At 39.5% G+C, this 144179-nt stretch overlaps 1 protein-coding gene across 1 annotated transcript; it reads right to left on the reverse strand.

Moving 5' to 3' along the window:
- Nucleotides 1–218: 218 nt before the first annotated feature.
- Nucleotides 219–100794, reverse strand: Col6a5 (collagen type VI alpha 5 chain). The gene is made up of 40 exons (XM_076868198.2): nucleotides 100725–100794; nucleotides 98419–99018; nucleotides 94071–94703; nucleotides 89604–90164; nucleotides 86412–86966; nucleotides 83592–84167; nucleotides 80279–80854; nucleotides 78301–78641; nucleotides 78129–78210; nucleotides 76088–76230; nucleotides 75418–75510; nucleotides 73745–73798; nucleotides 71854–71925; nucleotides 71488–71514; nucleotides 71329–71373; nucleotides 71191–71244; nucleotides 69277–69339; nucleotides 68577–68642; nucleotides 68119–68172; nucleotides 63788–63823; nucleotides 63237–63299; nucleotides 61634–61696; nucleotides 60338–60400; nucleotides 57539–57601; nucleotides 55119–55169; nucleotides 54968–55003; nucleotides 52456–52518; nucleotides 51406–51468; nucleotides 49178–49213; nucleotides 48959–48995; nucleotides 46805–46816; nucleotides 44191–44678; nucleotides 39295–39388; nucleotides 38108–38767; nucleotides 33525–33612; nucleotides 24788–24996; nucleotides 12376–13065; nucleotides 10868–10964; nucleotides 9921–10165; nucleotides 219–238 (listed from the first exon to the last, which is right to left on the reverse strand). The coding sequence occupies exons 1-40, from the start codon at nucleotides 100792–100794 to the stop codon at nucleotides 219–221; spliced, it is 7842 nt and encodes a 2613-aa protein (XP_076724313.2).
- Nucleotides 100795–144179: the final 43385 nt, after the last annotated feature.

Genomic DNA, 144179 nt, shown 5'->3' on the forward strand with positions numbered 1-144179 from the left:
TCAGGAGAAATGACATCAATCCTAGTTTCTCAGGTCTGGTCACTGATGTCTTTATTCAGAAAAACTCTTAAAACAAGAACAAAACTTAGCACAGTCATTTTTATACAGTCATTTTCAGGAAAATTCCTGATACCACTTCTAATGGATTATTCATGTACTCTGGTTAGAACCACAGGGGATTACACATGCCCAAAGGGCCGTCTTCTTGTCTGCTATAATCATTTTGTGTCCTCGCCATCTGAAAAAACAGAAAAATATACACTGCTCTTCATGTTACTGTATTTATTTAAAATGTTCCCTGTAGAGCCCACTCCTCCTATATAAGCCATATATGAAACAAACACAAGTAGTTTTGCCATTTTTCAATAGTTAAAAGTCTGATGTGATAATAGACATAAACGAGCAATATATAAAAACAGAACTGGAGGTACACTCCATGGGGAGACCATGGTACATTCAAGATTGGAAATTTCCTACCCAGCAAATTTAGCATCTGGCATCATCAGAGAGGCTTTTGAAGGAATGTGTGATGTAGACAATGTCAGGGTTCAGCTCGGAATCCGTTCATAGCATTCGTTATGGGACAGCATCTCTTCCCCCATCAGCTTCCGCCCCTCTCTTCCCTCCTCTCCCAGCCACTACCACTTCCAGCATCAGTACCAGCTACCCTTCAGAGGACTGCTGTTGAGCTCCCAGAGCTGATCTAACTACACATGCCTTGAGTGCCTGGGGTTTACAACCCTCCTGGAATTTGTGTCCCTCCCTATGGCAGCTTTTCACCAATTAGTCATCTGGGAGAGAGTAAGAAAACCCAATTTCCTTGCCTCATCAGGACATCACTGCAGCCTACCGCAGACACCTGAGTTCCCTCGAAGGACCAGGCTTCAGGTGCCCTCTATGGGACTTTGCTGAGATGACACCCTTGTTGGGCTTCTGCTCCTGCCCTGTCTTGGCTTCTTGCAATGCACACAGAGTCTCAGCTCAGGGTGGGCTTCAGGGGAAGCTGGCCTAAGAATCTTAGAGAGGTTCCAGCCATTTTTACTTATGTACCCACCACAAAGGAGGAAGAATGTATTTCTTGGCCTTGCACATTTTAAAGTTAACATCTGATTATTTTTCATAACAAGTTTAAGCAGCTGAAAATGTGTAACTTTGTGATGTATTGTAAAAACTGACATAAAAAATAAAACTTCCACATTTCTCTTTTAACTGATTCAATGAAATCTAAATTCACAGTGATTTGATACCGCCATTATCCATTAAAATATATGCAAACATGCCAAGTTTAAAAGGCAGATATATTATAGTGCTCGTTTCTCTCCTTAAACTTATATTTCCGTTTAACTTCCTCCATCGAATTTCATTCTAACTGTAAAGTATGCATATGCTTGAAAATCTTACTGTTTACATGATCATAATTCTCTGCAAGGAAAAATATACACATATACATGTAAATATATGTGTGTGTTTCAAAAATTTTCCTATGACTCTAAGCTTCTATGTGTTAAAGATTTAATCTAGCTGGATTTATGATTGTGATTTATGACAACAGCATAAATATTAAAATTTTGGTAATGCGATCAAGTCAGAAAGTAAACATTTTTATTGGACATGTTTTATGAATCAGATGGATAGGTTTTCACTGTTATTTTTACTCTTGGTGTGACAACTCCCACCCCATCTCCAATGTTTCCCTGGATGGAGGAGGGTGGTCATATCTGGGCCAAAGCACCACAATCATATCCAGGAGATGTACCATTGCTTGTGTGTGGAGTTGGGAGCATCTATAAAAGGACATAAGGTCCTCCATGATTCCTCAGACACAAATGTTTACTCTCAGGTGGAGCACCCTTTAAGTCTTGCTTTTAGAAATCCATGCCCTGGAAAATCTTTGTACGTCCCCCACTGGGTGCTGGTATAGATACTCTGGTATGAAAAACACTGCCCTCACCCATACTCCTCAATATGGAGTAGGAAGTTGAGGACTAGAGCAATCCGGTGACTTTTAGAGACCACAAAGCTAGTAAGTGACAGACCAAAACGAGCACCTAGGTCTCCTCATTCCAAGTCTGTTTTCTTCACCATGGCCATCAGCTCTAATGTCATTTACCTTCATCACTATTATCACTGTCATCATAATTTGAAATAATAACTAACATTTATGAAGCTTTTACTCTAGGCCGAGTGCTGTTTGAAACACTTTACATCCATTTACTGCTTTCATTAGCCTATGGCATAAGGTCTATTATTATCCCCATGAGGATGAGAAAACAAAGGCTCAGAGAGTCAAAGTGATATACCCAAGATCCCATAATCAGTTATTGTGGAAAAAGGATTCAAATCTATGTCTGGCCCCAGTATTCATTCTATCAATTGTTTCCCAAAAGTGGTGGCTGCAAACACTAGGCCCATGTGATGCCCCCTAATAAAGATCCTGAAGTTAAATTGGTTTAACTATAGCTGCTCTCTCAGAATCACCATAACTATCTACCCATTAAAAGCAATGAAAAGTCCTGCAAGAAGGACACATACTTATCAGTGATGTCAGAAACATGATTCCCACCCCAATACCTATTAATATCCAGTGAAAGGACTCCAATTTAAAAAGGCTGATTTGGGTTCAATATCTATAACACAAGGTCAGTGGTTCTCAAACTCTAATCGGCACCAGAGTCACCTGGAAAGTACCATCTCCAGAGTTTCTGATTCAGTAGGTCTGGAGTAGGAATCCAGAATCTGCATTTCTAATGAGTTCCAAGATGATGCTGATATTGAAAGGAAAGTGACCACAACACTCAGAGCAACCAAGAGATCTTTATTACAGCAGTGCAATAGAGGAGAAAAGAGAGAAAGAGAGGAGAGAGAGAGAGAGAGAGAGAGAGAGAGAGAGAGAGAGAGAGAGCGCAAGAGACAGAGAAAGCAAGAGAGAGAGCAAGAGAGAACAAGAGAGACAGAGAGAGCAAGAGAGCGAGAGCCCGGCAGGAGGGAGTTTTTATAGCTCAAATCTAATGAGGTCTCTGGGTCTGCAAGCTGCCTTGTTGGCATAAGGGGGGTTACGTGTTCGGCCTTGAGCAGGGGGTTGAGTGTTCAGCCTTGAGCAGGGGCTTGGGCATTTGGGCTTGAGGCAAATAGTTGATAAAGAACCAGACAGAGGGTTTGAGAGGCCAGGTCATCCTGCAGCTAACTTTGTTTGGTACAAAACTGCTATAAATTCTGGTTGAATTGGTCCAATTGGATATCTCAAGGAGTTGTTGCTGAAAATGATAAGGTTGGTAAAATCAAAAATATTATCATTAAGCAAGCATAGTCAATACCATTCTTACTATCATTGTAAATAATTTCTTTCCTCCAAAAGTTTTTTTATATTTTTCTATTGTAATTACGTACCATACATCTATAAATAGATGGTGTCTTCAATCCTTTTCCTCAGAGCTAAGTGGCTAATAGCTTGGTTTGGTGACATTTGGCTAGGCCAGCTATGTGAAGCCAATGGCTCTTTGAAAAATATCAATTGTGGTTTTTAAAATTTTTCTTGGACTCATTGAGACTTAGAATTTGAAAATTGGAGTGACTATTTTTCAACTAGTCTCCAAAGGTCTCAACATCACTTGGAGGCTCCACATCCCCCACCAACCCCAATCCTCGGGTAAGGTTGAGAGGCCTAACAGCATTCTCAAGGATTATCTCACTAAACTTGCTTGAACTCAGGCTTTTCTGGCCCAATCTCCTACCGTTGGCCCTCACCTGAATTCAGATAGCCCCAAGAGCCCCCTCAGGCCTTAGCCCCTTTGAGCAATTCTATGGATGCCCTTTCTTAACCACCCAAAGCTTTACAGTCACTCCTCCTCCCCTGTTCCCTACCTGCCCTATCTCACGCTTCTAAAAACTCCTAAGGGAACATACAGACCAGTGCCTTCCTGCACATAAAACCCTCTCTAGCCCCTTTTCCAGATTTTACAATCCCTCTTTCACTTCCTAGGAATGAGAACTACTCTCCAGCAGGCCCACTCTGCTTGTTCAGTCTGCTCTACAGTATCCCCACAAGGAAGCAACAAACCTAAACTCCCCACACATCAGATGAGGAGCCACTAGCCAGGCAAAGACTGGTAGATCAACTTCACTCATGTGCCTAGGCCCACAAAACTTTTGGAGGAAAGAAATTATTTACAATGATAGTAAGAATGGTATTGACCATGCTTGCTTAATGATAATATTTTTGATTTTACCAACCTTATCATTTTCAGCAACAACTCCTTGAGATATCCAATTGGACCAATTCAACCAGAATTTATAGCAGTTTTGTACCAAACTTGATTGTACATTGAAATCACCTGGAATGCTTCTAATGATTCCTAATGCCTATGTCTCTCCCCCCAGAAAATGTAATTTAATTGATGTGGGGCATGGGCTGGACTTTAAATTTTTCAAAAAATAACCAGGTAGCCAGGCATAGTGGTGCACACCTATAATCCCAGCTGTTTGGGAGGCTGAGACAGGAGGATCATGAGTTCAAAGTCAGCCTCAGCAAAAGTGAGATGCTAAGCAATTCAATGAGACCCAGTCCCTAAATAAAATACAAAGTAAGGCTGGGGATGTAGCTCAATTGTCAAGTGCCCCTGAGTTCAAACCTTAGTACCCCCACCCCCAAAAAAATAACCAACTGATGCTAAAAGTAACAAATCTGGGAACCACTGGATTTATAGGACTCTTTTTTGTGATTACATTTTTAATTATAATCTCTGCTGTGGACTGAATCATGCCCTGCCTATTCATATTTTGAAGTCCTAACAGGCTATTCAATAATATTGAAGACAGAGCCTTTAAGGAGGTAATTAAGGTTAAATGAGGTCAGAAAAGTGGCGCCCAGATCTTATAGAACTGGTGACCTTATTAGAAGAGGAATGGACACCTGGGTTCTCCTCTACTATGTGAGGACGGTAAAGAGGGGGCTGTCTGTAAGCCAGAAACAGAGCCCTCATCAAGAGCCGTGTAGGCAGCTGCACCGCAATGGTGCACGCCTGTGATCCCAGGGACTTGGGAGGCTGAGGCAGGAGGATCGCAAGTTCAAAGCCAGCCTCAGCAATTTAGCAGGGCCCTGTCTCAAAATAAAAGATAAAAAGGATTAAAGATGTGGCTCAGTGATCAAGTTCCCCTGGATTCAATCCCTAGTACAGATAACAAAAAGCCATATAGGCTAGCACTTTAATTTTGGACTTCCAGTCCCCCAAATCAGGAGAAAATGGATAGTCTTGTTTAAACCACTCAGCATATGGCATGTGTTATGGCAGCCTGAGCAGAATAAGACATCCCCTCTTCTGCCCACCCCTTCTGCCTCTGATCTACCCACAATGCCTTCCTCCAGACACTGGGAAAGCATACTGCTTTAGAAGTGATGGAGCTGGTGTCATGCCCCAGCAAGGCATTAAGCCTTTTTGAGCCTCCGTTTCTCCACCTGCATAGTAGGAATAATAATTCCTGTCTCCCATACAGGGTTTTGGAGAGAATCCACTGAAATCATATGTACAAAATTATCTTATGAATAGTATCGCCCTTTACATGGGCAAGCTGTGCCTGGAATCACTTTCTCATACTCAGTCAACCTCCCTTCCCATCAGTTACTGTTATGGTTTAGATGTGAGGTGTCCCCAGAAGCTCCTGTGTGAGACAATGCAGAACTGTTCAGAGGTGAAATGATTTGATTATGGGAAGCACACCCTCATCAGTGTGTTAATCCACTCATATGGATTAACTGGGTGGTAACTATAAGCAGGTAGGGTGTGGCTAGAGGAGGTAGGTCACTGCGGGTATAGCTTTAGTGTTTATATTTTGTCCCTGGTGGTGGAGCGCATGTGCACACAAGTACCTGCGCAGGCTCTCTCTCTCTCTCTCTCTCTCTCTCTCCCCCCCCCTGCCCCCACCCCCGTGGTGTCACACTCTTCCACCATGATGTTTTGCTTCACCTCAGGCTCACAGCTATGAAGTCAGCTGTCTATGGATGGAGACTCTGAAACTACGTGCCAAATAAACTCTTCTAATTGCTCTTGTCAGGCCTTTTGGTCACAGCGACACAAAGCTGACTAATACATTCTCTTAACTTCTCCTTTGTGCCTCTTTTTGTGCTCTGCCTGCCAAGCGCATCTCCACCGGCCCACTCAGCAGCTGTTTGATCTCAGTCCAATTCCCAGATTGTCACACCCTATTTCTCCCTTCGAACAGGTCTATGGGCAACAAATTCTGTGCATTTTCCTTCATCTGAGAATGTCTTTAATTTCAGAATGTGGACATTGTCTCACTCTCATTCCAGAGGGATATTTTCACTGGATACCGAATTCTGTGTAGATAGTTCTTCTCCTTTAGCACTTCAAAGAAAACAAAAGTTGTTCCAGGGTCTGTGTGGTTTCTGATGAGAAATCTATGGTTATTTGAACAGTTGTTTCCTCATATTACAATTATGAACATATAGTTTTTCTCCAGCTGCTTCAAGATTTTTCTTTATAATTTGTCTCAGATTATGATGTGCCTCAGTCGGATTCTCATTGAGCTTTTAAAACATGTAAATTTATATCTTTTACCAATTTGAAATATTTTGGGTCATTATGTCTTCAAATTTTTTTCCCCTGCATGAATCTCTTTCTACTATCTTCCAGGAATTGCAGTGAAGTGAAAGTTTGATATCTTGATACTGTTCTTCAAGTCTCCAAGGCTCTTTTCATTTTTCTCCGTCTCTTTCCTCTCTTCAGTTTGTATAGTTAACCTCTCTGCAAGTTCACTTGACTCTTTTCTCTGTCATCTTCGCTCTGCTATTGAGCCCACCCAGAGAATTTTTAAAAATTCAGCCGTTATGTTTTATAGTACTACAGTCTCCTTTTGGTTGTTTTGTGCAGTCTCGATTTCTCTGCTCAAATATCTCTTGTTTCTATTCACTTCCAGGTGTTTTTCTTTACCTCATGGAGCATAGTTATAACAGCTCTTTTAATGTCTGTAATTGCAACACCCGAATCAACTTGAGGTTGGCATTTTGTTGATTATCTTTTCCTTCGGGAATTATTCACGCTCCTGGTTCTTTGTAAATTGCATAATTTTGGATTGCATCTTGACCATTTTGAAAATTATGTTGTGTAATTTCCAAGCCCTATTATGGTCTCTGTGGGAATTTAATACTATTTGCTGGGTTTAGCAGGAAATCAACCCCAACAGGGATTCAGAATGTCAGTCCTGGGCACTGCCTTCTGTGGGTAATGGTTCCAATCTCAATTTTCATTTCAAAGCTCTCCTGTCCACAGGAGCTTGCGGGAGAACCTGGGACCCACACCGGATGCAGTTATAAAGTGAGGACCCCCACTCCCACTCTCTCCTCTGTCAGGTCACTCACACGTGTTGGCCACAAGGTCCTTCTTCCCAGTTGCTCTGGCCAGGAAGACAGAATTCCTCTTTAACTTAGTCAACTAGCTTTCCAATTAGCTCCCACCTGCCTGCCTTCTGAGCAAATGAGAGAAAAAGGGAGGAAATGAGGTTTCTTCTACTATCTTTCTTTTTTTTTTTTTTTTTAGAGAGAGAGAGAATTTTTTTTTAATATTTATTTTTTAGTTTTCGGCGGACACAACATCTTTGTCTGTATGTGGTGCTGAGAATTGAACCCGGGCCGCACGCATGCCAGGCCAGCGCGCTACCGCTTGAGCCACATCCCCAGCCCTCTTCTACTATCTTTAACACATAGGGGCTCCTCTCCTAGTTTCTCTTGGCACAAAGCTGGGTAACTATTCATTTTAGCCACCTGCCCCACTGTTGCCACACAGCCCTGGTACTTGGGGCTGCCCTCTGCATACAGTCACAAAAGAACAGAGAAAATGGAAAAACCATGCCTCTTCATAGTACACCTCCTTTTACTCTTTTGTTCAGAGTCCTCAGGTAGTTGCCTTTTGTATTTCATCAAAATTTTTTAGTTATCATCAGTAGGAAAGAGAGAGAGACTATGTACTCACTCCATGTTTGAACTAAAAAGGACTCATTCCACCCAGAACCAGATATTTCATTGTATATATATTTGTTATGGTTTAGGATCTGGCAGTTCCCCCCAAAAGCCATGTTTGGTAATGCAGCAATGTTCAGAGGTGAAACATTGGATCGTGAGGGTTCTAACCTCATCAGTGGATTAATCCATTTGGTGAATTAGTAATTTGAGTGAACAACCGGGTGTGACTATAGGCATGGCTGGAGGAAGTAGGTCACTGGGGGGGGGGGGTGGCCTTTAGGACTCTGTCCCTGTCCCTTCCTGCTCTCTTTCTCTGGGCTGCCATGAGCTGAGCACCTTTCCTCAGCCACATGCTCCTCTCCTTCTCACTTCAGACCCAAAGCAGCGGACCTAGCTGACCAGGGGCTGAGACCTCTGAAACCAGAAGCCAAAATGAATCTTTCCTCCTTGAAGTTATTCTCAGGTGTTTCAGCCACAAGTGACAAATAGCTGACAAACACCACATTTAATTTTCATTTTATTACATCTTTCTCCTTTTTTATCTATATTTTTCATACTTCCCTGTTTTTGTTTCCTTTGTTTTTCATCATTTTGTTAAGTTTGTTATATAATCTTGCTATATATCTACTATTATGCCCATATCTCAAACTATGTATACATAATCTTTAAGTATAAATATTTTGTAACTATCTAAACTTTTTCGAACTATACACACATACTATATAGTATTTTATTGTATAAATATACCAACATTTATTTCCCAAGTATGCTGTTGGATAATTTTGTTCCCACTTAAGAGCCACTACAAATAGTGCTTCTGTATACATTCTAGTGTGTGACTTTTGGTGAATACACACACACACACACACATTTTTGTTGTTGTTGCTGAGTTTACACAATGAAGAAAAATTGCTGGGTCATTGGATATGCATATTTTCATATATACATATATTTCATGTATCACCTGCAGCCCTAGGTGATAAGGCCCTCTTTTTTTTTTAAGAGAGAGAGAAATTTTTTAATATTTATTTTCTAGTTTTCGGCAGACACAACATCTTTGTTTGTATGTGGTGCTGAGGATCGAACCCGGGCCGCACGCATGCCAGGCGAGCGCGCTACCGCTTGAGCCACATCCCCAGCCCCATATAAGGCCCTCTTTTGTTCTGTCATCTCCACCTTCTTGAATACAGTCTGACTGTTCATCTTCCAACAGGGGAAAATCCAGATAACTAAAGTACTGCAGGGTCTTCAACAATTGTACCCAAGATTATTAATGCAGATCCAGGAATGTTTATTTTAAAATAATTTCCCACATGGTTCTGGTACTCAGCAAGGACAGTGGATGACTTCTTTAGAGCCCATCGTAGCTTCCCATTTTCCATCCCCTGTTTTCCCTTAAGCTTCAGGGACATGACTCCTTCCCCCACCCAGCCCAAGAAGCTATTCTTGGCTTCTGCATAGATCTCAGAACCACAGAAGCCTTTTCTTCTCAAAGCCCCATCAGAACTAGGGCTCAGCAAGGAACCAACATCTCAAACCAAGAAAACCCTGGCTGAACTGGAAAGAGGAAGACCTCAATGGTTGGCTCCTCACCCCCATTCTGCCCCAGGGGACAGGGCTCCTCCTGCTTATGCAAGATCTGTTGTCCTTTTTTGTGTGCTTCTCATTTCTGAGGTCCCTAACTCTGCATCAAGCCTTTCTACTCTTGCAGTTCTGGTTGCTTTGAACACAACTAACTCCCTTTTTTTATTTTCTGGAGTTGTATTGCTTCCTTATTTTGGGGACCGCCCCCCCACACACACCCTTGCAGCCCTAGGTGATAAGCCTCTCTTTTATTCTGTCATCTCCACCTGCTTGAATACAGTCTCACCGCTCATCTTCCACCAGGGGGGAAAAATCCAAAGAACTAAAGTACGGCAGGGTCTTCAACAATTGTACCCAAGATTACCTTTTTCTCCTTGCTGTTTGTCATTTACTGAAGCTGTAATTTCTTCTGAATGTGCCTCTTCTTTGTCGTTCACCATCAATTCCCCAGGTGAAAAGAGCATGTACAACTTCTGGATCACATCACTGGTGGTCCCAGAATCATTGCTATGATTGTTCCCTAACACTAAGAAATGCTGCTCCTGGGAACCAAATTCACCAAACAGCTCACTGTTTTTTGTCTCTATTTCATAGACCTCGGGAATGAGTCTGAAGTGATAGAGAAAAAGAGATGAAAAATTGGTTAGTCGAGTCCCTTGCAAGATTAAATGTGAATACATCCAGATAATATACGAGGAATCCGTTTTATGTATGTGACTGGAATAGTTCAAATGTAATTTGTGGAAGGAATTGGATTCAGGGGCAATTTTCTAATATTCTGAAGGGAAATTAGACATCTATTTGTCTCACCATCTCATAACTTCAAGCCAAAACTGGGTTCATCACTGAATTTTTATTGAGTAATTAGGGTTAGACTTTACAAAGTCAAATTTGAAAGAATCCTTCCTGCCTGTCTTCATGTGCATTTTCTTTTTTTTAAATGGCAAATGTTTTGTTATTTTATTTTTCATGTTTTTTTTCCTGCTCCAACTTTTGATATCATAAGCTTTCTGCTCTGGCACTACCCAACATTAAAGTTTTTACTTAATTGTTAATAAGGTCCAAAGAAGAGGTTTGTTTGTTTGTTGGCAAAAGGAATAGAAATGCAAACACAGTTCTTTCTAATGTAGGTCATTTCTACCTGCTACTAACTGCATACCCGTGTTGTTATCACAAACCATAGCATTTAAAACACATTCACATGCCCCAAAACTTGTTTCTTGAAAACTAAAATGCATTTGTTTCACATTATTTTCTTAAGGACTGTTTTCCAGTTACAGTATTCCCCAAACTTGGGATTTCTTAACTCACAATACAGTGTCTTCCATGCCAGTGTTCCCTGGACTGGGATAGGTGATGTTCACACATTTAGCTCTCAGATCTTTGGTGGGATATTTGTTGATAGCACCTGGAGAGAGACAGTGAGCTAGTTAAACTTTCCCCTTCCACATTATGACTGTCACCCAAGGTCAGTTCATTTTTCCTTGTGACTGGCAGTGTTTTCAAAAAAAAAAAAAAAAAAAAGTTAACTTTATAAGGGACTAAACAAACTAGGCACACTCTGACATTAAAATACTTTGTTCTTGGCCAGGTCAACAAGATACAGAAGTAAATGGATTTTAAAAAAAATCCTGTGTTCCATATGTCACAGGCTTGTGATATAATTCAAGGGCATCTCTTGATTCCTCCTACCATTTTTTTTTTTTTCTTTCTGGAAAGAGAGGATCTTTCTAGAAGACTCATTTGCTACTGAAATTGTCTACCTTTTAAAATTTTTTTATATTGGGGTTGGGGGAAAAACACCATTTTTTTGCCTGCTTCTAAATGTAACTCTTAAATCCCAGGATTCCTGAGGACGCTGTGTATCCTGGGACTCTGTGAGTATCAGAAAGCTTGCATTCCTACAAAACCCTAGCAAACTTCCAGAAGCTAGAGACAATCCTTCACTGTGATCTCTACCCCATTCCTGATTCCCAGCACTTGTTTGATACATTAAGATACTGAGTGTGTTACTAGAAAATTGAAACAAAGACAGAAGCAGAACAGACTCTCAGAGCCCCAAGGTTTAAAGACACCAGGAAAAACCTTTGTGTGGCTGTGCCTGAGCTAGTTTTCTGGGACAAGGTTCTAGAAGATATTTGTGCCTATGGCTCATAAGAATTCAAGTCAGAGCTAAAGATCACTTATAGTGACAGAATAAAAAAACAAGCCCTTTGATCAGGTGGAGGGTGGTGGCAATTGGATATTATTTATTCTAGCAGTAAACCTTGTTAAGGATTTAGTAATTGAAGTATAGTTTGATGGACAAAGCATAGAATTTACCAATTATTAATTCTAAACTTTTAAGTAATGCAGTTAATGTCTTTGAACCTCAACATTTTTTTCCTTATCAAAAGGGATTATGAATATTTCCCTTTAGGGCCACCCTGAAGATTAAATGACCTAATCTGTTCAAAGAACCTGGCACATAGTAAACACTCACAGATTAAGGTTAAAGGAAAGTTTTTCCCCTTTTGAGGATTTCCTGGCTAAAACTTTGAAAGTGCAGCAACATGTTCAAGGCCAACAAGACCTAGGATTTTTCTCTGAGCTTTTCACTGCTCCTATTCACTTACATCTCTCCTCTCCAAACTTAAATGAGGACTATTTAACTAAGTCTGCTGATGGATGGTACACAGAGACATTAAAACTATTGAAAAAGGAATAGAAGAAAATGAATATGTAACCACAAATCCCACCATTATGTAAAACTCCAATGCACCCATAAAAAAAATGAGGGAGGGGAAAGCAATAGAAGAGAAAAAACTTGAGTGACTTACGTCTGATTAAGTGGACAAATGGCTTGATGAACTTGATGATATAGTCCAAATCTGGCTCATGGATCCGGCCAAGCTGGACTAGGTGATGATCCAGGGGGTGGCTGGCTAATTCTTCTAATTCCTTGTCATTGTGCACAGGACCAAAGGAAAATACAAATATAGAGTAGCCTTGACACTTGGCTCTCAGAGATACACTCCTTAAGACTTCCTTGTCTAAAGGGTTGGTTTCCCCAGCAGATATTACAAAGATAACTTTGTTTTTCCTAAGATTGGGGGTTCCTACAAAGACATTGTCAATTGTCCACTGCAGGGCATGGCCGATAAAAACGTCTCCATTGAGCTGGTGGAAAGAGTCTTGGAGATGGTGTTTCATTTGGTCTATACTGTTGTAAGTCAGCAGATCGAATTCCAGGTAGACAGGGCATTCTTCAGTGTCGGGCAGATAGCCAGGGGGAGAGTAGCTCAGGACAGCCACTCTGTCTCCTAAGGTGGAGGTCAGTGGATCTGGGGCGATATGAAAGTAATCAAGCACTGAGGCTATAAAAGCTTTCAGTTCCTTAAACTCGTTATTTCCAACTCTTTGGGAAGTATCTATGAGGAAAGCCACATCCATGTAATATTCTTGAAGAGAGGCATCTCCAGGTGCAGAGGTAAGACCTGGTTCTTCTTTTCTGCCATGGTTTTCAAGTCCTGCAACACAATTAACTCAAGTCACTCTTCTTAGTAGAAGGATAAGCTTGAAATTCCTAGGTATGGATGGCAAATACATGACCTGGAGAATCACCATGCTTCATTTCCACACCCATGACAGACATCACTAATTGATCACAGTACTTATTGTCACACAAATTCTCCAAATCCATCTTCACAAAGTGCAAACAGAGCTATTACCATTCAACACAAGTTGGATGGTAATATGTTTATGCTATTTAGATTATTTCTTACCGAGTGAGCTTTGGTAATTTTTGCATCACAAGAAAGGCATTTCACATAAGCTGTTTAGTTTATATGCAAAAATTATTCATACTATTCCCTTAATATCTTTTTAATATCTGACTATACTTCTTCTCTCATTTCTGATATTTGTTGTTTATGTCTTTCCCCCCCAACCTGGTGAATTTGATTACAGGTTTATCAATTTTATTGATCTCAAAGAAATTACTTTTGGGTTTATTGATTCTTCTCTGTTGGTTTTATCCTGTTTCATTGAGTTCTACTTAAATTTTATTGTTTTCTTCTGCTTACCTTGGGCTTATCTTCTTTTTACTTTTCTGGGTTTTTAAAATAGAAATTGAGGTCATTGATTTGAAACCATTTTTCTTTACCAGTACAGGTCTAAATGTTTTAAACTTCCTGCTTTAGTGGAATCTCATAAATTCTGTATATTAATTTGATTTTCATTCACTTAAAAATTCTTTCTAATTCCCTTTTGATTTCTTCTTTGACCATGGATTGTTTAAAAGTACTTTATTTAGTTTCCAAATACTTGGAGGATCTTTCTCAAAGATCTTTCTGTTGTTGATTTTTAATTTAGTCCTATTTTGATCAGAGAATATACAATAGAATGACTTGAATCTTTTAAAATCTTGAGCTTTATTTTATGGCCCACAGCATGGTCTGTTTTGACAAATGTGTAATGTGCACTTGAAAAAAAAAATGTGCATTCTGTTGTTGGACAGAGTGTTCTATAATGTTAAATAGGTCACATTAGTTGTTCAAATCTATTATATTCTGCTGATTTTTTTCTCTGCCTTTTCTATCAATTATTGGAAAGAATATTGAAACTCACAGATATTCATTGTATTTTTCAATCTTTTTTCCCCTGTGTTTCATTTTGGATCATTTCTATTGCTACATTTTTGAATTCACTCTTTTTGTTTTGCCAAATCTAACCTGTCATTTATCTCCCACCCTGGGTACTGTTCATCCTAGACTTCACAGTTTTCATCTTTACAAATTCTATATAGTTCTTTTTTTTTTTTGTATCTTCCATGTTTATACTTGACTTTGTAACATGGAATATGCATAATAACTGTCTTAATATTATTTTCCTGCTAAGGTTAACATTTATGTCAGTTCTCATTTGGCTTGGGGGATTACATTATGCTTTATGGGCCATGTCTGTGCACCTTTCTATGCCAGATGTTGCAATGTTCCTTAGGTGTGGGACACATTTGGATTCTCATAAGCATTCATCTGCTTTTTTTTAGAGAAAGTTAAGCTGCATAGAGACAGTGTGATCCTTTGGGGTCTTGCTGTTGTGATTTGTTAAGCAAGTTTGGAGCAGTGTTTAATTTAGGGCAAGACATAAATAAATCTTGAGGCAAAGCCTTTCTGAGGTTTTCTTTCATTACTCTGTGGATTATGGGCTTTTCCAGGCTTGCAGATGGGGAAGGCACTGTTGCTGGCCCTGTGTGAGTGATTGGCACTATATGCCTTACAAGTGCCTTCCCCAGGCTCAAGTGACTTCCTCACGTGCTCATGCTATCAGAGTTCAGCTGAACAATCCAGGGAGACCACCTGCAGATCTCCAGAGACTCTGTGTGCAATTTAGCCCCTTAATCTCATTGGACTCCCAGATGTGCCTCCTCAGCTCTGGGAATGCAGTGGGCTCCACCTGTACTCCCCATTTCTGCACCATGACCTGGAAACTCTCTCAAGGCAGTAAATTGGAGCAGTGGCAGCATTCACCTCATTTGTGAACCACTGGTTTTCATTTCCCAATTGCCAGTGTCTTAGAAACTGTTGTCTCATCTATATTTTTTTCCCAGTTGGTTATTTCAATTGAGAAGCAAGTCCAGTTTTGTTTTGTTTTGTTTTGTTTTGTTTCCATCTTGGGCAGTTCTAGTAAGTGAAAATTAACCATCTTGTTTGAGATGCTCCATGTTTTCCTCCTTCTCCCAAAGGACTAAGAACTGGTCTTTATGCACCAGATTCTTCCTTCATTAATGCATTTATAGAATTGAACAGGATTTTGCATTTTACAAGCATGTTTTGAAATTTATGGGCCTCCCAGTCCTCTCCAGAAAACCCAGTTTTAAACTCTTCCTAGAATTTCTGAAGCAGATGTAGGTCGCTGATTAAACTACTGAATACAAAACAAAAAGTAAAGACAACAGTACATGGCTTGCGTTCTTCTTTGCTGTGTACACTATATAATGTGCATCACCACCAAAAACATCTCTAGAATTCTCAGTCATAGTGTGTTAGGAATCACGAAGATCAATTAAATGAACATTTCTGCCTTTTGGACTTGGCTAACCATCATCTGCTCTGCCACCAAGATGTCTGTTTTTTCTCTTTGGTATTTCAGTTTCTTTAAGAAGGTCAACCAACATGCTTTGTAAAAAATGGGGGGAAAAATTTCACATAAGTTTTGTGCATGTGAGTGAGGGTGGTGTTGCTGGGGATTGAACCCAGGGTCTTATGCATGCAAGGCAAGCACTCTACCAACTGAGCTATATCCCCTACCCCTTCATATATGTTCTGATATAAGAAGAAGGATTGACTTACTATGGCTGTGAAATATTTTTTCATACATGCCCACATCAGAAAAATGACTATTTTCTTCAGTTTTCTTTTTATAAATGAGCAAAATTTCAATCCTTTCTTAAAGTACCCAACAAAACAATTTTCAAGAGGTATATTTCATCTACAAAGATCTCTAAAAATAGGTTTCCTCCTTACATTATAGAACCAGCATGAGAATCAGTGAAGCTAAATGTAGATGATTGTGCCTTGAAAACTCAGAAATTTTGTAAGGTGTGATTATTCTATTTTGAATCTAAATTCATTTTACTTAAAAGGATGGGAACTTCAGAAGTGTTTTCCTTCAAGAAAACCTGGCAGAAGCGTGAATATAATACACTCAGACCTCACAGCAGTGCTGTGTATTCTCTAGAAATGTCAACTGAGCCAAATTTCCGCCTTCAGTTCTGTGGAAGAATTTCCTTGGAATGGCAGAGGAGGAAGAGCTGGCTCTGTGTATTATGGACAAGACTTGGACGGAATGAAGGATCTGGCTGAATTTCCAGGGAAGCACCCCCCCAGAGATCAACCTAACATTGGCCAAGGATTTAAGCCACAATGCCAAGTACACTCCTTTTAACTTTATGGAGAACTGGGCATGGAAAGGAAATTTAGATAGTGAGGGAAAATTTAAAGGACCTGAGTCATTTGGATTGGGATTAAGTGTGCTGTGAGGCAGCTACGCTCCCTTTACAGACTTTGTGGGAAATCTGAACCCCTGTGTGAGTTATCCATGGGTCTGTCTTGCAATTTGTCTGGGAGCCAAAATTAGCCACATTTTCTCCTGAGGCAAACCACATGTGCAATGTATAAAGTTCCGTCCACATAAAACTACAGCTGATATTTTTCAAGTTAACATTTTACATGATGACTTCTCATGTGGTTGTCAAGGCTTTCTCTCTGCATTTCTGCTTTCTGAGTACTTAATTCAATTTGCTTTAGGTCTTGTGCTCAATTCCACACACATATTTTTTTTTGTTGAAACTTCCTTATGGAACCGGGAGGGTAAAATAACCATCATTCTCATTTTACAAATGAGAAAGCTGAGGTTTGGAGAATGTAAATGAGTTGGCCAAGAAATGGTAAGGTTTGAACCCAGCTCTGTCTTTCAGAAGAATGAGCCATTGGGTATGAGGATAGAGCAGAAACATCAGAGCACATGTTAACCGGCTCACTAAGGACCCACAGGCCTGATTTAAAGAATGCGATTTTCAGTCAATTGATATTCTTCTGACTGAAGCCACTAAGAGACTGTTTTCTTCTAAAAGTAAGCAATTATTTAAATTAAATAAAATTTGATTCTTCTTCTTCTCTAAGCATTGTAGAGCAATAGTTGTGAACAAAACCTTTGGAGCCTGTGTCCTATCTCTGCTCAGTATCAACTCTGTGAGCCTAAGTCTTCCTCATGCATCAGTTTTACTTTCTAAAACACCTTAATAATAAACTACAACCTTACAAGGGTTTTGAGAAAATCAGTTTTCATGATGCCTAACCTACCCTACATATACCACAAATTTAATTAAGAGAAAACAAATAGAAAAAAAGTCTTAGATATTTAAAAAATACTTCCCAAGATAATAGATTCTGCAGTTTCCTTGAGGGAAAAAAAATGCAAAGTCAGTGGTATAACTTACACACACACACACACATACACACACATACACACATGCACACACAAAGTACCCACATGTTTTCAGAAATGAGAAAGATAATTCTGTTGTGTTTATGCATGCTTATCTTCAGAGGAGTTGGCAGTACTTTACATACCCCTTCATTTAACACTTCCAACAAAGGTCCCCTCCCTTCTGTCTGATGAGGTCACTGGTCAAGCTCTCAGGCTGGGCTGGCAAGGAGGCAGGGACAAGTGTGTGTATCTGATGGCATATCATTGATTGTATGTCCAAGAGAAATACAGACATTTAAAATCTTCCTATTTGCTATATGAAATCCTCTTCCCCTTTTCCCCTGAATAGCACATTGTTTAAAATAGATTTTATCCTTTTCCCCAAAGACAGAATAAATGTCTTTTGGGGGCCTGAACTTTTCCGGGTGGCTCTTAGATGACAAGAACAAGTCTTGTGGACCGTTCCAGGCTCTGAAACAATAGAAAAATCTTAGACATCTAAGTATGCTGCCAAAAGATACCAGCCTACTGAGAAAAAGTGCTGCATGTCTGCAGAGCCATTACTCCCCAGCCACCTGCATCTGGCACTTTGATTTTAATGGAGCTGTTCTGTGTTCCATGCCTCTGCAGGAGTTTATAAACAGGTTATTTTAAAATTTTAGATACTAAAATTATGCCATCAAAATTATTTTAAAATAACTCTTCCCAGTAAAGATATAATTTAACATATTCCCAAAGTTGGCAATTGGGTACATTTCCTCATCTGTAAATGCAGAAGGTGCTATCACTAAGCAACAGGCAAACATAGTTAAGTCAGTTTTTGTGTGTGTGTGCAGATGGCTATTGGTTTGAATCCTGTCCTCATCTGTAAAACTGAATAATAATAATAGATTTTTGTAAAGATTTAATAAAGATATATGTGTGTATAGTGATATATATGTGTAGGGAGCCAGCGACCACACCCTAAAAATGGCGTCGGTCTCCTTCTTCCGCTTTCTTGGCAGTTGGAGTTGTTGAAGTTAACAACTCCTTGTAAGGCTGTAGAGCTGAGCTCTGACTTGTTTCCGCTTTCGTGTACCAATCAGTTTTTCCCACATGGCACAAGTGCGTTGGCTGGGCGAGGGATTTAAGCTAGTGCAGACTGGGAGAGAGAGAGTTTTTCCGCCATGCTTCAAGGGTCCTGAATAAACTGCTGAAAGAAGAATCCTGTGTCGTGTCTTCCTTGCTGGTGAGGGGACATGACATATATGTGTGTGTATAGCGTGCACATACACACACACATACACATACACACACACACACACACACACATATAGATAGATAGATCGCATGAGTGTCCTTATCTGTACAATGGAATAGTAAGTAATATAACAATAATATGTTAATGAGGAAATGGAATCATGTACATAAAATGTTTACATGGTGTCTGGTCCATGACTGAACTCAATAAGCAGCTGTTTCTGTGGTTACTATTATTTCTCATGCATTGTTCAGTGGTCAAGTCACACAGTGCATGCAATGCTTTGAGAGTTTTTCTTTTTTGTAAACATATTTTTAGTTGTAGATTGACACAATGCTTTTTAAAAATTTTATTTACTTACTTTTATGTGGTGCTGAAAATCAAACCCAGTGCCTCACTCATGCTAGGCAAGCGCACTACCACTGAGCTACAACCCGAGCCCTGACAGTTATTCTTTAAAAAAAAAAAAAAAAAACTTTAAAGTTTTTAGTTGTAGATGGACACAATACCTTTATTTTACCTATTTATGTGGTGCTGAAGAACAAACCTAGTGCCCGATGCATGTCAGGCAGGTACTCTACCTCTGAGCCACAACCCCAGCTCCCCCAAGAGTTAATGGTAGAAATTTTGGCCTCCTAATCACTCCATTTGAATTTTTTGTTGAACTGAATACTTTCTGACTCCTATTAGGCACTTTTCCTGCACAGCTGTCAGACTGTAAGCTTCTTTAAGACAGGATCTATGTCTCCATTGTTTGGTTTTAATCTAACTCTTCGAAAGAGTCCAGCTCAGGCCTTAGCTCAGAATAGGAGTTAAATACACATTCGTCACATGAAAGAATGTCTAGATAATCATGGGAAAATTCATGTAAATGCTTAACAGAGTCCTTTCTTATAGTAAGACTTTGTTGAGGGCTACCACGTCCATCACAACTAACCACCATCACCACTACCACCATCATTATCACCCTCCTTCCAACCTGTACCCTCTTCACCATAACCACCGTAACACCACTGCCATCACTATCACCATCTCACTACCAACATCACCACCACACAACTCTCACCCTTCTATCTCCATCACTTACATCTCCACCAACAGTACTATCACCACCACCCACCATTAACAGCAACATCTTTATCACCAGTGGCTTCACTACTACCGTGATCTGCACTGGTATTTTTATTACCACCAGCACCATGGCCACCTAATTACGACTTCAGATTTCCAACTCTTATTCCTTTAAAAAGGAAATTACATTAAAAAATGTCACCAATACTATAAAACATTGTTTTATTATTTGCAACAAATGGTTGCACAAGTTATAGAGAAGCAAAATTCAAAAGCACACATTTGAATTCAGATAGTCCACATACTCTGAACTCTCTGTTTACAATAATCTTGTCCACATGTGAAACTTTCTAAAGACAACTAAAATGATAATAATGATAATGATGACATTTACATTAAATTCCCAAGCAGAAGTAAACGCAACAACTTTGATGTACAATTGAAAATGAAGAGGAGACTCAATTTATTTACCAAAGAGCACCAAGATGGTTGAAATTTCTTAAAGACTTTATGAAACATGTCATTAAAATACAAACATGACCACAAATCTTCTAATGATCTCTTCTTTAGAAAGTGGACTGATATGGGGGCTGAGGTTGTGGCTCAGCGGTAGAGGGCTTGCCTAGCATGTGTGAGGCCCTGGGTTTGATTCTCAGCACCACATATAAACAAAAAATAAAGGTCCGTTGACAACTAAGAAAAATATGTTAAAAAAAAGAAATTGGACTGATATGAAAGTAGAGCATCAGTTAATATTTCATGGATGACTCAGAAGGCAATTCTGCAGTGCTTAATTCCAATTCAGATTTAAATTTAGCTGGAGTAAAGATATATATTCAAGTTTAATATATGACAGCAAAAATTGGAAGCAAACTATGTGTTCAAAAAGAGTAAATGGTTAAGTATATTCATTCGTTGAAAGGAACATCATGAGGACATTTAGAAAAGTCAGTATGAGGTTTACAGCAATATGGAAAATGTTATGACATATTATGTGAAAAGCAAGATATGCAATTGAATCAAACTATGAAAAACAATATGCCTGTGGAAAGCCAAAGAATATATTCCACACTATAAACAGCTCAATAGGCTAAATCATTTGAGACTTTGAATTCAAATTTTGTATGGCTTGATGTTACTTTTATAATTTTTTTAAAAGCATTGGCAAGGTCCTGGTGGTATCATTGGGGAACAGTGGACAGAGAGGTGCTGTGCCTGTATAGTACAATCTGTCCCTTGACCTTGCAGGCATGAGCTTTCTCGTAAACCAGGATTCTTCCACTATTGATAGTTTGGCCTGGTAATTGTTTGTTGTGGGGACTGTCCTTGGAATGATGGGATGTTAAGCAGCATCCATGGCTTCCACCTACTAGATGCAAGTTGCACCTTCCAATTATGACAATTAAAAATGTTTCCGAACATTACAATATGCCCCCTGGGGTGAGAGAGCGTAGAATTGTTCCCAGGTGAGTTTGTACCAGCAGATTACTAAATACCCTTCCAGATCTATTATCTAAATTGATTGATTCAAAATCAGAAAAAATATTGATTTTTTTTAAAAAAGTTTACCTACAGTTCAGAATAAACTTAAAGTAGAAAAAGAAAGAAAGAAAGCAAAACCCATGCAAATCCCCTCAAGGTTTGTTTGGGGTTTGGTTTTCGTTTGTGGTACTGGGTATCAATTCCGGGGCCATGAGCACACTAGGCAAGTGCTGTATCACTAAGCCCCATCCACAGTCCCCTTCTAAATTCTTGAGTGCAACTCCAGCCTAGTCTGAAGGGGTCGAGTTGCTTTTCGTTTCTTAATGAATTTATACAAAAGAACATCAGTTGAAGATATCCTAAGATCTGGACTGCTAAAAGCTAGGAACAAAATTTAGGCTGAGTTTGGGTTGGTATTTAACATTTATTAAACATTATCCTGCCCTTTAATCTTACAAATTGACTCACTGTATCTTAAATATTGGTTAATGTAGTATCTTTGATGAAAGTGCCAGGCTCATCACTGGGTCAAGAGTTGCAATTTATTTAGAATTAAACTATCCATGATTCTGCAACCTGTACACTCAGAAAAAATGAGAAATTATACCCCATCTGATTCAAATGTATGATATGTCAAGATCACTGTACTGTCATGTATAACTAATTGAAACAAATAAAAAATTAAAAAAAATAATTAAGCTATCCATTCTTTTTACATATTTCCAAAGAACAAAGTCCATTCCATGGGTTAAATAATTGGATGGAGCTGTATTTTGCAAGGTATTTTTATATTACAGATATCATGGTCAAAATGCCTGCTAGAATCTCTAAGATAATCTCTACAGTGGATCTTACAAATTTTTGTTTTATAGATATTGCAAAGATGTTCTTGGATGAGTAAAATAAAATTATAACCTTGTTTAACAGGAATCCTTTGGAAATACAAATTCTTACTTCTTTCCTGTGATACTAGATACCCAGTTGTTTTCAGTTTCATTGAAAACACAAACCAAATTTGGCACATCAAAGTGACAGGACATGTAGTGGTTCTTTAGCTTACATCAGAATCACTTGCAATACTTGTAAAACATTGCTGAGCCCCATGCACAGAATTTCTGATGCAGTAGGTCTGAGATGAGTGTTAAGATGGTGCCTTTCTAGTGGGTTCCCAGGTGATGCTGCAACTGCCAGGGTAGGGACCACACTTTGAGAACCACAGGGAGAGCTGAGGACAAAGCTGAGGGTATATGAAAATCACCTATGGTGGCTATAGAACTTGTAGCTTGCCCTTCCTATTCACACTCCGAAGTATGAAGCGGTCATTCTGAGGTGGGATTAGAAATCTGTTTATGGTGAACTTCCAGATTATTCTATTCAGGTTGCCATTGGGATTCTCTAAGGAATGGAGAGGGCCTGATAAGGTGATGGAATTGAAGATGAACTCAAAGCAAATCAGAGCAGGTGGGAGGAAGCAGGAAAAGCAGAGGTAGGGGGAGAGTCAGTGACTGAATTTCTGGTGAAAGGGGGTCTACACAACTAACCACCAGCCCACAGGATGCTGGGAACTCTAAATTTCTTCAATAGTTAGGATTGCTGACTCTCCCCAAGATTCTCTCCGTTCAAAAACAAAAAGATCAACTCTCACCTTGTAAGAATTATATTATAAATGAGTAATAAAGAGAGCATATGGAAGTGCTTATGAAAGTTATCAATCTTTTATTTGTGCAATGCATCTGGAACTTAACAAAGCTCATCTCTCATTAACTAAAAAGAGTATCTGAACAACAGTTTACTCTCCAAAAGGATTAACACACTATGCAGAAAATTCTCAGCAGTTTTTGATAACTGGCCAAAGATAATTTTAAAAGAAAGAAAGAGAAAGCACAAAATCCCTAGAAAACACGATTTAAGATTCAGATTTATTTTGAAGGATACAAATAAACACATTACCCTTAGGTCTGAGACATTCTGTTTCCAGGCCATCCCAACCTGACATAATCTTCCAGGGAACTCCCAGCATACTTCAAAACCCACTGCAGGAGAAGTTGGGTAGGGTGGATTTACACTTTTTTCCCTTGTCAGAGCCATGGACAATTATTTCTTCACCAAAACTGGACCTTACGCTGGCTATAAATGTTTTGATTCTCAGACATCTGGAAAACTGATTGAAACACTTTTCATTTACTACTGAACAAAGACACATAATGACGGCTTCAAAGAGGAGTTATCTGCCTCCACCAGTCATATGTATCTTTCCTGAAACAATTCATATGCTTGAATGCTTGCCTCTAACGAAGCTATCACAAATAACAATTTGCTATCCTAACACTGTCAGAACGCCTTTCATTCTTCTTTATAGACCAAACCATCATAAATACCTGTGCCTGGAAGGGTATTATAATTTCCTTATCATTAAAAAAACAACCAAAATCAACAGCATTCATGACAAAGAACAAACATTGAATTCTTTTGTTTATGCTATATCTCTATATGAGAATTAAAAAATCATTTTAACTTGAAAATATACACTTGAATGCCTTATACTACCCACATCTAAGTTTAATATATCACTTTTTTCTGAAGATGCCTTATTTTTCAATGAAAGATTGATTATTGACTTTTTTAATTCTTCATTGTAGCTTTTATAAAAGCAATTCTTACTGTTTTAAAGATAAAATTCAAATATTATATTTCAGAAATCATTATGTGCATATGTGTTGAATCCAAGAAAAATAAAGTGTATCCAAAAAACTGCTAAGAATGATTATTATAGTAAGCAATTGCTTCCTTTTTCTTTCCTACTTACATATTTTAACTACACATGATATTTTTGACACAATGCTTAAAATGCTGGCATTCTGGCTAAATGAGAATTTTGAGAGATTCCAGATGCATAGGTTGAGTGGCTGAATAATCTGTTTGGAATTTTACACTTTTAACAAAAATAGAGACATAATCTTATATATCAGATTTATTTGAAACTATTAAATTCTGACAATAGCCACTGCTTTCCCAACAAAATGTAGAGAGTAAGGAGTGGTAGAGTTTTTTCTTCATCATTTTGGGTATATCAAAAATTAAACTTGTACCTTCTCATGTAATCACAAATTCTGGGAGACTAGTCAGGTTAACTTTAAAAAAGTCATTTTAACCCCTCCTTTGTTCTGATATTCTCTACACTGCCTCATTCTATATAGTAGCAACCTTCTAAATCATAGCTTCTAGAGAAATCTTAAGTTGCTGAGAAAACCAAGGACATTACTGAGTACTTTTATCAACAATCTTCCTAGTGGTGCCTGTCATCATTTACTTCAATTTTAATGAACGCAGAAGTTGTAGTCACCATCTTGAATTTGAAAAAAAACAGTTGCTTTAGATCCCAGCCTTAATTGATTTGATTCTCTACTAGTATTAAAATATGAGGATTCAGGGCATTTAAAATTTCCCAACTTTTAAAATTTCCTTACCAGAAGTAAAACTTGTAGGTTCTGCAGATACCTGATCTTTTTCATAGTTAATCACTAATTTTTGTGGCTCTAATATTTTACTTGGAATGTAAACCAAATGGTCACCTCCACCGTCCTCCAACACAAAAGATGAGTCTCTCCCAGCACTTAATTCCTGGCCCATGAGGCTGTTTTTGTCTGAAGAGACCTTATGTAGCTCAGCAGTAAATCTAGATAGAAAAAAAGAAGAAGAAGCAAGTTTTAGGTGAGTCTGGATAACTTTAGAGAATGCAAATGAGACATCCCAACAATGTAATATAGTTCTTTAATTACTTTAATTATTTCTGAAATGAAAAGCAATTGTGTAGTAAAAAATTAAGCTCATAGTAAAGGAAAGGGAATCTGGGGAGGGGAGAAGGGAGAGAAAGGAGAAGCACCAGTGTTGAGAGCCACAGCCGAAGGGGCCCCAGCAAACTTTCAGACTGCTAGCTGATGATTGGCTCACAGCGGCCCCAGCAACATCTAGCTGATTGGCTCCTCTGCGGTGACGCTCATTGGGCTGTTTCCCTGCCCTTTCAGGCCACGGAGCTGCTCATTGGGGGACTTTTTTGGGTCCACCCACACGACCCAGCCAATCGGCCTCAAGAGCAGGAGGATTGTGGGAGGTGGAGAGACTGATCGTTGGGAGAGTGGCTTGTGGGAAGCCGGTGGTGGCAGTTGGGCTCTGAGGGTTTTTCCTGAGGAGCGGTTTTGTTTGGCGTGTGTGGTTCTAAAAATAAAGTTAGTTTCTTTTGACAAGTGGCTCCTGAATTGTGCCCAGCCAGACTGCGGCACCCCAGGGAAAGAAAATTGAGCAGATTATGTTGTGTGCATGTAAAAATATGTCACAAAGAGTCCCAGTCTTAATGAAAAATTATAATGCACCAGTAAAAGCATTTTTAAAAGTCTAAGTTCACCCAGATCTGCCTCACTGACCTGTGCGGGAGCTTGGGGACCAAGATAGGTCCGAGTCCATCCCATCACTGGCAGATACCCACTGGATTTCAGACTGGGTCTAGGACAGCCTCCACCCACTGGCAGACATCTGGGAGTCAGGCTCTGTCCAGACTCACCTCACTGACCTATGAGGAAGCCAGCACCCAGGGTAGGTCTGGGTCCATCCAGCCACGGACAGACACCCACTGGAATTCAGGCCTAGCCCAGACCCACCTGGCTGACCTGTGCAGGAACCAGGCCCAGGATAAGCTTGTGTCTACCCCCCTTCCCCACCACCTGGGAGCCCAGGTCTAACCCACTTCCATCTTGAGACACTGCAGCCATACCCATAGTCTCCCCATGCAGTAGCCTCTACCTTCAGACAACAGACAGGGCCTAGAAGCTGCTGCATCTTGGAGGAGGCATCCCAAAGACAGTGTAAGGCCCACCCTTTCAGCCCCATCTCCTAAAGAAGTTGCATCCATCTTGGGGCACTTCCACTGCTAGCTTGACTTATCTCCTGCTATTGCCACCACCTCCTATAGCTGCAGTAGCATCCATCCTGGACACCGGCAGGATCTGGAAGCCCAACACCAAGGTGAGATACAGATAATCTGCACAGATACTACAAGATTATAGGGTAGAAACTGTAACACCTCAGATCCACACTGCAAGAAAGGAAATCACATCAACAAAATGAAAAAACAAGGGAGGAAAGTGCCCCAAACAAACAAGGATACTACAACAACAGAACCCATGGACAGCGCAATTGATGAAGTGTCAGAGAAGGAGTTCAGAATGTTCATAATTAAAATAATTTGTGAATTAAACAATGACCTAAATGAGCAAATACAGGCAAAAATTGATCACTTCAACAAAGAGAAAAGAGAGCAAATACAGGCAATCATTGTTGACATTAATAATCAGATAAAGGAGCAAATACAGGTATCCATTGATCACACCAACAAAGAGATAAGGGAGCAAATACAGGTAGCAAAAGATTACATCAAGAAAGAGATAGAGGGGCTGGGAATATAGCTCACTTGGTAGAGTGCTTGCCTCACATGCACAAGGCCCTGATATGATAGACATTATTATCCAAAGTACATGTATAAAGACACGAATAGATGTCAATATACTTTGCATACAACCCAGATATGAAAAATCATGCTCTGTATGTGGAATAAGAATTGTAATGCACTCTACTGTCATATATAAATAAAAAATTATTTTAAAAAGAAAATTAATTTAAAAAAAGAAAGAGAGATTCTGGAAAAAAAAATCAGAAATCCTTGAAATGAAGGAAACAATAAGCCAAATAAAAAACTCAATAGAAAGTATCACCACCAGACTAGTTCACTTAGAATTCAGAACATCAGATAATGAAGACAAAGTATACAAACTGCAAAATAAAGTTGACCACACAGTGAAGATGGTAAGGAACCATAAGCATAACATTCAAGAATTATGGGATAGCATCAAAAGACCAAATTTATAAGAGTTATTGGGATAGAGGAAGGCACAGAGTTTCAAACCAAAGGAATGCACAATGTCTTCAATGAGACAATATCAGAAAATTTCCCAAACATGAAGAATGAATTGGAAAATCAAATACAAGAGGCTTACAGGAAACTAAATGTACAAAATTACAACAGATCTACACCAAAGCACATAATAATAATAATGCCTAGCATACAGAATAAGGAAAGAATCATAAAGACCACAAGAGAGAGAGGAATCAGATCACATATGGGGAAGAACAATTCGTATTTCAGCAGACTTTTTTAACCCAGACCCTCAAAGCCAGGAGATCATGGAACAACATATACCAAGCTCTGAAAGAAAATGGATGCCAACCAAGAATCTTATATCCAGCAAAATTAAGCTTTAGATTTGATGATGAAATAAAAACCTCCCATGATAAACAAAATTTAAAAAGAATTTATAACTGGAAAGCCTTCACTACAGAACATCCTCGGCAAATTATTTCATGAAGAGGAAATGAAAAACAACAATGAAAATCAGCAAAGGAAGGTATTACACTAAAGGAAAAACTAAGCAAAGGAGAAATCAAGTCAAGTTAAATAACAAAAATGACTGGGAATACAAATCATGTCTCAATAATAACCCTGAATGTTAATAGTTTAAACTCACCAATCAAAAGACACAGACTAGCAGATTGAATTAAAAAAAAAAAGAAAAACCCAACAATATGCTGCCTTCAAGAGGCTCATCTCTTAGGAAAAGACATCCACAGACTGTAGTGAAAGTGGTATGAAAAATCATACCACTCCCATGGACTGCGGAAGCAAGTAGGGGTTTCCATCCTCATATCAAATAAAGTAGACTTCAAGCTAAAGTTAATCAAAAGGGATAAAGAAGGATATTTCATACTGCTTAAAGGAACCATACATCAACAAGACATAACAATAATAAATATATATGCCCCAAACAATGGAGCATCTACATTCATCAAACAAACTCTTCTCAAGTTCAAGAGTCAAATAGACCACAACACAATAATTCTGAGTGACTTTAACACACCTTTTTCCCCACTGGATAGATCGCCCAAACAAAAGCTGAACAAAGAAACTAGGACTCAATAATACAATCAATAACTTAGACTTAACTGACATATATAGAATATTTCATCTTTCAATAAGCAAATTCACTTTCTTCTCACAAGCACATGGATCCTTCTCTAAAACAGTCAATAATATTATTCCACAAAGCAACTCTTAGCAAATATAAAAAAGTAGAGATACTACCCTGTATTCTATCAGATCATAATGGAATGAAATTAGAAATCAATGATAAAATAGAAAATAAGAGCTACTCCAATACCTAGAGACTAAATAATATCTACTGAATGAACAATGGATTGCAAAAGACATCAAGGAGAAGATTAAAAAGTTCTTAGAGGTAAATGACAACACTGATACAACATATCAAAATCTCTGCAACACTATGAAGGCAATACTAAGAGGAAAGTTCACTGCATGGAGTTCATTCCTTAAAAGAAGAAAAAGTTAACAAATAAATGACCTAACATTACATCTCAAAGCCCTAGAAAAAGAAGAAGAAATCAACACCAAAAGCAGTAGAAGACAGGAAATAATTAAAATAAGAAATCAATGAAATTGAAACAAAAGAAACAATTGAAAAAAAATGACAAAACAAAAAGTTGATTATTTGATAAAATAAATAAAATTGACAAATGCTTAGCCATGCTAACAAAGAGAAGGAGAGAGAAAACTCAAATTACTTACATAGGTGATGGGAAAGAAATATCAAAACAGACACTACAGATATACAGAAGATAATTAGAAATTATTTTGAAAACTTAAACTCCAATAAAATAGAAACCATTGAAGGGCATGGACAAATTTCTAGAGTCACGATTTGCCCAAATTGAATCAGGATGATATACACAATTTAAACAGATCAATTTCCAGCGATGAAATAGAAGATGCCATCAGAAGCCTATCAACCAAGAAAAGCCCAGGACCACATGGATACACAGCTGAGTTCTAGAAGACCTTTAAAGAAGAACTAACACCAGTACTCTTCAATTTATTTCAGGAAATAGAAAAAGAGGGAGCACTTCCAAACTCATTTTATGAGACCAATATCACCCTGATTCCAAAACCAGGCAAAGACACATCAAAGAAAGAAAACTTCAGATCAATATCTCTAATAAACACAGATGCAAAAATTCACAATAAAATTCTGGCAAACTGCATACAAAACGTATTATAAAGATAGTGCACCAAATGGGGTTCATCCCAGGGATGCCAGGCTAATTCAACATATGGAAATTAATACACATAATTCATCACATTAATAGACAAAGATAAGAAGCATATGATCATCTCAATAGATGCAGAAAAAGCATTCAACAAAATACAGCACCCCTTCATGTTCAAAACACTAGAAAAACTAGGGAAAATAGGAACATATCTCAACATTGTAAAAGCTACCTGTGCTAAGCCAAAGCCAACATCATTCTTTACGGAAAAAAAAAAAATGAAAGCATTTCCTCTAAAAACTGGAAAAAGACAGAGATGCCCTCTTTCACCACTTCTAATTATCATAGTTCTTGAAACACTGGCCAGAGCAATTAGACTAATGAAAGAAATTAAATGTATACAGATAGATAAAGAAGAACTCAAATTAGCACTATTTGCCAATGATATGATTCTATATCTAGAAGACACAAAAAATTCTACCAGAAGACTTTTGGAACTAGTAAGTGAATTGAGCAAAGTAGCAGGATACAAAATCAACACCCATAAATCAAAGGCATTTCTGTATATCAGTGACATATCCTCTGAAAGGGAAACAAGGAAAACTACCCCATTTATAATAGCCTCAAAAAAAAAAATACTTGGGTATCAACCTAACAAAAGAGGTAAAAGACCTCTACAACAAAAACTACAGAATGATAAAGAAAGAAATTCAAGAAGGCCTTAGAAGATGGAAAGATCTCCCTTGTTCTTAGATAGGCAGAATTAATATTATCAAAATGACCATACTACCAAAAGCACTATACAGATTTAATGCAATTTCAATCAAAATCCAAATGACATTCCTCATAGAAATAGAAAAATCAGCCATGAAATTCATCTGTAAAAAATAAGAGACCCAGAATAGCTAAAGCAATCCTTAACAGAAAGAGTGAAGCAGGTGACATCACTATACCAGACCTTAAACCATACTAGAGCAATAGTAACAAAAACAGCATGATATTGGCACCAAAATAGACTTACAGACCAATGGAACAGAAGAGAGGACACACAGACAAACCCACCTAACTACAGTTATCTTATATTAGACAAAGGCGCCAAAAACGTACATTAGAGAAAAGACAGCCTCTTCAACAAATGGTGCTGGGAAAACTGGAAATCCGTATGCAACAAAATGAAATTAAACCCCTCTCTCTCACCATGTAAAAAACTCAACTCAAAGTGGATAAAGAACCTAGGAATTAAACTGGAGACACTGCATCTATTAGAAGAAAAAATAGTCCCAAATCTCCATCATTTTGGATTAGGCCCCAACTTCCATAATAAGACTCCTATCGTGCAAGAATTAATATCAGGAATCAATAAATGGGATGCATTCAAACTAAAAAGATTCTTCTCCCCCAAAAGACATAATCAGTGAGATGAATAGAGAGCCTACATTTTGGGAGCAAAAAAACCAAATGCAGAATGTTTTCTCTGATTTAAGGCTGCTGATTTATAATGTTGTGGGGGGGATGGGAGGATTAGAGGAACTCTAGATGGGGAAAAGGGGAGGGAGGTAAAGGGAGGAGGCATGGGGGTAGGAAAGACAGTGGAATGGGAAGGACATCATTACCCTAAGTACATGTATGAAGACACGAATGGTGTGACTCTACTTTGTGCACAACCAGATATATGAAAAATATATGCTCTATATGTGTAATATGGATTGTAATGCATTTTGCTGTCATATATAACAAAATTAAAAAATGAAGAAAATAGAAAATCAATACAATGACAAATCAAAAATAAATGTTTAAGTTCATTTCAAATAATAGATTTGTTATACACTTTACTTTAAAAAAAAACTGACAAAAATTTTCTCTTTATCTTTCTTTTTCCCATATCTGCTTATAACCTATGAACTATTTCTTGGGATAAGCCTAGTCTGATTTGCACAGAATTACAGATAAATGATGAAAAATTCAACCATATATCTGGAACAACCTTATTATGTCTCAATTGATACCAATCACCATAGAAAATAGTTATTTAATTTACCAAGCACTTCTTTGAAAGGAGTGAGAATATTTAAAGATATTCTGTTGATATCAGTGGCTCTTAAAATGGTGAAGACATTTATATTCTTGGCGGTTTAAGAGTTCTCATTATAATTTGAGAATGTTTCTGTTTAGATGATAAAATAAAACCTTTTATATAATAAAACATTTTATGGTTGATCATGTAATTTTATGTAATTTCAACGTCCATGTTGCATTTGTTTGACACTCATATTTGGGACTCAGAAGTAGTACTTTAACCATGGGGGATTAATGAGGAAAGAAAAAAAGGAGTCAGACATATATAAATGATACATTTACACCAAGCAAAAATCAAATGACATCACAACACACTGTGTGGATAATTCTGCAGACAATGCAGGTGAGCATAAGTGATAAGAAAAGGATTCATTATGTAAGAATAGCCAGCACAGACACACCACAGCAGCATGTACCTTATTTTACATATTTATAAAATATTTACTGTATTTTTTTTTATTTCTGTTAGTTTTAGCAAAGCAGATTCACCCATGACATGAAAATTAGGGTTGAAAATTTTTGTCTTACTGAGTTTGGATTTGATGTGTACATTTTGGGGGGCTTAATAGCTATGTAAGAACTATAAGCATATAGTATTTACTGCTAGATTTATGTTTGCACATGTTTAAACAACATAATATTTTTGTCTGCAGTCCTGTGAGGATTGGTGTCTTTTAAATGAATGTACGATTTACCCAGATTTGGAAAACCCTGCTTTTACATGACATTAGGGCAATACTGTCCTTCAGAGAGTGCTGGCTGCTGGATGCTTTCCTGTTGAACTACCAAGTACATGAAGTTGGCTGTTAGAGGGAATGTGAGCTTGCATAGATAGTGGGGGACCTTTGCCATTTTGCTTCTAGAGGTATCTAAGAGGACTTCTGAGAAGCTTGTTTGCTTAATTGTAATCTAAGAGGAGATGGTGATTATGGGCCTAGACCTGGATTTCCACAAGATTCAAACTTAGAGAAGTACCTAACAAGCAAAGAGCAACCAAGATTGGTCACTCTCACCCAATTTGAGAGTCAAGATTCACACAGATTGCTAGGTGCAGGCCTACTTAGGAGGCCGAGGGAGGAGAATCCTGAGTTCAAAGCCAGCCTCAGCAACTTAGCAAGGCCCTAAGCAACTCGATGAGACTCTATCTCTAAATAAAATATAAAAAAAGGTTGGCGATGTGGCTTAGTGGTTAAGCGTTCCTGGGTTCAATTTCTGGTACCAAAAAAAAAAAAAAAATCACACAGAGTAATTATTTATTTTTCATTTAGGACATAATGTGAAGTAAAATTATCTACACATGCAATTATGTTGTGAAGTTTTTAATGCAATATTTTGGGGATGGAACAAAACATCATATGCAGCCCCAGGCTTTAACAAGGTTAGATATTGGGGAAAACATCATAAGTACCTTGGTAGAAGTATAAAAAGGTACAAAAGAGGCCTGTGGATTTTGATTGGGAGTAAAGATCAGTTTCAAAGAGGAGACAGTTTCAATCTGAGCCATAAAATATAGGTAGGGTTTTGTGGGAAGGAACAGAGTCCCCAGCAGTTGAACAGAGACCAGAAAAAGAGGTGAAAGCGCTTAGTTCATACGGCATAGACAAGCAGTGCCATACAGCCAGAACCCAGAGCCTCAGGATGGGGAGAACTGGGAAGTGAGGTTGGGATGAGTTCACAATCAATTATGGGTTCTATTCTGGGGTAAATTTCAGAATGGGAATTCCCGAGGAAACCATGAATGTGTCAAAGGTAAGATTGTAATAAAGATCATAAAAACATCAAACCAGAAAGCATGCTCCATATGTAACTTCTGCTATCGACAAGGGAGTATATATATATGAAGAGCCTTTACTTCAGAGATCTTGCTGGTTTCCTCAGTCTAATAACCTGCCAGCAGCCAGAAATTCACCCATCAGTCAATTAACAGCCACTTGTAAATATAACAGCTTTCCAACTCACTGGAAACCGCTGTTCTGACCATCCCCCTCCAATCTGATGAGCCTGCAGGCATCCTCCAGCATGGGTGGTGGGTACTGATTGAATCCTCCTGGTGAGAGAACAAAGTTATAGTTAGATTTTTAAACTAGTAAATTGGGTTTGCTAGGTAAAGAGGATCCCAACAGGCCTCCTCTTGGAGCAATAAATGTTAACATGTCACAACAGAATTTGGCTGGCAGTGAAAACGGAAAATAGGAACAACAAGAAATAGCACTCAAAATAGTGATTTCAGAATGTTTTAGCAGCTAAAGAATTACTAAGATCACAGAGAACAATCTCCAGTTGTTCATCTGAGGGTTAATCATCATGCGAGGACCCATGCTTTCCATAAGCCCAGGTGAACAAAATCTAAGCGACATTCTATTCTGATTGTGCAAAGCTTTTCCTCTCAGACTTAGGCTACTGGATCAAATCTAGGAAAGATCACACATTTTATTACACGATGCTATTTCTGTTATTTCTGTGCCTCTGCACCAGTGAACACTGATTTCCTATGAGAAAATCTTTTTTATTTTAGGGAAACTAAAATACACCCATTAGTCAATTAAGAGTCACTTGTAAATATAACAGGCCAGTAAGCTAAATATAAATTAATATATAATTAATTTAAATACAAATTTAATAATATAAATATAATTAGGCCAGTAAGCTAAAATCTTCCCGGTTATATAAAAGCTTATTGGCCTAATTAATATGTTCCATTATATTTGTCCTGAAGTTGATCTGCAGGATGTAGAATATTGAGAAGTTTATGATATTTTCTCCTTATCCAGGAAAATAGTAAATTAAAGGAAGCTTTTGATCATTGGCTGACCCATGACTCCACGAAAATATTCCAGAGAGTGTCATATTTCTCTGATTCTAGTGAACATTTTTTTCTTTTTTCTATGTTTCTAAAATGAGAATGTGTCTTCTGGTCAATGGCATCTGACGTTTGTTGCTGATAAGGCAGGAATGTGATGGAGCTGTCATATCAATGACAGTGCATCAATAAAAAAAATCTGAATTTTGATTTTTTTACTTTTAATAGAGGCAAATTCTGAATGAGAAGAAGTTTTAGGAATGCCATAACCAGTCTATTTTACACATATTTCCTTTTCATGCATGTATAGGAATGATAGATGGTAGTATACATCTAAAAGAAATTTCAATTACTATAAAACAAAAAAAAATGCTTTTAAAAGGAGAGTTGGTATCAAAATTTAATGGAAGCATGTTTTTTCTTCCTCTTTACATCATACACCTGAGGACAACTCAGTTTCAGGGAAATAATGTAGCATTCTCAAGAGGGTAATACTGGATTCTCCAATTGAGTATGAGTCACAGGAGAAAGGTGGAGCTTTCTCTGCCATTAATGAATATACAAAGAACTCAAAAAATTAGACAATAAGATAACAAATAACCCAATCAACAAATGGGCCAAGGACCTGAACAGACATTTCTCAGAGGAGGACATACAATCAATCAACAAGTACATGAAAAAAATGCTCACCATCTCTAGCAGTCAGAGAAATGCAAATCAAAACCACCCTAAGATACCATCTCACTCCAGTAAGATTGGCAGCCATTAGGAAGTCAAACAACAAGTGCTGGCGAGGATGTGGGGAAAAGGGTTCACTTGTACATTGCTGGTGGGACTGCAAATTGGTGCAGCCAATTTGGAAAGCAGTATGGAGATTTCTTGGAAAGCTCGGAGTGGGACCACCATTTGACCCAGCTATTCCCCTTCTCGGTCTATTCCCTAAAGACCTAAAAAGAGCATGCTACAGGGACACTGCTACATCCATGTTCATAGCAGCACAATTCACAATAGCAAGACTGTGGAACCAACCTAGATGCCCTTCAATAGACGAATGAATAAAAAAAAATGTGGCATTTATACACAATGGAGTATTACTCTGCATTAAAAAATAACAAAATCATAGAATTTGCAGGGAAATGGATGGCATTAGAGCAGATTATGCTAAGTGAAGCTAGTCAATCCCTTAAAAACAAATGCCAAATGTCTTCTTTGATATAAGGAGAGTAACTAAGAACAGAGTAGGGAGGAAGAGCATGAGAAGAAGACTAACATTAAACAGGGATGTGAGGTGGGAGGGAAAGGGAGAGAGAAGGGAAATTGCATGGAAATGGAAGGAGACCCTCAGGGGTATACAAAATTACATACAAGAGGAAGTGAGGGGAAAGGGAAAAAAATATAAGGGAGAGAAATGAATTACAGTAGAGGGGGTAGAGAGAGAAGAGGGGAGGGGAGGGGGGGAGGGGGGATAGTAGAGGATAGAAAAGGCAGCAGAATACAACAGACACTAGTATGGCAATATGTAAATCAATGGATGTGTAACTGATGTGATTCTGCAATCTGTATACGGGGTAAAAATGGGAGTTCATATCCTACTTGAATCAAAGTGTGAAATATGATATATCAAGAACTATGTAATGTTTTGAACAACCAACAATAAAAATTTTAAAAAAATTTTTAAAATTAAAAAAAAATAAGTTCTCAACCATTTGAAATACTATATAACTATGACATGTTTTTTAAATTAGGCCAATTACACTATAATTTACATACAGTAGAAATTAGCTTCATTTTGGTATACAGTTCTATGACTCTGAACAATAAAAAAGTTATATAATCTCATTACATTCAAGACACAGACTATTTCGCCACAAAACTATACTATTTACTCAATCATTGTTCCCAACCCAGTCTGTCCCTATAGTTTCACTTGCCCCAAATGTTATATCAAAGGAATCAATCTTTAGCTTTTGAGTCTGGTTTCTGTCCTTTAGCATAATATAGTTGAGATTCATCCATGCTGTTGCATGTATCAGTAGAACATTCTTTTTACCGAGAAATCATCTCCATGATATAGATTGATATGCCACAATTTGCTCATCTATTCACCAGTGAATAGACACTGGGCTGTGTCTAGTGATTATGAATAAAGCTGATGTAAATATTTTTTTTAAAAAAAAGAATGAACGTTCAAAACATTATCCCTGAAGTGGTGCTGGGACATTCCTTGAATACAAGAGACGTTTTAAATTGTGGAGTGGTTGGGATTGGTTTCAGTGGTTGGGATTCTGTCAGCTTCCTAGAAAGAACAGGCTCAGCTCCCATTCTGTGGAATCTTCTAGAGGGCGGTGTTATGGTTTAGATGAATGTCCCCCAAAGGTTCATGAGATAGAGGCTTGTTCCCCAGGGTGGGGATATTAGGAGCTGCAGTGTATCTTTAGAAGGTAGGGACTAGTGAGAGGTCCTTACATCATTGAGGGTGTGCCTTCAAAGGGGATTGTGGCACTTGGTCCTTTCTTGGCTCTCTTGCTTCCTGTCTTATGATGTAAGCATGTTTGCTCCACCATATACTTCCCATGATGTGCTATCCTTGCTAGAGGCCCAAAGCAAGGGAAACACTTACCTTGGACTGGAAACTTCAGAATCATAATTCTTTGCTCTTTATAAGTTAATTACCTCCGGTATTTCATTACAGTAATGGAAAGCAGACAATGAGAAAGAGTCCTCACATATAATGCTACTAACATTTGAGGCTGAGTTACTTTTTATTGGTGTGTGGGAGGGGGGTCTATCTATTTGATGGTAATAGCACTCCTAAGTTGTGATAATTTCAAAATGTTTCCAGACATTTCCAGATGTCCCCTGGGGAAAAATAACCAACTCACATTTTGAGAACTATATCTCTAAGAGAAGGTTTTCTCAAATCATTTGTGGTAGAGGACAGGTATTTTATTTCTAATTCTTGGAAGACTGATATTTTTGCTCTAATTCCTTTTCAATGAGACCAGTCCATTGATCAATGCACTTGTAGGCTACAGCAATCCATGTCAAATTGTTTTAAAAGTTTCTAGATGCTTATCCTGAATTTCCGTATTGATTTCTTCACAGATCAGTTTGTGGGACGGTACCCATTCAATGGGCAACACTATAGAAAACGGACTTAAAGTCATGCTGCACAAAGTGTGGTCCTTGAACCAGCAGCACTGACATCACTCAGGCATCTGCCTGTGATGCAGAATCTCAAGCTCCGTCGTAGACATACCGAATCAGAACTTGCATTTTTAACAGAATTTCTCTGCGATTTGTGTGTTCAGACTTTGAGAGGAGCGCTTGACTGTGCCATCTTTACTTTCCCTCACAGGACTCCAGGGTATGCCAAAGTTATAAATAAAACAGGTATAGCAAGTGGAACTTCTATTTAAATGCCCGCACTAGAGACCATCTAAGAACTGCTGGGACTCCTTCAAGTTGAGCAAGTATGACTCAGGAAACCTCTCATCACTCTGTGCTTTCTACTGGTCTGATTTTGGCTAAGAGACACTCTATTGTGGAAAAGTTCTCACCATTGCATTACCAGAGTCATCAACAGAAATATAAGCAGGATATGACCCACTCCTGCCCCCATCTCATCATCTAATTCATATATATGGATTAGCTGCAGACAGAAGGGTACCACTAAGTTATCAACACGAGGAACAAATACTAGCTTATTAAAACAAAGGAAAACAACCAAACCATGACTTACGTCTGACCGAGTACACAAATGGCTTTAAGAACTTCACCACATAATTCAGATCTGGTTTATGCATTCTCCCAAGCTGTATCAGATGGTGATCCAGTGGGTAGCTGGCTAATTCTTCTATGCTGTCCTTATGCGCAGGGCCCAGAGAGATCACAAATATGACGTAGCCTTGACACTTGGCTCTCAAAGCCATCTTCTTCACATACTCCTTTCTCTCATGATTTTCTCCAGCTGAGATCACAAAGATGACCTTGTGTTTGCGTGAGTTGGGTGTTCCTGGGAAGAGATTTTCCGTGGCCCATTGTAGGGCATGACCAAGGGTGGCTTCCCCATTTCGCTGTTGGAGGGAAGTCTGGATGTGGCTCTTTATTAGGACTTGGTTGTCATAAGTTGTGAACTCAAACTCTACTTTTATTGTCCCCATTTTTCTTCTGGAACCATCCCAAGGAGAATAGCTCAACAAGGCAATCCTGTCCCCAGAGTCTGAGACTGAAGGGTTGGAAGCAATGTCAAAGTTGTCCATGGCTGAGCTCAACAAGGTTTTCACAGCCTTAAAGTCGTCATTTGCTATATGTTGAGAATTGTCTAAGAGGAAGGCTACATCCATGTAGGAATTTCCAGGTAAGAAAATCTCTTCGGCACAAGTATTTGGAAAGCATTTATCTGAAAACACAGAGAGAGATGCATCATTGATTGGATGTTGGTACAAGATACTTGTTTGAGATCTTTGTCAAGGGATTCAGTGACTAATTACCAAGAGTTAATCATCTGATCCATACATCTTCCATTTCATATCATTTAAACTAATGAGGAGTTGTCAACATCCAATGTTTCTGTGGCCACTAGCAGACAACTTGGGGTCTGTGTTGGAAGCAAATTTAGGTAGCAAGTACACTTGAAGTTCACAATCCCTGAACTTAATCATTTAGAGGCTTTGGATTAATAACGACCAAATTTTCTCCCAGAAGGGCTACATCAATTGGGATAATTTTCTAAACCAATTTTCACATTCTCTGGAAACTCCAAACACTACAGGGATTGAAATCCTGACATATGGTGTTTTCTAAAACTGCAAAAATTGAAAATAGACCCTATAATCAAAAAATAGAAATCTGACATAACCATATTCAGTAACCCACCCAGAAGTCATTTAAGCTTTCAGCACAGTAAATTCTTTTCATTGGTCTTACCATAGCAAAGTGTGCAGAGACGCAGCCTTTCCAACGGTTCATAGTCCCCATCGGGAGGAACTGGAATCACCTGAAATGTCCCTGTGTTGTCAAACTGCATAGAAAAAGAAATAAATGCTTGTTTACCCATTTTTTTAAATTATTACAAGGAACCATTATGTACTCACTTTGAAAAACACCCAATTAATCACTATCACCTTGCATTATAATCCTTTGCTTTATTCAGTACATCTTCACATGCCCGGACATGCACGCACATCTCCCTTTTATCCTAAACATAACCCCTCAAAAGCATGCACAGAACAGGTATCAACATCCTTATTTTATGATAAGGAAAAGCCACCACAAGATAACCTGACCAGATTTAGGTTCATCAGGGCAGGGGGAAATCTAAATCTCTTACTCCCGTACCTTCAATTCTAGACTGAATTTTTGCATTCTTCTGATTACACACTAGCTTCTGAAATTGGGCTCTCCAGAAATCTTACATTCACAAGTCTTCTTTGGCTTCTCTAAGTAGTGATGCCAACAATTCCTACTCCACTCTATCTAGAAGATGTCAAGTGGTACTTTTCAATCACAGATTCCAATTAAAAGTCTATTTCAAGGCAATAGACAGAAGACACTGCTTTCTTAATATTCTCGGTCGTACACTGATTTCATCTGTTTCTTGATTAATGTTTTTGTCTTAATGCTCACTGAAATGGGCAATATAGAGCATTCATTCAATCATTCAGTGAGTCAATATGTGTTTGGGGGGCATTTACTTTGTGTGAGGCCCCAGGAAAGAAAAATACTTTCATCACAATGGAAGTAATCCATCACTCCCAGGTGGTAATGAGGGTAGCTCTCAATCCACCCAGACATTTGTTCTTGTTTTCTTTGTCCCTCAAAAATTAAAGGGTCAGAAAAGCCATACTTTTTCTTTACATAAAATTCTGAGAATTACAACATTTTTATAAGTTTCTGGCCTTACAGTTAGAAAGTATTTACTACTTTCCTACTCTCTACTTTTATGAAATTGGATCTTGGGGGAGTTATTTTGTATTTGGCCCCATTGGTCCCACATGCAAAGACTAAATGCCAATTTCATAAACTAAGGAAATTTATTGGGGTGAGCCAAATGCTTATTGAATGCCTACAATGTTATAGGTACATTGGCTGGGGATATAGAAATTCCAGATGAAACCTCCACTCTGCCTTCTACCAGGGGGAGTAACATTACCTCATATGCTGGGAGGTAATAATATTTACAGAAAAAAAATCAGTGTAATAGGGATGAGAGATGTTGAAGTGACATTTCAATAGAATTCACTGGGAAAGTGACATTTAGGTAAATTTCAAAGGCGGTGAAGCAGTCATATCCAGGAGAAGAGAATTTGGGACACAGAAAACAGTCCTAGGAAGGCTCCTGGGAAGCAGGGAGTGTGCCTGGCTCCCTTGAGGTCAGTGCCAAGGACTATGTCAGGGATGGAGAAAGTGAGAGCAAGAAAAGGAGAAAGTGAAGTCAGAGAGATTAGAAGAGGGCCCGGGGGCAGACCACTTAGAGTTCAAAATGCTGGTCCTTGTAGAGGTCTTAGCTTTAACTCAGAAATGAGGAGACACTGGGATATTTTGAGCAAAGGAACCATCTAGTGTCTTGGGTTTAACAGGATTGCTGCTGTATTGAGACAGATTGTGGCAGAGCAAAACTAGGTGTGAAGACACTAATGAAAAAGTGATTGCAAGGTCCAGGCAAGAGATGATGGGTGTTTGCATCAAGGTGTCAAAAGTGTAGGTGCTAGAAAGTGGCCAGAATCTGGATATATAGCTTCATTAATAATATTAATCCTAGTATTTATACAATTACTTAATGTTGGTATTTATATGAGTACTAAATACTAGGTATTTACTATAATGAATAGCAATATATTTAAGTGTATGTGCATATATACACTTTAATATAAACACATACACATGTATATGTACATATATAAATACACATTTACATGTACTAAAATTAAGGATTTGAATATATACATATGCTAAAATTAAGGATGTTGGATAAGGATGTAAGAAAAGATTACTTTTATAGATAGCTGAAAGTGGAAGAATGTTATAGATAGCTGAAAGTAGAAGAATGCAATTTTTTTTAATTGAGATGCTGAATATGGAGCAAGTATTGGGGGCAAATCCAGTTTCATGTTGGACCCGGTAAGTTTAAAATATCCATCCACTAGGCATGCAAGTGCTGAGAAGGCTGCTGTGTATGCCAATCTAGAGTTCAGGATCATGGTGTGGACGGGAAATATGAATTTCTACTATTGAGGGTATTTTTTTTGAAAGAGAGAGTGAGAGTGAGAAAGAGAGAGAGAGAGAGAGAATTTTTTAATATTTATTTTATTTTAGTTATCGGCGAACACAACATCTTTGTATGTGGTGCTGAGGATCAAACCCGGGCCGCACGCATGCCAGGCGAGCGCGCTACCGCTTGAGCCACATCCCCAGCCCGTATTGAGGGTATTTAAAGCCATGAGTGTGGGTGACTTCAAGAAACCAAGAGCAGATAGGGAAGAGGGCTGAGGAATCAACTTTGGGAATTCCAACATTTCAAAGTCAGGAAAATGAAAAGGTGTCAGAAAACTAGACCAAGAAGGGGAAATTAATGAGGTATGAGAAAAAACAGGAAAATGAATGGGAGAAAAATGTTTCCAAGAAGAGAAGGGTGGGATAAACAATGATGTCACGTACTGCTAATAAGTCAATGAGCTTCAGACTTGGAACCAGCCTCTGGGTGCAGGAACAGAGAGATCACAGTTGGCTTTGACAAGAGCAGTTTTGGAAGAGTAGTAGGGATGAAAACACTACTAGGCTTAAGTTCAAGAGAGAATGCAAGGAGAAGCACTGGAGACAGCAAATGTAGACACTGTTTTCTTTCCTAAAAAAGTTGCTACATGGGGAGCCAGGAAAAAGTTATAAAGATTTAATCTACTAAAACTTTAATCATTTTTTTTAGAATTTTCTAGAACATCAGTGGGACATCGCAAGTCTAAATTCCATTTAGAGTATGGAGATTTTTTTAAAAAAAAAGGCAAGGCGAAGTATTTTAGAATTGTCAAAGAAATAACATAAAACACGAGCGATACAAGAAATGTGAGGTGGTAGTTCTGTAGGACAATGAAAATAGCCAATAAGCTTATGAAAAAATGCTTAATGTGGGCTGGGGTTGTGGTTCAGCGGTAGAGCGCCTGCCTAGCACCGGCGAGGACCTGGGTTCGACCCTCAGCACCACATAAAAATAAATAAATAAAATAAAGGTATGGTGTCCAACTACAACTAAAAAATAAATATTAAAAAAATGTTTAATATCACACACAAAAATCTCGATCAAAGCAACAACAATGAGGTACTCGTTGTAACCTATTATATTGCCAACAACTTTTTTAAAGCCTGATAGATAAAATCCAATGTTGCTAAGTATATGGGAACACAGACACCTTTAGACTGAAGGGTAACAGTTCAACACCTTTAGAATGGAGTTAGAGAGGAATTGATGAAGAGGGTGGAGAGGAGGGGTGAGGGCAGAGGCTAAGAGGGTATCTTGAATGGAGAAGAGTGGAGAGGCAGGGATGTTCATGCCATCCCTGAAGGGAGCCTTGCTCAAGCATGACACATAGACAGAATTCACATGTGAGGTTATTGTCCGGTAAGAACAGAGTGATAAGAAAGAGCTTCTTGGGTCAGTTACTGTAGATACTGTGAATGACAAGTGACTTGCTAACAAGAGCAGTGGAGTCTCTTTTCTGCTAGGGATTCCATAGGGTTTGGGCTTGGTCTTATCAGAGGAGAAGATTAATTTTGAGGTTTATCTTCAGATTTCTCTTTTTCTAGAATGTGATGCAGCTCTAAAAGCAGAACTGACACTTGTTTCCCTCTGGGAGAAAAATGAGGGTAGCAGGAAAACTGAAAAACACAGGACTTCAAGTTCCAATAATCCGTTTTGTCAGAATCTGTTATGACTCTTTCTGTGGCTCTGATTTTCAGAAAATTCCTAGGTGTGTTAGGAGATTGATTCTCTCCCTCTCACAGAGAATCAATGTCTTTTCACAGTACAAGCCTGTCTTTTCACAGTACAAGTGTGTATGTGTGTGATTTAAACAACATAATGGTTTCACCCAGCTCCAGAATCAGGGACTCCATGGATAATATGAATACATTTAAATGTCACTGAACCTTAGATGGTGTTGTCACTGGACCTTAGTTTTTAGGGGGAAGTAGAAGGAGGCATTAATCCCTCCAAAGTCTGTTGATCCAAAAGTGACAGAAACTCTTTGGGGGAAAAAAATGGTTCACATATATCAAATGTTTTGAACCATTTTAGGGAATCAAAGATGATCCCCTGAAATTTATCACAGGTTAAGACCAACTGTTTAATAAGATACTGTGAGCAGATGACAAATCAGAGAAACAGAAACACCAGGCCTGCAGATGGCTATAGAGCGACATGTTCATGGCCCTTTATTTCAGACAGAGCTCAATTTGATTCTTGATTTAGCGCCTCAGCAGCTGGACAGAAGTAGGTAAGTTGCCAGAACACTCTAGGCCTGCACTTTCTTATTTTTAACATGGAACGAACAACTGCATTCACTTCTGAGCATCGTGAGAATACACGAATATATATGTGAAGTTCTAGGGCCAGTACCTGGCATGCAGCAGGAGCTGAGCAAAGGTGGCTGCACTGTTCTTGACTATTGTGATTATTACATTTTGGATTTCATGGACACTCTCAACAAAACAGCTTCAAAAGGTACAAAGGGGATCAAGAGGCCATACATCTCCCCTGACCCCCACCACTTCCATCCTGCTGTTCCATACCCCTACCTTAAAAATAAAGATGTCACCAAGGGAATTTCTTACCCCAAAAGCTTCATCCAGGAAAACTCTTTCATTGAAAGCAAAGACTGCCGGACTGATATCCAGGGCACTGAACTCCATGGTCGCTGTGAGGATGGATGACCTGCTGACGGCTTGACCATTGCTAAAAAACACAGCAACTCTCCTCACGTTGGCTCCTGGGTACGTACGCTTGAAAACATGGCGGGCCACAAACCTCATGGCATTACCAATGTCCCGAGCCTCTGTAGGGACTTGGTATTTTATTTGGGATAGAAGCCGGAGGAGCTGCTTCTTGGTGCGGTAGTCAGACGAACGGATGAGATAGTTGGTGTCTGAGTCGTAGGAAACCACAACAACCCTTGCTCCCACGGGACAATTATTTTCCCTGATATGAAGGTCGTTGACAATGGAAGTGATGATGCCCTTTATTTCATTAAATCTTTGTTCAGTGACACCAGAGGATTGGTCCAGGGCAAACACCAGCTCTGTGGGATATGCTGGACACTTTTCTACAAAAATGAGAAGCACAGGTATTTTGTTATTTCACTGGATTAAAGCCTTTCCCATGCTCTTTAACCCAAGGGAAGCTGGTACACACAGGTGAAGCAAGAACTTCAACCAGCTCTAGATGTGGGGGTGTTCACGTGAAGAAATAAGGAACATGCTTTGTCAACTTGAAGGTGTTATACAAGTAATATTTGGCTATGTATTGCTCAGACTTCACAGCCTACTATCAGTGTGCACTTTAAGAGGAAATGGGGGGAGTCGGTTCTGTGTCCTGGTTGGAGTAGTGGTTATATAAAGCTATGCAGGTGTTCAAACTGCACACACAACCAAAAAGTGAATTTTACTGTACACATATATGAAAAATGTATAAGAGGAAATTATAATTTGTTAGGGATTTTGCAGATGTCCTTTCCTTTAAAAAAAAAATCTTCAAAAATTATTTATAAATGAAGTCACTTGGCAGATTTTTATCCACTTAAGCAACAAATGTTTGTGAAGTGCCTACCACTCAAAATGCAGTGTGAGACATCTACTCTGCAACACGTGCACACAGGAGCCAAACACAGCTGTGCCCTCAAGGATTGTGGACTGGAAAGGATCCTCATACAGTAAGGCACAGAGTGATGGCTTAATGGGAGTTCAGAGGACAGAGGCTGTTCCTCAAGAAGGGTTATATCAGGGGCTTTGTGGGAGATGGTTTTTGGATGAAAAGCCTGAGTGACAATACAAAGGAGCAGCTTAGGCCAACACGGGTTGGCAATGAGCTATTACAAAAATGGAACTGTGTGTAATTCCCAACTCAGTACTAAGAGACGTAGGATGACTGAACTTTAGGAATTTCTGAGAGAATCTTCCATATGCATCAAACCTAATTTTTAGATGTTCTTGTTACAGTCTGAACACAGGAAGAGAAAAAAAAGATTACACACAAAAAAATCAATTTTATCTACTTAGGCTTTTTTTCCAATCTGGTTAATCCCCAAAGCACATTTAACTCAAAGTATTCTGCATCTCAACCACTGTTCTCTTTTTTCTTTCTTTCTTTGTGATCTTGGGGATTGAACCCAAAGTGTTTGCATGTGAGGCAATCACTCTACCAACTGAGCTATAACCCCAGCCCTCAACCACCATTCTTGATAACATAATAGAAAAGTATTAATTTAGAGATGTGTTTTGAATCAAGGAATTTTACTGTAGAGAATTTTTTAAATATGAAAACTGATATTGAACCACAGAATAAGAAATGGAAGTATTCCTTATTTCTTAACTCTATGCTAAAAATGATTGGCCAAGTGGTTGAAAAGCATTTCTGAAACTGATATATTTGCAGAATCTCCTAGAAGGTGGAACTGATATCTATTTGTATTCTCTCTCTCCTCCCAGTACCCAGTACAGTACCTGATTCAAGGTACAATTGGGTCACACATAATATTGACACGTTTAATCATAATCCATGAATTTTGATTGAGCATTTATCACATGCAAGGTAATTTTTTTGCACAATTAAAGTGAAAGATTCCAGACTGTGGGATGATCTAAGATCCTGAGGGTCTACTTTAGCAGGCCTCCAGGAGACCAGGAGGTCTTAAAGTTGAGATATCTGGCTTCAATGGCCATGTCATCCAAGGGATCTAAGGAGTCACGCAACACCAACTGCAGTCTAGGCCTTAGACACACCATCCACAGGCACAGCAAGGTTTACAAGTGGCGGACACTTGGTGAGATCACAGGTGCTAATGTGGGTTATAGGGAAGAAAGGTCACATTGCAGTTCTAAGATGGTGACAATATCAACAGGGACAGTAGCAGACAGAGCAGTGGAGTGTGGATCAGTCAAAACCCGGTTCCCTGGATCTCCCAGCAACCAGAATCTACTCTATTAAAAGGCTGAGTTGAAAACTGTGACAGGACCTAGAAAAGACAATACTATGGAGGGGTTGGATTAGGGCACCTCAAGGTACAATTGGGTCACACATGACAATGACAGTTACAGCCTTAAGAAAACAAGAAAAACATCTGCATAGAAGGAAGAAGTCCATTTTTCAAGAGAGGTAAGGGTTTCTTTCAAATTGGTCTCATCCAGACACAATAATTATTTCATCAAGAAATAGTATGGTAAGAACACTCACCTTTCCAACAAGCTATATATATTAAAGAGAGAGAGAGAGAGAGAGAGAGAGAGAGAGAGAAAGAGAAAAAAAATAGTCTGTTACATTTTTGGAACACAGACCAAAAATAATCCAAAACAATATTCAACAATGTTTTAAGATTTTCTTTGACTCTAATTGGAAATGAGGCTAATTTCTGCATTACAGGAAGCCAAGTTTAAAGGATTGAGAAAGATACCCACAGAATTTTGTTAATTTGTGAACCTTCCTGACATTTTCCCCCTACGAGTTATGGACAGATGACCTGAGCAGAATTTGGGGTGAAATGGAAACACTGATCACTTGTCTTAGAATAGATGGGGCTCTGATTAAATGACAAGATAGCTGAAATTCAATTTGTTTTGTCTCTCTTCTTAGAGCCTTTAGAGAGTCATTCAGCAACATGAGACTGAAATATAGGGTCTTTGTTTTCTTCCCTGATGAACTCTTTGGGAACTTCTATTTTCTTGGAGGATGATGAGGGGATTTTCAAATGAACTTTGTCTCAGATTAAAAATATAGCTCCTCTGTTCGAGTGATCTCTACATCTAGAGAGAAGAAAGAGGGTGGGTAGGAAACCCAAGGGTTTCTTTCAATAAAACAGCATCTGGTGTCTCCAATTGATTTACTCTGTAAACTTGAGCCACATGAGGGCAATATGGGTAAATCTTTAAGAAACCACAGTCCTGAAAATTTCCATGTTCAGTTTATTCAATTCTTAGGAAGCAATGAGTCCCACTAATCTAATAAAAGAGTTAATATATTAATAAAATATATATAAAAGTGACAGACTGGTGTTTTCTGCCCAGGTATCCCAGCACCAGATCCGCTCTCACCAACATTATTGTGTTTGTCTTAGTCCTATGGCCACTGAGATGCTGATGGTCATCATCAGTATCCATAACCCACATCTCCTCTGCATCACAAAATCTAAATCAGATCCTTTTGTCTGACAGAGAACTTTCATGTGCTAACTTCAAACCCAGCTGCAAGGCTACAGGCAAATAAATGGATCTAGACTCACCTAATGGGACTGAATCTATCAAGCCTGGTTGACTCTGGGAGAAATTACTTTTCCTCTATCTGTCTAAGTACTTATTTATTTAAATTTCCTAAACGTCTTCTACTTCTAGGTCTCCCTTCAAAGCACGGACCATTTGGGCAGTGCTATTTTATTGTTGGCTGACCTCTTTCTCTCCCCATGGCCCCCAGACTTCTGGATCTATTTTCTATCTCAGGGGAGGGTCCCAGCCATCAGATCAGCATCTGGCCCTTATCCCAGGTGGCAGAGAGCTTCAACAAGACTGGAGAGTAAAAGGATATTAGACCACGGGTCCAACCTGTCATGGTGATGTCATCTACAAAGCCCTAAAGGCCTGTTACTCAAAGTCTTATCTCCATTCTGCATTCTGGAGTCCCCGCCTAGTCCAATCAGGACCCAGTGTGGTTCAAGAACCTACTTGCTTTTCCTCAACCCTCTAATTACTGGCTGACTCCTTTCATCTAGTGTTGGAAAACTTCTCCCTTCAAAGTCCAAACCCTCCAACAACTAGTCTTCACCTCCCTGACACTTTCCACCTATCCTGGGTCATCTTGGGAAGATATCTGATTTCACTGAGAAGACTGGCAATGCCTGGAGGAAGCTTGATCATCACACTTCTTCCCCCTACAGTGGCTCTTTCCTTCCCTCTCTGTGGTCCCAGGCTCTAGTTCTCACCTCCCTCCACCAGAATTTGAGTGATGTCAATGTCTAAATAACTAAGTAATTAACCCTAAACTGCTATGCTCATTCCCTGAATACAGTGCCCTCTCAATCCTTTTGCACATAATGGTTGGATTCCTAATGTGAGCAAATACATACACCTTTTGAGTTGGTCTCTAATTGTTTCCCATATGCATATCTTCTCTTCCTGTATGCATCTCCCCTTCAGGAGCTCCCACATTTTTACTTATACCCTTTTTCCTCCCACTTTTGATGTGAGATGTCCCCACAGTAGGCACTTGAGGAAATCCTGCTACAGAGGCTTCTCCATCAGTGAATCCAGCCTTCTGATTCCACAGACCTGTGCTAAGGGGGGTTTAATCCCAAGTGCCCAGAACCACTGACACACTTCTTCATGACACGTAAATACTCACGACTGTGGTCCCTCAAGAACTTGATCAGATCACATTGCTGTAATTTTTTACAGAGAGAGAGAGAGAGAGAGAGAGAGAGAGAGAGAGAGAGAGAGAGAGAGAAATAAACATAAATACAGTTGATTGCCTGGTGATTGTATTTATTTCCTGGTAAACTGATTAGAATTTTCTTTCTTTCTTTTCTTTTTTTTCCCCCCCCATGATTTAGGAGATACGTACAGAATGTACAGGCTGTCCTGCCACGCCTTTAGGACCCTAGGAAAACAAAAAACAGAGCAAGTTATTGGCTTGTGAACTAGAGTCTTTAGTAATAAAATGAGAAAACAAAACCTTTCTTAAACAGCACAGCTGACAGAAAGCAGTTAAAGTTCTCCCTTTGGTGGGCTCATGACAAGACATTTTCCCCACTCACATCAAGGCTGCAAACTTTTTTAATTTCAATGTAGATTAGGTAATCGAATGTCTACCCAAAATGAACTGAATTATTTCTAGGGTGGTAAGAAGAAGCAAAAGCATTTCCTAAAGATATTTGTATGAAAGATGCAACACTTCAGGCATTTCTCTTGTAAGAATGCATAAAACAGTAAAGAACAGACTTCACAAAGGGTGGTGCTAAGAAGGGATACGGTTATATTACAAATTAGGGATTTTAAAAATGCAACCCCAACATATGTGAAAGAACCAAAACAACTGCATAGCAAAGTGAAAATAAGAGCTCAAGTAAGAGCTTACACACTAAGCTCTAAATGCCAAGAGGTCATGGAGCAAAGCAATAAACCAATTGGGTGAGATAAATCAAGGAAGGTTTCTAGAAAGAAGTTAATCCTACTTCTCAGCATCCTGAGCTTTTCTTTTTTCCTCTTCTTAGTTCCTTTTATCCGGGATTAGGTTTCTTATTAGTAGTGGTTCGTAATATATTTTCATGTATAGATCCCTTTAAGTAACTAATGAATGCTAGTATGCTCATTTCAGAAAAATGCTATTATGTGCTCACACTTGTACAGTTTTAATGGACTCCTGCCTCCCAGAAGCCTATTCATGGATATCAGTGCAAGAATCTCTGTCCTCAATGACAACTGGTTCTCTACATCCATCCAACCATCCATGCATGTATATATGCATCCAATAACCAGGTAAATGTTTGCCAAAAGCAGAGGTAGCCCGTGGTGTGCTTCTGGTGTTGATCAGAATCGTGTGGTATCCATGATTCTATTCGTAGGAGCATGTTATCTTCCTGATGCAAATCACTAAAAGGTAGAGTCTCAACCATCCTTTTTCAAGTTATGGCAGAAAACAGAAAAGAATACATGACACCTTAAGCAGACAGAATCACAGTTTCTGGCTAATAAATGGAGGAGGAGGCCCACATTTTACAGAGAATCACACCTGTGAAGAGTGTGTCCTGAAAGAGCAAGCTTAATAATAACTTTGAGAAAGTTCTTAAGCAAATCTGAGGATCAAAGGCCTGAGATCAAGAAGCCACATTACAGTCCAGATCCATCAGGCCAAGTGCAAGACCAGGAAGATGGGGGTGGGGGGCCCAAATGATAGTCCCAGAATCTGGAAAGATCAATCCAGAGCAGACAAGGACTGGCACAGAGACTTGATGGTCACCCACATGACTAAGAATATTCACCCATTCCTTGATGCAAAAGAAAGAAAAAATTATATTATCAGTTTATCACAAGACCAATCCTGTTTTTTCCATTATACAATCCAAAGTTCAAGAACCCCTTGATGCATAAAGCAAGAGAAGCAATTTATCCATTTCTTACACAATGCTGCCTGGGGCTCCTCTACAAACCACAGGTGCTGCAATATTTAGTTCTTATCTGACTGTGCCTGTGATGGGAGAGAGCTGTAACTAAATCATTACAACCACCTGAAAGGAACTCAAGTCGAGATTATGGATATTTGGTCAGTGGGAGATGTACCTGACTGACTGCCTGGGAATGCTTCCAGAGGTGACATTTCTCTTGTAATAGAATCAGAGTGAGAAGTTGCAGTTCTATTTCCAGCTTTCTCTAAAGTCTTAATTTGGAGGATAGGGAGGCAAAAATCATGGTTTTGGCAAACTTTATCAACTGTCTCACGTGATGGACATTTTGCTAGGATACCTTTGCAAAGTTCATGCAATCCCCTTTCTTTTTTAAAGCCTTCAGTAATAAACCACAATAACACCTAATATTTGCACTTTAAAGGTTGCAGAGTGTTTGCATTTGATTATCTGATCCTCACAGCTACTTTCTGAGGTGGTCAGGAGAGGATATGTCATCCCCATTTTAGAAATAAACTGGGAGACCCAGTGACTATCTCAAGGGCATACTACCTAGTAAAAAGCAGAATCTGGATTCAAACCTAGTGCTTCTGACTGTAAGTTCTGTGCCCTTTCTATGGAATCTACCGGGAAGCAGCACATACTATTTAGTTCTCATGCAAATACTCACTCTCCGTCCTGGCAGGCCTCGGGATCCTGGAAGTCCACTTTCCCCTTTCTGGCCTACGGTGAACTGCAGACAGGAACATACAGTAGAGTCAATATTTTTCTATTCAGGGGGGGCTACCTCAGTTTTAATCAAAGTTTATAATTTTTAAAGATTATTTTTAAAAGAGAGCAGCTGCTAATATAAGACAGATCAATTGTTTACTTGTAATATAAGCTCTGCATTCTTAATCATTGGTAAGCATCCATTTACCTCTTAGCCCTTCATTCAGTGATATACTGTGCTCTGGCACCAGCTGTGCACTGAAATCTAAATTAGCCATAAACTGGAATTGGCACTAATAGAAAAAGCGAATATACTGGGGTGCACAGAGATCTAGTTTTTAAAAAAGCTTCTCATCTGTAAAAGATAAATAAGAAGCAGGACATGAGTGTCCACTGAAATGTATCCAGCCAGATGGAAAGTTTATGTTGAATTACATCTCTTTCACACTGAAAGGGACCACTGATAGCTGCATTCAAACTTTAAAATGAAAAGGATGCTCGTCTCAGCATTTTGGAGTTAAATGAGCATAAAAAATCTAGTCCATATTTTGCTAATTAGAAGATCTTAGTATTCTTATCCAAACAAATACCCCATATGACCTTCTTATGGGTAGAAGAATCATCAGAAAACCCTCAGGGACCCTGAGGGAAGATGACAGTTTCATTTCCATTCACAGTATTAACATTCTGGGATTACATGTGCCTTAGAAAAGACTGAAAGGCACTGATATTTCTGCAACAGCCAGTCATCAATTTGTAAATCTCTACGGTAGTTCAGATTCATGGAACCGTAGACATTTAGAACTGAAAGTGACCTTGGATGTCACTATGTTTAGTTCTTAGGTTATAGAAATAGAGGCCCTGAAAAGGTGTACGGAAGGTCACATAGCTAGCTAGTGGCATTTTAGATGCCCCTGGGAAGGAGCTACAATCCACATTTAATATTATAACATGAAAGCAGAGTCTGCAAAAGAAACATTTTCTATTTCTGAAATCTCAGGTCACTTACTGATAGTCCCCTAAACCCTTTGGGTCCAGGGTTCCCAGGAATTCCAGGATCACCAACAATACCCTGAAGAGTCAGAGAATAAAAAAATCAAGATGTTAACATATGTGCTATAAGAGAATAAAAAATTGTCTCCAAACCAAAATTGAACTGCTCTTATAAGAATATACTATAGCTCAGTTGGTAGAGTGCTTGCTTCGCATGCACAAGGCCCTGGGTTCAATCCCCAGTACCAAAAAAAAAAAAAAAAAAAAAAAAAGAATTATAATGTATATATTAATGAAGGCCAATACAACATTAAATGTCATCTTTTCCTGCCATTTGGAACTATCATTAGATCCATTTAGATATTCCCTGTATTATTTTAATATTCAAATAATGCAAATATTTGCATATAAATACCAACTCAATGACTTCCAGTTACTAAAACTATCCAAAGAAAATGCTTAAAAACCATGGAAAATATAGAAAGTACTGACTATATAAAATACAAAATAATTAATTATTTCCTAAATTAATGAATTATTTTTAAAAGTTGAAGGTAAAAAATTTTTCTGACTTTTAACAGTTATTTATCAATATGCTTATTTCACATATTTCAGTAAATTTATATATGCTAATTTTCTCCCTTTATCAGTAAATTAGAAAACAGATCCTCTATAAGGAGAACTCTTGTCCTAATAGCTATTCATATAATCTCTTCTTGTGTCCCTTTTTTTTCCTTTTTAATTTGGAATTGTCTTTTTTTATTCACTAGTACATTTTTAATTATACAGATAATGGGTTTCATTGTGGCTTAACCATACATGCACATAACATACTTTGAACATCTCCACCCCCTCTCCTCCAATTCCCTTCATCTCCCTTGAATCCTTTTCTGCCTAAAGAAAGAATATTTTGGTAAATCATCAGTTAAAAATACTTTTTAAGAGAATCCAAAAACTGGCTGCTTTCCTATAGGGGATTTGATTAGACATATTCTATTTTTTAACCTATATTTTGCATTTTGATCTGAGTACCAACTATGTGGAAAACACTGTTCTGAACATTTTTTTGAAATAGAAAATCTTTCTACAGAATTATTATGCATACACATGTAATGTGAGCTACTTTGGTTGAAACAGAAGACCCATCTTCAATCTAATAGTCAAGGAGGAATTCTAGAAGAGGTCTGATCAAGAAAGTAACATAACAAGCCAGGCACATGCCTGTAATCCCAGCAGCAAGAGAATTACAAGTTTAAAGTCAGCCTCAGCAACTTAGTGAAATCCTATCTCAAAATAAAAAATAATAAAGGCTGAGGATGTGGCTCAGTAGTGGAGTGCCCCTGAGTTCAACCGCTGGTACCAAAAAAAAAAAAAAAAGGAAAGAAAGAAAGAAAAAAAAAAGAAGCAGCATAGTGAGGCTATGCTTTGGGGAAAATCCAGTGACTGTAGTATTTGGGACCAACAGAAGCAGAGAAAAGATCAAAATAGAAGATCAAAGATCAATGAGATGGTATCTTAGAGTAGTTTTAATTTGCATTTCTCTGATTGCTAGAGATGATGAGCAATTTTTCATATATTTGTTGATTGATTGTATATCCTCTTCTGATAAGTGTCTGTTCAAGTCCTTGTTCAGGTCCTTATTGATTGGATTATTTGTTTTTTGGGTACTTATCTTGTTGAGTTCTTTATATACCCTAGAGATTAGTGCTCTATCTGATGTGTGAGGGGTAAAAATTTGTTCCCAGGATATAGGCTCTCTATTCACCTCACATATTATTTCTTTTGCTGAGAAAAAAACCTTTTAGTTTGAATCCATCCCATTTATTGATTCTTGGTTTTAATTCTTGTACTATAGGGGTCTTATCAAGGAAGTTGGGACCTAGCCCCATGTGATGGAGATTAGGGCCTACTTTTTCTTTTATTAGACACAGAGTCTCTGGTTTAATCCCTAGATCCTTGATCCATTTTGAGTTAATTTTTGTGCATGGGGAGAGATAGGGATTCAATTTCATTTTGTTGCATATGGAATTCCAGTTTTCCCAGCATCATTTGTTGAAGATGCTATCCTTTCTCCAGTGCATTGTTTTGGCACCTTTGTCTAATATAAGGTAGTTGTAATTTTGTGGATTAGTCAAAAATAAATAAATAAATGATTTTTTAAAAAGATCCAGGAGAAACCTATTGTCGTCTTTCAGCCAAGAGGAAACAAAGGTCGCAATAATGAAGGACAAGTAGTAATAGCCAAGGTAGTGAATGGGATAACAAAGGCAGAGAAATCAAGAAGAGAAGGAAGAACTAAAGTACAAAGGATACCTGTAGGTGGGGTTTCAAGGTGTGGGACCTCAGGCAATGAAGGACAGGACTATCTTTTCCAATACAAAGATTTATAGGAGTCATAAAGCTCTGGGAGAAACAACTGCACTGCTCCCACCCTGCCCCCACCTTCCCACTGCATTCAGACCTACAACCTTAACTCTCAAGAAGGTTAAGATCACGTTAATTACAAAAGAAGTTCATGTGCACAATACCTTCTGCCCTATATCTCCAGGGAATCCTCTTGGGCCCTGTAATTTTTCAGCAGGAAAACAAATAGATCAGCATACCACTTCCTCGGTTTCTTCTGCTATTATTTAGGCTTGATTTATCAATTTTTAAAAAAGAACTGTTTTCCATACTTACCTTTACTCCTTTTTGCCCCTTATTACCATAACCTGGGATGCCATAATCTCCCTGTAAACACACCAAATCATTTCAATTTATCCAAGTTGAAAAAAAACTAACTGTACCCAATACCAGTAGAGAAGCACTGTGGACCTCCAGGTGGAGGGGGCCGCTTGGTGACCCTGAACCCTGGGAACATGTGTGTTGCTAGGTTTCCCTCAGCTCCTGAGGTATGCCCTGATTCTTCTTCGGCCATCTCCACTCTAATCAGTGCAGGAAACAGAAGGATGGTTCTTCAGGACTCAGATCCAGTGGCCATTTCTTGATTGGAAACTTAGGAGTTGGTCCAATGAATATGGGTGAGGAATTACCCAAAGAACGATGCTCAATGGCAAATAGATATACAGGGAAAATGTGTTTATCCCCACGAGGAGCCAAATAAACGCAATTGAACAGATAGCATTTGTGTCAATGGTAAAGATGGGAAAACAAAGTTAAATATCCATGTTGGTGTGGGGGCCCTAAACCAAACACTCTCCTGCACGTGGACCTATATATTGTTGGAATTTTCCTAATGGCATAGACAAGTAGAATTCAAAGCCTAATTAAATATGAAACATACTCTTTGACCCAACTATACAAATTCTAGAAACTTCTATGTAGAAGATGGAGCCGGGACACAGCTCAGTGGTAGAGCACTTGCCTAGCAAGCACTAGACTCTGGGTTCAATCCCCAGCATGGCACAAAAATAACACACACACACACTCACACACACATTGCGTTTGTCCAAAATTTTATAAGAATATTCATTGGTGTGTCATTTAGGATAGTGAAAAACTGAAATAAAATTAAATCTCTAATAATAAGAGATTGGGCAAATAAATTAAGGTAGAATATTTGAAAACTATTAAGTGTCATTGAGAGAAAAATGTAGCAACTTGTCATAACTAGGAAGAAATGCTCATGCTACATTATTAAGAAGGGAAAATAAAGTGATTCTTCCTTCTTTTTTATTTTTTGCTATTTCCAGGATATGAATAAAAAAATCTCAAAATGGTGAGATGGTAGATAATTTTTCTTTTCGTATCCCTTGTCCATTTTTTAAGCATGGTAAATTTCATTTCTTTTTTTCTTTTCTTTTTTTTTCCTTTTTGAATATTCATGTTTTCAAATTAGATCATGAAAAGGCACTTTGAAGACTGAAGAAGCCAGACCATTTCTACAAGCATTCCGATTTACTTTTATGGATAAAAACTTCCATGAAGGAAGATTGGAAGTCTTTGTAGAGACAGTGGACTGTGGGACATGGCAATAGGCCAGGAACTTACTGTGTCCTTATATTCATTTCTCTGTGAGCTCCTGGCTCTGTGGTTATTTGTTAATTCCTTCCCCTCCCTCCCTCCCTCCCTCATACTCTTCTTCCTTTCCTTCCTTCCTATTTTCAAAAACACAATATATTATGATTTACTATAGTCATCATGATGTACAACACATCTCTTGAACTTATTCCTCCTGTCTGAAATGTGGTCTCCTTTGACCAACATCACCCCAGTCCCTCACCCCTCAGCCTCTGAGAACCATCAATTTACTCTGTCTCTGAGTTTGCCTTTTTTTACATTTCACATATAAGTGAGATTGTGTGGTACAGTATTTTCCTTTCTATGCCTGGCTTATTTCATCGCTCATAATGTCATCCAAGTTCATCCACGTTTTCATACACAAATGACAGGATTTCCTTCTTTTATTTAAAGTGGAAAGTGGAATCGTGTGTGTGTGTGTGTGTGTGTGTGTGTGTGTGTGTGTAATGCTTCTTTATGCATTCACTTTGATATTTAGGTTGATTCTGCATCTAAGCTGTGGTCAATAATACACTTGGCAAATTTTCTATAATATGTACACATAATGTTTTTAATAAAAAATGTTCTTTTAAAAAAGGAGTGAAATAATTGTCCTAATATTTGGTGTTCCAAGGACCGAGATTTGGGTACAACCAGAGCCATTTAAGAGAGAGTGTAAACCTGAAAAGGTGATGCTCTCTTTCTTGGCCCTACCCCCCTACCTCTTGTTGTTGCCCTAGAGTTTTACAAGGAGAGAAATGGGAAGTTTTGTTGTTCAGCAATATGTATCTACATGGCCATACTGGCTGCTAAAATACTGCAATGCCCTATTCTAACTCATTCATTATCCTCTCTGCCTCCCCCTTGTTATTCTCCCTCATTTTAACAGAGCAGACTCAAAGAAAGAGAGAGAGAGAGAGAGAGAGAGAGAGAGAGAGAGAGAGAGAGAGGTAGAATATTGGAGAAATGCCCCCACATCTTCCCAGATGCCTAAGTACCTTCCATACCACAGATGCTTGTGCCAATAGTGACAGCCCCCTTCTCCTTATCTCAGAATTTAGCACTTGAAGTTGGGAGTGGAAGGGTTTCAAATTTCATACCTGTTTTCCCCGCTGTCCAGATGGCCCCACTGGCCCTGGACCTCCAAGTTCTCCAGGTTCTCCCTAGTCAATGAGACAAGAAGAGCTTCAGATTAGTACAATCAAACCTAGCTCCCACCAAAGGATGTTCTGTCCTGGATGTGGGGACTCAAGGTTCCCAGTGAGACGGGGGGTGTCAGTGCTCAGCAGGGGGACAGGTACAGGTAATGGTCTTCCCAAAGGAAAGCAAAAAAATATCAAGCACAGACCAGAGCTCCACTCAAGTTACTGCTTTCCCAGTGTTCATGAAAGAACTGAAGGAGAAGCAAAGAGTAGAAAAATGAACTCCAAGGAAAGATGATTTGTTGGCTGAGGCATTTGCTCATCCAACAATTGCTTAATGTCCTGGAAAATAAACCACTGAACATGATAAATATGGTCCTGCCCTCACCAAGGGCAGGTTGTCTGGTTGAAAAGAGAATTGGGCTCTTAGTGGTTAAGCACTTCTGGGTTCAATACCTGGTGCCAAAAAAAAAAAATGGAATACAAATCACAAGTTCTAGCACGTAGGTGGGCTATCAGGAAGAGGAACTCTTATATGCTGTTGGTAGAAATGTAATTTAGCATAACCACTATGGAAATCAAAAGACTGGGAATGAAACGAACATATGACCCCTTGGTATTTATCCAAAAAAAATAAAATGAGCATACTATAGGGATACATGCATACCCAATGTTTATAGCAGGACAACTCACAATAGCCAAGTTATGGAACCAGTCTAGGTGTCTGTCCACAGATGGATGGATAAAGAAAATGTGGTATATATACACACAATGGAGTTTCATTCTGTCATAAAGAATGAAATTCTGTCATTTTCAGAAAAATGGATGGAACTGGAGAGCATCATGTTGAACTAAAATAAGTCAGACTCAGAAAGTCAAGAGTCAGAAGCTAGATAGAAAAAAAACAAAGAAAGGGACCTCATAAAAAATAGAAGGGAGACCAATAGGGTAGAGAAAGGGGATTGGGAGAGGGAGGAAAGAAAAGGCAAGAGGACGTACTGGGGAGTGAAATTAATCAAATTATATTATGTGAAAGCATGAATATGTCACAATGAGTCCCACTTGTATGTATAGTTATGATGCACTAATAAAAATTTTTTAAGAGCTTGAGGTGCTACGGAAGCAGAGAGAGGGGGAGTCCACGCCTGATTTGTGAGCCTGGGGAGGCTACCTAAGGGAAAGAAACAGGGAAGTTAAGCCCTAAGAATGTTGTGTGAGCTGGAGGAAGGTAAAAAGAAGGTGGAGAGAGGCCGGGACAGACTCACCAGAGGAAGATGAGCAACAGCCTTCAACTAAACAGGGTAAACAGCAAGGGGTCTCATAAGCTGCTCCCTCACCCCCTGCAGCTTTATTGAGGTATAATTGACAAAACTGTGTAGGTTTAAGGTGTATAATATGATGCTATGATACATACACATATTATGAAATTATTACCCACATCACATTAGTTAGCACATCTACTGCCTCAATTTATCACTAAGGTAGGATAGAGGAGATCAGGAAATTAGGTAGAAAGGAGACATAAAGAAAGAATAAAAAAATACAATTTTAATTTAAAGTACCACAAACTATTCCAGGCTTTTTACTCCCAAATATCTGGGAAATCTTAAAGGTTCTAAGTTCACTCACCTGTGATAACTACTTTTCAGGCTGTTAATTTGTCCACCAATAAATAGAGTAAGTTAATAGAGGATATTTTAAGAAACCAATAACATTGGGGGCCTGACAGCATTATCTACCCATCAGATAACGGAGACCACACCAACTTAAGGATCCTGAAAATGTCATCCTCACATACCTTCCCACACCCACACCTCACCAAGTTTCCTTTAAAAGAAGCACCAGAAAACCCCAAAAGCATCATCTCTTGCTCTCAAGATGGCCTGCATTCTCCTTTGAGTGTCTACTCCTTGCTTTCCTAAATAAATCTCTGCACCTCTGCCCACAGATGCTGAAATTCTTTTCCTTCACAGTCAAGCATCCCTCTAGTCCTGAGTTCCCCTCTTCCAGTGATGTTACCACTCTTTCTTTTTTACCACTCTTTCTTAAATGTGAGAACATTTAAGATCTACTCTCTTAGCAAAATTTCAGTTATACAATACAGTACCATGAACTCTAGCCAAAATGCTTATGTCAGCTCCCCAGAACTTATTTATCTTATTACTACCTTAAGCTTTGAAGATCTTCCCAAGGGTCATGAGGAAGAGAACTCTGACGACATAGTTTGCTGGGCTCAGTGTAAAAGGAAAACAGAAGACCCTTTGCTCAGAAATTAAGCATTTCCAGGATTGAGTACAGCCTTAAATCAAGCAGGGGCCCAGGCCCTGGATAACTACACAGACCCAGGCCGCTCAAGGTGACCCAGTGAGGGAATCTGATGGATGGTTTTAAGCAGGGGAGTGAGATTCTGATGAGGCAAATAACTTTCTCTGACCATCTCCAACAGAGCCACCAGGCCTGGTAGATTGAGTTTAGAGGACAACCTACAGGAACAGACTTGAGTTCTGATGTCCCCCCACCCCACCTGACTCAGCCAGGAAATCATGGAGTTGAGAAGAGTTCTCAGCCTTGTTTCAAGATGGGCGAGATCACTGTCTCTCCTAGTAAAGGCAGAGGTGAGCAGTTGGAAAGGAAAGAACAGGTTAGCAGATGCTGGTGGTGCTTGGATTCATCACAAGGGAAATGAACATAAAATCAGAGAAAGGAGGCATGTACTTTTGCTCTTAGCGCTTGAAATCCGTAAGAAACAGCATTTACCTTTCTCCCCGTAAGTCCAGGTCGTCCAATGCTCCCTTTAGGTCCCACTAGCCCAGAAGAACCCTGAAAAGAAAAGGGGAGAGATGCAAAAGTTAAGACCATAGCCATTCTTAGAAAACCCATTAGAAGTTTTTCACTTTTCTTCATGTCATTCCCAGCAGCCCCTTGACGCCTCCTTAACAAGGGGTGCAGCCACCCAGGGGAGGAAGGCATCTGAGCTGAACAGATGACTCAAGGCCCAGTCCTACTTAGAGGACCACAGGTCTGCATCTGCTGGGTCATCACTAGTCCATATGAGGTCTTAGAGAGAAAGAGAAAGTCACTACTGACTCAACAAACATTATTTCCAAACATGGGAGATGCTACAATGCACTGATTTGTCAGAACAGGCCACTTTGCAGCTGCCTGTATGCATGTTCCTGTGTGCACACCCACAACGGCATGCAGGATATATTGCAGTTTTCCAATCTAAAAATGGGCAAAAGGGTCTTTCACACACCCTCTAGGAAGATGACTGAGCAAATACAGGCATCCTTCACCCTCTGAACTCTTGCTGTCTGAGCTTAAGAACTGGACAGATTCAGAAGATGTCTCACACACACTCCTCACTATCTAAACTCTTGTTACTTAGGAAACAAGCAGATTCAGTGGGTAACTTTAAGAGCTGGATTTAGGAATCAGAGAGATTGGAGCAGCAGGGAATCACTCGCATTCAAGTTTAAATATCTAAGTTCAAAGGAGACATGTGCATGGCACAGATGATTTTTAGAAGTTAGAGAAAGTAGAAAAATGTAGTACAATAATATATGAGGTTTGGGAGGAAATGTTCATGGTTCAGCATATTTATATTCTGCCAATGCTTTCTTTGGGTGGCAGGGTGTTACCAGGAATTGAACTCAGGGGCACTCGACCACTGAGCCGCATCCCCTGACCTATTTTGTATTTTATTTAGAGACAGCATCTCACTGAGTTGTTCAGCACCTTGCTTTTGCTGAGGCTGGCTTTGAATTCGCGATCCTCCTGCCTCAGCCTCCCAAACTGCTGGGACTACAGGCATGGTTACCACACCTGGCAATATATCCTGCATGCCATTATGGGTCTGTACTGAGTTAAACCCCATGAAAGAAAAAGAGGCGTGACTTAGGCGTGTAATCTGAGCTGTGCTAAAAATATGACCCACAGTAATGCAAAAGTGAAATAATCCCAATGTAGATAATTTAAAAATAAACAATATAAGATGTTTTGCAGTAAAAGGAAAAGGTTGGAGCCATTGACCATAATGTCTCGGTCACTCACCTGAGGTCCTTTGTGCCCCTGGCTTCCTTTTTCTCCTTTCCTGCCAGGATTTCCACTTGACCCCTTTTGTGGTAACAAAAGAAATACAAGGCAATGATGTCAATAAAACTCTCTTTTTAAAAAATATCATTTTTAGTTGTAGATGGGCACAATACCTTTATTTTATTTATTTATTTTTACGTAGTGCCGAGGATCAAACCCAGAAACTCACATGCCTTAGGAAAGCACTTTACCACTGAGCTACAACCCCAGCCCCAAAGCTCACTTTCTTGGTGAGTGCTTTTGAAGCACCCCCCACAGAGGAAAAGCAATGATCCAACCCCAAGAAGGCTTCTAACTAGGAGATTAAGCCTGTATTAGGATAGTCACTGAGGACAGGCCCAGACTCAATGGTACAGATCTTATAATAGAATTCCTTCCCTGGGCATAAGACCCTCATCCTTCTCCTGCAGGGAGAAATAAAAATAGACCAAAGAGGAGAAATAAACCTATATGAAAAGGAAGATACAAACAACAAATAGGTTCTTCTGATGGTTCCCTGGGCCTACCTGCTTAACAATGTGTTAAATAGAGAGCAAAGTTGTTTGAAGTTAGCACTAAGAAACATTTTAGCAGCAAACTCCTGTCAGAGGATTCAAAGTATGTTTTTCTGTCCTATTGCCATCAGATGCATGGTTCTCATATAGTTCTCTCACATAGAAAAAGAAACCAAAATGTTCCTCATTATCAAAATACCAGCTGGAAGCAGTCCCCGGCTGCCTGGGAGCCACTGGGTGGAGTTGCAGGTAATTGTCACACAACTCCTGCATTCTAAAGCCTGTGAATGGGTCTAGACTGATTCTGTGATCACTCAATCCAGAACATGCTGGCTCGTGGCTTGTTTCAGGGACCCCAGAACCACTCAAGAGAATACCAAATTCCAGTTTGGTACTAACAATCAGGAACTTCCTAGAAGAAAAATGAGACCTTAGAATAGGAACATCCACCCAGATCTATTCAAGCTTAAAGTGGGCTCCATACAAGGTGGACTCCATAAGGCGACTAAATACCCATGTGTTACAAAGCCATACTCTAGGGATGACCACGGCTTCTTTCTGGCATGGAAGAGAGCAAAACAGTTGATCAAATTTCTGATGCCCTTATTACTAATGATAAGACCATGAAGAAATGCAAATGGCTCCCATAAAGCTCAGCCATAATCTAGAAGTGATGTTCCCTGTGTATTTAGCTTCAGGTACTCTGAATAACAGTTTCAGACTTCTAACTAACTTTCCTTTGTTGGAGTCTCTATGCAGAATTTCAATTATAGAAAACCAATTGATTGGTGTCAATATTAATTACCAATATAATAGTAAGATATCCAGCATTCATTATTACAAACACCCCGACACCATACCAGGTGAACACACCTTTCTTCTTATAAAAAGCTTATTTGAAAACTGCAAATGTTGGAGTAGGTTTGGTGGTCCAAAATCACCCCCCACAATGAGAAATGATAAATGTGGTGAGGGTACAGAGTAAAAATTTCCCAATTACTTATTTTCGCAGAGCTATCCAGTTCTTCCCATCCGAATAACCACATTAATGGAATATTCCAACATACCTGTGAACCTTGTAATCCGTCAGCTCCCTGAATACCCTGAAGTCCAGGATTTCCTGGTTCTCCCTGTTGGACAAGAGTTTCCAGCATTAAGATTTTCTCCACATGAGTTTCCATACAGATTTTTCTCTTTATGGTATGTAGGACATAGGTAGGACATAGGTACTATTTTATTTGACTTGTGGCTTTCCCCCTACTTTGCCTAGGATTTTGTTCTTCCAGATTGCCCAAGGAATGAACACAAACTTCTTTCTTATTTTTATAAAGAATTTCACTCTCATGTACATTAATTCCCAATGCACCTGCAAATCAGTCAAATTCACAGCACTTGGAATTGTGCGAGAATTCTTATCCGCAAGCCATCTGTGAAGGTTTTGCCCTTGATCAGGCCTATCCTGTTTTTTGGAAGTTGAATTATTGGTTGTGTTTCCTACTTGTTCGTGGGGAATCACATCCAGCCCTCATCAAATATTCATTTATCCCAGCACCATCTGCATAGGAGAAATGTTCTTGGTCCCCTCTACCCTAGAAGACAGGAAATAAAGGGTACTTACCGGAGCACCTGGGGACCCCCTTCGGCCTTCCAGTCCCTGGAACGGAACAGACAAATTGTCAGTGTGTCTGGTTGGAGGGGCTCCTATGGGCAACCAGTCTCTCTCACTCCCTGATTGACATAAGTAGTGAGCAGCTCACAGAAAGGACTTCCGTGAGGCCCTTTCCACACACAAGGTTTCACACTGGGGGCTTCATTGCAGACCAACATTTGGGGGATTGATTGCAAACTAATCTAAATGTCATCACAGATCAGCCGCCCGTCTGATGACCTCTGACCTTAATATTATGTTGGTAATTAATACTCAGGAGGCTGTTTGAAGAATCAAATCACCCCCCAAAGAATTGTCTTCTAATACTGCCTCTCAGGCAAACCCACAAAGCATTCTATATGAATTCCCCACAGAGAACAAGAATGTCATATTTGTCTCTCTGCCTTGGGCTTCTGAGTATACCTTAGCAAAGAGTGAAGCTGCTGGACATAGGGATTTCCTATGGGCCCCTGAAGTTTGCCTCTATGGGATTCTACAGGAAGAAAGTGGCTGACAGCATCCCCTGCACTCTGTGATGGTCCAGATGTTACCACCAGGTTCACCAGAGAATAGCCAGGCTGATCCCTCAAGCCCCACCTGTCTGCTCCTTACCAGAGTAGCCACCTAGGGGCATCACTTCCCCTTCCCAGAGGTGACCAAGCCAGATGATTTAGGTCCCAGACCCCTATTTCTTTTCCCTTAAAATACAAGAAAAATCTGCCCACTCACACCACCACAATCCCCACACCTTTAAGAGAACTGTGGAACCTTCTCGACCTCCCATTCACTTTGTGCTAAGATAAACAAACTTTGCTTTAGGTACAAAACAAAACTTGAAACAACTCTATTAATTCATTTGTGGCATGGAAATTATTTCAGTACTGCCATTTCCTTTCGACTGCCCACTACCTGAAGTTTCTTAGAATAAACACCCTGCCCAAATACCATCTCCACCAGTCTGACAGATGGCTAGAATTTTTCCATTAAGGTTCTGCCCTTTGATTCAAGGTACTCTCCTTTTAAAATGCAAATGCACTTTAGGAGAAGTTGCCCAAGGTAACTTATCAGCTGATTGTAGCCAGATGTGACTAGAGATGGAGGCTACTCTTTCTATGATCTCTCAATTCTGTCTCCATTAAAAAGCGAGGATAAAATAATGTTTGTTGCATGTAACAGTGAGTACTGCCCACCGCTATCCTGAGCCAGAAACATAGCCCTAGAAGTCAGGTAGTCTTGAACTCAGCTCTACTCTTTAAGCCTGTGTGACACAAGACACCTACACAATGAACCTCACCCGGGGTGGCCGGGGGCCCAGGCTCTGAAGTAAGACATCTAAGTGCAAATTCCAGCTCTGCCACTTATTAGCTGTTGTAACTTTGGGCAAATGGCCTAAAGCTCCTTGATGTTCTCATTTGTAATATGGGTATAACAATAGTTATCTGCCTCAGGGACATAGTATCAGGCTTAAGCAAATTAATATTTGAAATAGATGGACCTGGTACAAAACACAGTATAAATATAAATATTTGTAAGGATTCTTCCTGTGTGGCAGGCAAAAGGTAACAGGACTGCAATACACATTCAAGTGTACTTTTTTCTTTTTTTTTTTTTAAGTGTATGTTCCAGTGAGCTGATCCATAGTTTTAGTGACAGCTGATGCTACATTTAATTTATACCTTTATACAAGTTGAAATTCTGTCATGCAGGAGGCAACGTCTGGAGTCTAGTTGTGTAGTTCAGAATCTGACATCGCTTAAGGGGCTCTGACCCTTGTGCAGAATTCTGTCCTTCGTTGGAAGGGTGGTGGAGAGGGTCAAAAAGCTTCGTGTGTTTCTAAGTCAACACTGCATTATTTAATTCCAAAGAAAAGAAGTCATAAGGGAGTCAATCAGCAGGAAAGTTGGGTAAAAGAAGAGGAGGGGAATGAGAACCTCCAGTCCTTTAAGTGACTTAAAAGTCATTGACTAGCCTATCCAAGGATGACCCCTACCCTACCCGGGCACCTCTTTTTTGAAAGTGCCTGATTAATGTATTAGTTGTAAAGCTCCTTCAAACTGAAAGTATTTTCTCTTAAGCCAATAACACGTATTTATCTTTAAAATCTTAACCCCAGAAATAATAATAATCTAAACAATAAATGATTTAAGGAAATGGGCAGACACTTCACAGAAGAAGATATACCAGTGATCAACAAATTTATGAAAAATGTTCAACATCACTAGCAATTAGAGAAATCCAAATCAACTACTCTAAGATTTCCTCTTACTCCGGTCAGAATGACAATTATCAAAAAATCAAGCACCAATAGGCGCTGGCAAGGATGAGGGGGAAAAAGGTATACTGATTCATTGCTGGTGGGATTGCAAAATGGTACAACCACTTTGGAAAGCAGTATAGAGACACCTTAGAAAACTTGGAATGGAACCACCATTTGACCCAGCTATCCCATTTCTAGGGTTATACCCAAAGGACTTAAAAGCAGCATGCTACAGTGATGCAGCCACCTCAATGTTTATAGCAGCTTAATTCACAATAGCTAAATTGTGGAATCAGCCTGGATGCCCCTCAGTAGATGAATGGATAAAGAAACTGTGGTATATGTACACAATAGAATATTACTCAGCCTTAAAGAAGAAAGAAATCATGGCATTTACAGGTAAATGGACGGAGTTGGAGAATATCAAGCTAAGTGGAAGGAAGCCAATCCCAAAAAACCAAAGGCCGAATGGTTTCTCTGATAAGTGGATGTTGACCCAAGAGGGGCAGGCAAGGGAAGAACAGAGGAACTTTAGATTGAGCAGAGGGGAGGGAGGGCAAGGGAGGGAGTGTGTAGGGGGCAGATGGTGGAATGAGATGGACATTATTACCCCTATGCATAGGTGTGATTGCACAAATGCTGTGACCCTACATCATGTACAACCGTAAAAATGAAAATCGTGCTCTATTTGTGTAAAATTAAAAAAAATTAAAGAGAGAGGTGAGAGAGAGAGAGAATTTTTAATATTTATTTTTTAGTTTTTGGCGGACACAACATCTTTGTATGTGGTGCTGAGGATCGAACCGGGGCCGCACACATGCCAGGCGAGCGTGCTACCACTGAGCCACATCCCCAGCCCAAAAAAAAAAAAATTTTTTTAAATTTATAACATTTAGCTGATCTTGCTGCTTTACTGCTTCCTCTTATTAGATTTGAATTCTCTTATTCGGAGAAAAGGGCAAAGCTCCAAAGAATGTCCCCAGAAGCACTGGGAAGCCTCAGTCATTGAATTTCACATCCTTTCCCTTCCTCAACATGATTCAAGATCAACAAATGAGGGTCTGGGGCTGTAGCTCGGTGGTAGAGCACTTGCCTAGCATGTGTGAGGTACTGGGTTCCATCCTCAGCACCACAGAGAAATAAATAAACATTTTTTTTAAGAAATATATCAACAAAGGCAAGAGGCGGCAGAAAACTATCTCCACTATGTATCCTAGAAAGAAGGGTTAGCAAGCAGAAGCCCATTTGAAAGATGAAAGAATTCCAAATTTATAATAGAAAGGAAAGCCAAATATGTTCAGTTCCCTCTTGCACAAGACTCTGCCAAAACCAAGAATTTTGCCCATTATTCTCTTTTCCTGATGTCCACACTGAGCACGAGACAGAGGAGTTACTGACATTACAAATATCGTCCCTAACTTTAGCAGTTCACAGCGGGAAAGGTGATTTCTTGGTTGTTCTTTTCAAATATCAGGAAATCTAACGGTCCTGTTTTTGCTGTGATAGGCTTGATATCAAATGGAGGCTATCAAGTTACCCTAGGACATTAAGGTGGCCCCAGAGTTGACCCTAATCACCAGTGTTTTGGTCCATTCAAGAAGAATTTATTTGTGATCCCTCTTTTCCATTGGCAACATGTAAAGAGAAAGCATGTAATCTCCCAAGTTCACACTATTCTGACATAGCTCACAGATGCTCAGATGCTAGGGGAGGGCATTTATGCTCAATTGATCAACTCTCTTCAAAGATATTCAAAAGCATCTGGAAGGTGGAAAGGGAAAGGCGGACTCTATCACAGTGTTTCTCACCTGGGGAGATTTCTGACTCCCATTCCCACAGATTAGGAATATTGCAAAACACCCCCAATGTCTAGGGACCCCACAAAGCATGGTCTGGCCCCAAATGTCAACCGTGCCAAGAGTTAGCACCCCTGCAAATGTATGGTCCCTGGAATCAGATGACTCTGTAGCAATGAATAACTTGAAAGCCTCTATGGAACCTCCAAAGGATAGGAGGGAAAATAAGTGTCTGCAGAAACACTTACCCGGCTTCCTCTGGAACTAGGACTTCCTGGTGCCCCCTTCTGCCCAGTTGTACCCTAAAAACACAATCATTCCCCCAAGATCATAAGGCAAAAGATTCTGAGTAATTAGAGGTATCAGCAACAATCATCAAATATTATTAAAACAGCAAAATGAAAGTGTCATGCTAGAATCATTCTGTATATTAATGCTGCTGGTTAGATAGTCATTAAGGAAGAAAAAGGTACAGGAATATACCTTACTACTCCAAGTTTTCCCAAATGACATCACTTGCCAGAAACTTAATAATTTTCCTGTAAAAATGTAACCTGCCATAAACATGACTTATTTTAACAAAATAAGGCCCCTTTAAACATAGATATGTGTGTTCAATTACAGAAAGGTTATGCATTTTACTGATTTTTTGCTTAGCTCAATAATGAAATTAATCAACTCATATATGTAAAATAGATCCAATTACTTGTCTTCCTTGTTCTCCTTTGGAGCCCTTTCTTCCTTTGATGTTACTGTTTCCGCCTGGATTACCCTAGAAGAAGATTTTAAAAGTAATTTAGAATCCAAAAGTATCAGCTTCCTCACCCCAAATGGTATGCTGTTAAGCTACTAAGGTTAAGAGACAAGAAGTGTGAGAAAATTCTCCAATTTGAAACCTAGGATTTTTTAAAGTATGCAAACAACATTTCCCCAGTTTGAAGGAAACGTAGTGATAAATGAAGAATCATAAGAGTCCTTACGATATAGTGATTTCCCCTATAAGGGCAATCTCTCTGATACCCTGGTCCAAACATTCTTAGACCATTCCCTCAAAAGCATAATAAGATTCTCCTATAATGGAATCTACAAATAGGGAGACTACAGGTCAGCAAGATTAGTAGTCCAACACACAACACTATGGAAACGTCTCTCCAAAGGAAACTGAAAGTCTTAACATATCATAAGGATTCCTAAGATAGAAGTTTAGTTTCCAGTTCTGAACCTTTCAAATAATCAGGCCAGATCAGGCAAGGACACGTTTTTCCCAAAGAAGCCTCAGTCAACACCTACCACCCCACTCCTAAGACAAGCATTTGCCTATAGGTTAGTAGGAAACACAAAGGGAAAAGAGATGGAACTGGGGAGGAAGCGAACAATTCAGAAGCCACTGGACTTTAGGAACTTACAGGATCCCCTGGGAAGCCCTTCTCTCCATCTCCCCCAGGTGGACCTCTGGAACCTGGGCTGCCCTGAAAAAATAAAATAAAATAAAATAAAACCAGCTTCTATGTTAGCTTGTAAGAGGAGACCTTTCTAATGATGTTAAATGTCAAGCTGTGTGTGGTGTGGTGGGGAAGGTAATCCGCCATTTAAAACAGTCCATGTTCTTCTATCTCAGCCAGGTTCCTGCAAGTTTCTCAAGTTCATTTTTAAGCCTATGGTCAGGATATTTGTTGTGAAAAGCATCTAGAGGACTAGCATTGGACGAAAGACTCTCTGCAGTGCAGGAAATGTTCTGTATCTGCATTGTTCATTATGGTAGCCACTATTGAACACCTGAAAAGTGGCAAGTGGAATTTTTAATTTTAATTCATTTAAATTTAATCCCATGTGGCTGGTGGCTACTATACTGGACATCTGGTCCATCCAGCAACTTCTGACATCTCTATTCAAATTTCCCACTGAAAACTTCCATAGGGATTTTCTGTTTTCACCTGAAACTAACTGTTCCCAACTAAACTTGCCCAAGCCAGGATCCTTGCAGGCATTTAAACCAACTCCCCATTTCCTGCTCCTCTGGTCACCTTGACCTGGATATCTTATGTCCCAGAGCCAGAACTAGGGTAAGACAAGAGAGGCTCCTAGGGTACAAAATTTAGAGAGGAACTCCCTCTGCCTAACCCTGACAGTGAATGCCTCCTTTCCCCTCCAGGGTGCCCTGCTTGCTGCACCCTAGCCTGCACCCTGCTATGTTCTTACTGTCCTGTAGACAGACTTTCTTAATGATATTGCTTCACTTGAAGGCTTTGTCCCTCCTCATCTCCCATTACTACAGATCGACCTCTCCTCCCTCCTTGCATCCAAGTCATCTCCAACACAACTTCTACACTACTGTCAAGTAATATTTCTAAAATGCAAATTTAATTATGATATTTCTGCTCAAAATCTTTCAACGGCTCATCATTGCCTAATGGATAAAAGCCAAACTCTTCCTCGTGGCTCAGCGGTGCCATCCTGATCTCTTCCTGCCACCTCCTGAACCTCGTCTCCTGCCTATTCTCTAATGCTCCCTCCCCAAAAAAAGACAACATGCAGCGCCCCCAAGCCACTTGTCATAGCCTGTGCTGTTCCTTCACCTAGACAGCTTTTCCTCCACATCTTGGCCTTGCTAATTGCTGTTCATATTCACCTCCAAGAAGACTCCTAGATACCCCCACCCTGAGGCAGAGTTAGGTGCCCTTCTCTGGACTCTTACACAGCTGCCTACAATGTGGCCCCAGTCACATCCTAATGATATATCTGTCTCCCTGCTACACTGTAGAATCCTTAAGGACAAGGACTGTGTGGTTCACCTCTGATTTTTTAGCACATAACTCAGTGTCTGGCATATGACAGGTGCTCAAAACTATTTGATAAATAATTGGATCAGGACATAAAAATAGAGTTGCCTGGAATCAAGTAGGCATATATTAATGGATGTTGAAATGAATTTAAAATTTAAAAAAAAATGTTCCACTGTGATTTGCTCTACCAAGGCCAGCAAAATAACTTTCTCTTGCTTTTTTTTTTTTTCCCCTCTCTGAGGCCATAAAGAGAACACAGATGCTATCGATGGACAAAAGCATTCATCTTCAGACTTCTGAAAAACATGCCCATAGAAGGACCTAACATGCTTTGAATTCTTCTAGCTGAAAACTCTTTAAAATCACATAGTTAACACACTTACCCCAAACAAAAATACAGCATCTATTCCTAGGTAATAGGCTTTCATTCTGCTGTTGAGTCAGCTGTCAATATTATCCCAACAGCGAGTGACACACCACAATTAGGACTCTCTCTGTCACCAAATGCTCCTTCTTTGATGTACACAAAAGTGTTACCTGAGATCCTGGATCACCCTTTTCTCCTTTTCCTCCAGGAAGCCCATGAAAGCCCTAAAAGAAGAAAAAAAATTCCTATTTTTAAAAATGTATCAACCTCATGATGGTGCTATGATAATTTGAAGAAAAATGGCTTACCTCTTCCCCATCAAGCCCGTCAATCCCATCTTCTCCATGTTCTCCCTGAGAGACAAGGACGAACAGCAGTCAGGTAAAGGGGGTGGGTCTCTGCCATGCACTTATTGGGAAACTCATCCCTTTAGGAAATCAAACTTGACTGAGAAGAAATTATGATACCTTATATCCAGAAAATCCTTTGGCTCCCTGCAAAAGATTAAATATCTGTCACTAATGTATCTAGGACAAAGTGCGGATTTATAGACTGTAGCAGGAAGGGGCTGCCTTGCTAAGGAGAGGGACCGTGTAGCTCTTTAGTCACTCTGGCTATATATCTGCAAAGGGGTTATAGATGGAATTTAACTAATGCTCAAGACTCCTTGAGATTATTAAGAATAGAAATAATCTGCTAACAAGGAAATCAATAGGTGTAACTGGAGAGAAGGAAAAGGAAGGGAAGATTGAAAAGGAGGGAGTGTAGGAATGCAGGAGAGAGGAAGAGGGTGTTACAGGGAAGTGAAAATAGCATTTCCAGCAGAACTTTACCTTTTGACCCCGTATCCCTGGACATCCTGCAATTCCTCTGTCTCCTCGAGGTCCAATGTCTCCTCGTCTTCCCTGAGAAAAGGAATCCGAACAGATATTCAAAGTGACACTTTTAATAGAAGCTGCTAGCAATTTGCTTTCAGAGTGTCGAGCCAGAGTCCATGAGCATGCCAAGTTTTAGGCAAACCAATTCCTCCTACAACTTGTTCATTTAAATCTATCCTTTTCCCCCTCGATTCACTTATTTTCCCTGTCAGTCTTCAGAGCTTCCTAGCAGATCCAAGGTCACAAATAGGTGCATAATGAGCTCAGCCACTTCACTCCCTCATCAGACAGTGCAGCCAAAGGTTTGGAAGTAACTTCACTTTCTAGCCACATTCCTAGGACTCCAGTAAGATGCTGGCCCTGACCTCTTGCCTAGTTCCCTAATGCTATCCTGGGGAAGTCAACACGGATGACACAGAGAAGCAAGTCCAGGAGACCAGAGCTGAGCGGAAACTGTACACAGAAAGTGACACTATGGCAAGGATGAGAGCACAGAGGCAGAAGAGCCAGTCCTGGTAGGCAGAGTCACCAGGTTAAAGATGCCCAAAGTCAGACCTGTCAAAAGGGAAAGCGCTCTCACAAAGATGTGCATGTCCACCACTAACCCTGCTTCTCCCAAGAAATATTTAAATATGATAAATGCCAGAGTAAAATAAATTTCAAGAGAAGGACAACTGCATGCTCCTTGAGGGCAAGCCCCCTGCCCCCAGCCCTTTCACTTTGTGTCTCTTATGGCTGGCTCGGGTCTGGGTGCATAACAGGTACTCTTAGTTGCAACAGAAGAATAATTGTTTAGCAATTAAATGGAACTAATTCTTCCCTTCCTGATAACAAAGGTGACAAGTGATATTCCTTTTCCCTGCTTTGCTTTCTTTATTCGGAGGATTATTCCCTGTAAAAGCCCCCAAGTCTTGCTCACGGCCACAGGTTGCTGAGAGCTCCCTAAGTCTTATAACTTCCCATTGCCTGGGCTCTAAGCCAGCTTTGGGCTCTCAGTCAGGCAAGTGGGTCACACTATTTCCCATACTCAACGTGCTCCCGAGTGGCTTGGTGGTCTCTGAGAGCCCTTTGGGTATAAGATGAGAGACGAGAGTACTCCCCTTGATGGTTATTTTGTAAGGTATGGGTCAGCATTAGAGTCCTAGAGGAATTCATACATGTTTACAATGAGGAGAACAAGGCTCAAGAAGTTAAGTATCTTGTTCAAGGTTTCACAGCTAGGTCTCATTCCAGAGTCTGACCTTTTAAACATTATAAACTTGCTGCCCAGACGAGGAGCTGGCCTTGATTCTAAAGGGATGGAGATCTAATCACAGTGCTTTCGGAACTTTCCCTATCCCAAATGGAGCCATCCAAGGGCTCTTGGTTCCTCCAAATTCCACTCATAATTTGGGTTAGGAACAAAGTGAGAGTTCTGGTTGTAGTGTCCAATACTGAGGTTCACGGACCTCTATAGCATTTAATCATGAAGCCACACCTTGCCTGGCCCACTTCCTTTTCTCGGAGGGACATATGCTCCAGCTCTGGCTGAAGGCCACATACTAATAAGCACTAGATTTCAGGTCTAAGGAGAACTCTGCAGCAGATCACCTGCTGCATCCTGCTTAGGGTAGAGAGGAAGAAGCCCAGCTTCCGACCATTGTGATTAAAAGGCATGCCAATCTACGTGTCTGTGAACCCGTTCCCTCTCTGTCCCCAATCTTAGATTTAGGAAAACAAGCCTTTCCCTAAAAATGCAATTAAAAAGTTAAATAAAACCCCAATCTACCCTTCTGTATGAACATAAAGCTTTTCATGGACAAGAAGATACATGCAGGTGGCAGGAGGAGAAGTCTCAAAAACTTACAGGGTCTCCATCTTCTCCCCTGTGTCCTCTGCTGCCTTTCAGACCTGAAAACCCCTGGAAGGAAAGAGAAAAGTAAAATGTAGACATTCCCCATGAATTCAAACTTGTGAAGTTCTTGGGCATTCTAAGCAAGCTCCTCCCTTCAACATGATTTGAGTTTGCAGATGTGGCTGCCAGGGTCTGGAGCTGGTTTCTGTCTTGCACTCATCTCTGAAGCCCCTTTGTAGACGGTGGACCCTCCCATTGCCAGCAGGAGGCTGACCCTTGGAAACCTCCTTGCCTTGCCAATAGGGGTCACAAGGACACTCCCATGTCTGAGGGATTTGCAGGGAGTACATTTGTGACTGTCATAATTTTTTAGCAGGCAAATCAGTAACATTTCCAAAGGGATCATCTTATTTTCCTCTGCTTTTTTGAGAGCTCAGATTAGAGCAAGCACTTCCAACACCGTGGTTGTACATATTCACATTGCCATGATCCCTCCCTCAGCCTCATAGGTTATTTGTGGCAAAGATTCATTTGAGGTTTGGCTTCCCCGCCTCTAACACAGATCCCCACCTTTTGCTCAGTCTACTCGGGAGGCTGTGCTCCTAGAATATAAATCTACTATTGACCCGAGAGAGGAGACCTTGCTAAACAAAACATCACAATAGAGTAGAAAGATTCCATATAAAGGATCTTCCCACAAGGATGAATAATGCAGAAATCATGAGCAAATATTATCATTGATCTCTTTTTGTTAAGTCCTTTTTATTGTGAGGTCGAAAATGCATTTGAAAATGCACATAAAATGAATAAAATATAAAAGTTCAACTTAATTATTATAAGATGAACTTCATACAATAATTTTACAATTATCCTATGTAAAGAGTGTGCAGTTCATCATCAAGATTGAGAATTAGAACATTACCAGTCCCAAGCCTACTGCCCACTCCCATCACAATCTACTGAATTCTGCCACTCTCCACCCACTCCACCCCAGGGGTACACTCCTGGTGTGTTGGATATTTCCTTGCCTTTTTCAAATATTTCACCACTTAAATATTCATCCCTAGATACTATATTTAGTTTCTTCTGTTTTCAAACTTTTATAAATGATATCATACCATTTTTAATACAGACCATATGTATTCTTCTATGTTTTACTTCTTTCGGTCATTACTAAGTTGGTAAAATTTATTCACGTTCTCGTGTGTAGTTGTAGTTCATTCATTTGCATTGGGTATTATAGAGTATTTCATTGAAAATGCCATGATATATTTATATTCTGTTGTTGTGTAATTGATCTTTCATAATTTGTTGTTTTAAAGGCCTATTAATCTACAATGCTCTGATTTTTTTGCAGTTCAATTTTGTTCCGTTGCTGATAAAGCACAACTCTCTCCACTGTTTTTAATACCTTTCAGGCTGTCAATAGCAAATACAAAAGTGTAAATCGCAGAACCAACAAGCAACATCACTAAGAATGTCTGAGAGAAGGGGAAATCATTCCTAGCAGCATTATTAAAAATGAGTCCTTGAACTGGCTCCTACCAAAAAAAAAAGTCACATGAAATGCCCAAAGCAATTACATTAGTATGAAGGAAAGGTCACGAATTCAACCACTCAGTCTCAGTCTCACCCACACCAAAGCAAGGGACACTGGAAATAAGAGTATCCCAACTGAATAGTACCTTAAAGCCTTGTAGTCCTCTGCTCCCATGAGGTCCTGGAACCCCTGGACATTTGCAAAATTCACAGCAGCAAGCCCTCTCTGCAATGTTTCCCTGGAAAGGAACAAATAAGCAGATGTGCAACAATCATCAGGAATTTTGTTACCTAAGAATCATATTCACCCAAATCAATCCACCACCTACAAGCCCACCTCCTGCCTTTGAATGAGGGGTTTCAGACAATAAGAGCTGCTTTTGAACTTAATACTGCAGAGAGAGCACCAGGCTAACAACTTCATTGGCAACATCCCCTCTCCAAAGGAAATGATCTCTATTATTGAACAGGCACAGAATACACAGATGACCACAGGCCAAGTTTGCCCAAGACTTTTGGCTCCTAGTTAACAATATCCTAAAACAGGAATTTCTACAGCATGAACTATTGGGAGCTTTTTAATTTGATTAGGGGTTGGTTGGTCCTCAATTCCCTACACATTCATTTAGTGAAATAACAAAGAATGAAATGATATGCAAACTATAAAACACGATGTTCTGGTCTTTCACACGTTTTTATTGACTAAACACCATGTGCTTCATTTACTGGGCCAAGCAAAAGTAGTCTTTTTGGAAATAGCAAATTTCAATTTAGTTCTCATGGCATTTAGAATAACTGGATTTTTCAACAACTCACCAGGTACTGTGAAAGCATGCTGCCCAGTTCCATCATTCCAATGGTCAAGTGAGTCCTATAATCAAATCCTTTTCCAAATTCAAAGCTGGAAAACTCATCATGAGCAGTTGCATTAAGGGACACCACCAGCAGACCATCAAGTCCTATTTGGTAAAAACAGCAGATATAAAATCAAAGAGTTGTACATGAAAACAGAATTTCCACTCAGTGACCATTATCCAAAAGGGAGGAAAATCATAAGAGGTAGCAGGACTTCCAACATATGAAGAAGCCAACAGCAGATTTGCCTGCATTTCTGAATATACGTCAGACTGTGGTCTCTGACTTTAGCAAGAAATGTCCCTGAGAAAAAGAATTCAAAAGAAACTATTTACAAATCTATTGACAAACACTAATGGAAAAAAACACTGTGATCGACATCTCACCACCAATTTAGATGCAACTCTTGGGCATTCAAAGGTGATTTTTTTTTAAAGGGGCATTGTTCATCTGCAGAGGGTTTTTCTGAAATTTCCTGTACGTAAGTTAATGACAGTTCTCAAGTTATCTCCACTTCCAAGCACTCCTGGGAGCCCAGGCCCTGAGAGTATAAGGAAGCCCGGGGTGATTCCATTCTCAGCTGAACTTCTGATCACGTACAGTTCATGCACTCATTCACTCACTTATTAAGGCATCCAATAGTTCATTTACTCTAACTGTTCTTAAGCAAATATTTATTTCTTAGGAGCCTGTTATGTACTAGTCATTGAATCAAGGATGCAAGATGAGTAGGTCAGGAATACCCTTTCCTGTTGGAGTTCATGAACAAGGAGATGGACAAGAATCAGAGAGCAGAGGTAAGTGCTCTGAGAAGGAGTGCCAGGGAGCTCTGAAAGCCTTGAGGGGAAGCTCTTTAGTCTTGGAGGGTCATGGAAGGTTCTTGGAGAAACAGATGCTTAGGCTAATTCTAAAGGATGAATGGAAATTGGTCAAGAGAAAAGAACCAGAGATGGAAGATGGAGAGAACTGGAAAGGAGGGGAGTTGGGCAGAGCTCTACATAAGATAGGGAGGAATGAAGCTGTGAAGTACCTTGGAGGAGGGGGAGGAAATGTTCTCTGTGTCTGGAACCCGGAGTGTGAGGAATGAGTTAAGATTGGGTGGGGGGGGGCAGAGGCTGGCATCTGCAGAGTCTCAGGGCCATATTAAGGAAGTGTATACATATTCCAAGAACAGTGAGAAGGTGTTGAAGGGATCAAACAGAGAAGGTAACACACCCCAGAAATAGAGGCCCAAAATTCTGTGGCCTCTAGGGAGGTTGCCTGTGCCAACTGAGTCCCAGAAAATAGTTTGGGGCTGTACCAAGAATTCTCAAATGATGCTTCCCATTTGACAATGAGTGGCATCTCCACTTCACTGCATAGTCCTCTCAACTTCTGCACCTGGATTCCAGTTCCATCCAGAACTATGACATGGACACAATGTGTAGAGTAAGAAGTGATTTTTCCCAGTCTGAGCTGCTATCTTCCAGAAGGACAATCAGAAACAATAGGAAGTGTCTCAATTCAGGCTTTCTAGAAGCGGAATCTGAGAAGAGTTAATCTGAGAGGCAAGCATGGTTAACAAGAGAGAAAAGAATAAGGGGAAGGTGTAAGCAGGGATACATCTCAGCAAAGTCTTGCCGTTGGCCTGATTCATGAGGAACTCCAGAATATGAATTGTACCGAAGTTGATTCATTTGAGGTCAGGGTGGTGGTCTTTTGTATCCCTATATCATTGATGGCCCCACTTAGCAAGATGGGGCATGGTATAATCCCTCCCTCACTCTCAATATGACCATACACAATTCAGGTCAGTCACGCTCTGGTAGGTCACAGATGTAAGCACTTGGCCATGGCATTGTGCAGCATTTGCCGGGAGGAGTGCAGGGCTGATGGAGATCCTTTGGACAAGGACCCAAAAGAATCTGCTACAAATGGCCAGACATATCCCCAAATGTAGAGCACCCTAGTGAGGACAGAGACTTGCTCCGCATATTCATTGTTTAAATTTTCGACTCAATACCTGCTTCTCTGAGCCTGTCTGATTCGCTTTCAAGCATCATTGTGCTCTCTCCCTGGAGACCATCCGAAAAGATGAGCAACACCTAGAGAAAGAGGAAAGCAAAGAATGGGATGATGTGAAAGCTAGAGATATAACTGGGGAAGGAATGGGAGATAGAATGAAACACACATACCTGACCCCGGGATGCAGATTTATCCCGAAACGTATCCCACAGCGACTGTAAGAACTGTGCATTCAGATGAGTTGGCCCCCTGACGGTGACTTGGCGTAAGCTGTCAAATACTGCTTTCTGGTAGATTTGGAATTCAGCAGGGGATTCTTGGTCACTGTTCACCTTAAAAGCCAGGCTCACCTGCGCCTCTGCACCTGCCCCACAGCTCACCCCCCTGATGGAGGTGATGTCCTCTAAGATGTTTGGGAGGTATGATTCCAACCGGGGGTGGCTCTGGAACAAAGTCTGCCCCTGCAAGTGAGTGGAAATGTCGAACCCGACCACTATGTCCACAAAGCAATCTGGAGATGAAAGGAAACAAGACTAGATTAATGAGTGGATAGAGATAACGAAGGGTAGAGAAAAGGAAATGCTGTCATGCTTCAGAGTTGGAGTCTAGAGGGTCTCTATTACCCAAAAAGTGTTGAAGAAGAAAGACATTCGTTGCTCTACTAACACATAACACAAGTGTTCCTCTCCTCTGTCCCCTTTCAAATATCACGCATTCCTGTAGCTGCTAGAAGTTCAAACCATAGTGTAGTCTCATTCACAGTGGTTTGGGGTGTGTGTGCGCATTTTAATTCTTTATTGATAATATATTCTCATTCATGCAATCATAACATGATAAATATTTGAACTCTTTTAGAGATCTTAGTTTCCAGAGGTCACAAATGCAATGGTTGCAAAGTCTAGATGGATAATGCAGATGAGTCCAGTGAGCAGAACATGAGGACAATGATCTGGAGAGCAAAAACCCACCCCCGCATCTGCTTAGTGTTCAGCTCCAGCTGAGAGTAGCCACGTGGGAAATGGGGCCTATTCTTGTTTAATCTTCTGATTTTTCAAAGAGGAATCTGAAATCCACATTTTTTTTAAATATAAAATTTCCACTTTGTTAATGCTGTAGATTAATTTAACAAGTTGTCACGTCTGGACAGAAGAAGCAAACTGCATGTGCAAGTGGCCATCTGGTCACCTCTGATCCTGTCTAGTTGCTCATTTTCCAGATGAGGGGACAGCAATTTATGGAGGTTATTGTTCCTGCCCTAAATTATAATTCTGGCTTTCTGGCTCCAGGTCCAGGGCTCTTTCTACCTCTCTCATTTGTCTCCACTTGAGCACTTGAATGGGATGTAAAAGATCTGAGGCACTAGAAAAAAAAATGACACATTTTTTGAAGGATGCTTCCATCACAACAAGCCTAGAAACAAATACTCCAAGGAATTCCTGCAAGTTGTGCAGATTTCACAAAATGTGGAATGTTTCCTGACATGCTGTCCTCCCAATCTCCAAATTGACAGAACCTGAGTCCCCCAAGGCTGCTGTCAGCTGCAACTGAAGAGTGACAACCCCATTAGAACCTTGCTCTCCATTTCATTGTCCTCACACTCTGCCCCCTTGACTCGCATACATTACTCACCTGGCCTTTGCAGCATTTATATTTGTGACCTCTGGATTAAACAACTTCTAAGGACAACTTAAATCTTTACTATGTTATGATGATATAGACATCATCATTAAAAGAATACCCTGTATGCATGTGCATAGATGTATACACACGTGCACAGGCATGCACACACACACACACACAGTCCCTCACAAGATGGTTTGACAAAGTTAAAATAGGGAGATGGAAATGGAGAGAGTAGAAATAAGAGATTGAGAGCCAGGTGTTGAGAAAAAAAAGCATAAACAGCAGGTTATAGTGAGAGGACAGGGCTGACCAGAGGACACAGACCGGGTCCCTTCAGCCTCTGCAGTGCCTCCTTGTCTCTGAGGGAGGCCGACTGATCCCACACTTCTGGAAGTAGAGGAGAGCTCTCTTCTCACTGCACATTGTTCTAAATATATGTTCTACTAGAGCGGGCCTTTGCCAATCCCTTGGGAAGTGGAGCAATGGGAAACTACAATTGAATAAGAGTAGATAAAGAACACTTACTGGTTTTCCCGCAGCTCTGGCAGATTTCTCGGACCATTCTTTTTTTCACATCCACATTCTTTAATCTATCGAAGTCTCGAAATGTGATTATCTTTGCAGAATTGCCTGTTATTGGCAGAAGCTGTTCCTTGCGAACATCTCCTATGCCCACAACCAGGATGCAGATTCCAAGGTCTTTCAGGGTTTTTACTGCATCTACCACATTGTAGCGGGGAGACCCAGATGTGATAACAACTAAAGTTTGAGGGACACCAGCATTTCTTCTCCCACCAAAAGACGGATGAAACATTGAGCTCACGTGTTGAAGGGCAAAGTCAATTCGAGACTGCCCGTTGCTCTTGGAGACAGCCTGAATTCGCGATTTCCACTGGGCTTTGGTCAGAGTGTTTCCCAACTCAATTATTTCCTGATATCGGCTCCCATATTGAGCCATCCCAACTTTCATTCTTTGAGACTGAGTATCAAAATTATCAATTAAGTCTGACAAGAAAGTTGTCATGGTAACAAACTCCGCATCAGACACCATGTTAGAGCCATCACAGAGGAAAATCACATCAGCTTCCTGAAGTTTACAGACTGCAATAAGGAAAAGAATAAATGATTTCCCACATGAATCATTCTAATTTTTTTTCTTTATTCTAGTATTTCAATTGCTTTACCAACCACTTACATTGCTTCACAATGAGATAAATAAATTGAGATAAGTTAGCAGCAGAATCACTGACTGGCCTTCATAGAGAAGGACAAATAGCAGAAAGGGTAATAATAGCAGCAGTTTCATGAGTTGTAATTATTTGGATGATTCATTGGAAAAGACTGCAGGCAACTCAGAAAGAAAGTAGGAAGCTGGCATAGATTGAATATATTCATTAAGGGATGATGACAAGGGGCTGGAGTTGTGGCTCCGTGGTAGAGCGCTTGCCTGGCATGTGTGAGGCACTGGGTTCAATCCTCAGCACCACATGAAATTAATTAATTAATTAATTAATTAAAGGTAGTGTGTCCATCCACAACTAAAAAAAAAAAGAGAGAGAGAGAGAGAGAGAGAAAAGGCTAGAAGTCTCTTCAACAAACCAAAGAATGACTTTCTACACTTGATTCTAAACAAACTCAATGGCTAGGGTAGGTGCAGCATTGCAATCATCACTAATGGTAACTGAGACCGTGGGTTGCCGGCTGTCATACAACTCCTTGTGATGGCAGTGTAGTAGGCGCAGATGGCTTCCCAGAGAGACCTTCAAGGAAGATAGATCTTCCTGTGGCAGAAAAAGCCTCTAGCTCTCTACTCCTTCAGGGTCTGCCTCACCACAGAAATACCTTGATAGAGGGCATGCCCTTCCCAAGGCAGCCCACATCTGGGGACTAAGGGCAAAGGGGGTTCCAGATGTTTTGGTCTGATGCTGGACAACTCTCATGAGCAATACTTGCTTCAGAGCCGTCTGCTAGGTTTAAAGCTTTGTTGAGTGTGTGTCACTGTTTCATTTCTTCTGTCCATCTTGCTTTCCCCCTTTGTTTCGCAGATCTGTATCTCTAAGAAACATCTTGGATCCCAAATTCCATCTCACCATCTGCCTCCAAAATGTAAGCATGCAAGATGAGAATGAAGCAGCTCCCACAGACCACAGTTTTAGAGATGTACCAGGTTTGGCGAGACCCGACCATAAACAAGAAACCAAGCCTGCTCAGGGAACTCCTAGTCTTATGACAGAAATAGATAATCAAATAGCAAAAGTATGTATTAAGTGCAAACACGAAGAAGTTGCAAGGGTTGGAAGGTACAGTGAGAACATGGGGTCAGACATTCAGCCAGGAAATTAGCAAACAAAGGCTAAAACTTGATAAAATAGACATAGCAAATGAAGTGATGTGCCTAGTGCTCTTGGTGGATAAAATAATGTGTGCAAAGACGAAATTTCAGAACAACAAGGTAGGCTGTGCAGAAGGGAGAGGTCATCAATGAAGTTGAAGAGGTGGTAGGGATTAGATGAAGCCTAGGAGTTTGGAAATTACCCCAATGGCAGAGAGAAGCTTCCAAAAAATTTTTTAAAAAGCTGTAGGCAGAGGATTGACACAGTCTGGTGTGTATAAAAAAAGATCTTCAGTGTTGGGACTGGACTGCACGGTGGCAGGAGAAATGGAGAGGAGACCAGGTTTCAGGGTGGGAGTCTACAGACCAGAAAGAACAGAAAGAACTGAGACAGTCCTTCTGCTTTGGGGGGTGGGGGGATCATACCTCTCTTAGATAAAGATGATACCTTCACTTAATATCTGAAACCAACAAGATGAATTTATTTCTTAATTAAATAAGGTGACACTGTGATGATTACACAGCTTCACTCAGCAAAGAAAACAGGGATCCGAAGCAAGATTTAGGGGAAGTTTGTCTGGGGTGAGACTGGTTACAGAGATGGGAGTGAGTTAACATCAGTCTTAGGAGCCTGACTTGTGTTGGTAGAAAGGGAACAGAGATGGAGAGGGGAAGGAGGAAGGGAGGAGGAAAGAAAATTAGGTTGGTTGACTCATTAGCCACGTTTTGGGGTCTGGGGCAACATACACACGTGCGTTCAGAGGCATAGCAGCCCTCCCTAATAACTGGTCAATTTCTATTGCTTTTGAGACCAGGTGGCAAGTCTCACCTTTCCCTCACTGGAATGTGACAGGCGCAGTCCACCCAGCCCAGTAGTAGCTCATGTGATCAGCTTAGTCCCCTTCCCCACCTGCTCCTAGCAACAGTCTCCACTACCCCACATTCAACTCCCCCATCTCTCCCTCTGCATTAGTGATCCTTATCCAGAAAAGAACACCAGACCATGGAAACCTCTTATGGCCCACAGAATGCTTATGATACCATTCAGAAGGCCTTGGCTCTTTGAAGACAAAAGTCTGTGTGTTTAAATCATGAAACGCTCTACTTGAATCTGGCCTAAAACTGACCACCAATGGTTGCATGGAGACTGGTAAGCAATGGAGCTGCACCAAGTAGTCATTAAATGGGGTAAGGCGACCATGACCCTAAGAGGTGGGTCACGTTGCTGGCTAAGAAAAGCAACAGGGTGCAAAGAGAGCAAGGAATGTCTCTGAAACTTTCTTGTATCATCCCTTCGACGCATGCTGGGGTGGGAGGGGAACTCTGGGATCTTGCTCAAACAACTCATTTCTTTTAGAGACGAGAAAACTTGTAGCCCAAGTAGAGAAATGGTCAGCCCATGATACCCAGGCACCAGCAAGGCAAGAATTATAAAAGTATAGGATTTGTGTTTTCGTTTGAACTTTTGTTGCGACCTCCTGAGAAGCTTTAAAAATAACAACTTACCCTCTCCTGCTTCACCGCACACATTTTCTTGTACAGGCAGATAAATATCTTTCAGTGTGTCGAAATTATCTACATGGATGGTATTATTTTTGTTCCCTGCCATAGTCTCAAGTTCATTTTGGTTGGCCTGTCCCACACCCACCGCAAAGATGGTGACGCCTTTGTTTCTTAATTTCAGCGCGGCCTCACTGAGCTTATCCCGGTCGTGGGACACCCCATCAGTGATGATAATCAGCATCTGTCTCACGTTCTGCTTGATGCGGCTGCCGTGTTCTTCCTTAAAGAGGATGTTGGAGTACTCCAGAGCCTTGGCCGTGTAGGTACTCCCGAAAGTGTCCCGGCGCCTCCTCAGGTTCTCGATGATTGCTGAACTGCTTGAGTAGGTGTTAAGGAAGAAAAGAATCTCAGGACTGTCAGAGTATCTGAGGGCTCCAAACTGAACTCTGTCCCTGCCAACATCTGCTTTCTTCACCAAATGGACGGTGAGGTTGATCATGCTTTCCCGCTGTTCGGGACTGATGCTACCTGAATGATCCAGCACAAACACAACATCTAACAGTTCAATCCTTTTACAATCTGAAAAAAAAAAGAAGACGAAGAAGAGGGGATTAAGACTGCACAGATCGCCGAGAAGGAAGCAAGCTAACCTTTGCCATGAGCCTACTATGCACCAAATACTCCATCTCACTTCGTCCATTAAGGGTGGTTGTTGCCATTTTACAAAAAAAAAACAAAAAACCAAGGGTCAGAGAAGGGCCACTTGCCCAAATCGTGAGTCCAAGGACATTTGAGCCCTTACCTATGTGACTCCACGGTTGGCAATTCTTAGGCCACATCACTCTGTTCTGCCATCAGGAGGGGGTAATACCTTTTGCTGAGCAGGCTTGCAACAGGAAGTGGCCCCAAGTAAAGGAAGAGCTAAGGCTCCCATGTCCTCCTCCCTACTCCCCAACTCTCCTCCACATGACAAGCCAAGCAACCACTCCCATCAAGTATTCAATATACAGACTCTCACCCTCTCATCTCCTTCCCTTAATAACATAAGAACATGCTTCCAAAGGTTATTTTTCTACTTGCCATCTGCCTGTCTTACCTCCAATCCCTACTGCTGGCAATAAAGTCTCACACAATGTGAAGGCGCTCAGGTGATAACGGTAAAAACCTGAGGCAGTGGTCACTGAGATTTGGTGACTAGCCACGACTTAATAAATATTTACAAGTCCATCTTATAGATGATGAATAGGCAGAAATTTTGCCTTATGCTATAGACAGGGTCTCCACAATCATTACATTTGTCAAAACAAAGAAATGCCAGCAAGAACCCTGAAGGTTTCAAAGTCAAGGCCATGGCCTGTGGATACAGCTGTCTACATTACCAAGAGTTTGGGAATTGCTGCCACTCTTAGGGGAAGAAAAAAAAAAAACAATTAAGCTGTTACCAAAGAAGCCTTAGAGCTATCACTTTAAACCCAGAGTTTATAATGAGATATTTTATTTGTTAACTTTCTGGAAAAACACACACACACACACACACACACACACACACATAATTTTGAAGAATGAAGTCCAACAGATGTCTTTATGTTGCTAGGGGAACAACACAACAAGCTTACTAACGCTTTGCTTTATTCTCTTTAACTGTATCCAAAACAGATAATAGGCGGTTGATAGATTTAAGAGCAAAGGTGTTTTCAGTCTCTGTGTGAATTCACAGCAAGTTCTCATTCAAGAGGCATTAAAATTAATAGTTTCAAACTAAAGAGATGACTCAATACAATTTGAAAAGCATCCCAATTTGTGAGTTAAAAACAATGGCTCCAAACAATCAGGGGGAAAAAATCACAATTAAATTTTTCCAAAGGAGTAGCATGTGAACAAGCAAATATAAAATACTCAATTTATAGAAGTTAAGAGTAATGTGAAGTAATGAAATGTACACTGTATCTTTAAAATATAAAAGTCTGTTTTTTGTTTTGTATGTATGTGTGTGCGCGCGCTTGCGCGCACGAAGCAACACTGCTTAAGATACTGGGTTTGATATAACTAAAAGAAAGATGGATTTGTGTTTCTAATTATTTTCTGCTTAACAGTGATTATAGACAGCCAAGGAACAATTCTAAGAAATCATTTGGAAACAGAATTTGGCTCTGGAAAAATCCAGGTATGTAGATATTAAAGAGTTGCAGTTTTAGTGTAAAATTCTTAGAAGAAGAATTCTTGTAACTTCTTGTAATATATTTGAAGTCACCAAAAGCAAGACTCTTGGAGCCAAACTAGTTGCTAAGTTGTTAAACTGGAATATCCACGGAGGTGAATTTTTTTTTAAGTTATAAAGAAAAAAGGTTTTATTTTGGCTGCAACCACTATGGAAAGCAGTATGGAGATACCTCAGAAAACTTGGAATGGAATCATCTGACCCAGCTATTCCACTCCTCGGTTTATACCCAAAGGGCTTAAAATCAGCATACTATAGTGATGCAGCCACATCAATGTTTATAGCAGCTCAACTCACAACAGCTAGACTATGGAACCCACCTAGGTGCCCTTCAACAGATGAATGGATAAAGAAACTGTGGCGTATATACACAATGGAATATTATTCAGCCTTAAAGAAGAATGAAATTATGGCATTTGCTGGTAAATGGTTGGAGCTGGAGAATATCATGCTAAGGGAAGGTGATGGGTATTTTAATATCATTTGGATAAAACCAAAATTTAGCACCAGTCCAGGTAGGGGTCAAGTCCAGAATATAACACTGTATCCACTATATAGTCAACTGCCCACATCCTTGAGTCACAAAGGATAACAGGGTCACTTACCATGCAGAGCGCACACACGGAAGATGAGTTTACTTTCTATTGCCTTTAGATGATCGAAGTTCTCCACGTGGAAAACGAGGCTGCCGTCCCCACTGATCTCCTCCAGTTGAGTCCTGTTGGCACCAAATACCCCCACAGAGAAAATGATCACCCCTGTGTCCCGGAGAGCGATCGCAGGACCTCTCACATCATCCTGTGCCTCTCCATCCGTGATGAGGATGAGAAACTTCCTGACGTGAGGACGGCCCCCCTTGGGGAGGGTGAAGTATTGATCTACAAAGGTTAGTGCATTTCCAGTCAGGGTGTTTTCACCGATGAGAGACATGCTGTCTATAGCGGCAGAGATTTCTTTTTGTGTAAAGTACTTATTCAGTGGGAACTCTTCCTGATTATGACCACTGAACTGAACGACACCAATTTGGGTTTTGTCTGCACCAATTTGAATCTTAGCCAACAGGTTTTTCATGAAGTTTTTCATGGTATCGAAATTTGTGGCTCCTATACTTCCAGAACTGTCCACCAGAAACATGACGTCAGCCTTCATGTCTTCACATCCTGCACAGGAAAGACCAGAACTTGGCATGGTTCTCAGCATACGTAAAGACAGTACCACAGTAATAATGCACTAATGGAAAACAGTGAAATTTAACTCAAGCCACTGCTGTTGTGTTTTGAGACTCTTATTTGCATCTTTAGTAGAAGACTGCAGACTAGAACCCTGAACCGGAAATTCATGGGAGAACATCCAAGGAGTTTTAAAAAAGAAATGCAACTTCCAAAGTACATGTTCATTCATTCACACACACATCACTCCTTTATTCATAATCCATTTATTCATAACTCATTCATTCAAAATTCTTAGGGAGTATAAAATACCAAACCTCAGATCCTGTATTAAGGGATCCAATGGTGATCAATAATAAAGAATCAGAGCCAAAGTAAGCAAGTCTCAGCAATCAAAGGACTAACTACTCCAGGGTTTTATGTAATTTTTTGGAAAACACAACAACAAGTAATATATAATAACATCATTTTCTGGGATAATTTTAAGCAATTTGATAAATACTGCAGTCTAGAACCCTGAATCAGAAATTCAATGCAAGTCAACATTAAAAATTGGAGTGAAAGGTTTTTAGTAGGGATAATAAGTGCTAAGTTAAGCACATACCTATTCACCATAGACTGTTCCTTTATGCATGAAATTTGTTGATAACTTATTGATTGGAAATCTGTATATGTGCATATACATGCATATATAAAAATATGTATATGTACATATACACACATCTAAGACCAATTCCTATAAAGTATTGAGAAAAGATTATTAATCCATATGTTACTGGCCAAGCTATATAGGCAATGACCAAACAGATTCCATTTTACCCTGAGACTCCATGTCATGTAAGAAACGCTTCTCTCATGGGAACAAGCTGCCTCTGTACCCACCAACAGTTGCTTAGCACACAAAATGGCAATTCTTATACAATGTACTTGTGCAATGTTCCCTAATCACATAGAATGTTAGGTTTGTCTAGACATAAGTAACCATTCTTTAACTCATACTCAACAAGGGTAATTTTGACCCACTTCCCCTTCTGCTTATAATTTTATATCTCATGATTTTTGTTTGTGGTTTTGAATCATAGCAACAGCCATTAATGATTAATGTACCAACATGCTTTAAAAGATTTGCTCCAATCACTGGGAGGGGTCGAGAAGTGCAGACTTGCAGCCTGCCCACTCCCACCAGCTGGTGAATAAAGTTTCCATCTCCTACTCCAAGACTGACTTGGTGATTTATTGCAATTTCGCCATAACACATGCTACACATATTTCACATTGTCATTAGCATGGATCTCCATAGTCTTATCCCTTTTGCCTGTGCACCTGTCCATTTGTAATCTCTGCCATCCTCTTACCAGACTTTCTCTCAACATTCATGGAATGTTGAAAATAAACACTTAGCATTAGCCATATATGAGAAAATGAAAAGATAATTATTTTTCAATGACCAATATAAAGCCAACACTTAGATCCACCAGGAGGATTGACAATCAAGACCCAAGCTGCCCTCTAGCCATCTTGAAAACACTCAGTGGGAAGGTCTCTGAGATGTCTATGACCTTGGCAAAGGTCCACTGTGGTGAGGTGCAGATGATACTCTTCCATGTGACATGGGCAAAGGAAAAGCCTTCAACATGAGATTTGGTATTCACAGGATCTACCTCCTTATTTCTCAATTTGGGGACAATTTTGTTCCCTATTATTTTCCCTTTCTTCTGTGTTAGTCAGATCTCAGCCAGGCAGATGGCTGCCCAGCTATAGACTATCTTTCCCAGCCTTCCTTGAAACTAGACATGGCCCTATGACTAAGTTTGGGCCAATAGATAAGAGCAACAGCGAGCTGGCCACTTCTGGGTCTTACCACTAAAATGATTGAGCATCGTGGGCTCCAGAACTGGAATTTCAGTTTTGCTAAAGATGGGAGCTGCATTTGGGGTATAGTAGCCTGTTTGACTTTGCAGTCCAAACTTTAGTTTGAAGTCTTTTTGTTAGAGCAGCTTAATCTGCCCCTGCTGATACCTGTGTCTCTCTCCATCTGCGCCTGTTCTAAGACTTGCTAGCATTTTGTAGCCCCTCGTGTTTGGGTTCCTTGGTGTTCCTACTCTCCACTCACCACACCAAGACATGTTTCTATCATAAACAAAAATGAACAGCATTTGCATATGTACTAGATATGAAAATAATGATTGGCATGTATGATGCTTGACCCATATGATTCTCTGAATGTAGATATTATCTATATTTTATAGATAAGGATGCTTCAGAACAGAGTTGAACCCTAATCTACAAAGCCTAGTCTCTTTCCATTGTATTCGCCTGCGTGCATGCGTGCATGGGTGCATGCTCATGCGCACACACATGCACACGCAATTCACACATACAATAGAGTCTCCTTCAAGCCCACTGCCTGCAAGATAGCCTCAGAGCAGCTCTCTCTAGAGGGATTCTCCATGTCTTGGCAATTGGTTTAAAATGAGGAACTGAATCCCTCCATGGTGATAAAGGAAGTTAGCAAACTGTAAGCCAGACAACTGATCACGTGGCACCTCCACTCAACCTGGCCATTCACCTACTTGAAGCAACTGATGATATGTGGAAAATGGAGCCTTTTATCTTTGTTTTGCTTACCCTTTTCAGTGCAGATGCGGCGAACAACTTGATTTTTTATGCTTTTTAAGGCATCAAAGTTCTGTCCAAAGTTGACCCTTTCTTTTACCCCAGCAATTTGCTGCAGCTGTGTTTTATTAGCCTCTCCAATGCCAATTGCATGAATGATGACCTGTTCAGCCCTTAGTCTCTCCGCAGGTTGCACAACACTGTCCTCGGATTTCCCATCAGTCAGCACGATAAGGAAACAGGGCACTTCACTTGTCCTGTCCTTCTTTCCCTCCTTTATAATTGGCCGTATGAAATCCAGAGCTTTTCCAGTCCGAGTGCCACCTCCGAGCTGATAGATGTTAAAAACGGCCTTTTTTAAGTCAATGTTGTTCTGATAGTGAGAGATGGGAAATTCCTCCCTGTTCTTCCCTGCATATTGCACGACTCCAACTCGGACTTTGTTTGGGCCAATGCTAAACATGTCTATCACGGAGGACATGAATGTCTTGATTTGCTCAAACTGATTCACCTGGATGCTGCTGGAGCCATCAATGAGGAAATAGATATCAGCCTCCTTTGTATCCACACAGCCTGAAGGAAAAAAAAATGAAAAGTGAACAGAGCATTTTCTGTTGATGATAGAGAACCTGGAACGAACTTGCAAGAGAACCTTACAATTTTGGAGAAACATGAGGCTATTCCCGTTAGAACAAGGCTTCTTTGCCTTAGCCAAGAGCCTGTGCCTTTCATCGGACTCTTCATGTCCATTTTTTTTTTTCCATTGAAATTTACAACCATCTTGGGAGAAAATTGAAACAAAGCAAGGCATGGTTGTTTACCTCAGGTTACACAGCCAGTAAATTAAAGAGTAAGGACCAGGTTCCCAAACCTCTGGGCTCTAAGTTAAATAGTTTTTTCTCGTATTGACACCTGCCCCATTAGATACTTTTGCTGTATCAGTTTTTGAGAAATGTCATGGGATTGATGAGCTTGTATTCTTATTTCCCCAATAATCTCCTCTTCTCAGAGCTACCATAACAATATGTTTAAAGCTAAATAAGATCATATTATTTTTCTACTTAAATGATTTATCAGTGTATTTAGAATTCAGAATTTTAAAATTGGCTTTCTTTTGATTGTTACCTTCCTCTCTGACCCTATTCCCAGCAATTCTTCATCTGTTTTAACCATATTAAACTTTTCATGCTGCTCTTAAAATTTGTAAATTTAAACTAATTAAATTTAAACTAATTAAAATTCAAAGTCAGCTCCTTGTTGCACGTGCAAACTCTTAACAGCTCCATGCAAGCTAGTGGCTACCATATGGAATGGCAGATATGGAACATTTCCGTCATTACAAATTTTGATTGGACTAAAGAAGAATGAGTCCTTTGTTCAAGGCCTCACCTGTACAATCACATATACAGATAGGGCTCTAGATACAGAAAGCTATCAATGTATATATTTGATTTTGAAATCAAAATAACTGCCCATGTAGATTCCATTAAACATTTCAATCAGAAAACTCTCTTATTCAGATTACACAACCCCCAACAGTTTGTTTTTTTATTATTACAATTTAGCTTCAAACTTTGCATGTCGATAGGGAGAGTATGTTCCGTTTCTAGGAAATGAATGCCTAGTCTCCTTGGCACTGATCATTCTTGATATTATAAAGAAAATAGCCATTCTTTTCTTGATACATCAGAATCCTGAGTTTGGTTGATGTGAGTGTCCCTTTGGTTTAATAAATTCTATTTAACAAGTTGAATATCCTCAATGTGCCAAATGTAGTGGATAAAGCAGTGACTAAGTCAGATAAGGTTGTTTTTCTGCAATTTGATCACTCTAAAACTGGAAAACTGGCCATCACTTTCTGGACCTTAGCAAATTTCTGGACCAGGTAGGGAGGTTTTTGGGGTTTTTTGTTTTTGTTTTTAACTCCCTAGCATGAGTTCGTTAGGGAGCTTACGAAAATACAGCTGCCCAACTAATTGCATTATCACACTCCTGTAATCCCAGCAACACCAAAGTCTAAGGCAATAAGATAGCAAGATCACAGCCAGCCTGGGCAACTTAGAGACCTTGTTTCAAATTTTTTAAAGAATAAAGGAGAAGGTCTGGGGATGTGGCTAAAGTGCACCTGGGTTCAACCCAAGTGCCACACACACACACACACACACACACACACACACACGTGCTCAAACTCCACCCTCAGAGATGGATTCATTAGGCTTAGCATGAGGCTTGGGCCACTAAATTATCAACAAGCTCCTTAGCAGGCTGATAAGTTTATAGCAGATACTGTTGGTGCTTTGCCTACATCCCCTGAAATCTCTTGTCATTTTTGTGCCCATTGGCACCTACTGCTTTGACTCTCGTTAGAAAACACTATGTCTGTGGGAGGGCTGTTCCTGAGTTGCTAGAAACTTCTTTGCTTGCCACTTGAGCCAGAAGTGTCTGGAAATTCACACTCCCCTGTGCATTTGAAGATGGCAATTCCTTTCTATGCGAGTGCTGCCAAATACTACTTTTAATTATTTAAAAACAGTTTATCAGTAGAGAAAATGCGTGAAGGCAGGAGATATCTCAGAATTAGATATGCTCAGTCTTATCAAGTCTCTCTTGGCATACACCTTTGGAAAGAGCTCAGTAAACTACAGCAGATTCACAAAGCATCTTAACTAGGATGTCCTTGGCTAGAATGATGAAAGAAAAAAAAAATTTAAAAAGATCAAAATGTGGAGAAGTAATCGTGGTTGTGCATAAAAATATAGGTACGAGAGTTTTTACAAGAGCAAAACATTGTCACTGACCCATATACCTCACAATTTCAGATATGCTGCACAAATTATGGTAAATCCATACAACAGAATATTATCGCCAACCTAAAAAGTATATTGCAAAATAATATTTAAGGAAATAGACAAAAGTTTGTGATGTAAATTTGATTTAAAAAGTGGGGCCAGGCATGCCTGTAATCCTAGCTGCTCAAGAGGCTGAGGCAGGAGGATCAAAAGTACAAAGCCAGCCTTCGAAACTTAGCAAGGCCCTAAGCAATTTAGCGAGACCCTGTCACGAAATAAAATATAAAACAGGCTGGGGATGTGGCTCAGTGAAAGTCCCCCTAGGTTCAATCCCTGAGACCAGAAAACAGCAGGTAAGGCAGAAAATACTGGTTACCACCAATAGCCATTCTCTCTATGCTAACTGAATCTCCATATTTTTACTTAGATACTCAACTACTCCAAATAAAGACTATATTGCCCAGTTCCCATTATTTCAACTAAGTGTGGCATATAATCAACTTCTGGCGCAGGGGACAGAAGCAGAAATGTGTGTGTAATTCTGGAAATATCCTTGAAGAATGGCGGGGAGGAGGGCATCTCACTTTTCCTCCTCTTTTCTGCTCTTGTCCGCTGAACATGATGCCTGAAGCTGTTGTCTTGGACTACAATCCTTGGAATAAAGGTCACACACAGGAAAAAAAAAAAATCACAGGAAGAGAAAGGGTCCCTAACACTGAGGTGTACGATGGCCATTCATCTGCCGATTACTGGGCTTATTTGTAAAGCAGTGAAAGTAATTTTATCCTATTTCAATTACTTTTACTCTGATTTCTTTCTTAGTTATACCTAAAAGTGATTGCAACTGATACAAGTTACCAAACTGTGTGTGTTTGCACTGTCCAGTATAACAGACCCTGAACATGGCTAATAAATCAAAATCAAATTACGTTTACAAAATTCAGTTCCTCCATCACGTTTCAAGTGCTCCGAAACCACAGGTGGCTGGCAGCTGCCTTATTGGACAGTGCACCTAGAGAACATTTGCATCATCCCAGAATGTTCTGTTGGAGCATGGACATATGATTTTTACAACTGTGTTTATATAAGTCTGTGCATGCATGAGCCGAGTGAGTGGGGAGAGAGAGAAGAGACTAAACACATGCCTGTAATCCCAATGGCTCAGGAGGCTAAGACAGGAGGATCACTCGTTCAAAGCCAGTTTCAGCAAAAGCGAGGCACTAAGAAACTCAGTGAGACCCTGTCTCTAAATAAAATAAAAAATAGGGCTGGGGATATGGCTGAGTGATTAAGTGCCCCTGAGTTCAATCTGCAGTACCCCCCCCAAAAGAGAAATAATTGTTAATAGTTTTATCTGAAGATAGGATTAAAAGATGATTTTACTTTCCTCTCTATATCCTTCACACAATTAAAATATTTTGCAGTTAACACGTACAACTTTTTTTTCTTTACATGTTTTTTGAGGCATGACTTACTTACCTGCTATGAAGTTGATCCATTGTGAGTATATCATTCAATGATTTTTTTGGTAAATTTACAAAGCTGTGCAACCGTGACCAAAATCTGGTTTTGGTTCCCACTATTCTAAAAGCTCCCTTACCCAATTATGTTCAATCCTCACCCCTGCCCCAACACTAGGCAACCTTTCAGTTTACTATAGAATAAGAAATACATATTTTAAAAAACATACCAGTTTTGTCAAGGTTAATTTGTTCAGCATGAGTAGAAATTTGGGTCCATATTTCATTGTGGAGCTTTTTCAGGAAGTTATTACTGTAAGATTCCAACGCTGCATAGGAGTTCAAGGTGGAAACTGTCTCTTCTGTAGGGTAAGATGCTATTGCTTCTAACTGAGTACTGTTAGCCCCTTGGATGTTCATAGCAAACACAGTTACGCCTTCCAGCCGAAGGTTCAATGCAGCCTCATGCACCTCGTCATCTGAGGATCTGTGGGTGACCAAGACTGCAATCTGAGGGACCCCCTGGGCCCTTCTGCTGCCACTGGACTGTGAGAAACCTTCCTTCCTCAACTGCTCAATGGCAGCCCCAGCATTGGATTTCCCATCCCGAAGGGAAAGCTTCCTGATTTGCTGCTGAAATTCAAATTGTGTTGTGCTGGATTTCAGAAAAGAAATCGTCTCAGCCCTCGTGCTGTAGCTCATCAGTCCAAGCCGCATGCAATCAGAATTCACATCTAAGGAGCTGGTTATGTTCTCCAGAAACTTCTGCAGGTCTCTTAAATTTTGTTGGGTCCCAAGTGACCCGTCCACCAGGAACACAAGGTCGGCAAGTGAATCTTTCTGACAGGATGTAAGGAAGGGAACTATGGAGAGGAAAAAAAAAAAAGTATGATGATTAGGATAAAGCACTAGCCCAGAGTAAGACAGGTACTTTACTGATTTCCAAAAGGCACGAGTGAAAATAGAGGGAGTCATGACAGATGTAGAGCAATATTTTATCTTAGCAAACAAAAGCCCAAAATTCTGAGCAAGACTTTCAAGGTCATTGACTTCAGAGGCTTTGCATGTGCTCTTCCCTCTATCTAAAGAATGCTACTTACCAATTTTGCTACCACACCCGACATTCACCATCATCTCTATGGAAGCCATCATATAACCACCTCCATTATCAGTACAATTGCATGATCGCCACCCCCACCTGAACCTCCACCCCCACCAGGGTGACCATCATCACTACTAGCTTTGCTATACTCAACTGCATTTAGACCACCACCTTCATTACCAGTTCAACCACCACCACCAGTAGGACTACCACTGTCTTTACCACTACCATTCCCAAGAGCTGGGATGCAGGCAAGAGTTATCAGTGACATCTCTGACCTCAGGGAGCTCACATTCGAAGGGTAGGGCAGGTATATTATTTCAGACAGTAATAAGTGCTAGAAAGGAAATAAAACAGGTGACCTTATTGAGCAACTATGCTGGGGAGGCAGAATGGCAGGGGACCCTAACTTAATTCACACATGAAGAAGTCAAAAAAAGTCCTCTCTGAGAGGGTCTCATTTGGGTTGAAATATGGGTGAAGATTCAATCATGTGAAAATCTGATGAAAGAGGAATTCTGGTAGAAAGAAAACCAAATGGTTGGAACCAGCAAGAAGCCCAGAGCGGCTGAAAGCAGTGGAAACATTGGTGGACGACGAGGTCAGAGGGAGACGAGCCCAGATCACCTGGGAGTCACATGATTCAGTTCAAATCTTTTAAGTGTCCTTCTGATTACTGAAGGGAAATAATGAATTCAGGAATAACAATTTAAAAAAACAAACAAAAAAAAACAATGGCTCTAGAAAGAGATAATGGTTTTAGAAAGGATAAAGCAGCTAAGACGCACAACCAGGGTCATTTTGACACACGATTGAGAAGTTGAACAGAACACTTAACAAATTGGATGCAAGAGTTGACAGCCTATGCAGAAGCAGAAATTTCCTGGGCTTCTGACCTGAACAACTGAGTGGATGGTGGGGGTGTCTTTTTGTAAGCTAGGGAAGCGAGTGGGAAGAATCTGTTATAGAGAGGACTCAAGAGTTCTGTTTCAGACCTACTCAGCTTCAGATGCCACTGAGGAGCATCCAAGGGGAAATGCCACATGAGCAGTTGGTTCTATGAATCTGGATTCTAAAGAACAGTAGGCCATATTCACATAAAACAGCCAACTCCAAGCACAGAGAGACCTCAACTGTGGAAAGTGTAGCCAAGAGATAAGCTTCATCTCACCAACAAACTACCTATTAGCTTCTCTGATCTTAGCAGTCAGGGGCATGTTTTACCATCTCTACCCCTTCAGTGCCTGGCACCTGGTGAGAGGTCAACAATCTTGGTGGAATTAAAAAAAAATAATCTTATAAGCCTTCCAGTCTACTCTGAATCCCACACAGTTGAGTAAAATAAACTCCCAGTATGACCTCCTCGGGTTATTATTTATTTGCAAACAGTTGTTACTACTGATACTAGTAAACCACATGCCAAATGCCATACAAGTCACCTCATTCATGTCCCAAGGTAGACACTGAAGCGCAGGGGTTAAGTAGTTTATTCAAGGTCTGAACCCAGGGTCTGAACCCAGACCTTCCTGACTATAAATCTCTTAATCTCTAAATCTTAATCTCCAAAAGGCAAAGACAGGACCTGGCCAAGCAATATCTTGTCGTACTGCCCTGCTGTGAGGTGAGTTAGAAGTAGTGAGAGAAACATCATCTGCACGGAGCCCTCTAAGTAGTTGGTAAAGCCCCATTGCCCCCAGAGAGTCCAGAGAGGATCTCCTTTGTCCCCAAGGTAGAAGCCCATGGGATATCTCTTCCATATGCCCTAAGAACTTGCTATAGCTTCTACATTTTTTTCCCCAAAGCAGTGGGGAGTGAAGGAAAATGTACTCCCCAACACCTCAAGGGCAACACTGTGAAGAGAGTCTTCTAGATTCTTTCCAAACCCCATTTCTGCTTTTTTTTTTGGGGGGGGGGGATTAAACTCAGGGGCACTTGGCCACTGAGCCACTCGCCCAGCCCTATTTTGTATTTTATTTAGAGACAGGGTCTCACTGATCTGCTTAGCCCCTCCCCGTTGCTGAGGCTGGCTTTGAACTTGCAATTCTCCTGTCTCACCTTCCGGAGTCGCTGGGGTTACAGGCCTGCGCCACCACACCAGGCCCATTTCTGCTTCTTGAGCAGAGAGCTAGACCTGATTTTCAAGCCTCTCTTGCACTTAGATGTGGCCATGCAACTAAGATCTGACCAGTGAACTACCACTACCACTCCCAAGAGCTGGGAATGGGCAGCTAGGCATGGGCAGCAGCTTACAAGCAGAAGTAGTGTTATCCTCCACCAGGCCCAGCCCCTAAAACTCTCCCAGGGTGATCTTTCTCCATCTTTTTCCCCTTCCTCCAGCTGGATGTCAATTCCCAGGGCGCGTTGGAGGTCATATTTGAAAGTGCAAAAGCCAACACCAACTTAGATAATGCAAACAATGTGAAGACAACTGGTGTTCTGAGCATTGATCAAGGGAAATAATTTCATGAAGGCTACTTGTTATTAAAGTTTTTGTGGTCTGACTGGGGTCGGGGGACAATCAGCCCACAGCTGTGGCTATGAGACTGGACAAGGAGTGGTAGACCAGGAAGGAAGTTCCAAGCCTACCGCCTCATACATCTTACAAATGAGGGTGCTGGTGAAAGGCCTAGATAGATGGTATCTAGATCACAGAGCCAGATAATGGCATTGTCCTGATCTTTTAACTTTGAGTTCAGGCTACCTTGTACTATTACCAGTTGGTATAGTAAAAATGTGGGGGAAAAAATGTATCTTAAACATGAAGATATCAGCATAAGATGATCATATGACTCGGGAGCTCATAAGTCAAACTTCTGGCCTTATCAAACATTGATACTTATTAGAGAAATTTTACATCCAAGGGGAAAATGGCTCAGAGAGGGGTGAGGCACACAGCTCAAGACTGAGGTCCACAGTGTCACACTACTGCACAACTTGTCTCCCTCTTCTGCTTGGATGAATGCAAAACAGGAGCATGGGCTAACAAGTCTCACCCTAAGGTTTCCATTCCCACTGGGTGCTGCTAGACATGAGTTGATGGGTATTTACTGAGTGCTTCAAATGAACCAGGACCACGAGGGAAAGAAAACAGACAAGGATCTTATTTCTGTAACTGTAAGACTCTCATGTATTCATTCACTAAGAAATAGAACACCAGCTCATTTTCTAGAAAGCCCAAAGAATACAGAGATGAGAACAAGTGGCCCGTTTTGCCCTTGTGGCGCTACCAGTCCGTTGCTGGGGAAGAAGGCAAACAGAAATGGATGACTGTGGGAATTACAGCTGTCCTAGATGTTCACAAGGAAGGAACTGTCAGACCCTAAAAGACATAAGAGGATAAGAGTATAGGGTTGAGATTTTAATGACAAAGGAGTTATTGGGCTGTAAGAAGGCTGTCAGAGAAAACAATATGAACAAAGGCAGAATAAGAGGATATTGTGCTGAAACTTCCAGTACTTCAATGTGGGCTTCCTTACCTGGTACATCAACATCGACCGCTCCTTCTCTGTACTTGGTCGCATCCTTGATGATCTGCGTCATGTTTGAGGAGAACATGCTGAGGTCTCTGACCGTCCGAAGTTTGAAGTGAAACTGAGATGTGGCCATGGCCCTCAGGTTTTCCTCGGAAGCCTTCTGCATCCCCACGGAGATGATTTTCACCCCATCTTTCCGCAGGGCCTTCGAAGCCTCTTCCACATCATCCTCGGATTCCGCTGAAGCCAGGACCACCAAAATAGGAGGAAACAGTTTCCTATCTCTTCCATCAGAAGATGCAGAGAAGTAGATCCTGTGAGCCTCCCGAAGAGCGTTTCCTATCCTCAGGGATCCGCCAAGGAACCCGAAGTTCTTCTTGAGATGGTTCAGCATGGGGTTCCTGCTCCTGAAGGTATTCAGGTTGAATTCATTGTGGAGCATGTCACTGTACTGGGCCAGGGCCACGCGGTACTTATTGGCCTCAATGGAGAGACTGTTGATCATTTTATTGATGAATGTTCTCACAAATGGGAAGGACTTAACTCCCAGGTGGTCAGAGCTGTCCACCAGAAACACCACATCTGCATAGTCAGGGCCTGGCCCTATCAAAATCCAAAGACAACAAAAATAAGGTTATTGTTCAGCCTTTACATTTCAGACCAACGTGATCTCTTGAGATTATGTCCTCATTTATAGGTCTAGCAAAATACCAAGGAAAGTGTCTTCCAGAAGTCAAACAGAAGAAAGTGTGCTTGTTTTTGCTAAAATGCCGTATAAGAGGACTTTCGTAAAGTTAGCCAACAGATTTTTCTTGCTCCAGTTTATGCCAGAGAAAACTGACTTTTTCTTTTTCAATTCTAAGTCACCAAATTCTAACACTGTACTAATGGATAAACAATAATGATACCAGCCCCAGAAAGTTCCAAAGTGGTCTGAGAACTAACAGCAGTTTTTGGAAAGCGCATAGAGTCAGAATATATCTTGAGTTGGACAGACAGCCTGGTAGCAGAGTCTGAGGCAGAGACTTTAGGTAGATGGCTTCAACAGAGGTAAGTAGTGTAAGAAGGACCAAACAGGAATGGTCTGGTCAGGTTTGGTCTGCAAGTGACTCTGAAGCATACATTACTGCAGAGTTTTCCCTCTTTGAGGAAAGAGGACCAGTTTTTATGTACCCCCAGAAATCAGTAGGAGGAAGCAGAGGGTATGGGCATAATTCCTTCGGTAAGGAGGCTCTAGGAAAACCAGAAAGTGAGTGGCAGCTGCAGCTGTTGCATGTGATACTGACAGCAGCTGGGGAAGGGTTAGAATCTGGGCATGGGGAGGCACTAATAGGGTCCGTATCAGCAGCCTCTGTCAATTACCTCAGCTCCTAAAACTAATGATATGATGGGAAAGGCCCAACAATTTCAAAGTAACTCAGAAATTCATCATGAAATCTTATGGTGGCACAGTGCAGGGTTGGAAGTACTTCTTTATAACTGTTTAAAGGAGAGAAGAAAAACATACTTTTTATACTCCATATACATACACTTTGAGTATCTCTTAGTGGAAATGCTGGGGACCAGAAGTGTTTTAGATTCTAAAAGTTGGTGTTTTTTTTTTTTTAATTTTTGAAATATTTGCAAGTATATAATGATATTTTAGGGGGGATGGATGCAATTCAAGTCTAAACCCAAAATTTGTTTATGTTTCATATACACCTTTTACACACATCTGGAGGAATTTTTACATAATATTTTTAGTGTGCCTGCATTTTGACTGCAACCTGTCATTTAAAGTCAGGTATGGAACTTTCTACTTAGGTGTCATGTCAGAGCTAAAAACATTTTGGGTTTTGGATAATTTCAGATTAAGAACATCTGGATTAGGGATGCCCAACCTGTACATTTCACGTTTGGGGTTGGGGGGAAAAGCAGGCAATGGTTTAGCCCCCAAAATACTTAGAATGTTTTCTGTGTGGGGTTCCTTTTCTTCCACTTTCATCCATAATTCAAACTGACCTATAAACATTTTGAATTGACTGTGTTCATAAAGATATGGAACACTGAGACCTTAAGCAAGTCAATGAATAATCACAGTTTTTCAAGCCACATATACCATAATTTATGATCCCTCTGCCCCGGCTTTGTACCATCTTTCGAAAATTAAGTTTGTTTGTTATTGTATACTACAACTACTAACAAATGCCATGTGTACTTTGATTTTCAGCAAATAAATTATTTACTTCTTTGTTTATTAAAATTAGGTTTGATGAGACATAAAAATATTTATTTTCCCAAATAACAATCAACATAAAATATACTAGTACCTGGGCTCTGATCTGCCAATATTTCAGTCCAAAGGATTATTAGGGCAACTATGATTAGCTGAATCTTCATTTTGTTAATGGAGTTTTCTTGCTTTTATTCTGAAAAAAAAATATATATATATATGTATATTTAAAAATTACAAATGTATATATTTGCAATATGAAAAATCTTAATGAACACCAGGAAATAATTATTGGAATAATTGGAGTGAATGGATACACTGTAAATAAGTATTTGTCAAGAAGTCCCAAGGTCTTTTATCAAGCACTCGGGGTGTTTGTTGAAAATAGATAATGCTTATGCTTGTTGAGCCCTTAACATGACTCAAGTACCTTTCTCAGTGCTTTACAAGTATCATCTAAATTAATCCTCACCACAATCTTATAAACAAGCACAATTATTATAGCACATATAGGGAAACTGAGGCACCAGGTGACTTGATAATTGGCAGATCCAGACAAGGCAATTGCCATGCCCCCAACCTTAACCACTATACCACAATCCTTATATTAAATCCACATCTTTGCACAATGTACGCAGTCACGTTTTTATTCCCCCTATCATTATGCTGATCAGAACTATTGCATACGTTCATAACAGCTCAAAAGAGCCAGCAGCCACCCCTGTTTTCTTCATTAAATTCTTGTGAGAACTGTTCTCTCACAGTTATAACCAATCTTACAAATTCAGTTCATCATCCTTCTCCACATAGTTCACAATCAATCAGATATCTTCATGAGAAATTTAAGTGCCATAGAAATTCCACCGAATCAGAGTTGTTGTTCATTTAAAAAAAAAAAGAAAAAGAAAAAGAAATAGGCCAAAATGACCAATACTCAAAAATAGATCTGCCTTAAATGAGATACCAAAGGTATAAGGGCTGGTTTTTATTCTAGAGTTGATTTTTCTAGCAGTTCTCTTGAAACTTCTAACCATAGAGGTCCCAAGACTTCAGAGTGGTAGTTCTAGTATTTAAAAATGGGTTGAATAACATCTCTAAGGCTCCTCCTAACTAAAATTCTCTGATTCTTTGATGCCATGATGGATGTTAAGCTGGAGGCAGAGAGTGGCATCAACAGGTAACACTTTGTAGGAATTAAATTTGTCATTTTCAGGTAGATAAGCCCCTAAAACAAACTTTGAGCTTCTAGAAACTCCAAGCTTAAACAGCTAACAAGTGAACCAACTCACTCATTCTCACAATTTCAGTGCTCAAACCCTCAGAGTCGGAACAGGAATTCAAAACTAGCATCAGGCCAGGCATGGTGGCACACGCCTATCATCCCAGCAACTCAGGAGGCTGAGAGGCAGGAGGCTCGTAAGTTCAAAGCCAACCTCAGCAACTTAGTAAAGCCCTAAGCAATTCAGTGAGACTCTGTCTCTAAATAAAATATAAAAAGGGCTGGGGATGTGGCTCAGTGGTTAAGCACCCCTGGGTTCAATCCCTAATATCAAAAAATAAATAAAACCTAGCATCAACTTTGAGCCCACTGCCAGTGGGCTCTGGAACCCAAAGTCTCCACACTCTGAATTCTACGCAGCAACCAGCTGGTTGTGTGTTTCCTGTGGGGATATTCATCACATGCAAATCAGTCACAAGCATTGGGGAACAAAACTTTCCAGGAGGAACAAAATAGGAGGGTCTTGATGGAATAATGAATAATCATCTCCCTTCTTTCGATTACATTTCTTGGGTCATAAATGTCTGTAAAGACAAATAATACACACTCCAAATGGCAAACCCCACACTTCCTATGGGGTAGTCTGTTTTGTAACATATGGTATGGAGTCTTAAAGTGACTTGGTAAAGCAAGAAAAAAAAAAAAAAAAAGCTTAGTTTAGCAAAGTAAAAAAAAAAAAAACACATGATAAAGCTTGCAACCTTCTGGCAGGTTCCGACACTAAAGGAAAATGGAAATTACTTAGTGAGTTATAATAATACAGCAAGGCGTTAGTGTAAGTCTTGAGCCCACTGGATTGGAAAAATGTATGTAAACAGTTTATTGGAGGTTTACACTGCTAAATCCCTACTCAAAAACAACATAAATAACATTCTGAAACCACCAAACTTAATTTCTTTTTTTTTCTCTCTCTCTCTCTTTGCAGCTATGCAGCTAAAGGAGCAATAAATCCTTAAATATGGTAAAAACTAAAGGTCAGATCATCTCCTCTGTCCTCCACCGTGTTGCCCTTCTCCCCTGCATTCACCCTGCACTTTCCCTGGTTAATCCATCCTTCACTAGGTATAAAGGTACCACAGACAGGCCAAGACCCGGCTCTGGCCAGAATATGGACTTCCCACAGAGAGAGGATACAACTTTAGAAAATGTAACCTCCAGATGGTGAGGGCCTTAGACCACACATACGCAGCCTACTGGTTTCCAGCTAAGAAGCTGAGATCTGTAGAGGTACATCCAAGGTCACAGAGTGGGCCCGGGAGGCAGAGTTCAAGCTTAAAGCCTAGGCCTTCGTCTCTGGTGCTCAGGCCCATGTCTCAGAGCATCTGGAAGGCACATTGATTGAGTTTTCTCATCAACACGACCAACGAGGCCCAGTCTTATTTTCCTAGGTTATCTATCCGTGCTGTGAGTGCCACGTAGCTCTGCCTCCTTTGATTTTCATGATTCTCTTGTTTCTTTCATGGTAAAACACCTCAGAGAGGCTATGCAATCCTCCACACCCCTAAATCCATCAACAGGTCCAGACTCCCCTTCCAGCTTCGTGGTCTGGGAAGTCTGTCCTCTTAGGATTCTTGACATTTAACCTCGTTTTTGCCTTGTTCTGTGGTTACTGAAATATCTCCCTTAACTCCTTTCTTCTCCTCCCCACTCACTAACACACACACACACACACACACACACACACGCAATCTCAAAAATCTATCAGCTTGTCTAAGGCAGGACTGAATACCTCATCTCTGAGTGTTGAGCGTCCCACCTTCCTAGCTCAGGGCATGCTCTAGAGTGGGCGCTCAAGAAACATTTGTTGAATCGAGCTAATTACTTAGGAGGTCATAAGAAGCTGCATCAATCCAGCCACTGCTAATCAACTGCCTATCAAACCTCACACAGTAACAACTCCCGGCATTTCTAGAACAAAAGGCCATGCCTATAGTGAACTGAGGTTGAAAAAGCAACGGCCTATAAATGGGAAGCAAACTCCACCAGTTTTAACAATTATGTAACAAAGTTATATTACTATATGGGACCATCCTAAACAAGTCCTGGTGGAGGTAGTGGGAGGTGGGGGGGAATCTACTCTAGCAGGGAAGGCTGGGTGGACAGTCCTCCTTCCACTTTTGCAAAAAGCAAAGGAGAGATGCAAATGATGCTTTTATTTTTTTACTTTGCTAAGAAAGGAGAGATGCAATCCATTTGCCTGCAAATGCCATGATCTTATTATTTTTTAGTGCTGAGTAATATTCCATTGTGTATATATACCACATTTTTTTTATCCATCCATCCATCGGAGGGCATCTAGGTTGGCTCCACAGTCTAGCTATTGTGAATTGTGCTGCTATAAACATTGATGTGGCTGTGTCCCTGTAGTATGCTGTTTTTAGGTCTTTGGGGTATAGTCCAAGAAGAGGAATAGCTGGGTCAAATGGTGGTTCCATTCCCAGCTTTCCAAGGAATCTCCAAACTGCTTTCCAAATTACTAAGTGATGTTAGCCAATCCCAAAAAAACAAATGCCGAATGTCTTCTCTGATATAAGGGGGGTGACTCAAAAAGGGGAAGGGAGGAAGAGCATGGGAAGAAGATTACTTCTACATAGGGAAGAGGGGTGGGAGAGAAAGGGAGGGAGAAAGGGAATTGCATGGATGGTGGAAGGAGACCCTCATTGTTATACACGTATGAAAATGTGAGAGAAAAAAAAGAATAGCGCTACCTTAGATTAGGTAGAGAGAAGTGATGGGAGGGCAGGGGAGGGGTTGAGGAGATAGGAAGGATAGTAGAATGAAACAGACATTATCATTACTGTGTGTATATATGTGACTGCATGACCAGTGTGATTCTGCAACCTGTATACTCAGAAAAATGAGATATTGTATCCCATGTGATTCGAATGTATGATATGTCAAGGTCATTGTACTGTCATGTGTAACTAATTAAAACAAATAAATTTTAAAAAAAGAAAGAAAGGAGAGATGCAAATGAGGGACTTTCCAAATCCCCCAGGGTCAACCCAGAGAGGAAGCAGATGAGGGAAAGAGGTTTGGCAGCAGTACCAAGACCAGTTTGTCCTATAATGCAGGGTAAAGCATATGAAAAGCGAGCATGCTGAGTTCTGGTTTGGCTGGAGGCAGCTTCAGTCCAATGCCACGTGTATTTACTAAGCACCCACAATTCATGAAGCTCAGTACAGCAACGTGGGGAAATGAGGACGGAGACCTAGTCCTGGCCTAAAACAATAGTAGAATCTTTGCCAAGCCCGACTCAGAAGTGCTTCCTCCTTGGTGGTCTCACTGGACCTTACATAGTTTCTATATATTTATGTACACATGACACTTTCGATAGATCACCATTTAACAAAACTTTTTTTGAACGCCCACTCTGTTCTCAGAACTGTTGTAGGCAGTTTAGATTGAGTAGCGGACAAAACAAAAAAATCTTGCATGAAGCTTTCATCCTTCCTGTTTATTTCTGCCTCCCCATCTGACGGGCAAACTTCTTCGAAGCAGAGACCACGTGTATTTGATACATCTGTGTATCTCCATGCTTGGCACCGAGTGAATACTTGGTAAGAAAGGAGAGATGCAAATGAGGAGAGGGGAAAAGCAAATACTTATGCAAATGCTCACAAAAAAAAAAAAAAAACGAGGCAGAAGGAGGCCTCATCTCAAATGAGAGGATGTAATACCGCAGAAATAGAGTCGGTGTGGGAAAGGCTTCCGGAAGGAAATGGCATTGTCTTAGACTCGCAAGACACCATAAGTGTGAATAGCAGAAGTGATGGGGAAGAAGCAGATCTGGTGGCCATTGGAAGAGAGTCCAACAAGTGCTCTGGAGGGGCATAAGCAATAGGTGTGTCCTGGAGCTGGAAGCTTCAGCTTTGATTGTAGTCCAGGATGTGGAATAGGGAGGGATGGAAGTCTATGTAAGAAGGACAGGGTTGAGATGACAAGGTAGCGGAGGGCTTTAGATGGTCTAGGGAGAATTTAAGGAACTGAATTTTATTCTGTTGGTGTTAGAGTCTGTAAACAAGTCAGGATGGCGCCTGGCATTTTGCCAGGGGGAGTGGTTTATGAGGTGGCGCCAGTGAGCCATTAAGTGTGGAGATTCCTTATTGGTTGACTGCTGTATCTAGTTTATGTTAATTAAGATAAGCTGTGTGGAATGTATATATACCCCTCCTGTCCTACAATAATCGGCTCCCACTCCTGCTGTATCAATCTACACAAGTTGTTCGTCACCCCCCCCCCCCCGGTTATTTTGCTGCAGCCAGACTACTGGCATGTTGGCAACTTTGAGCCAATGATGTTTCTTGACTGAGAGAAGAGGGTGGATGGAAAGGTCCTGGGCATGCGGTGAAAGGGCTGATCCTTTGCATCAGGTGGACCTTGACCAGAAAGCCTCTGACTGCACTTGCCCCAAACTGAAGTTGTCAGGGGAAGAGGAGATATCAAGGATCCAAAGTAGAGAGGTGCCCACAATTAAGAGTACACAGCACATCAGTAGAATCACACAGTCCCTCAAGATTTTCTTTTTTGGGGGGGAAATGTCTGCTATCTCCTTCCAAGGACATATTCATCAGAATAAATTAGATTAGAACTGAAGGCAAGAACGCTGTGCCACTATCTTCTAAAATTAAGACAGATAAGGCACATGAGAAACATAGTCTGCAGCTTAATTAACAAATCCACCAACTGTCACATCCAACACTGCCATTTATAGATAATTCATGGAACTACTATAGGCTCTTGGACACAAAGAGTAAAATACATAAAATATATACTGTATGCTCCAAGAGCATACAGTCAGTCTACCTGGGGGATCAAGACAATTTTGCAGAAAGATAAAATACAGACAGTACCAAATGCTAAGTCCCAAAGTAAGGGACTCACCTTTGTAAAGTCAGGAAATGTCAGAAGCCCATTAAGTTTTTACCAAAAGGTCACTGCAAACCCCATCATACAATATGTATGGCACCTACTTTGGTGCCAGGCACACAGTAGATGTACAGTGAGTTTGTTGAAAGGACAGATGAACTGGGCGTTTCAGAATATATTGAAAAGAACTGAATCACAATGCAGTTTAAAAATAGAACATAACATTTCAGAGCCTATCCTACGAAAATGTATCAAAAGCAACCAACAAAAGCACTTGATATACTCTTAAGGCTTTCAAAACTTTGATCAAGGGTAGCAGAAAATATCAAAGAATCAGAGCTCATAATTAAAATCATAAGCTCCTTTCTGAGACTTGGTTCTCCAATCTACAAAGCAAGAGGGTCAGCCAGCAGCTCTAAAATGCTCACTTTGTGAATTAGGGCCCAGATCTTCTAGAGACATGGGCTCTGCCAAAGGCATAAAATGAGAATTCCATCCCTTGAAGGTCTGGGCCTCTCAGACTGAAGACCCCTCAGAAGGGCATGATGTCACCCTTCTTGCTGGAACATCGGCAGAAACTACTGTAATGCATCTGGAAGTTTCCTCTATCAGAGGGCACAGCTATCAGGGTGGTTTTCCGCCGCCCCCCCCCTTCAAGTCTTATTAATTACCTAAGCTCAGTACAGCAATCCATATTCTTCTTATGGGATCACCAGATTTTTTTAAACAAAGATTTCCAGAGTAAAGACTATCTTGCTTATATTTTTAAAACTTCCATTTGCCAAAACTTCACAAGACCTGTTATATCACATGGAAATAAAGGACATTGGACCACAGCTACTTTCCAAATCAGAAAGCCTCCAAATCAACATCATCACCATCCACACCCTCAATGCCTGACTTCCACTGAGGGTGCAGCCTACCTCCCTGTGGCTGTTGGATCTCCCCAGGAGTGTGTACCTCATTCTTGGAGCTGCTGCTGCTGAAAAAAACAGAACAGGGCTCTATGTTTTCATTACAACTTTCTTAAAGAGGAAAAAGTTGTGGTCCTGTGATTCTCAATCTTGGATGCACACTGGAGAACTATTAGAAACTACTAATAGCTAGTCCCACTCCAAGAATCTCTGACTCAACTGGTCAGGACTATAGTCTGAGAACTGGGATTGTCTTTTTGGTGCAATGTAATTATACATAATAGTGCAATGCTATATTTATATATGCACATAATATAATTTGATTAATTTCATTACCCAGTATTTTCTCTTTCCCATCCATCCTACCTCCCACTGATCTGCTTGCTTTTCTCTATTGATCTACCCTATATTGCTGTTATTATTATTTTAATTGGTGCATTATAGCTATATATATATACATATATAATTGTGTATATGATCCATTCTGATATATTCATATTTAGACCTAGCCTAATTTGGTATATTTCATTCTCCAATACTTCTCTATGACTCCCTCGTCTCATATTTCCCTCCCACACTTCCCCCAGCTCCTGCATACAAAAGAAAACATGACCTTTCATTTTCCGAGTCTGGCTTATTTCTCTTAGCTTAATATTCCTCAATTCCATACATTTACCCATGAATGATATAATTTCACCTCTTCTTTATGTCTGAGTAAAACTCCCTTTTGTATATATACCACCTTTTCTTTCTTTTTTAAAAAATTTTTATAGTAGCTTTATTTATAATTGTCCCAAACTGGAGGCAACCAAGATATCCCTCAACAGATGAATGAATAAACAAATTATGGTTACATTCATACAAAAGCATTGTATTCACTGATTATAAGAAATGAACTATTATACCACATCTTCTTTCTCCATTCACCTGTTGATGGGCACCTAGACTAGTTCCGTAGCTTGACTATTGTAAATTGTGCTGCTATGAACATAGATACCCATGTATCACTGTAGTATGCTGATTTTAGATCTTTTGGATAAATACCAAAGAGTAGTATAGCTGGGTTATATGGTGGTTGCTTTTCTAGTCTTTTGAGAAATCTCCATACTGCCTTCCAAAGTGTAACTTGCAATCCCACCAACAATGTATAAATGTACCTTTTCCCCAATATCCTCGCCAGCAATTTTTGTTCTTTGTATTCTTGATGACTGCCATTCTAACTGGAATGAGATGAAATCTGTGTACTTTGGATCTGCATTTCCCTGATTGCTAAGGATGTTGAACAATTTATCAAACATCTGTTAGCCATTTGTATTTCTTCTTTTGAGAAATGTCCATTTAGATTTTTTTGCCCATTCTGGAATGGGTTGTTGGGGGGCAGATGTTAATTTTTTTTAGTTCTTTATATATTCTGAAAATTAACCCCCTCTCAGAAAAATAGTTGGCAAAAATTTTCTCTCATCCTATACACTCCCTTTCTTTGTGCTCTTGTTTCCTTTGCTCTTCAGAAGCCTTTTCATTTGATGCTATCCCATTTATTGAATCTTGATTTTATTTCTTGAGCTTTAGGAGTTTTGGTTTTTTTTAAGGAAATCAGTGCCTGCGCCAATATGTTAAAGTGTTAGCCTTATGTTTTCTTCTAGAAGTTTCAGTGTTTCTGATCTAATTTCTAGGTCTTTGATCCACTTTGAGTTGATTTTTGGGCAGGGGGGAAGATAGGGGTGGGTGTATATTCATTCTTCTACAGATGAATATACAGTTCTTCCTAGCACCGTTTGTTTAAAAGGCTGTCTTTTCTTCCAATGTATGTTTTTGGCCCTTTGGTAAAGGATCAAATGATTATATGTGGATTTGTTTTTGTGTCTTCTATTCTATTCCATTGGTTTTTATGTCTGTTTTTATGCCAATATCATGCTGTTTTGTTCCTATAGCTCTGAGCATAACTTCAGATCAGGTATTGTGAACGCCTCCAGCATTGCTTTTTTGGCTTTGAATTTGCTTTGGCTATTCTGGGTCTTTTATCCTTCTTGCAAATGAATATTAGGATTGTTTTTTTTTCTAGTTCTGTGAAGAATGTCACTGGTATTTTGATGGGGATCACATTGAATCTGTAGTTCACTTTTGTATATATGGCCATTATGAAAATATTATTTCTGCCTATTCAAGAACATAAAAGGTCTTTCTACCTTCTAAGACTTCAATTTCTTTCCTTAGTGAACACTGGGGTTTTTTAAAGCAAAATAGGTAATTCTGATATACAGCCAAGATTGAGAGCTGTTGGATTAGGTCATCCTGAATGGTCTCTAGAAAAAGTGCGCCAGTACAGTCCTCTGAGAATTGTGGTCACAAATGACTTCAGCAATGTGTTGTTGAGAAATTTACATAAGAGCACATACAAAAAGTACCTTTTTTATGAGTATCATATGATTTTTTTATATAGGTATACATCAAGTTAAACATTTATTTATTATGTAAATTTTTATTTATATATGACAGCAGAATGCATTACAATTCTTATTACATATATAGAGCACATTTTTTCATATCTCTGGCTGGATACATAGTATACTCACACCAATTTGTGTCTTCATACATGTACTTTGGATAGTAATGATCATCATATTCCACCATCATTAATTATCCCATGCCCCCTCCCTTCCCCTCCAATCCCTCTGCCCTATCTAGAGTTTGGCTATTCCCCCCATGCTTCCGCTCCCTATCCCACTATGAATAGCCTCCTTATATCAAAGAAAACATTCAGCATTTGATTTGGGGGGATTGGCTAACTTCACTTAGCATTATCCTCTCTAACTCCATCCATTTACCTGCAAATGCCATGATTTTATTCTTTTTTATTGCTGAGTAATATTCCATTGTGTATATACCACACTTTCTTTATCCATTCATCTGTTGAAGGGCACTTAGATTGGTTCCATAGCTTAGTTATTGTGATTTGAGCTGCTATGAATATTGATGTGGCTGCATCATGTAATATGATGATTTTAAGTCCTTTGGGTATAAACTGAGGAGTGGGATAACTGGGTCAAATGGTGGTTCCACTCCAAGTTTTCTGAGGAATCTCCATACTGCTTTTCACAGTAGTTGCACCAATTTTCAGTCCCCATTAGCAATGTATGAGTGTACCTTTCCCCCCACATTCTCACAAACAATAATTCTTTTTTCTTTTTTTTTCTTTTTCTTTTTTTTTTTTTTTTTTTTTTTTTTTTTTTTTTTTTTTTTTTTTGTATCAGGGATTGAACTCCGGGGTGCTTAACCTCTGACTCTGAGCCACATCCCCATCTCTTTTGTATTTTATTTAGAGACAGGGTCTCACTGAGTTGCTTAGGGCCTCACTAAGTTGCTGGCTTTGAACTTTCAATCCTTTTGCCTCAGCCTCCTGAATCACTGGAATTACAAGCATACACCACCACACTCAGCTTGTTACTTGTATTCTTGATAATTGCCTTTAGTACTGTAGTGAGATGAAATCTCAGTGTAGTTTTAATTTGCATTTCTTTAATTGCTAGAGATGTTGAACATTTTTTCATATATTTGTTGACTGATCATATTTCAATTGAAGGTATTTTTAATTCATTCCTTGAAAAATTATTTTGAATAAAGCAAACATGCAACATTGAGGGGGAAAGTCACAAATGTAAGATGTAGTTTCTTAGAACAATACCAATCTAATGACTATGATCCCAGTACAAAGGTTAATAGCACCTTGTATCTCTCTTAAAAGTATCCTAACTTCTTGATTTCGTGAGGCAGCTTGAAAGTCGTTACTCTGCCCTAAAAATATGTTTAAAAACCAAGCAGATTAATCATAGGCAATCTGCTATCCCCAAAATTTGAGAGTTCGGCAGGTGGCTACAGAGAATCGCAAATGAACAGAGCAGAAACTTGGGTGGGAATCAGTACTAAGGTTGAAAAATCTAAATTGTATTTGACAAATTGCTAGAGGCAATTTATGTACAAGTTTGAGATTTAAAAACTCCAGGGGGACCCAGACATAGGCAGACACCACACTAAGAAGTTCTCACAGTGAAAATCAAAGAAAAATTCCTCCCATGCATCAGCAGGGTGAAGAGGAAAAGAATCATTTTAGAAATACGCTATAGCACACTGTTCTTCTTAACAAAGTCTGACCACAAAAGAAACTAATAACAGAGTCAAAGCTACTTGGGATTTATCAGAGCCAAACTGACCTGGGGGCGGGGAGGAAAATACCCAACTCCAACCCCTTCTAGCCATCCTGTCCTAATAATAACAAGACCCAACCATGTTCTTCTCTATAAGAAACCCACTTGAACCATAAAGACATATAGGCGAAAAGTAAATGAACAAAGAGAGACACACCATACTGATCAAAAGAAAGTGAGAGTACCAACTTTAATCTCAGACTAAGCACACGTCAAACCAAGGAGAGTTATCAGAGATAAAGAAGGGTACTATATGATGATAAAATGTCAAGTATAACAATCCTTACAAAGTAAATGCCTAACAAAAAGTACCACGTGTATAAGAAAAAAAAAACTGATAAAACTATAAGAAAAAAATACATGCATTCACTATCGTAGCTGGAATTTTAACACCCCTTTATCAGAAATGTACAAATTCAGCAGACAGAAATCAATAAGGACCTAAATGAACAAGAATATCATCAATCACCGGACAAAATGAACATCTATAGACTACTCCACCCAGGAACAGAGGGATGCACTTCTTCTCAAGATCACATGGAACATTCGCAAAAATGGGCCACATTCTGGGGCATAAAACACAACTTAACAAACACAAAAGAATAGAAAACATATGGTGTCTGCTCTTACACCACTATGAAATAAAACTGGAAATCAATCACAGGGAATGGGAAAAACCCAAAATATGTGGAGATTGAACAATGTACTTTTTTTCAATAGAGCATTGTAGTTAGACCTCGTAGTTAGGTTCATTTTGACAACATCATACATACATGGAATTTGATTTATTTTCTTTCAGTCCCTGTCCCCCACCCTCCCTCCCACTATTCTCCTTGCTCTACTAATATTCCTTTTGCTTATCTATTCATTTTTGATTGGTGCTTTCTGCAGACACGTAAAGGTAAAATTCCCTGTGGAATTTCTTCCCCTTTCTTGTCTCTCTTCCCTCCCTCTCAGTCTCCTTCTTCTACTCCACCGATCCTCCCTATATCTTTATGAGAGCCAATCCTCTCCTTTTTCCCCTCACTTTTCTATAGCTTCTGCATAAAAGAGAAAACATTCAACCCTTGATTTTCTGAGTTTCACCTATTTCACTTAGCGTGATGTTCTCCATTTCCATCCACTTAACCAGCAAATGCCCTGATTTTATTCTTCTTTATGGCAGAGTAAAACTCCATTGTGTATACAGACCATATTTTCTTAAACCATTCATCTATTGACAACCATCTGGGCTGAATCCATAATTTGGCTATGGTGAATTTTGCTATTAGGAACATTGAGGTGGTTGTGTCATTATAGTACACTGATTTTAGTTTCTTTTGGATAAGTCCCAAAGAGTGGGATAGCTGAGTCATAGGGTGGTTCCGGTCTTAATTTTTTGAGGAATCTCTGGTTATACTAATTTACAGTCCTACCAACAAATGTACTTTTTAAACCATATCCTAGCCAGCATTCATTATTATTAAAATAATATTCTTCCAGAGGAAACAATCAATAACATGAAGAGAGAGACTACAGAATGGGAGAAAATCTTTACCACATGAACCTCAGATAGAACATTAATCTCCTGCACATATAAAGAACCCAAAAAACTTAACACTGAAACACCAAATAATCCAATCAATATACGGGCTAATGAACTGAACAGACACTTCACAGGAAAAGAAATATAATCAATCAACAAATATATTTTAAAGATGTTCAACATCTCTAACAATTAGAAATACGCAAGTCAAAACTACTTTAAGATTTCATCTCACTCCAGTAAGAATGGCATATCAAGAATACAAGCAAGAATAAGTATTGGTTAGGATGTGGGGGAAAAGGTACATGCATACTCTGCTGGTGGATCTGCAAATTGGTGCAACCATTATAGGAAGCAGTATGAAGATTCCTCAGAAAACTTGGAATGGAATCACCATTTGACCCAGCTATCCCACTCCTTAGTTTATACCCAAAAGACTTAAAATCAGCACACTATAGTGACACCACCATAATAATGTTTATAGCAGCTCAACTCACAATAGCTAAACTGTGGAACCAACCTAGGTGCCCTTCCACAGATGAACAGATAAAGAAAATGTGGGGGCTGGGGATGTGGCTCAAGCGGTAGCGCGCTCGCCTGGCATGCGTGCGGCCTGGGTTCGATCCTCAGCACCACATACAAAAAGGAGATGTTGTGTCCGCCGATAACTAAAATAAATAAATAAATAAATATTTAAATAAAAAAAAAAGAAAATGTGAGATGTATACACACACACACACACACACACACACACACACACAATGGACTATTGGCCTTCAAGAAGAATGAAATTATGGTATTTGCCAGTAAATGAATGGACCCGGAGAATATCATGTTAAACAAAATAAATCAATACCAAAGAACCAAAGGCCAAATGTTTTTTTCTGAAATTCAGAAGCTAATTCACAACAAACAGAGTGGGGCTAGGGAAGAATAGACAGAGGGGAGTGAAGGGCATGAGGATAGGAAGGATAATAAATTGAATCAGGCATTATAAGCCTATGTGCATATATGATTACATGACTAGTGTAATCCTACATCATGTACAACTGGAAAGATAACAAGTTATACTTCATTACGTATGATGTGTCAAAATGCATTCTACTGTCATGTACAACTAACTAGAACAAATTTCTTTAATTAAATAAAAATTTTTAAAATACAATAATAATATGCTTCCAAATTCTTCATAGATCAAGGAAGAAATCTAAAGAGAATCTTTAAAATATAACCAACTACCTGAAAATGTAAACACAACTTACTGCAATTTGTGAGATTCAGCAAAAGCAGTACTTTGGGGAAAATTTATAGTATTAAATACCTATATCTTTCTTAAAAGAAACAAAATCAATCATCTATACTGCCACTTTAGGGAAAAAAAAAGGAGAGAAAATTAAATCCAAAATAAGCAGAAGAATAGTAAAAGTGAGAACAAAAATCAATGAAACCGAAAACAAAACAAAAAAAATCAATACTTAAAATCAATGAACCCAAAGCTAGTCTTTTGAAAAGATCAAAAACATTGATTAGCTTGTAGCCAGACTAAGAAAAAAGAGAGGGCAAGAGCATAAATTACTAATGTAAGAAATGAAAGAGAGGACATTATTACCGATCCAGTGAAAAATAATAATAATAATAATAACAATAAAGGAATACTATGAAAAATTCTGTGCCCACAAATTTGGAAAACTAGAGAAAATAGACCAATTCCTTGAAATACAGTCTGCAAAAACTCAAAAAAAAAAAAAAAAAAAAGAATAAATTGAGTCAGTTTATAACTTGCAAAACAGAAAACACCATGCTCACATAGGTTCACTGGGGGGTGGGGGTTTCTACCAAACACAAATGGAGGAAGTTATATGAATTCCCTCTTCTCTCCTTCAGAAGACAGCCTCAGAGAGGTTACTTCCTAACTCATTTTATGAGGCTGTCATTACCCTATTGTCCAAAACATACAAAGATGTTACAAGAAAAGAAAATTAAAGGCTCATATATTTCATGCACATAGATACAAAAATCTTCAAAATAAATTAGCAGGATGTTAGGGGAGACTATAGGAACCATAATCTACATGAATTAAATGCCAACTGTCTGGATCTTAAAATAAATATATGGTCAAAATGAAGGTCTAAGCTAAATAGTCCCATCCTGCTATAGTATGAATTTAAGAGCTTCAAGAATAAATCAGAAATTTTATCCAAACTTGTCAACTATTATCATCTCATTAAAACTTCAGTAAGGAAATTATTCAAAATTGGCATTAGAGAAGAGGAACCATATTCTCATCATTGTCACCTGCCACATTGTTCCTGAGGTCACTGTATGACATTCATGCCACCCCAGGCAGACACTCATTTGAAGCTGGTATCAAGGAAAGGCAAGTATGTTATTTGGAGATAGATTTTTTTTAAAAAACTTCATCTTATTTTTCTTAATTCTCTTTATATTCTTTGTGATGTCTGATATGAAGATAATCTAACATAAACATTGGTTTTTAAGTGATTTTCCTTCTCTTAAAATTGTGAATTGATATGTTTGACATACTCCATTTTACAGATGGTCATGAAATATGAAGAATTCAAAATTAGGCCCCTTTTTTTATTTTTATGGTCTAAGTGGAAGTAAATAACTGAAAATAAAATCCAACTGATAGAGAAAATTTTGTTTAATGTCATGGGTGCTAAAACACTAAGTCAGAGCTGGCAAAATTTTCCATAGAGAGCCAGCTAGGATTTTAGGTTTTGTGAGCCACATGATCTCCAATATAAATATACTCAGTTTTGCCCTTTTAAAAGCAGCCAAAGACAAATAGCATGAAAGCAAATAAGCTTGGCCCCAGAACCACACTGTGACTTCTGTGGTCTTATGAGCTCTGACCTTATAGGATCCTCTCACCATAATAAAATTAAAAATTATTTTCATATGACTTTAGATACTTCAAAATTTTACTTTTTTCCTGCATGGGAAAAAATTTAATAAACTTTGATAGGTCCTAAATTTTTTTTTCTGGTATGAGAAAAATTAAACCTTTTTGACCCTAAAAGTTCTTCTTTTTCTTTCTTTTTTTAAAAAAAAAAATATTAAAACATTCCATGGGCTCCTAAATTGCTATGGGGCCCTATACTATGCTTAACAAGTCACTGTAGAGAAACTAGCTTCAGGCTCCTATGTGACATCTGTGACCACCAATAACCACCAGGCTGCGCCATACCCACCAAGGCCAACACAATGCTGGGATAGGATCAAGCTGTTAAGGGATGCCTATAGCTGATATAGATGCATGGATGGGGGCCACTGGAACCAACCACAGGGAATGCTGGCTGTTCAGTGGACCGGGATCCACTGGTCACATTGTCTTCCCTGGGTGCTAGAGCTATGTCCACACAGGCAGGAATGGATGGGGACTGTGGGGATCTTCCCAGCCTTACACTTCACCAAATCAATGCTGAGTTCCAGGGAGAATTGTTGTGCTTATCACCCTGTCCTACCCCAGTGAATGGGAAATTGCACCACACTATGCTGCCCAAGTTGAGGTGTATTGGTGAAGTCAGTCCCTTGACCACCTAGGCTGACACTAAGCTGGGCCACACCTGAATCTCACAGCCACAGGACCTGCACAGTCTTGGGGTGCACTGAGGCCCACGCCACGTCTGGCAGTGATACAGGCTGAAACACAAGTCCCTCCCACTGCAGCTCAGGTCTCTGAGACCTGATACCAAGGCAGACCTAGAGCCCCATCTGTGAGCACTGGCCTATTGATAGATATGCAGCCTATGACTGAGAAATGAGTGGTAGAGATAGTCTCTCGGCTGCCAAGGCTGACACTAATCTGGGCTGCACCTGTGTCTCACAGATGCACAGACCTACACATTCTCAGGAGGACAGCAGGTGTGCTCCAAGACCACCTCAAGACTGAAAATGAGGGGCTGGGGATGTGGCTCAAGTGGTAGCGCGCTCGCCTGGCATGCGTGCGGCCCGGGTTCGATTCTCAGCACCATGTACAAACAAGGATGTTGTGTCTGCCGATAACTAAAAAATAAATATCAAAAAATTCTCTCTCTCTCTCTCTCTCTCCTCTCTCACTCTGTCTTTTAAAAAAAAAAAAAAAAAAAAAGACTGGAAATGATGCAGGCTGAAACTTGAGTCTGTTCTGTTACGCACAGGCCTCTTACCCTAATGCTAGAGGCTCCATTTGTGAGTTCTGACCTGCAAATGGGACTTTCAGTTTCCCTTGAGTGCTGACTCTCACCATGGCACACCTCACACTGAGATCCATTAAGCATTGGCTTAAATACACTAGCATTTTCCTGTGTTCCCTCTTGTGCCCTGCTGTCCATCAGAGGAAATCTTGCTCCCCACTCTTTCACCTGAGGCTGGAGGAGGAGTGGTAAAGGAGTCAGCACCTGGCCTATTGCAGTCCCAACAGCTCTTCCCATGGGTGTTCTGGGGCTTTGCCCATTACTAGGTTTCACCATGGGAACCCTGGACAGGCCTAGAACTGGGCTTCAAGAATAAGGCCAGGACTTTATTCCTACTCTCTCCCCCGTGGGAGAGGCATCTCTCTCCACTCTGGGCTGCTTGGGTTGGGGAAGGGGTGATGCTGACAGCTCACTCCTTCCTGCCTTCTTCTATACCTCTTTTCTTTTTGTTATACTAAAAGCAGGCACTGTGGTCTCTCATCAGTGAGACTGTGTAAGGAAGTTCCATGCATGAATAGTCATACAACTTGGTGTGTCTCAGGGGAGACAATCACAGGAGGAACTTCCACAGCCGCCATCTTGCTCTACCTTCATCAGGGTTTTCTGTTGCTTCTTTAGTTTGATTTTAGAATTATTATTATTTTTTTTAAAAGAGAGAATGAGAGAGAGAGAGAGAGAGAATTTCAATATTTTTTATTCTTTTGTTTTCCGCGGACACAACATCTTTGTATGTGGTGCTGAGGATCGAACCCTGGCCGCACGCATGCCAGGTGAGCGCGCTACCGCCTGAGCCACATCCCCAGCCCCTGATTTTAGAATTATCATTCAATCTTTTTACCATTTCCATTTCATCCTGGGTATCAAGTTGTTTTTGATAAAGTCAGATAATTTTTTTTCATTTTTCTCTACTCTGCAGGGTGATCTCTAATTTCTGATGCCTAATAATATGCCTTTTTTCTCCTTTCCCAAATTACATGAGACTATCCTCTTCACTGTGGGTTTTCTCTAAAGATGTTTTCATTTATTAATCAATTTCACTGTTTCTGGGACTCTTAATTCTCAATTTTGTGCTTACTTCATTCTATTTTAGGTTTATTTTGTGGTTTTCCCCCTAACTCCTTTTTTTTAAAATTGGTGAATTATAATTCTACATAATAGGATTCATTATGCCATATTTATACATGCACATAATTTGAACAATCTCATTACCCAGAACCTTTGGTTTCCCTCCCCTCTTCCCTCTGCCTTTGCTCCATTCTATCTTCCTTTCATTATTATAATTGTTATTTTAATTAGTAAATCATAATTATACACACGTATGTGGTAAATCATACATAGACATAGCATAATTTGATAGATTATATTTACAGTACTTCCCCATACTCTTTCCCCTGACTTCTTGAATTGAATGACTGATTGAGCCACTCATTTCTACATTTTATTATTTAGTAATGAAGGCTTTTTGAGGCAGTGCTTTTCCTGAGTACAGCATTGGCTTAAATACACTAGCATTTTCATAATTACTATAGGTCAGATATTCTTCAGTTATGGCTTTAAATTTTTCAAGTGGCTAGAGATTTTCAGTTTGGGTTTGCTTGTTTTATTAAAGTTGTTTTATTTTTCCATGAGTATAGCTCTAGTTTTTAATTATTATCATAATAAAACTTTTGATTTCAATGCATTGTGGTTAGAGAAAATGGTCTGTAATATTTCTCTTTATTGGAATATATCGAGGTTTCCCTTGTGACATAGCATGCTTAGTTTGGGAAAAGTTTAGTGGATGCTTAAAAAGAAAATAAATTTTCTTCTGATGACATAGAGTTCACTATTAACCTATTTATTTTTGCTGTTTCTTGAGGATTAATGTGAGTGGATCAATATTTTCTCTACTATTATATTTTCATCAATCCCTCTTTATTTCCTGTAGTTTTTTCTTTATGTATTTCTATACCATGCTAATCATTTCATATGGTTTATGACATTTGTATCTTCATTATGGGACATGTTCATCAATTGTTCACCATTATTATGTGACCTTTGATTATAGTTTGCTCAGCCATTAGATTGAAAATCCCTCAGAGAAGGACATCTATTTTTGGCTCATTGTTGTATCCTCAGACTATTGGTACCTAGTCAATAGTTAGCACTCACTGGGCATGGTGGCACATACCTGAACCCCAGTAGCTTAGGAGACTAAGGCAGGAAGATCACAAGTTCAAGGTCCTCAGCAATTTAGTGAGAGCCTAAGCAACTTAGACTGTGTTTCAAAATAAAAATATTAAAAGGGCTATGGATGTAATTCAGTGGTAAAGTGCCCCTGTGTTCAATCCCTAGTAGTAAAAAAGATAATATTCAGTTAATATTGGTTGAAATAAAAAAGATGCAAAAAAAAGAAAGAAGGGAGGGTTAAAAAAAGCATGCACTATGCCTCATTTAACATATTTATTTAGTGACCTTAACACTTCTTTTATTCAATCTGTTATTTGTTTTTCTTTTAATACAGGAATTTAATTTTTTTTAATTTTATGCTATAAAATATATATTTGGGTTTACTTCTGTCACTTCTATTTTATGTATTATGCTTTGATTTTCCTTACTATCGGTCATAATATTTTCACCTTATCATTTGTTTCTTCTTTTTTATTTCTTCTGATTAGTGAATTTAGAAGATTAAACACACACACACACACACACATAAGTGCATTTCAAATTTTTTATTGGTGCAAACTATGTAAAATTATTATTATTTTTTTTCCTTTTTTTATTGGTTGTTCAAAACATTACAAAGCTCTTGACATATCATATTATAAGTAAAATGTATTTCCAAATTTATCAATTTTCAAAATGAAATAACATTTGTAACTCCCACCTATGAAAGAGGAGAAAATTAGTCTAGAAGAGATGATGGCGGATTAGAGGAAGGGTGTACTTACCCACAGTTCCTTAGCTCCAGACTTAAAAAATGGGAAGACAGCTCTCCAACAAGGTGGGTAACTAAGGGAACTCACTGAAATTCAATACTGGACAGTAAAAGAAACTATAGAGACACAAAAAGTCTTTAAACTTTTGGGGTTTTTTTTTTTAAAAATACTTCAAACATAATATAAGAAATAATCCATTAGTGGTGTGATAACTTGGCTGATTGCGGTGGCATCTGGGGCTGCTGAGGGCAGGGGGGACAAGGCAGGAGAGAAAAGTGTGGTGAGAACCTGTGGAATGGAAAGGGAGGCTGATCTCAAGGGACCCAGAGTCAAGGGGGGGATATGGTTGAGTGAAAACCTATCAAAATCACTCTGCCCATTGGTGGATAGTTTGGCAGGAACTAGGGTCATCGGCACAGGAACCATTTATAGGTGCTGCATGGCAGTAAGAACAGACAGGTCAGGAATGCATAAAGGACTTCTGGTGAACTCAGCAGTCACCTATTATGCTCTCCAGAGTACCTGAACCAGAGTGAGTAAACTAGACACACACACACACACACACACACACACACACACAAATGTGCCTAGGGCACTGTGGAACCAACCTAGATGCCCTTCAATAGATGAATGGGCTTTAAAAATGTGGCTTATATACACAATGGAGTATTACTCAGCAATAAAAGAGAATAAAATCATGGGATTTGCAGGTAAATGGATGGAGTTAGAGAGGATAATGCTAAGTTAAGTTAGCCAATCCCCAAAAACCAAATGTCAAATGTTTTCTTGGATATAAGGAGACTGATTCATAGTGGGATAGGGAGTAGGGAGCATGAGAGGAATAGATGAACTCTAGACAGGGCAGAGGGGTGGGAGGGAAAGGGAGGGGGCATGGGGTTATTAACGATGGTGGAATGTGATGATCATTATTATCCAAAGTACAGGTATGAAGACATGAATTGGTGTATATATACTATGTATACAACCAGCGATATGAAAAATTGTGCTCTATATATGTGATAAGAATTGTAATGCATTCTGCTGTCATATATAAATTTAAAATTTTTACAAAAAAAAATATGACTAGGGCATCCAATCTCCAAATACTAGGGAGAGAGGGGTTCCCTTTGTTGCTGGCACCACATAAGAGCTGTTGGGAAGACACCAGTAAGCCACGCAGGGGTGTCCACACTCCAGGGCTGGTAACCGGTAACTCATACCCATAGTGGTGAATGTGAAGCCCATGGAAGTTCAGTCCCTACACCTTAAATGTGGATTTTATGGGAGGCCACTGAGATCCAAACATCCAGCAGGGAGGAGATCTCTCCAGCAACAGGGGGCAAGGGTCAAAACTCAAATATTCACTGGCAGACTTCCAAAGGTCAGCCAAAACTATACCCCAACTACTAGAACTTCCAGGAACTCTGCACCACCCCCACTACAGAGTACACAATTCGTCAGCACTCCCCCGCCCCCAAGCCCTGTCTATCCTGCCCTGTACTGGGAGATGGGAAGCTCAGAGTTACTATAACCAGCTTTGGCTCCTAGTCACAAGGCCTGGCAGCTAAGTGAGAAACACAAAGACACAGGATTTAACAACACCCAGTCCTTGACCCAAGGGTCACAGAGCCATAAATAAATACAAAGAATGAAAATTAATCCCTTCCAACAGTTTTGATGACTTCAATGGGAACAAGCCCTTTATTTCTCATTAAGAATTTTTTCTTTTTTTCTCTCTCTTTTCTCTCTTTTCTCTCCATGTCCTCCCATTTTTTGCTCTTTTTAAAAATTTTTCAAATTTTTTTTTTTTTTACTTTTTCCATTCTGAAAGATTGTGTATGTGGATGTGTGTTCCTACTATTTAACTTTTATTTTAATTCTTTCTTCTCCACCTATGTATTATTTATCCTTGGTTTGACATAGGTAGAGTATAATTACACATGGGTTTAAGCTGTTTTGACCTTACAATTGTTTGTTGGTATTTGGGGTTTTGTCTTTCTTATTTCCCCTTCTTTACTCTCTTTCCCTACTAATAGACAAATTTCCTGTTCCTTCTACTTCTCTTTTGTTTATTATTTTTAGTGAATTTTTATTCCTCCTTCTTCACAGCCAGCATCTGTTACCTATCTCCTACCTCTTCTCTGATGACTTTTTACATTATTTCAAACTTTCTCTGGCTTTCCTACCCTATTTTCTCTGCACTTAAGAAACTGCAATCCCATTTGATAGAATTATATAGTTTATGTAATTCCTACCCCATTCATGTTGTGGTTATTAATACAGTGGATGAAGTAGCCGGTATCTGCTATTTAATGCCTGATCTAGTTCATTTTTATTGTTGCTACTGATATTAAATGCTGACCCCACTATTCCTATATAGGTGACAATTAGTATTATAAATGTCAAAATAGACACTGGACATTTACCTTAAGGCCATACATCTGTTGCTAACATTAGTGTTATTCCTGGCTCCCCCTTTTCTTCTATGAGGTGTTGGGACACTTCAAATTCACAGTGTAGAGATCGTCCTTCCAAAGAATATTTACACCTCAGCCAAGTAAGAGTGAATTTCACCCCACACATGATTTAGACACAACTGAGCCTCAACAATACTTCAAAACAGAACTGGGGAAGGAAAACTCCCAAACCAACAACCAGGCCCCAAGGAGGAAAAATCAGAGGGGGACCTTATGTCCCACTCCTGGACATCTACTCATATCAAAAACATAAAGAAGTCCTAAAACAAATCAAAAAATATAACCACTGCAAAAGGACACATATAAGAGGAAAGAGAATCCATCCCAATTGATGCATAAGTCCAAGACCTCTGAAAACATGAGAAAACAAATCTCCCTCCAAAATCCAAAATCCTGAGCTTTGTAATGTTTTGAACAACTAATAAAAAAAAATGTCCCCCCCAAAAAAAATAATTAAAAATTTTAAAAAAAATTTTAAAAATTTAAAAATCCAAAATACTCCAAAAAAGGATCCCACAGATATGGAAGTGGATGAAATTCCAGAGAAAGATTTAGTTCAGTGAACTAAAAGAATGAATTAAAAATATAAATACAAGAGATGAAGACCATTTTAATAAAGAAATAAAGGTAATGAAAAGAAACCAATCAGAATTCCTGGAAATAAACAACAATGAATCAAATTAAAAATTCATTTGAAAACATCACCACCAGATTATATTGCATAGAAAATGGAACTTCAGTCCTTGAAGACAGGGTATATGAACTTGAATAATCATTATGCAATAAAGAAAAAATTAAAAGATCATGATCAAGAACTCTAAGACAGCAACAAGAAAACAAACCTGGAATAAAATAGTACATGGAAATACAGGCAAAAGACATTAAGAACACCTCCAATGAGATTGTAACAGAAGTTTTTCCCCATATTAGATAGAAGGCATATAGACTTCCAAATAGACATGATCAGAACAGAACTTCTCCAAGACACATAATAATCAAAATGTCTAACAGAAAACAAGGAAAGAATGCCTGGTTCAGTGGCACACAAGTGTAATCCCAGAGGCTTGAGAGGCTGAGGTAAGAGGATCACAAGTTCAAAGCCAACCTCAGGAATGGCAAGGTGCTAAGCAAATCAGTGAGACCTTATTTCTAAATAAAGTACAAAATAGGGCTGGAGATGTGGCTCAGTGGTTGAGTGCCCCTGAGTTCAATTCCTGCTACCCACCAACCCCCAAAAAAGGAAATAATATTAAAAACTGCAAAAGAAAAGTGTCAGGTCACATTTAGAAGCAAACCAATATGACTCACTTCTGACTTCTCAACCAAGACCCTAAAATAAAGGAGGACCTGAAATGAAATATTCCAAGCTCTCTTTTGAAATCAGAGTGGAAATAAAAATTTTCCATAAAAATGAAAAAAAGAAGAATTCATGACCATCAAGCCAGCACTACAAATTCTCAAAGATATACTGCACACAGAGGAACCCCAAAACAAGCCCCAAGCTCTTAAAAAGATGAAGATCACTAGAAGAGTGAACAAATAAAGGAAAATCAGGGCAGAATTAAATATAGCAAACAAATTAAAATGGCAGGAAACTATAAACACATATCCATAATAAAACCATTTGTAAATGGCCTCAACTCCCCAGCTTAAAAATACAGGTTATCAGAATGGATCAAAAAATAAGATCCAAGGGCTGGGGATATAGCTCAGTTGCTAGAGGGCTTGCCTCGCATGCATAAAGCCCTGGGTTCAATCCCCAGCACTACCAAAAAAAAGAAAAAAGAAAGCACAATAAAAAACAAGATCCAAGAAAACTTTGTTTGCAAGAGACTCATCTTTTATACAAGATACACATATTGAAAGTAAAAGGATGGGAAAAAAAATATTCCCATGTAAATGGAATCCAAAAACAAGCAGGAGTAGCTTTTTCTCATATCTGACAAAGCAGACTTCAAGCAAAAACTAATCAAAAGAGACAAAGAAAACTACTACATCCTGTAAATGGAACAATCCAACAACAAAATGTAATAATAGTAAATATATATGCCCCAAATGCCAGCACAGCAATTACATTTTTTAAATCTCTTGACTTTAAATAACTAGTAGACCCCAAAACAATAATACTAGATGATTTCAACACACACTTATCACCAATAGGTCATCCAAACATAAAATCAATAAAAATATTTCTGACCTAAATGAAATGGGCCTAATAGACATCTACAGAATTTTTTACCCCAAAACAGTTGAATATACTTTCTTCTCAGACGTTCATAAAACCTTTTTCAAAATAGACCATATTCTAGATCACAACATAAGCTTTAGTAAATACAAAAAAGTTATGACCCTATGCATTCTATCAGATCATAATCAATGAAACTAGAAATCAACAGCAAGAAAAATAATAGAAACAACCACATAAACACATGAATACTGAACAATTGTCTTCTCATTGAAGAAATGAGAGAATAGATCAAGAAATTCTTAGAAACAAATAAGAACAGAGATACAACATATCAAAATTTATGGACACTAGGAAAGAAGTTCTAAGGGGAAAATTAACAGCACTGAGTGCTTACATTAAAAAAAAATAGATCCTAAATAAATAAGCTTATGCTCTATCTTCAGGTTTTAGAAAAGCAAGAAGAAACTAATTCCAAAATCAGTAGAAGACAGTAAATAATTAAGATTAGTGACTAAATTAATGAAACTGACAAGAAAAACACAATACACAGGATCAATTCAATAAAAGTCTTTATGATATAATAAACTGTAAAATCTAGAATACATTGACAAATTTCTAGACACATATGATCTACCCAAATTTAACCAGGAAGACACAGAAAACAGACCAGTACCAAGTAATGAAATTGAAACAGCAGTTAAAAGGCTTTAAATTTTAAAAATCCCAGAAGCAAATGGATTCTCGGTAGAGTTCTACCAAACATTTAAAGAAGAACTAACACTAGACTGTCTCAAATTATTTCATGAAATTGAAAGGGAGGGAATACTCCCAAATACATTCTATGAAGCAATAATAACCCTGATATCAAAACCAGATAAAGACACATCAAGAAAAGAAAACTATACACCAATATTCCTGATGAACATTGATGCAAAAATCCTTAATAAAATATTAGCAAACCACATTCAAAAACATATCAAGAAGATAATATACCAAGATCAAGGTGATTTAATCCCAGGGGTGCAAGGTTGATTCAATATACACAAATCAATAAATGTAATTTCCCACATAAATAGAATAAGGACAAAAATCATATGATCATCTCAATAAATGCATAAAAGGCCTTTGATAAAATCCAACACCATTCATGTTAAAAATGCTGGAGAAACTATGGATAAAAGATATTTACCTCAACATTATTAAGGTTATATATGACAAACCCAAAGCCAACATCATATTGAACAGAGAAAAACTGAAAGCATTTCCTCTAAAATCAAAAACAAACAAAGAATGACCACTCTCACCATTTCTATTTAATATAATTCTTGAAACACTAGCCAGAGCAATTAGGCAAGAGAAGGAAATCAAAGGGATACAAATAGGAAAAGAAGAAGTCAAACTATCTCTGTTTGCTGATAGCATGATCCTATATCTAGAGATCCAAAAACTCCATCAGCAGACTTCTAGAACTGATAAATGAATTCAGCAAAGTAACAAGATTCAAGATCAACACCCATAAATCAATAGCTTTCCTCTACTCCCAATAGTGATTCTGCTGAGAAAATAATCAGGAAAACTATTCCATTCATAATGGCCTCAAGAAATAAAATCTTGGGAATTAATCTAACCAAGGAAATAAAAGATGTCTATAAATAAAATTTCAGAACACTGAAGAAAGAAACTAAAAACCCAATAAGATGGAAAGGCCTCCCATGTTCTTGAATAGGTGGAATTAGTATTTCCAAAATAGCCATACTACCAAAAACAACCTACAGATTCAACACAATCCCCATCAAAATACCAATGGCGTTCTTCACAGAACTAGAGAAAACAGTTCTAAAATTCATTTGGAAGAATAAAATACCCAGAACAGACAAAGAAATTCTGAGCAAGAAGAGAGATGCAAGAGTTATCTCAACACCTGATCTCAAATTATACTACAGAGCTGTACTGACAAAAGTAGCATGGAAGCTGGGTCAGCGGTAGAGCTCCTGCCTCACAAGTGTGAGGCCCTGGGTTTGATCTTCAGCACCACATAAAAATAAATAAATAAAGTAAAGGTATTGTGTCCAACCACAACTACAGAAAAAAAGTAGCATGGTTTTAGCATCAAAATAGACACAAATACCAATGGAATAGAATAGAAGACACAAAGACAAAGCCACATACTTCCAACCGATACTTGACAAAGGTGCAAAAAACATGTGTCGTAGAAAAGAAAACCTTTCTAGCAAATGGTACTAAGAAAACTAGATATACGTATGTTGAAGACACTAGATCCCTATCTCTCCCCCTGCACAAAAGTCATATCAAAGACTTAAGAATTATACCAGAAACTTTTCAATGGCTAGAAGAAAATATAGGATCAACACTCCAACGTATTAGTGTGGGAAACAGCTTCTTTAACAAGACCCCTAAAGCTCAAGAAACAAAACCATGAATCAATAGTGGGATGGCATCAAATTAAAAAGATTGTGCACAGCAAAATAAATGATTAACAGAATGAGGAGGGAGCCTATTGAATGCGATAAAATCTTTGCCAGCTTCTCCTCTGACAGGGGATTAATTTCCAGAATATTAATAACTCAAAAAACGTAACACCAGAAATAAATAAATAAACCAATTAATGAATGGGCAAGAGAACAAAACAGATATTTCACACTTCTCAAAGGAAGAAACACAAATGGTCAACACATGTATAACCAAAATGTTCAGCATCTAAAGCAATCAGGGAAATGCAAATCAAAACCACACTAAGATTTCATCTCATTCCAATTATAATGACAATCATCAAGAATACAAATAATAATAAATGTTGATGAAGATGTGGGGGGAAAGATAGACTCACACGTTGTTGGTTGGACTGTAAATTAGTACAATCACTGGAAAGAAGTTTGGATATTGCTCCAAAAATTAAGAATGGAATCACAATACGACCCAGCTCTCCCACTCATTGATAATTAAACAAAAGGAATAAAATCAGCATACTATAGTGATACAGCCACATCAGTATTCATAATAGTCAAATAGCTTTCCAGACATAATTCACAATAGCCAAAATATGGAACCAACCCAGATGCCCATCAGTGGATGAATAGATTAAGAAAACACATACACACACACACACATACACACACACACACACACAATGGAGTATTAGTCATAAAGTAGAATGAAATTATAGCACTTGCCAGTAAATGGATACAAATGGAGAACATCATGCTAAGTGAAATCAGCCAGGTTCAGAAAATGGTTTCTCTCATATGCAAAAGCCAGAGCAAAATAAGGGGGAAAAATGAGAGCAGGATCAAATGTCATAAAGATATAGGGAAGATCAGTGGAGTAGAAGAAGGAGAATGAGCAGTAGGAAGGAGGGACAGGAAAGGGGTAGAAATACAGAGTAAATTTAACAAAATCATGTTATGTGCATATATGAATATTCCACAGGGAATTCCATGTTTATGTATATGTAGGAAGCACCAATCAAAAATAAATGAGTGGGCTGGGGATGTGGCTCAAGCGGTAGCGCGCTCGCCTGGCATGCATGCGGCCCGGGTTCGACCCTCAGCACCACATACAAACAAGGATGTTGTATCCGCCGATAACTAAAAAATAAATATTAAAAAAAACTCTCTCTCTCTCTCTCTCCCCTCTCTCACTCTCTCTTTAAAATAAATAAATAAATAAATAAGTGAGTGATTCCAGATGTGGGTGCACACACCTGTAATCCCAGTGGTTTGGGAGGCTGAGGCAGGAGGATCGTGAGTTCAAAGCCAATCTCAGCAAAAGCAAGGTGCTAAGCAACTCAGTGAGACCCCTGTCTCTAAATAAAACACAAAATAGGGCTGGGGATGTGGCTCAGTGGTCAAATGCCTCTGAGTACAATCCCTGGTACAAAAATAAATAAATAAATAACTGTGTGAAAGGAAGATGAGTAGAGAAAGGAGAATAGGGGGAGGGAGAAGTGAGGAAAACGGGGGAGGGGGAAACAGGGACCAAAATGGGGTAAATAAAATTCCTTGCATGTATGATTTTGTCAAATGAACCCAACTACTTCATGTAACTATAATGCTCTATTAATTTTTTTTAATTAGTGTGCTTTTACTTCCTTTCTCTTCTTTAATTTTTTGTTTCCATTTTATGGGAGTAAAATGAGTTTTCCCAGCTACTATCATGAAATTATGTTTTGAACTTTAGGGTTTTTTAAATTTTTTAGTTTTATTTATTCTAATTAGTTATATATGACAGCAGAATGCATTTCAATTCATAGTGCAAAAATAGAGCACAATTTTTCATGTCTCTGGTTGAACACAAAATAGAGTCACATCATTCATGTTTTCATACATGTACTTGGGGTAATGATGTCTATCTCATTCCACCATCCTTCCTAACCCCATACCCCACCCCCAACTTTAGGGGGTTTTATGCTATACTTTCTCTTTCAATAAGTGTAATTCATGCTTAATGGTCACAATATCACAGTTATTTTCACTTTTAGGTTTAAATATATTTAATGTGCATTATACTCTGTATTAATTCTAAGGTTTTTTTGATTCCTATTTTCCATCTAAAGCAATGAAGAATGGCAATGTCAAGTAAAAATATAATGCACACCACATATGCAATTTTTAAAAAAAATTTTAGTTGTCAATGGACTTTTATTTTATTTTTATTTATTTTCATGTGGTGCTGAGAATTGAATCGAGTGCCTCAAACATGCTAGGCAAGTGCTCTACCACTGAGTCACAACCCCAGCCCTGTAAATTAACTATTATTGGTTATATTAATGAAAGTAAAAAGAAACAAATACTATCAATTTAACAATAAATTTTACTTAACTCAAAATACATTCAAAACATAATTTCATAATTTCTTTTTGTGGTACTGGGGATCGAACCTAGGTGCACTTTACCACTGAGCTACATCCCCAGCTTTTTTTTTTCTTTTTATTTGTTTTTGTTTGTCTGTTTTTTAGTTATACATGACAGTAGAGTCAATTTTGACATATACAAACATGGAGTATATCTAAGACTAATTAGGATTCCAGTCTTGTCAATATACATGATGTTGAGATTCACTGTAGTGTATTCATTTACATGCACAGGAAAGTTATTTCAGATTCATTCCACTGTCTTGTCTTTTCCTATCCCCCTTTTTTCATTCCCATTTGTCCATTCTACTGAATATCTATCCTTCCCCTTCTCCACTCTCTTGTTGTATGTTAGCATCCACATATCAAAGAGAACATTTGACCTTTGGTTTTTGGATTGGGTTATTTTACTTAGCATAATAGTCTCCAAATCCATCCATTTACTGGCAAATGTCATAAAGTCATTCTTCTTTATGACTAATATTCCATTGTGTATGTATACCACAATTTCTTTACCCATTCATCTGTTTAAGGGCACCTAGGTTGGTAATATAGTTTAGCTATTGTGAATTGAGCTGCTATAAACATTGATGTGGCTACATTATTGTAGTTTACTGATTTTAAGCCCTTTGGGTATAGACAGGAATGGGATAACTGGGTCAAATGATGGTTCCATTCCTAGTTTCTTGAGGAATCTCCACACTGCTTTCCAGAGTGGTTACACCAATTTGAGTCCCACCAGCAATGTATGAATGTGCCCTTCCTCACCAATATTTATTGTTACTTGTATTCTTGGTAGTTGCCGGTCTGACTGGAGTAAGGTGAAATCTCATCATAGTTTTAATTTGCATTTCTCTAATTGCTAGAGATGTTGAACATTTTTCCATATATTTGTTGACTGTATTTTTTTTCTTTTGAGAAGAGTCTGTTCAGTTTCTTTGCCCAGTTATTGATCAGGTAATTTGTTTTTGTTTTTGGTGTGTGTGTGTGTGTGTGTGTGTGTGTGTGTGTGTGTGTGTTAAGCTTTTTGAGTTCATTGTATATTCTGGAAATTAACACCTTATGTGAGGTGCACACGACGAAGATTTTCTCCCACTGTGAATCCTCTCTCTTCATGTTCTTGATTGTTTCCTTTTTTATCTTACTTCTTGTGCTTTATGAGCCTTCTTGAGAAAGTCAGTTCCTAAGCCAACATGTTGAAGTGATGAGTCTGTATTTTCTTCTAGTAGGTATAAGATTTCTGGTCTAATTTCTAGGTCTTTGATCTGCTTTGAGTTGAGTTTTCTGCAGGTTGAGAGATATGGGTTAAATTTCCTTCTGCTACATATGGATTTCCAGTTTTCCCAGAATCATTTTTTGAAGAGGCTATTTTTTCTCCAATGTACGTTTATGACATCTTTGTCTACTATGAGGTAACTGTATTTATGTGGGTTTGTCTCTGTGTCTTCTATTCTGTTCCATTGGTCTTCATGTCTGTTTTGGTGTCAATACCATGCTGTTTTTGTTACTATAGCTCTGTACTATAAATTAAGGTCTACCCCTATCTCTCACCATGCACAAAACTTAACTCAAAATGGATCAAGGACCTAGGAATTAAACCAGAGACTCTGTGTCTAATAGAAGAAAAAGTAGTTCCTAATCTTCATCATGTGGGATTAGGCCCCAACTTCCTTAATAAGACTCCTATAGCACAAGAATTAAAACCAAGAATCAATAAATGGGATGGAATCAAACTAAAAAGTTTCTTCTCAGCAAAAGAAACAATCTGTGGGGTGAACAGAGAGCCTACATCCTGGGAGCAAATTTTTACCCCTCACACATCAGATAGAGCACTAATCTCGAGGGTATATAAAGAACTCAAAAAGCTAAGCACCAAAAAAAACAAATAACTCAATCAACAAATCGGCTAAGGACCCTGAACGGACATTTCTCAGAAGAGGATATATAATCAATCAACAAATATATGAAAAAACACTCATCATCTCTATCAATCAGAGAAATGCAAATCAAAACTACTCTAAGATATCATCTCATTCCAGTCAGAATGGCAGCTATTTTGAAGACAAACAACAATGAGTGTTAGAGAAGATATGGGAGAAAAGATACACTCATACATTGCTAATGGGACTGAAAATTGGTGCAGTTAATTTGGAAAGCAGTGTGGAGTTTCCTTGGAAAACTGGGAATGGAACCACACTTGACCCAGCTAGTCCTCTCCTTAGACTATACCCAAAGGACTTAAAAACAGCATACTACAGGGACACAGCCACATCAATGTTTATAGCAGCACAATTCACAATAGCTAAACCGTGGAGCCAACCTAGATGTCTTTCCGTGGATGAATGGATTAAAAATGTGACATATATACACAATGGAATTTTACTCAGCAATAAAAAAGAATAAAATCATGGCATTTGCAAGTAAATGGATGGCGTTGGAGAAGATAATGCTAAGTGAAGATAGCCAATACCAAAAATCAAATGCCGAATGTTTTCTCTGGTATAAGAAGGTTGACTCTAGTCAGGTAGGGAGGGAGAGTATGGGAGGAATAGATGAATTCTAGATAGGGAAGAGGGGTGGGAGGGAAAAGGAGGGAGTAGGGGATTAGCAAGGATGGTGGATTGCGATGGACATCATTATACAAAGTATATGTATAAAGACTTGAATTTGGTGTCAACATACTTTATATACAAACAGAGATACGAAAAATTGTGGTATATATGAGTATTAAGAATTGTAATGCAAAAAATACCAACAAAGTACATGTATAAAAGCATAAATTGGCATCAACATACTTTATATGCAGATATATAAAAAATTGTACCCTATATGTGTAATAAGAATTGTAATGCCTTCCACTGCTGTCGTGTATTTAAAAAAAAATTAAGTTCTGATATTGGGAGGTTTCCTGCTTCATATTTCTCACTAAAGATTGCTTTAGCTATTCTGGGCCTCTTATTTTTCCAAATGAATTTCATGATATCTTTTGCTATTTTTTATGAAGAACATCATTGGAACTTTGATAGGAATTGCATTGAATCTGTATGGCACTGTTGATAGTATGGTCATTTGACAATATTAATTCTGCCTATCCCAAGAACATGGGAGCTCTTTCCATCTTCTAAGATCGACTTCAATTTCCTTGTTTGTTCTGTAGTTTTCACTGTAGAGAACTTTAACCTCTTTTGTTAGATTGATTCCCAAGTAGTTTATTATTTTTAAGGCTATTGTGAATGGGATCGTTTTCCAATTTCTTTTTCAGTTGATTCATCACTGGCATAGAGGAACACAATTGATTTATGGGTGTTAGTTTTATATTCTGCTACTTTGCTGAATTAGTTATGAGTTCTGGAAGTTTTCTGGGACTTCTAAATATAGGATCATGTCATTGGCAAACAGGGAGAGTTTGAGCTCTTCTTTTGTCTAATTGCTCTGGCTAAAGTTTCAAGGACTATGTTGAATAGAAGTGATGAAAGAGGGAATTTCTGTCTTGTTTCAGTTTTTAGTTGTTTTTCATTTTGTTTTGTTTGCTTTTTTGAGACTGTGTCTCACTAGGTTGCCCCAGCTGGCCTCCAACTTGTGATTCTCCTGCCCCAGCCTACTGAGTAGCTGAGATTACAGGTGTGTGCCATCACACCCAGCAATACAAAAAATTTTAATGAGACACTTGACATTCATTTTTTCATACAAAGTCTTAAAATCTGGCGAATGTTTTATTTCTATAGCACATCTCACTTCAGACCGGCCACATTTCAAATACCCAGTAACCACATAAGGCAAATGGCTCTTGGGCAGCATAACTATAGATCTGTGGTGCACACAGAAGATGAAAATGTTCTTTAGGATCTCAACTCAAGGCTTTCCATCCCACAGCCCCAGGCTAAGAAGATCAAAGTCTCTGCCAATGCACCCATAGCCCTTTTTTGAGAGTGTTCCTCAAGTTTTAATGAATTTCCTGGGCATGTAAAATTGCATACTGATTCAGTCACTCTGGAGTAGGCTTTGAGAGTCTGCATTGTATAATTGTATAAACTCTGATTCTCAGTCACCACTTTGGGTAACAAGGGACTGTGTTATACATACTGGGGGTATGCATGACTTAGAATGTGTTTCTGATATCTTTTCAACTTGCCATCCAGAGCCATCTAAATTAGGGCTATCCAATAGAAATATAACAAAAGCCACATACAGCATGTGGCTATAAAATTCTTTTTAACAGGGATTGAATTCAGGGGCACTCGACCATTGAGCCACATCCTCAGCCTTGTTTTGTATTTTTTATTTAGAGACAGGGTCTCACGGAGTTGCTTAGCACCTCACTTTTGCTGAGGCTGGCTTTGAAATCGCCATCCTCCTGCCTCAGCTGCCCAAGCCGCTGGGATTACAGGCTTAAATTCTTCATTGTCATCCCTTTCTTTTCCTAAATTCTTTTTTTTTAGCAGTGACAATACCCTTTATTTGTGATGGTTAAAGGACACAGGGAGGTGCCCTTGCAGGCACTAGGCACACGTTCTGGGCAAAGCACCTTCCCAGGGATTCCCTGGCCGCTCAGCCCCATGGAGTCACAACTGCCTCCATGGGTGAGCAGCCGGCAGGATTGGTGGGGTGCAGGGAGGCAAAGGAGACAGCGAAGTCAATCCCCAAGGCCGGCATCAGGAGGGTTGAGCTGGCCAAAAAGAGATGGATCCAACTCGGTCCTGGCATCCTCATTCATTGTAGTATGGTCCATAGGTGCCATGAAGCTCAGGAGCTTGCTAAGGACATGAAACCCAAGTTTCCTTCCTTTGCTGGCTTTCCTGACTACTTTCTTGTGGATTTTGCTTCGTAGCTTCTGGATTGCAAGCCACTGCCTTCCCATGGCCACCTGATCATTGGGATCCAAGGAGCTGGTCTTTTGTTCTATGAGTTCCTCGAAGGAGCTGGTGATAAAAGTCATCATCATCAAAGATTTCTTCATCCATGCCCCTCAGGTGAGCATTGGCAGGGACTTGAGGAAGGATCTCCGGTTCTCCTGGCAAACTCTCTGGGACAGGTTGAGCTACTGGTTCAGGTATGCCAAGAACTCAGTGGATAGACCGATTGGTCTGTGTTCTTCCAAGTAATCTTTCTTTGTCCATCAGAATATGATCAATCTGAGTCAAGACTGAGCGTTCAAAGGCACCAAAACCCTTCCCCAATTTTCTGGAAGCCAGCTTTATTTTATCATGCCACTTCTGCAGTGTCCGGTTCCTGTAGACTGTGGAGTCAGCAAAACGCTTTGCCATGAAGCTGGGATAGTCATCCATCTCTGCTTCTTCTCTTCCACTAGCTCATCATCTTCTTCCTCGGGTACCCAATAGGGAGGTTGATGCCAGTTTTCTAATGCTACCCACCGCCAAGAAATCACCGTCTCCATCTTCCCCTTCATCAAACCTGTCAATCACTCTGGCAGCAGTGGCCTCCTCCTCTGGGTCGGCCTCAGGATCCGCCTCTCAGGGTTGCAGATTCAACAACTGTTCCAGCTGCAGGGCCAGGGGCTGCGTTCCCCGCCATATTCACCAGGTCTGGGTTCCCGCTGTGCAAGTGATGCACGTGAATGTACGTGGCCAAGCCCCTGCTCCACTCGGTGAGGATTTTTTTTTTTAATATTTATTTTTTAGTTGTAGTTGGACACAATACTTTCATTTGTTTTTATATGGTGCTGAGGATCGAACCCAGGACCTCATGCTTGCTAGCCGAGCGCGCTACCCCAGAGCCACAACACCAGCCCCTCGGTGAGAATTTTCATCTGCCAATTCAGATGCTTGTTTGCTTTGGGCAAGTTTTCATCTAATTCCACATTTCCTTAATTAAAAGATGCATCTTTTTCACATTTGACTCTTTCTCAAAATGAAAGATTATGACACATTCATTTAATACATTCCGGTTTCCTTCAACTTCCCCAAAAGCTATTTTAAATCCATAACACATCTTGAAATGACAGTTTGAAATTTTAAAATACAATTTTTTATACTTATTTTTGGTTCCTTTTGTTCTCCCCTGCCCCCCAGAATGTCTATTTAGTCCTATGCTGTTTTTTGATCTGTTTTCCATTATTATTACTCTCTTTAACTTTATCTGTCTTTGTATTCCGTAACTAAGGTGATTTTTTCCAAAGCCTCTAAATCAAAACTCCGTTTTCCAAAAGGCTGAATTACATAGTACTGCTTCTAACTTGGGTGTTGGTTTTTAAATAGTTTTATTTTCTTTCTGAAGTCTCTGGATTTGCCTCCCATTATCTCTTGCTTTTCCTGGGGCCCTTGATTAATACTGCCTGAGTTCTCTGATGTTGAGTTTAGAGTAATTCTCTTCTGTTGACTAGAACAATGCTTCATCTTTAAGTGTAACACATGTTTCCTTTTTATTGGGAATATTTTTGGATAAGGTTCATTCTGGTGTGTTGGGTTTTCTGTGAAGCCTTTGGATGTGTGTTTGCAGAAGGAGTAAGCTGAGGAATGCAGGATCCAACAGGAGTTGGTCCTACACGTTTCACAATCATAGTTCTCAGCTATGTTCTAGTTTATTACTATTGAGAATAGAAATTTGCCTCTCTTTCTACTTTAATTGCTTGTTGCCATTTTATTAAATGGTTACCTTGTTTTTAAAAAATTATTTTGCTGTCAGCTCTCTTAAGTAATATAGTCCTTAGGTTTAATAATTTTTAATCGATTCTCTTAATTATGATCGATGTAGAACATTAAGCACATTCATGATTCTTATTATGAACCAGTCACTCCTCTTTGCTCTTTAACTTTACAACTTCCCTATGAGGCGAGAACTACTATATTTCCACATGACAAAAAAAAAAATGATGTTTAAGTATTTTGTTCAAGTGACTCTCCACTAATTAAGTGGTGCAATGCTGATTTGAGCCCAAGTAGATGGGCTCTTAAATCGTTATACTACTGTAAAATAGTAAAATTTTTTGTAAAATCTGATTATGTCTCCCTCTTTCCGAATATTTTTTTCTTATCACATGGTTAAAAGGAAATATGTAAATTTCATTCTCTCATTTCTTCTATCTCCTTCCTCCCCTCTATTAAGGATAAGGACTGAAGCATCAGAAGAGCTAAGGTCTAGAACAGCTCTGAACCAAGTGGGCCCATGATCCTCAGCAAGGGTTTATCAATCTGATCCTCAACTTTCTCATCAATGAAATGATAATCTTAAAAAATCTGTTCTTTTTACCTCTCAAGATTACAATGGAATTTAATACAGCCACTTACATAAACTGCTTCAAGACCTAGATTAATTCATCGTTATTCCTCTAATTTCCCACCTGGAGTATTTCTATTTGGGGAAAACTCTTTTTTTCCTAATACCTTCAAGCCATCCAGTTGCCCTGCAGCTTTAGCACACTCTTGCTTATCATTACCTCTTCTCCAACACACACACACGCATGCACATGCATACACTCACATACACACACTACTCACTACAACCAACAACATTTACCATTCTCTAAAGAACTATTCTTTCCTTGTTCCAATATTGCAAATGTCTGGTTGCCGACCCAATATTCCAATATTCCCTATTCCTTCCTTTTTTATTCAGAGAATGGTGGATAGGGCAATGTGCTCAGCTATAAAAACCCATTTCTGAATTTCCTTCATAGGTAAGGTTAGCCAATGAAATATATGCAGAAGGTGGATGACTCAGCAAGAAAATAGATCTAGCTGCAGCATCTTCCTTCTTGCTGCATGGAATGCAGGCAAAATGTCTGGAGCTCCAACAGCCAGCTTGTGAACATAGAGCAATGTTATAGATGGAAGCTCTATGCCGAAAAAGGTAGAAACAAAGGCAAAAAGAATCCTGGCCTCTGATAATCATGGTTCCCCTTTATTAATCTGCACTGCCTATTTATGGACTTATTTTACACAATGAAAATATATGACTTGTCTAAACTGCTATTTTGATTTGCCACTTTTGTAGCTCAACCTATTCATAGTTTATGTAATCTAAGTCCAGACAATGGTATTTAGTATGCATAAGAATACATAAATAAACTTTTATTTAATTATTTTTTAGTCGTAGTTGGACACAATACCTTTTTTTTTTCTTTCTTTCTTTTTTTTATTGGTTGTTCAAAACATTACAAAGCTCATGACATATCACCTTTCATACATTTGATTCAAGTGAGTTATGATCTCCCATTTTTACTCCAAATACACATTGCAGAATCACATCAGTTACACATTCACATTTTTACATAATACCATATTTGTGACTGTTGTATTCTGCTGCCTTTCCTATCCCCTACTATCCCCCCTCCCCTCCCCTCCCATCTTCCCTCTCTACCTCATCTGTTGTTGTTCAGTTCTCTTCCTTGTTCTCCCCCCCTTCCCCTCACAACCTCTTATATGTGATTTCGTATAACATTGAGGGTTTCCTTCCGTTTCCATGCAATTTCCCTCCCACCACTCGTCTCTGTTTAATGTTAATATTTTCCTCATGTTCTTCCTCCCTGCTCAGTTCTTAGTTGCTCTCCTTAAATCAAAGAAGACATTTGGCATTTGTTTTTTAAGGATTGTCTAGCTTCACTTAGCATAATCTGCTCTAATGCCATCCATTTCCCTGCAAATTCCATGATTTTGTCATTTTTTAGTGCTGCATAATACTCCATTGTGTATAAATGCCACATTTTTTTTATCCATTCATCTATTGAAGGGCATCTAGGTTGGTTCCACAGTCTAGCTATTGTGAATTGTGCTGCTATGATCATTGATGTGGCAGTATCCCTATAGTATGCTCTTTTAAGGTCCTCAGGGAATAGTCCGAGAAGGGCGATAGCTGGGTCAAATGGTGGTTCCATTCCCAGCTTTCCCAGGAATCTCCATACTGCTTTCCATATTGGCCGCACCAATTTGCAGTCCCACCAGCAATGTACAAGTGTACCCTTTTCCCCACATCCTCGCCAGCACTTATTGTTGTTTGACTTCCTAATGGCTGCTAATCTTGCTGGAGTGAGATGGTATCTTAGGGTGGTTTTGATTTGCATTTCTCTGACTGCTGGAGATGGTGAGCATTTTTTCATGTACTTGTTGATAGATTGTATGTCCTCCTCTGAGAAGTGTCTGTTCAGGTCCTTGGCCCATTTGTTGATTGGGTTATTTGTTACCTTATTGTTTAATTTTTTTTAGTTCTTTGTATATTCTGGAAATTAGGGCTCTATCTGAAGTGTGAGGAGTGAAGATTTGTTCCCAGAATATAGGCTCCCTATTGACTTCTCTAATTGTTTCTCTTGCTGAGAAAAAACTTTTTAGTTTAAGTAAGTCCCATTTGTTTATTCTTGTTATTAACTCTTGGGCTATGGGTGTCCTATTGAGGAATTTGGAGCCTGACCCCACAATATGTAGATCAGAGCCAACTTTTTCTTCTATCAGGTGCAGAGTCTCTGATTTGATATCAAGCTCTTTGATCCATTTTGAGTTAACTTTGGTGCATGGTGAGAGAAAGGGGTTCAGCTTCATTTTGTTGCATATGGATTTCCAGTTTTCCCAACACCGTTTGTTGAAGATGCTATCCTTCCTCCATTGCATGCTTTTAGCCCCTTTATCAAATATAAGATAGTTGTAATTTTGTGGATTGGTCTCTGTGTCCTCTATTCTGTACCATTGGTCCACCCGCCTGTTTTCGTACCAGTACCATGCTGTTTTGGTTACTATTGCTCTGTAGTACAGTTTGAAATCTGGTATCGCTATACCTCCAGATTCACACTTCCTGCTTAGAATTGCTTTTGCTATTCTGGGTCTTTTGTTTTTCCATATGAATTTCATGATTGCTTTATCTATTTCTACAAGAAATGCCATTGGGATTTTGATTGGCATGGCATTAAACCTGTAGAGAACTTTGGGTAATATCGCCATTTTGATGATGTTAGTTCTGCCTATCCATGAACAGGGTACATTTTTCCATCTTCTGAGATCTTCTTCTATCACAATACCTTTATTTATTTATTTATTTATTTATGGAGCTGAGGATGGAACCCAGGGCCTCACACGTGCTAGGCGAGCACTTTACCGCTGAGCCACAACCCCAGCCCCATAAATAAACTCTTCAACAATCATCCTATATCAATAATTAGTGAATAAAATATGAGAAATTTATAAATTATATTTACCTATTAACTAAAAAGATCTGGCAATACCCTTCTTTGGCAATGTTTTTGTATTGTTAGATCATTACACTACGATTTTCTTATTTTTCTGTTTTGGTGTCCCTATTGTTAAACAAAAAGATCAGCCTAGGTAATTAGCTGTAAAGTTTCAATATTAACAACTGCTGGTATGTATTCAATATATGATCAATGTTTCACTCAATTGTTAGGTAAAAGTTCAGGGACACCAAAATGGTGGAGGCAGGGTAGGAGAAACATGCCAACAGGAGTACAAGATAGGAGGTGAGTCATCAAGTCCCTGTTTACAATAAGTTATTACCATGATGACTTCCACCACAGGGTCAGTATTCTAAAGCAACCAATGGGGGGTAAAATGGACCGTTTTCCAATTAAATCATAACATAGTCAATGGGGGTAATGTGGTAGTATTCTAATGAGGTATCATAAGGTAACCAATGGGAGCAAATGGGGTATGGCCCTCAATTGGCCCACGCAGGGAGGAGAACAGCTCACAGCTTAGTACATATGACAAGAATTTCCAAACATTTGGGCTCGAGCCTCTATCTCCTACTTGGCCCACTCTGCTCTATCTTCCGGTGCTGCTCTCGCCTTCACCTTCAATAAATCTGTGCTTAGCCTGTTCTTTCTGCATGTCTTCCTCCATTCTTTGTTGCTGATGCAAGAACCTGGACCCCAACACCAGTAACCCAATAGTCTCAATGCTTACTTCAACTCTATAAGGCACATACAATTATGGTTCACCCTACAAATAAAGGAACCAAGGCTCAAAGAGGTAGCGTAGCTTGCCCAAAAGCTTGCCGGCCCTGACTACAAAGATGATGCTTTTTCCCTGCACTACACTATCTTTCTAAAGCTCTAATTCCATTATTCTGGTCCTTTAATGTTCCTGTTATCTTCCAAGATAACAACTAGCTAACCAAGTAAATTATTCCATTCTAAGGGAGAAGACTTGAGATATCACTTGGGACCATCAAATAATGTGGAACTGCATAGTGACCTTTCACAGACTAAGTCTGGAATGGCAGAATGGCCCCGATGGTGGCTTGAAGAATGAGAATTCATACAGGTCAGAGGAATCTAGGTAAGTATCATACAGTACCAGGGATTTATGGGAGTGTCAAAAAAAAAGCTAGCAACAGCCACACACACACACACACCACCAGCCAGAACTTCCTCAAAGGACACATGTATATTTCATTCATATCTCAGGTTCCCACTTTGCCCAGTGCCATTTCCTATCCTTTTGCACCTGCCCAGGATAGATTTAAATATGAGATCCTACAAGATTGACAGGGGCATCTTCAAAGCAAACTGCAATACCAAGAAAAGAACACATCTTTTGTTAATATGTGAAATTATCAGAAATAGAGGGCTTAGGCAAATGTTTCAGGGTCGGAAATTCTTCCCTTTTGGAAGGTGATTTGAACTTGGAGGAAAAATCACAGCATGAGATACCATGAAAACAAGACATATGTTGTAAACCTTGTACTTCATTATAGAATGATGCTGAGCATATGCTCATTGACTACTTATGAACCCAGCTCTATGTGCAGCTCTGATTCAGAATATTTATAGTGGCAAACTATTTTTTGCAGTCTTATAACATTCTAAGCGACAGCTCCCAATTTTACTGACATTACCAAATATGTTTTCAAACAAAGCAGTGATTAGCTTTTGAAATCTATGAACAAGACTTTTAGACGTTTTAATGTAAAAACACATACATAATTAACCATATGATCATCATCTTAAATATTTTCTCAGCTTTAGTATATTGATAATGATTCAGTGTCATAACCACGTGACAGATAGGAAACTCTGGGGAAATAATTTGGAATGATAATGGCCAGTCCCATATCAAAACTCTACATTCTTCATCCACCCAGTGAAGAGAGAGGAAAACCAAAAAAACATCTGCAAAGACATTTGAACCAGAGTTTCAGAATAAGTCAGTAATGAATTTAAACTTAATATTTAAGTTACCAAAGAAGAAAAAGAAACAAACTGTTATTGTGCCTTCATCATTAAATATCTAATGAGTCAGCTCCTCAGCAATGGTGATGATCCTGCTTCACCTGAAGGAATGACTCAGAACCACAGGGAATTGCCTTTTTTTCTCCAATTCGTAAGAATTCTCAGGATCCCTATTGATTCTTCTTAGAGGTTGTAACACCATAAACTTAGATATTGAAAATATGTCTTTCTGGAGCAAATTCTTCCAAAGGATTTTTGTCCAGAATTCATAAAGTAAATATACCTCTTTCAAAATATCTAACCTGGCACCCTGGGATAACCCCCCCAAAAAAACACACACACACACACACACACACACACACATTTTTTTTTCTCTTTCAGAAGGAGCAGCTGAATAAAAACCTATGTAAAGGATAGAACACTGCATCAAATTACAAGGTTCCTGGTTAAAGCAATAGCAAGCCTTAGGTTTGGAGATCCTGAGAGTAAGTAACTCCCTCAGCCTTTGGAAGAACCTTATTTGGTGTCTTGAAACAGACTAGAAAGTCCAAAACGTTCATTGAAGCCATGACGGCTGTTTTGAGCAAATCTCATTAACAGTTTACAGTTTGAGACAGAATAACAACAAACCATGAATGTTTCCAAGTGTTTTGTTATATTGGAATACACTAATGCTTACGACTCACAGCTTAGTCCACCCATTGCTATTTATTTGGGGATTCCTGTGTTGGGGTTAGGGGCCCAAGTATTAGACTAAATGACTTCTAGGGCAAGGTTTCTCAAACTTCAGCTGCAATGAGGACCCCTTGGAGGGTTTGTTAATCTCACATTCCTAATTCCCATAACCAGAGATTCTGGTTCCGCAGGTCTGGTGCAGGGCCCATGAATTTGCATTTCTAACATGAATTGCAGAGAATGAAGATGCTGGTGGTCTGAACCACAGCACCGCTCAAAGTCTAGCCTTTCAGAACTGGAGTCTCAAACATTTGCAAAGTTCCTTAGAACCTGGATTTTAGGGCCCCAAACCGGGGCAAAAATCACCAGAGCAGCTCACACCCACAAAGCTGTCCTGGGCTCCCTCGCCCACCCATCTTAGGTCCCCTGCCTTGCACCCAACACTCACCGAGATTTCCCGGGGTCTGGGGACACTTAGGACCCTGAAGTCGGCCCCAGCTCTCCAGAGGGGCTGCCCCAGAGCGGCTGGGCGCTGCCACCGCACGTGCGTCTGGGATCCAGCTGCAGGAAGCCCCAGGCGCAGCGGGCTGCGGGGCAGGTGGGTACCCCCAGCAACTGAGCATCCAGCGGCGTGCGCTGAACGGCCCTTTTAAGCCAGTCTCTGGCTTGTGCCCTTGGCCTAATTCTCCCCTGGGACTTTTAACTCTTTGCAGATTTTTAAATGAGGATGTCCAGAGACTTCCAGCTGTTTGTTGGCTGGGTCTACACTGTGTAAGCAAACGGTTTCAGGGAAGCCACTAGCTGCCAAAATGAACTGGAGAAGGCAGAGCTTCTCAGAAACAGAGGGCAAACTTTATCTCTGCGGAGCTGAGGTCACGGCTGCTATTTGGGCTGAGGACTCGCCATTTGGCTGCAGGGAACCAGAGAAAATCCTCAGAGAGAGGCAGTGTCCTAAGGGAAACAGGAACAAGAGAGAAAGTAACTGGCACTCCCGCGCAGGAGGCAGAGGTTTTATCTGGTAACTTTTGGAAGGAACGTGGGACAGCAGAAATACAGATGTGATTTTTAGCACACGGAGCATAGCGAAGGACTGTGGAAGCACTGGCTATCCCTTACAGGAGTCACTTACTTTTTTATATTTGTTTTATTGTTGTTGGTGGTGGGGGTGGTGATTTTCTGGGACGTGGACTCAGGTTGAGATTTTATAGTACATGAATAGATACCAACTGCATATGAAAAGTGATGTTGAAATTACTCAGATGAACGTTTATCAAACGCCCAAGACGAAGATGAGAGATTGCTA

This window comes from Callospermophilus lateralis, chromosome 10, assembly GCF_048772815.1.
Source record: "Callospermophilus lateralis isolate mCalLat2 chromosome 10, mCalLat2.hap1, whole genome shotgun sequence".
Lineage (NCBI taxonomy): Eukaryota > Metazoa > Chordata > Mammalia > Rodentia > Sciuridae > Callospermophilus > Callospermophilus lateralis.

Coding starts and splice junctions, on each gene's coding strand:
- Col6a5 (XM_076868198.2), bottom strand. CDS start 100,794: ATGAAGATTCAGCTAATCATAGTTGCCCTAATAATCCTTTGGACTGAA. Junction 51,469..52,455: donor AAGGGTTTAGGGGACTATCA/GTAAGTGACCTG, acceptor TCCTGTCTGCAG/TTCACCGTAGGCCAGAAAGG. Junction 33,613..38,107: donor ATTTGTGTACTCGGTCAGAC/GTAAGTCATGGT, acceptor TTCTCTCACCAG/GAGGATTCAATCAGTACCCA.